General features: G+C 32.4%; 4 protein-coding genes across 19 annotated transcripts; 2 read left to right on the top strand and 2 right to left on the bottom strand.

Moving 5' to 3' along the window:
- Nucleotides 1–76,809: 76,809 nt before the first annotated feature.
- Nucleotides 76,810–81,231, bottom strand: LOC112292090 (uncharacterized). 4 transcript variants are annotated; one of them, XM_024540243.3, is made up of 6 exons: nt 79,355–81,231; nt 79,150–79,246; nt 78,354–78,671; nt 78,070–78,249; nt 77,680–77,827; nt 76,810–77,491 (listed from the first exon to the last, which is right to left on the bottom strand). In XM_024540243.3, exons 1-4 carry the CDS (start codon nt 79,581–79,583, stop codon nt 78,102–78,104), a joined length of 792 nt encoding a protein of 263 aa, XP_024396011.1. In that variant the 5' UTR covers nt 79,584–81,231; the 3' UTR covers nt 76,810–77,491; nt 77,680–77,827; nt 78,070–78,101. The 4 variants fall into 4 exon arrangements, with proteins under 4 accessions (XP_024396011.1, XP_024396009.1, XP_024396010.1 ...); XM_024540241.3 differs by having other exon boundaries at nt 78,342–78,671; nt 79,355–81,003; XM_024540242.3 differs by having other exon boundaries at nt 76,810–77,485; nt 78,342–78,671; nt 79,355–81,003.
- Nucleotides 77,235–78,043, bottom strand: LOC112292104 (uncharacterized). Its single transcript, XM_024540258.1, has 3 exons — nt 78,023–78,043; nt 77,680–77,827; nt 77,235–77,491 (listed from the first exon to the last, which is right to left on the bottom strand). Exons 1-3 carry the CDS (start codon nt 78,041–78,043, stop codon nt 77,235–77,237), a joined length of 426 nt encoding a protein of 141 aa, XP_024396026.1.
- An 11,883-nt stretch (nt 81,232–93,114) lies between the features above and the next one.
- Nucleotides 93,115–98,278, top strand: LOC112292628 (uncharacterized). Of its 4 annotated transcripts, none has more exons than XM_024541293.3 (4): nt 93,132–93,317; nt 93,495–94,789; nt 95,894–96,365; nt 96,506–97,684. In XM_024541293.3, exons 2-4 carry the CDS (start codon nt 94,298–94,300, stop codon nt 97,513–97,515), a joined length of 1,974 nt encoding a protein of 657 aa, XP_024397061.1. In that variant the 5' UTR covers nt 93,132–93,317; nt 93,495–94,297; the 3' UTR covers nt 97,516–97,684. The 4 variants fall into 4 exon arrangements, with proteins under 4 accessions (XP_024397060.1, XP_024397061.1, XP_024397062.1 ...); XM_024541294.3 differs by having other exon boundaries at nt 93,139–93,818; nt 94,128–94,789; XM_024541295.3 differs by adding an exon at nt 97,793–98,278 and having other exon boundaries at nt 93,171–94,789; nt 96,506–97,470.
- Nucleotides 98,279–109,988: 11,710 nt separating this feature from the next.
- On the top strand, nt 109,989–115,260 carry LOC112292064 (uncharacterized). Of its 10 annotated transcripts, none has more exons than XM_090256319.1 (8): nt 109,991–110,577; nt 110,915–111,021; nt 111,164–111,314; nt 111,486–111,544; nt 111,945–112,629; nt 113,290–113,698; nt 113,901–114,934; nt 115,049–115,260. In XM_090256319.1, the coding sequence occupies exons 5-7, from the start codon at nt 111,961–111,963 to the stop codon at nt 114,923–114,925; spliced, it is 2,103 nt and encodes a 700-aa protein (XP_090112445.1). In that variant the 5' UTR covers nt 109,991–110,577; nt 110,915–111,021; nt 111,164–111,314; nt 111,486–111,544; nt 111,945–111,960; the 3' UTR covers nt 114,926–114,934; nt 115,049–115,260. The 10 variants fall into 10 exon arrangements, with proteins under 10 accessions (XP_090112440.1, XP_090112445.1, XP_090112442.1 ...); XM_090256317.1 differs by having other exon boundaries at nt 109,993–110,577; nt 111,924–112,629; XM_090256316.1 differs by having other exon boundaries at nt 111,164–111,544.
- The last annotated feature ends 28,919 nt before the right edge of the window (nt 115,261–144,179 follow it).

The following is a 144,179-nucleotide window of genomic DNA, read 5'->3' as shown; positions in this document are numbered from 1 at the left end:
GACCCTTATTGTTAGGCAATGTTACCCACGAATCAGAACCTATAGAAGTGGTGTTTAAGGACCATAGTAGTCACGTTGTTTTTAATATTATTAGAACCCTATCAAGCCCTCTTATCCTTGGTCTTTCTTGGTTAGAAGATCATAATCCGTCCATTGATTGGAGGCTACGAAGGATAACATTTCCTGAAAAAAATAATAATAAACCTGTTGGTAGAACCTACATGAAGAAATCCATGTTTATTGGAGCGAGAGCGTTCCTAAGATCGTCCAAGGAAGGCGCACCATTTGTCATTTATGCAGCTCCAACTAGCGGCGAGAATATCTCAACATCGAATATACCAGAGCAATATAGGGATTTTGAAGACGTGTTTCAGAAGAAGAACGCCGATATACTGCCGGAACATCGACCATATGATTGCGCCATAGACTTAGAGGAAGGAGCGCAACCACCTTTTGGTCCAATATACAACCTATCGCGGATGGAGTTGGCAGAATTGCGGAAGTACATCAATGAGAATCTAGCCAAGAATTTTATTCGACATTCAAAGTCGCCAGCTGGAGCACCAATCCTATTCGTGAAGAAAAATGATGGCTCACTGCGGATGTGCGTGGACTACCGAGGACTCAACAAGGTGACCAAGAAAAATCGCTATCCCTTACCTTTGATCTCCAGCGTCTTAGATCAACTTGGACGTGCAAGGATTTTTACAAAGATTGATTTAAGAGGAGCCTACAACCTTGTGCGAATCAAAGAAGGAGATGAATGGAAGACAGCCTTTCGTACAAGGTATGGCCATTTTGAGTACAATGTCATGCCTTTTGGTCTTACCAATGCTCCAGCGGTCTTTCAACATATGATGAACGATATCTTTCGGGAGTACCTCGATGACTTTGTTGTCATCTATCTGGATGATATTTTGATATTTTCCAAGAATGAAGAAGAATATGAGAAGCACGTTTGTTTGGTTCTTGAAAAACTACGCGAACGAGGACTCTACGCCAAGTTGGAGAAGTGTCAATTTCACCAGAATGAGATGGAATTTTTGGGTTTCATTGCGACTACAGAGGGCTTGAAGATGGATCCAAAAAAGGTAGAAGCAATTATATCTTGGGAAGTTCTGAAGACGGTTAGAGATGTTCAGTGTTTTCTTGGATTTGCTAACTTCTATCGAATCTTCATCAAGAATTATTCTCAAGTTGCCGCACCACTCACGCATCTAACAAGCAAAGACAAGCTCGAATGGGGATCACAAGCAGCAAAAGCATTTCAAGATCTCAAGACGGCATTCACTACGGCTCCAATCTTGGTACACCCTGACTTTGCAAAGGCTTTCTATTTAGAGACCGATGCTTCAGATTTTGCTTTGGGAGCTGTGCTTTCATAGATGGGCATAGACAAGAAGCTTCACCCAGTTGCGTTCTATTCACGAAAGTTCTCTGCTGTTGAGATCAACTACGAGATCCACGACAAAGAGTTGCTTGCTATAGTGGATGCCTTCCAAGAGTGGCGTCACTTCCTCGAAGGAGCTGCACATCCAGTGACTGTTTATACGGACCACAAGAATTTGGAGTACTTCATGACAGTTCGAATTTTGAATCGTCGTCAAGCTCGATGGAATATGTCTCTATCACGATTTGACTTTATTATCACCTACCGCCCTGGAAAACAGCAAGGATTATCTGACGCATTATCGAGGAGATCGTATCTTGCGCCAAAGGCTGGAAAAGCAGCGTTTGATCAACAATGTACAACATTGTTGAAACCAGAAAAATTTAGGATTTTTGCTACTGTTGCAACTATCGATGACGGCTTCCTCAGCGAGGTACGTACTGCGACCATTGAGGATTCTATAGCTCTTGACATCAAACAACGTGTCGATAATGACAAGTTTAAGGTGGAGGGAGATCTTCTGTATTTTGAGGAGCGGTTGTATATCCCGAAAGGACCAACTCGACTCCGAGTACTTCAATCTCGCCACGACTTTCCAGCTGCGGGACATTTTGGATTCAACAAGACTTTGGAGCTCATTTCACGAGATTTTTGGTGGCCTCAAATGTGGAAGGATGTGAAGGAATTTGTCCTTTCTTGTGATGTTTGTTCAAGATCCAAGATCCCTCGACATCGTCCGTATGGACTTCTCCAGCCATTGCCTATTCCGCACCGACCATGGTCTTCAGTTTCTATGGACTTCATTACGGACCTACCGCCATCGAATTCATTTGACAGCATCTTTGTTGTGGTGGATCGATTTACAAAGATGGCGCATTTCGTGCCTTGCAAGAAAACATCGTCAAGTGAAGACACCGCAAGACTCTTTCTTGATAATATATATCGTTATCATGGCCTACCAGATGATATCGTGTCGGATGGAGGTACTCAGTTTGTATCCAAGTTTTAGAGGTCTCTCTTTGAGATATTGAAGGTGGATATTAAGCTCTCTTCGGCTTTTCATCCTCAAACTGACGGTCAAACGGAGCGGGTGAATCAAGTTTTGGAGCAATATTTACGATGCAGCATCAACTATCAACAAGATGATTGGACTACATATCTACCGCTTGCTGAGTTCGCATACAACAACACTCTTCATGCGTCAACTCAACAAACACCATTCTTCTCCAACTACGGATACCACCCCAAGCTCGATTTATTGAGTTCTTCAGCAAATAACAACCCAGCAGCTGAAGGATTTGTGAAGCAACTATCGGAGCTTCAAGCGACGTTGAAGCTTCAATTGCAATCTGCTCAAGAGAGTTACAAGGCATCTGCAGATAAATATCGAAATGAGGCGCCTACTTTTATAGTTGGAAGTAAAGTATGGCTTCTTCGACGGAATATCAAGACCAAGGGGCCATGTGACAAATTGGACTATCAGAGATTAGGGCCATTTTTTATCGGGAAGCAGATCAATCCGGTGGCATATCGTCTGGAGTTACCAGCTACTATGAAGGTACATCCAGTCTTTCATGTGTCTTTGTTGGAACCTTATCGAGAGTCAGTTTTTCATCAAAGAGTACAAAGTCCGCCACCAAGTATCGAAATTGAATACCATGAGGAATACGAGGTGGAAAAGGTACTAGATTCACGGCGTAATAGGAGAAAATTGGAGTATTTAGTGCATTGGAGTGGATACGACATCAATGAACGAACGTGGGAGCGTGCCAAAAATCTTGCCAATGCACCAAAAAAGGTACAAGAATTTCATCAACGATATCCTCATAAACCTAAGCCGATTCAACGATAGCTTCTTGCTGAAGCTTGCTCATCAAGTAACATAAAAAGGGAGGAGGGCACCTCCAAAACCCATAGTTCGATAGTGTAGAACTTTGTTAGCAACTATAGTTTGCTCTCATCATTTTAGCCTTTGGACATGGATAGTCAAGATACTACACTTGTTATGTCATCTCAAGCGACTAGCTCACGAAGACGACCGCGAGATGAAGAACCGCCTGCACCACGACGATGTCGGAGGATACCGAGCAACAGATCGCTAGTAATTGTATTTGAGGTCGAGCCTGCCTACGACGGTCAGCCAGAAGGTGTGTTTGGAGGACAGTTTCACAATGAAGACACAGAAGTCCACGCTTGGTCAAAGGTTGAAGGTGTTGGTCACTACCGTTGGCTTCCAGGGCCGATGTCATGGACATACATATAATTACCTATATGAATAGATAAAAGTATGTAAAAGTAGGTTAATTGTGTAATATCTTCTAGAGAAGCTTCTTAGAAGCTTCATAGACGCTGCTTTGACTTTATAGGAGTCTATAGTTGACTTTTAGGTTAGAAACTTGGTCAACAAGTTAGCCATGTGCCACGCATGTTGGAAGCTTAAAGAACAAGCTAACTACGTGGTCCATCCATAGAAAACTTGCCTTGCAAGCAAAGGCATGTGGCCTAGAAAGTCAACATATATTGGAGGTCTTATAGAACATCGCCACGTGGCTTCTAGTTAGATAGTATATATAGAGGCAAGAGTGAAGCCCTCTTCACTCTTGTCAACTCCTTTCTTGCTTCTAGTCTAGTTTCAAGGGTCTCTAGTTTTCTTGTATTTTAGCAATAGCCATTCCAGTTTCTTTCTTAATATACATATTCCTATTTTGTCCTATTTCTTTTTGAGAAAAGTCTCACTTACTCTTTAGCTTTCATCGAGTTCTTGTCCTTGACAGATTGACAAGAGTACACTTACAATATTAGAGCTTTGTCTTTTCTTGATTAAGAGTGGATTACCCCTTTTTCTTGATAAGACATAAGCGCATTAGAAGTTGCGGATTACCCTCTTTTAAACTGATATTGTTCTTAGTATTTTCTTTGTTATCAATTCCTCTCTTCTATTTGTTTTGAGCGTTATTAGGCATCTTCTCTTTTCTAAGTGCTACTATGGAAGAGCTTGTTGAAATGAAGAGTGCAATGGCACAGATGCAAGAACAATTGAGGGAGTTAATGCTTGCGATGCATCAACTCAATTTACCACCACAAGGAGCAACAAGAATGGTAGGAAGTGAAGATATAGAGATGATTGGGGCTGCTTCAACATCTGCACCAAACCATGTCCCTTCTCCCAGAATGGAACACCCTTCGAGTGTTAGAGAACCGAGAGTTGCCTTGCCCGAGAAGTTTGATGGTACCAGATCCAAGTTTCGAGGATTCATCAATCAGGTCCAACTAGTGATTGAACTTCAACTCCAGAGCTATCCAACTCCAGGGTCACAAGTAAGATTCATTGGTACACTTCTTTCAGGTTCAGCATTGTTATGGTTTTCATCTTTTCTTGAACGACGAGATCCAATATTGGATAATCTGGAGGCTTTTTTGGCGGAGTTTCGATCCATGTTTGGAGAACATGATGCAATTCGTGTTGCAACCACCAAGATCCGTATTTTGCGACAAGGCAATCGATCAGTAACATTATATGCTTCGCAATTTCGACAACTTGCAACTGATATCAAGTAGGATGATGCCGCACTTGTGAGTCAATTTCTCTACGGATTACAATATGAGGTAAAGAAATTGATGCTTAATTTACCTGATCCTCAAACATTGAGTCAAGCAATTGACTTTGCTGTGAAGTGCGACAATCGACTTTTTGAATTTCGATCCGAGAGTCGCACAAGTGGGCCTCAACGTTACTACAATTCAATGGCAACACCGACGTCTCCTCAACACATACCTTCAGAAGTAGAGGATATGCAAATTGATGCGGTACGTTTCAAACCTCTTACTGAGCAAGAAAAGTCTCGTCGTCGACAAGAAGGATTGTGCTTATATTGTGGAGAACCTAAGCACACTGCTCAACATTGTCCAAAGAAGCGACATAACTACAAAATGAGGAGTACGGCTGTCAAAGAAGACAGTATGTCGGAAAACGAGTACGTCTAGCTACAATAGGGACCGTGCGGCTGGAATCTTGTACAACTTCTAATAAAGGTCCTATCCTCTCCTCAGAACCATCTCCTTGTTTTATAATAGATGTGCGTTTAGGACCTAATAATTACAAAGCCTCTGCCTTGGTAGATTCAGGAGCCTCATCTTGTTTTTTAGATGAAGAATTTGCTAGATGTCATAGAATATCATTAATACAAAAAACTAAACCTGTACACGTAGAAGTCATAGATGGTCGTCCGTTGTCTTCTGGAGATGTAACTCACGAAACACTTCCTGTAGATGTAGTAATAAATGGTCATAGTAGTTGCGTAATTTTTAATATAATTAGATCTCCCTCTAATCCAGTAATTTTAGGCTTATCATGGTTAGAAAAGTATAATCCTCGAATAGATTGGATTTCTCGTAAACTTGATTTTCCTCAGAGCATTAGTAACAGTTCTATTAACCAAGTAAAAAACCATGAGTCTAGTATAGTAAAACTCGCACCTATAGGTGCAAAAGCATTTATACACGCAGCAAAAGAAGGATCAACTTTTGCTATTTATGCTGCACCTATTTCTGAAAGCGTAAAGACTTCAAGTGGCATTCCAAGTCAATATCAGGATTATCAAGATGTTTTTGAGAAAAAGAATGCAGATATTCTTCCTGAGCATCGTCCATACGATTGTTCAATCGATCTCAAGGAAGGAACTCAGCCACCATTTGGACCAATTTACAGTTTATCGCAAGATGAGTTGGCTGAACTCAAGACATATATTGACGAAAATTTAGCGAAGAATTTCATACGCCATTCAAAATCTCCAGCAGGAGCTCCAATTCTATTCGTAAAGAAAAAAGATGGATCTTTACGAATGTGTGTTGACTATCGAGGACTCAACAAGATCATAATCAAGAACAGGTATCCATTACTTTTGATACCAGGACTCCTTGACCAGTTAAATCAAGCTAAGATCTATACAAAAATAGATCTAAGAGGAGCATATAATCTAGTACGGATCAAAGAAGGAGATGAATGGAAGACTGCGTTTCGAACCAGGTACGGGCATTTTGAATATAATGTCATGCCTTTTGGACTCACGAATGCACCAGCTGCTTTTCAACATCTCATGAATGATGTATTTCGTGAATTCTTAGACAATTTTGTCGTCTTCTACCTAGACGATATCCTGATTTATTCTAAGAATGTTGAAGAACATGAAATATATGTTCGTCAAGTATTACAAAAACTCAGAGATGCAGGATTGTACGCCAAGATGGAAAAGTGTGTATTTCACACTACTCAAGTTGACTTTTTAGGATACATCATTTCAAATGATGGTCTTATGATGGATTCTAAGAAAGTCCAAACAATCATGGATTGGAAGATTCCAAAGACTGTAAGAGATGTCCAATGTTTCTTGGGATTTGCCAATTACTATCGGATCTTCATCAAAGACTTCTCACGAGTTGCAGCTCCACTTACACGCTTGACTAGTAAAGATAAATTCCAATGGAATCAAGAAGCGGAAGCAGCATTTGAAGCCTTGAAGACATCATTTGTCTCTGCACCAGTCTTATATCGTGTTGACTTTTCCAATGCATTTTTTATGGAAACAGACGCATCGGATTTTGCCTTGGGTGCAGTTTTATCACAAATGGGAACAGATGACAAACTTCATCCGATAGCTTTTCATTCAAGAAAATTCTCAGCAGCCGAGATCAATTATGAGATCCACGATAAAGAACTTCTTGCAATCGTGGATTCTTTTCAAGAATGGCGTCATTATCTAGAAGGTGCTTCTAGTCCAGTCATTGTGTATACAGATCACAAGAACCTCGAGTATTTCATGTCAACACGCGTGTTGAATCGTCGTCAAGCTCGTTGGAGTATGTCTTTGTCAAGATTCGACTTCATTATCACTTATCGACCAGGAAAACAACAAGGTTTGTCCGATGCCCTGTCTAGACGTTCTTATTTTGCACCAAAAGAAGGAGATGCAGCTTTTGAGCAACAAAGAACGGTCCTCTTGAAACCGGAGCAATTTCATCTCCGAGCAGTGAAATCAACATTGACTGTTGATTCAACTTTTCTCAAGCAAATCCAGTCCAGTATGTCCTCAGACCCTCTTGTTCATGATATCGAGAATAATTCTTCCAAGTCTCATGATTCTTCTAAGTTCGAGTTCAAGAATAATCTATTATATTTTGAAGGACGCCTATATGTTCCAGAAGGAAAAGCACGTTTGCGTGTTCTTCAAGCACGTCATGACTTTCCAGCAGCAGGACACTTTGGATATAATAAGACTTTGGAACTCATATCAAGAGATTTTTGGTGGCCACAAATGTGGAAGTCAGTCAAAGACTTTGTACAATCATGTGATATTTGTTCAAGATCAAAAATTCCTCGACATCGACCTTACGGACTTCTTCAGCCATTACCTATACCAGAACAACCATGGTCCTCTGTTTCTATGGATTTCATCACAGATCTTCCAAACTCAAGATCTTATGATTCTATATTTGTGATAGTAGATCGTTTCACCAAGATGGCACATTTTATGCCATGTACAAAATCTATCACAGGAGAAGAAACAGCTAAGCTTTTCATTGATAATATCTATCGCTATCATGGATTGCCTAAAGATATCATATCGGATAGGGGAACTCAATTTGTGTCGAGATTTTGGAGGACTCTTTTCAAGATTTTAAAAGTGGACATAAAGCTATCTTCAGCTTTCCATCCTCAAACTGATGGACAAATAGAGCGCGTAAACCAAGTCTTGGAACAGTATTTAAGGTGTACCATCAACTACCAACAAGATGATTGGACAAACCTTCTGCCATTGGCAGAGTTTGCTTATAATAATACGGTACATTCCTCCACGCAACAAACACCTTTCTTTGCCAATTATGGCTATCATCCACGACTTGATACTTTTGATTTTTCAAAAGTTGATAATCCTGCAGCAGAAGATATGGCAAATCGGTTGTCAGAGTTACATGCAATAATGAAGGCACAGTTGAAGAAAGCTCAAGAACGACAAAAGATAAATGCAGATGTATATCGTAAAGAGCAACCACAACTCAACGTGGGCGATAAGGTATGGCTACTTCGTCGCAATATCAAGACCACTCGACCTTGTGACAAATTGGACTATCGTAGGCTTGGCCCCTTTTCTGTTTCTGAACAGATCAACCCAGTTGCATATCGGTTACATCTACCGGAGTCAATGAAGATCCATCCTGTATTCCACGTGTCTCTTCTTGAACCATATAAGACAGTGGATATACAAGGAAGAAGACAAATGCCACCGCCTCCTATAGAAGTAGATAATAATGAAGAATTTGAGGTGGAAGAGATATTAGACTCAAGGCGGTGCCGAAATAAGCTGGAATATCTTGTTCATTGGTGCGGATATGATATTAGTGAGCGCACATGGGAGCCATCCAGGAATCTAGCAAATGCATCAGCTAAAGTCAAAGTTTTTCATCAACGACATCCATCAAAACCAAGATGAAAACCTCTCTTATAAAAGAGACAAGATTGAGGAAGTTATGAAGGCCTCAACAGTGATCAAATAACAGGGTGGTCTTCTCGCCCTGGAATGGGACACTATCGATGGCTAAGAGGACCCATCAACTATCTTCGAAGAGAACAAAGATCAGAGTATGTAGCAAATACAATACGCCGCATATTAGATTTTCTCAATATATAATCACCGCTCCTCGTGGAACTCGTCCCTAGAAGGGGGGGTAATGTCACGGACATACATATAATTACCTATATGAATAGATAAAAGTATGTAAAAGTAGGTTAATTGTGTAATATCTTCTAGAGAAGCTTTTTAGAAGCTTCATAGACGCTGCTTTGACTTTATAGGAGTCTATAGTTGACTTTTAGGTTAGAAACTTGGTCAACAAGTTAGCCATGTGCCACGCATGTTGGAAGCTTAAAGAACAAGCTAACTACGTGGTCCATCCATAGAAAACTTGCCTTGCAAGCAAAGGCATGTGGCCTAGAAAGTCAACATATATTGGAGGTCTTATAGAACATCGCCACGTGGCTTCTAGTTAGATAGTATATATAGAGGCAAGAGTGAAGCCCTCTTCACTCTTATCAACTCCTTTCTTGCTTCTAGTCTAGTTTCAAGGGTCTCTAGTTTTCTTGTATTTTGGCAATAGCCATTCCAGTTTCTTTCTTAATATACATATTCCTATTTTGTCCTATTTCTTTTTGAGAAAAGTCTCACTTACTCTTTAGCTTTCATCGAGTTCTTGTCCTTGACAGCCGATGAATCATTTGCCTCGCGAACAACAATTGGAATTCATAGCGGATGTGATGCGACAGATTTTCATTTTCTTGCGTTGGTATTGATTGATAACAACATTGCTTCTCGGAGACCTCGAAGTTAAAAGAGGAGGTGATGTCATGGACATACATTGGAAGATTCTTTGAATATTCTTCTAGAATATTCTCTAAAGATTCTCTAAAGATTCTCTAAAGATTCCTTTAGAAGGTTCTAGAAGATTCTTAGAATATTCCCTAAAGATTCTCTTAGAAGGTTCTAGAATATTCTTAGAAGGTTCTAGAATATTCTAATAGATTCTAGGAAGTTGCTCGAGAAGTTTCCTAATTAATAGAAGTTGTTGGAGAAGCGTCCTAGTTAGCGGAAGTAGCTCGAGAAGCTTCCTATTCAGTAGTATATATAGGAGTCGAGGCTGAAGGGTTCTTCAGTCTCGACAACACATCTCTTGGAGTTCTAGCTCACCTTTCTGGTGTTGTTCTTGTACTCATCTGTTTAATCTAGTTCTGCCACTTCTTCTTGAACTTCTTGTTAGATTTCAAATCTGTATTTTGTGTCCGTGACACTGGGCGTCTAGATGTGGAAGATAAAACAATGTTTTACAAGTATCCAAGTAGGAAAGTGGGTTTCAACCATGTAAATACAAACTATTTCGGATTTCCATGTAAAAGCTTAATCCCAATACAAAGTACTTAGAAACACTATTTTTAATAACTTCAAGATATTATAAGCACAAAATCTTTTGTTATTTTTTAATTTTATTTTTTATTTTATTTTATTTTATTTTATTTTATTTTTTATTTTTTATTTTTTATTTTAATTTATTTTAATTATTAATTTATATAGAAATTATAATTATTAATTTAATTATTTTATTTTTATATTATTAATTTAATTATTATTTAATTATTTAATTATTTAATTATTTAATTATTTTATTATTTTATTATTATTATTATTTTTATTTTTATTTTATTTATTTATTTTTAATCCTAATCCTAGACAGCGAGCTTCAGCAAGCTGTAATTCTCAATTTGACCATCCGATTGTTGTAAACTTCTACCACTAGTGTCTTTGCAAGCCTTCTAAATGCTCAAGAAGTTTTAATCCAATCTAACTTATAGATTGCAAGAAAATGCCATAAATCCACACTGATGTATCTTGGCCACCGCCTAGAAGTCTTCGACTTATCACGCCGAAAGTCACTTTTTTCCAGCTGGTAGATCTCTAGATATTACAGAAACCCTAAACAATCCCAATTTGCTAACTTTCGATACCTCTTTACACTAATGGTCGAATATCCTCTATTTGTTCTATTAGATTAATACAACTTTTTACATGTACTCGGCATACTCAACCCTTTAGACATCTCTAAATTTCAACCACAAAAGTTTCTCCAATTTCACAAAATAGTCAAGAGTATCAACCTTAATTTTATTGCAAAAAAAAACCCAAATCACCAATACAAACATTGACTTTCAACAACGATCGCAAAAGTCCTCCCAAATCCTACGAAATCCAATTCTACACCTTTTGAAGGAGCTTGAAGCTAGCTCTCTGACCCCAAAATCCTGATCTTCGAATGCCCACTTCCTTTTCCTCTCCTCTCCTTTAACTCCGTGAAGTTCCCTATTCTTCCGCCTTAGACTCCAAATTCGAATAGCAGACCCACCTCCATGGAATTCCCGCCTCTAAGAGGATCTTTCCACAGAAAGGACGTTTCTTCGAAACGGCTTAGAGAACAGAACAGCTTGAAATGGAACCGAAGCCTCCATATTTAGGACCTCATTAGGTTGCCCAATCGAGTGAGGTCTCATATTGGGTAAGAGGCCCATAACATGACCTAGATTGAATGTCCCCGTAATTAGATCAAATTGGCCCTTCACATCAGATTCACCCAAATATTGAATTGATCCTTTTCTCTTTTACCGACTCTTGGTAAGAACGGCTTGGATTTATTCCACCCAATTTATCAGAGAATCTTGAGAACCTAGATTCATCGCCTCAATTTTTCCCTGGCTTAATATCTGTTGATTTTGATTATTGAAATTGAACGGAGCATTACATTGCCAATAAGTATGCCTCAACTGCTTACTATTCCTACATACTGACACGTAATTATCACTAGCTCTCTGATTCAGACATTTATTAGCATAATGATCAATCTGTCTGCAACGGAAACAACGAAGTGGTCTTCTTGCACCTCCGTCAGGCATATTGGGTGTTTCCACCGATATATACTTACTAGGCTTGTTCCATGTAGGATTAGAAAATGATCCTGGTCGTCCCATTGGTATAGAGGGTACTTGGTTCGATGACGCCGGTGGAGCATATGTTGTTGTCACGTTCGGTGGTACAGCTTGCAATGGAGTGACATTAACTGGCCCTTGAATATTGGCTCTGGAATAAGCCACTGCTTCTAACATCCAAGATGACTAAATATTAATAAATCTTTTCCATTTATATTTTTACCATATAGTTGTATTGCAACACAACATCTATCCCCTTTAAACCTGTGCATCCTCTAGTATGCACCAAATAACTTAGTTGTTATTTGATTTATAATATGTTTTTCAAGTCTTTGTCCAAATCTTCTTCATCACTTTTGCTGTCAAAGTTAATTTCATCTTCCTATTGAGGAATATATATGTCTTCACCAAGGTCTTCTATATTTATTTATATGTATCTTTGTTTAAATATTTTTACTCGCTTCCCTACAATTGGTATTTTTAACCTTGTTCCATATAACTCCCGTAATGAATAAGTTGCATTATCATGAACAGTTGTTACCACATATAGTCCAAACCATTGCTTAGAAAAATTCCTTAAAGTACTATGTTGATTGTCCAAGCTACTATCATGGACCAAAACCCAATCACCTTCTTCAATTGCTTTAGGCCTCAATCGATGTTGCTTATCAAATCGTGCCTTGTTTTGTAACCTTGATCTTTTTACCTTTCTAATGCTATTTGCACATCTTCCAATCTTTGCTCTAATTGTTGAATTCTAATAGCTAGAAGTTCTTCTCTTGTCAATCCATCTTTCCATGGTAGCACACTCCAAGTAGGTACTTTTTCTTCAATTGGTATAATTGGTTTTTGACCTATCATAAGCTCAATAGGCATATATTCCATTACTGAGCTATGAGTTGTTCGATTAGTCGATAATGCAAATGACAAAAGTCGTGGCCATTCTCTAACCCTCTAATTACAAGTTTTAACTCATGCTTTCATAATCAGTGGGTGACTACGCTCACTTTTTACATTTCCTTCAGGATTATAAGTAATAGTCAGTGATAGTTTAATTCCACATCTTTTAAAGAATTCACGAGCTTCTTGTGCATTTAATTCTCCATGATCTGTAATGATTTTTCCTACATAGCCGTAGCAGCAAATAACATCTTTAAGCAAAAACCTACAAATTCTTTTCATAGATTTTAATCTCAATGCTCTTCCTTCTACTTGATTTGATAAATCTTCACGAGCTAAGACCAAATATTTCATTTGCCATAACCCGATTGGCATAATAACCAAATCAACAACCCATTTAAAATGAATAGCTAGAAGATATGTAGGATGAAGACCATCTCAATGTATATTAGAATACGTTTGACAAATTTCACATGACCCTACAAATAAGAGCACATCTTGATACATATTTGTCCACCAATATTGTTCCTTAAGCTTAGCAAAAGTAGCCCAAATTCCTCTATGTCCTGCCCATAAACTATCATGAAACCCTTTTAATAATTTTTTTTTCTCTTCTTTATTGCCTATCACTCTTTGTAGCATTCCAATTCCTTTCTTTGGTCTCTTCCATAAGAATCCTACTTGAAGCAAAAATCCATATGTCTTTTTTCTTATTTGTTTAAATTTTCCTATAGACCAATTTTCTTGCTTAGTCAAGGTATTCAAGTAATGACCAATATCCAATAATTCTCCTTCATAAAATTCTTCAAGAAATAACTTGTCTTCTTTGTTAAGATTTGATACTGAATAGAATTTTGATCCAACATCATCAATGTCTTCAATTATTTCGTCTTCTCTTTCATATCTTGCTTTAAATAGCATGTTTGCTACTAAATTGTCTTTTCCAGCAACATGTTTAAATTCTAAATTTAATGACTTAATATAAGCAATCCATCTTAACATTATAATATGCGGCGTTGAACAATTAGTAATCATTCCAAGCAATTGCAAGTAATCCATTTCAATTACCACTGCTGTACCAATCAAATAATCTCTTTCAGCTTTCATAGCTGAAACAACTCTCCAAAGTTCTCTTTTGACTTGCAAATATGCATGTTGATGAGTACTTAAAACTTTAGCTCCAAATCAAACTACAAATCTATTTCCACTTGAATCATCTTGAGCCACAGTACATCCAATAGCAATAAGACTACTATTTAGAGTAAGAATTACTTGTCTATTACAGTCATAATCAATTCTTCTTAAAATTGGAGGTGTCATTAATAACATCTTTAGTTTCTGCATTGCTTCAATATGCTTTCTTTTTCATTTAAATTGATAACCCTTAAGTAATAATTCATACAATAGATTCGCTACATGAGCATAATAAGGAATCCATATATGATAAAATACACAAGCTCTTAAAAACCTGCGTACTTTTGTTAAAGAGTCACATGAATCCTTCATCCTTCCAATTGCATAAACTTTGCTTATATCTTGCTTTCTCCCATAAAATCCACACAAATGTCCAATAATAAGAACTTCCTGCACTCTAAATGTAGATTTTTTTCCTGAAAGTGTAAGATGAACCTCTTCAAGTCGAGTTAAAAATCTTTTCACAATCTTGTATATGATTAACAACATATTTGCGACACCCCCTCTCATCTAAAGTTTCATCTTTTTCTCCTTCTTTACATCCTTTGATAGGAACATCATCTAAAAAAGGCATATTTTTTTCAAGAATGAAGTCTCTTAGTACCTTGTTCATCCCATTCATCATATGTGCAACTGAGTTAGTAGCACCTTGTGGGAGAGTACACATTTTAAGTAATCCAAGTGGTGTTTTCATCGTTATTAGATCTCTATCTCCATGCACAAGTTGAAATTGATCATAACTGTCACGGACACAAAATACAGACTTGAAATCTAACAAGAAGTTCAAGAAGAAGTGGCAGAACTAGATTAAACAGATGAGTACAAGAACAACACCAGAAAGGTGAGCTAGAACTCCAAGAGATGTGTTGTCGAGACTGAAGAACTCTTCAGCCTCGATCCCTATATATACTCCTACTTAGGAAGCTTCTCGAGCTATTTCTATTAACTAAGAAGCTTCTAGAAGGTTCCAAAGGCTTCCTTTCTAGAAGGTTCTAGAAACTTCTCGACCTACTTCTATTAACTAGGAAGCTTCTAGAAAGTTCCAGGGGCTTCTTTTCTAGAAACTTCTCTTCTATAAGGTTCCAGAGACTTCCTTTCTAGAAGCTTCTAGAAACTTCTCTCTAAAAGGTTCCAGAGGCTTCTCTTCTAGAAAGTTCTAAGGAATATGTCCCTAACATCATCCCCTCCTTTAGCTTCGAGGTCTCTGAGAAGCAATGTTGTTGATCAATTCCAATGCAAGAAAATGAAGATCTGTCGCATAACTTCTGCTATGAACTCCAACTATTATTCACGAGGCAAGTGGTTCATCGACCCTTGAAGCCAACGGTAGTGGCCCACGCCTTCGACTTCTGACCAAGCATGAACTTCCGTGTCTTCATTGTGAAATTGTCCTGCAAACACGCCTTCTGGCTGACCATCGTAAGCAGGCTCGATCTCAAATACAATCACCAGTGATCGGTTACTCGGTATCCTCCGTCGTCATCGTGGTACATGTAGTTCTTCATCTCGGGGTTGCCTTCATGAGCTACTCGGTTGCAATACTTTGACTGGCATAGTATCTATCTCTTGGCTATCCATATCAAAAGACCAAACTACGATCTATCTTGGAGAAAATAACTACATCAACTACGAATTTTGTTGGTGCTCTCCCCTTTTGTTATATTGTTGGGAGAACATGCTTCAGAAAGAAGCTATCGTCGAATTGATTTAGGTTTATCAGGATGTCGTTGATGAAACTCCTGTACCTTTTGTGGCGCATTCGCAAGATTTTCAGCTGGCTTCCACGTTCACTCATTAATGTCATAGCCGCACCAATGAACAAGATATTCTAACTTTTCCCACCTTCGCCGTGAATCCAATACCTTTTCAACCTCGTATTCTTCATGGTTCTCGATTTCAATACTAGGTGGCGGACATTGCACTCTTCCAGGAAAAGATGACTCTCGATAAGGTTCCAACAGAGAAACATGAAAGACTGGATGTACCTTCATAGAAAATGGTAACTCCAGCCGGTATGCCATTGGATTAATTTGCTTCTGGATGATAAATGGTCCCAATCTTCGATAGTCCAACTTATCACATGGTCGCTTGGTCTTGATATTTCATCGAAGAAGCCAGGCTTTATCTCTAACTTTGAAAGTAGGTGCTTGATTCCGAAATCTATCTGCAGACGTCTTATAGGATTCTTGAGCGGATTGTAATTGAAGCTTCAACATAGTTTGAAGCTCTGATAGTTGCTTCGCAAATCCTTCAGCTGCTGGATTGTTATTTGTTGATGGACTCAATAAATCAAGCTTCGGATGATACCCATAGTTGAAAAAGAATGGTGTTTGTTGAGTCGATGCATGGAAGGTGTTGTTATATGCAAACTCGGCTAGCGATAGATATGCAGTCCAATCGTCTTGTTGATAGTTGATGCTGCATCGTAAGTACTGCTCCAAGACTTGATTCACCCTTTCCGTTTGGCCATTAGTTTGAGGATGAAAAGTTGAAGAAAGCTTGATATCCACCTTCAATATTTCAAAGAGAGATCTCCAAAACTTTGACACGAACTGGGTACCTCAATCTGATATGATATCATCTGGTAGTCCATGATATCGATACACATTATTGAGAAAGAGTCTTGCTGTGACTTCACTAGACGATGTCTTCTTACAAGGAACAAAGTGTGCCATCTTCATAAGCCGATCTACCACGACAAAGATGCTGTCAAATGAGTTTGATGATGGCAAGTCCGTGATGAAGTCCATAGAAATTGAAGACCATGGTCGACGTGGAATTGGCAATGGCTGTAGAAGTCCATAAGGGCGATGCCGAGGATTCTTGGATCTTAAACAGATATCAAAGGAGAGGACAAAATCTTTCACATCCTTCCACATTTGGGGCCACCAAAAATCTCGGGAAATAAGCTCCAAGGTCTTGTTGAATCCAAAATGTCCCGCAGCTGGAAAATCATGGCGAGATTGAAGAACTCGGAGTCGTGCTGGTCCTTTTAAAATGTACAATCGTTCTTCAAAGTATAAAAGATCTCCTTCCACCTTGAACTTGTCGTCATTGGTACGTTACTTGATATCAATGGCTACTGAATCTTTAATGGTCATAGCACGTACCTGGTTTAGGAAGTCAGCATCAAATGATACAATAGTCGCACAAAGTTGAAATCTCTCTGGCTTCAATAACGTTGTACATTGTTGATCAAACGTTGCTTCTCCAGCCTTTGGTGCAAGATACGATCTCCTTGATAAAGCATCGGATAGTCCTTGCTGCTTTTTAGGTCGATAAGTGATAATAAAATTGAATCTAGATAGCAACATATTCCACCGAGCTTGACGCCGATTTAAAACTCGAGCCGACATGAAATACTCCAAATTCTTGTGATCCGTATATACGGTCACTGGATGTGCAGCTCTTTCAAGAAAGTGACGCCATTCTTCGAAAGAATCCACTATAGCAAGAAGTTTCTTATCGTGGATCTCATAATTGATTTCAGCAGCAGAGAACTTCCGAGAATAGAATGCAACTAGATGGAGCTTCTTGTCTTCACTCATTTGTGAAAGCACAGCTCTCAAAGCAAAATCTGAAGCATCAGTCTCTAAATAGAAGGCCTTTGTAAAGTCTGGATGTACCAAAATTGGAGCTATAGTAAATGTTGTCTTCAAGTCTTGAAATGCCTTCTCCGCCAAAGGTCCCCATTCCAACTTATCCTTGCATGTTAATCGAATGAGAGGAGCAGCAACTTGAGAATAATTCTTGATGAAGATCCGATAGAAGTTAGCAAAACCAAGAAAGCATTGTACGTCTCTAACCATCTTTGGAACCTCCCAAGACATGATTGCTTCTACTTTCTTGGGGTCCATCTTCAAACCTTCTATATTCGCAATGAATCCCAAAAACTCCATCTCCGTCTGGTGAAATAAACACTGTTCTAATTTGGCATATAGTTCTCGCTTGCGTAGTTTCTCTAAGACCAAACGAACATGCTTCTCATGCTCTTCCTCGTTTTTAGAGAATATTAGAATATCGTCTAAGTAGATGACAACAAAATCGTCGAGGTATTCTCGAAAGATGTCATTCATCATATGTTGAAAAACTGCTGGAGCATTAGTAAGACCAAAAGGCATGACATTATATTCAAAATGACCATACCTTGTACGGAATGCTGTCTTCCACTCATCTCCTTCCTTGATTCGTACGAGATTATAAGCTCCCCTTAGATCAATTTTTGTAAAGATCTTCGCACGTCCAAGTTGTTCTAAGAGACTAGAAATCAAGGGTAATGGGTAACGATTTTTCTTTGTTACCTTGTTGAGGCCTCGATAGTCCACACACATCCGTAGTGATCCATCTTTCTTCTTCACAAATAAGATGGATGCTCCAGTTGATGATTTTGAATGACGAATGAAGTTCTTGGCTAGATTCTCGTCGATGTACTTTCACAACTCTGCCAACTCTGTTTGCGATAGATTGTAGATTGGGCCAAAAGGTGGTTGTGCTCCTTCTTGCAAGTCTATGGCACAATCATATGGTCGATGTTCCGGTAGTATGTCGGCATTCTTCTTTTGAAACACGTCTTCAAAATCCTTATATTGCTCCGGTATACTTGCTGTTGAGATCTTCTCCTCGGTAGTTGGAGCCGCATAAATGACAAATGGAGTGCCTTCCTTAGATGATCTTATAAACGCTCTTGCTCCAATGAATAAGGATTTCTTTTTTCGAGGTTTTTTACTAGGTTTTTTCTTAGATGATTTTGTGGGAAAAGTCATCTTCCGCAACCTCCAATCTATCAATGGATTATGTTTTTCCAACCAAGAAAGACAAAGAATAATAGGATTTGATGGGATTCTAATAATATTAAAAATAATATGACTACTATGGTCTTTAAATGTTACTTCTATAGGTTTTGATTCATGGGTGATGCTACCAGACAATAAAGGTCGCCCATCTATGACCTCAATATGAACAGGTTTTGATTTTTGTACTAAAGGGATCTTATGACGCTTTACAAATTCTTCGTCTAAAAAACAAGCAGATGCTCCTGAGTCTAGTAGTACTAAGGTTCTCAGTTTTTGAGGGCCGATAAACAAAGGGATTGTAAAACAAAGTGCAGATTGGGCAGAAAGAAAGGAACCTGATTGTTGTTGGGATATTTCAATGTCCAGCCGCACGGTTCCTACTGTGGCTGGGCATCCTCGTTTTTCTGAACAAATACTCCCCTAGTCTTGATTATGCCTCGATTTTACTTTTTGGAGCAGTTTCCGACTTTGTGGCCTTCCCCACCGCAATACAAGCATAAATTTTCCTCCATACATCGCTTTTTTTCTTCTATAGTAAGAGATTTGATACGTACTGCATCAATTTGCATGTCTTCCACCTCTGAATGCGAATTCACACTGCTTGCCGACATAGTTGGAGCATGGCGAATTGTATGTTGTCTTGAGCGTTGGTCTTGGCGACGTTGGAATAGGCGATTATCGCACTTCACAGCTTGGCTAATGGCTTCATTGAGCGTTCGTGGATGAGGAAGAGTTAACAATAAATCCTTCACATCATCTCTTAAACCCCAATAGAATTGACTCATCAACGCTTCTTCATCCCAATTGATGTCGCATACTAATTACCTGAAATCCGAAGCATAGACTGATGTAGAACGCATCCCTTGTCGTAATGACCAGATCTCTGTTGTAGCCCATCGAATCTTATCGTGTTCACCAAATGCTTCCACAAATGCTTCCAAAAAGGTTTCGAAATTGTTTAATATGGATGATCGTTTTTCAAACAAAGGAGCAAACCATGATAGAGCTTGTCCCGTAAGTAAGGTTCCAACAAGCCCAACACGTGATTCCTCCGTTGGATATCGTTCGGGCTGTAAAACTATTATCAACCTAATTTGATTGACGAATCCTCGAAACTTAGAACGTGTTCCATCGAACTTATCTGGAAGGCTAACTCGAGGCTCCTTATGTTGTAGAACTAGTGGTTCTTGTCGAACCTGAGGTAAAGTTGTTTCTCCAAGTGTCAAAATTTGAGGCTGGTGTAGTTTAGATTGTGCTATCCCAGATACTCCATCATTATGAAGCCTTGCCACTACTCCTTCAATCTCTGTAGTTCTTTGTGATAACGTAGCGAGGGCATTTATAATAGCATCTAACTTAGACTCCGAACTTTCTGTAATACTAATGTCTTGACCTCTGGCCATTCTAAAAGAAGGACAAAAATGACCCTATAAGAGGCAATATTGGTTTATAGGAGGGTAATCCATAACCTATAAAATGCCTTAAGAATTTCAAGAAGAGGGGTAATCCACTCTATCCAAGAAGAATAAGACTCCAATATTGTAATAGAAGAAGTATCAATTCAGAGGAGGGTAATCCGCAACCTCTAAAAAATGCTAGTATACCTTCAAGTAGAGGGGTAATCCACACTCTATTAAGAAAAAACTAGCTCTGATATCTCAAGTTAGTGTAGTCTCGACAAACTATCACGGACACAAAATACAGACTTGAAATCTAACAAGAAGTTCAAGAAGAAGTGGCAGAACTAGATTAAACAGATGAGTACAAGAACAACACCAGAAAGGTGAGCTAGAACTCCAAGAGATGTGTTGTCGAGACTGAAGAACTCTTCAGCCTCGATCCCTATATATACTCCTACTTAGGAAGCTTCTCGAGCTACTTCTATTAACTAAGAAGCTTCTAGAAGGTTTCAGAGGCTTCCTTTCTAGAAGGTTTTAGAAACTTCTCGACCTACTTCTATTAACTAGGAAGCTTCTAGAAAGTTCCAGGGGCTTCTTTTCTACAAGCTTCTAGAAACTTCTCTTCTATAAGGTTCCAGAGACTTCCTTTCTAGAAGCTTCTAGAAACTTCTCTCTAAAAGGTTCCAGAGGCTTCTCTTCTAGAAAGTTCTAAGGAATATGTCCCTAACAATAACTCGAATATAAATCACTCATTGAATAAATTACCCTTTGTGCAAACGCTTCTATAAACTCGTTTACTAAAGATCCTATACTTGCATTTCTTATAGTTACTGCATTTATTGGCTGCATATCTTGATTAAAACGTAACGATCTATTTTTCTTAGGCACCGTAAATCAACGACTAGAATATAGAGCAAAAAAAGGCTCCAAAATTTTCATTCGCATCTTTTCTTTCAATAATTCCATGAATTTAGGTAAATATGCGATCGGCATGGAAATTGGCGTTAAGTTCTAAGGCACATGAAGTACTGTAAAGATAACCATAGGAGTAACAATATTAGGATCTACACATTCTATTTCACGAGACCCAAAGGCAAATGATTTACCTCATTTCGTTAACATTTTTTTTAAAATATTCAATTTTTGCTGGAAATAAAGAACCATTACATCCAATCTTCAATTCTTCAAAAGTCTCCTTTGTAAACTGATGTCCAATCTTCTTTGGATCTCTTAAACTCTCTTCTTTTGATGTTTCTTCTATTTGTTTCTTAGAATCTTTTGGTAAAGGTCTGGCAACAAGTTTTATCTTTTTATCTACTGTTTTATATTTTATCTCTATAATAACTTCTGGTGCTTGAAAAGATTCAAGTATAGAATAAACCTCCCTTGAATGAATTTCCATAATCTTATCATTATTCTCTAATCTAATAGATGCAATTAATTCTAAAGAATCATCCAATCCATGTTCTTTATAAATACCTAAAATCTTCTCATCATCTTCTGATGTCCCTAACTTGCATAATTCCCTTTCAATACTATATAATCTTTTTCTTTCTTTTCTTTTAAAATCATCAACTTTCTTATACATAATATTTATATTCTCAAAAATACCAATAAAACTCGCATCAAAGGCACCTTCATCGTACAAGAGTACTTCTTTTTTTGTACCTCCATAATCCTGCTTTATAGTGGTACTTTCTCAAAATCCTTAAATCTTTCAACAATCCTTGGCAATGGTTTTTTCCTCAATCTATCTCGATTTTGTTTATGATTAGGAGATACTGTCAAAAATTGTACAGCTTTCCTTCCATCTTCACTACGTACCCTTGCATAAACACAATCATCATTAAGTACTTTTGTTTCCATCTGTATTGTCATAATATAAGGTTGTCCTAAAATCAATGGATAAGACGTATCTTGAACAAAGAAATGTTGTTTTGTTGCAACATCTCCAATCCAAATTTTGACATCTGAACAAGCTCTATATAATTCACCTCGTATATTATTAGCTGCTCATATTATCCATCCATGTTCCATATCAATTGGCCATTTCCACTTCTTATAAAGATCGTTAGACATAAGATTTATTTCAGAACCATGGTCAACTAAAGCAACAATTGATACTTCTATATCTCCTACTTTCACCAATACTTCAATAGTTGCCCTTACCCAATGTTTTCGAGTATAATGACTTGAAGCTTCTATTTCCTTATCACTATAATCTTCAAAATGTACTCGTTGATTATGTCCATTTTTTTCATTTGTTGATTGCTTATAACTATTATCAACCTCTTTTTCATCTTTATATAATCTTGCATCAATAGCATGACTCATTCCAGCTTCGTCCATTAATTACCTCTTTTGCTTAATGCTGTCAATGATAACATCATGAAATTCCTTCTTTGTAATTCCTAAAATTTTTTTTAATGTGAATTCCACCTTAGCATTTAATATACGTTCTTCCAGCACCTCTTTTAAATTTGTTGCCGCTTTGATGTCAAAAAGTAGCTTATAAGCAATTGATTTATCCTTTTCGTTTGTTTCCTTTGTTTTTTCTTCCAATGATGCTAAAATATCCTTTATAGGCAATTCTTGTGAAGCTGCCTCACGAGCCTTGTCTCCTCGCATTTACCTCTTAGAAAAATTTCCTTCTCTTGTATCATCAAAATTTTTTCATCTCTTTTCTCCCATCAAAGCTTCATGTTGGTTCTTAGTAATATATGCATGAACTGAAAGAGACTCAACATGATCTTTCCAACCTGTTACACCTCGTATTGTAGCTGCAGTCCTCAATAATGCTTCTCGAGGCATTTTTCCTTTTTGCATCGTGGAAATGGCAGAAGCCCAAAATTCACTAGTTTCTATACTTCCACCAAAGTCATCATCTACTCTAGCATCATAACTTGCACTTTCTCATGTTGCTATTCCATGTTCTATTAAATAATCTTGAATCAATGCTCTCATATCTCCTTTCCCAAAATTGGTTTAAAGGAGATCCTCTGTATCCTTTAATGCTATGTTTCCATCTTTCCAGTAAATAACTCCTTGCTGCACCATATTATTAAATTCATTGCAATTCTTCTTAGTATGTGAAACGTCATCACACCAGATACATCTTTGCACATACCCTTGTTTTGAAACATTCTTCAAATTATTTGTAGAAGTATTTTCTTCAAGTCTTGCCAATTTGATTTGAAGATCTGGCATTCTACGTATAATTTCTTCAATCTCCATGTCTCCTTTCTTTGATAAAGATGTCGAAGGTTGAACAGTAGGCATTGTTGGTCATGTTGTATGTACTGGATTTTAAGGTGCTTGTACTGCTTTTGGAATATTACTCCTATCCTTTATCTTTTATCTTTTTGCAAGTAAATCCACTACATTTTCAACATTTTTCCACTTTTTTGTCAATCCTTCATCTTCTTCTTTGTCTTCAAGAAGTAACTCCAATTTCTCTTATAATTCTCTATTAGCAGCTTGAAGAAATAATTCAACCTTGTTCGGCTCTAATGTCAATTTTTCTACCTTCGATAATTGAGAATATTGCCTCTCAAATTCCCTTAGTAGCTTTGTTGCTTGTAAATTCTTATTAGGCTACTCAATCCATTCTAGAAATAATTTCTTAGTAACACGATCAATGTCCTCCAAGAAATATTCGTCTTTTAATACATGTGAAAAAATCTCCCATGAATTTCCATAATGCTCCATAATTGAGGTAATATATTCTCTTATCTCCGGTATCAAGGCTAGTCCAAATAATTCAACCATCTTCTTCTCAAAAACCCGATTTAATTCCATTTCCCAAATATGACAACTTAAATACTTTGAGATATCCCTTCCATCAAACTCGTCAATTTTATTGACTACTTCTTGTAAAGCTTTGATTGTTAAAGCTTCTTTGTGATCATTGCTTTGCTCTTGCTGTATAGATAATGATAAGGCTTGAAACATACCAGCAAAGAATGGATCCATGTACATACCTTGTTCTTTAGAAGAAGCTCTACTTGAAGCTCCTTCAAAATTTTTATTCTCATTCTCCATAAAATAAAAACAAAAATAAAAAAATCCCAATACCTCCCACTTCAAGCGTTTCACATCGGGTTCACTACTTATGTCGTATTACGTGCTATCTTGCTTGAGAATGCACCAGGCGTCTAACTATGGAAGATAAAATAATGTTTTGCAAGTATCCATGTAGGCTAGTGGATTTCAACCATCTAAATACAAACTATTTCGGATTTCCATATAAAAGCTTAATCCCAATACAAAGTACTTAGAAACACTATTTTTAATAACTTTAAGATATTATAAGCACAAAGTCTTTTGTTATTTTTTAATTTTATTTTTTATTTTATTTTATTTTATTTTTTTAATCCTAACCCTAGACAGTGAGCTTTGGCAAGCTGTAATTCTCAATCTGACTGTCCGATTGTTGTAAACTTCCACCACTAGTGTCTTTGCAAGTCTTTTAAATGCTCAAGAAGTTTTAATCCAATTTAACTTACAGATTGGAAGAAAATGCTGTAAATCTACACTGATGTATCTTGACTGCCGTCTAGAAGTCCTCGACTTACCATGCCAAAAGTCACCTTATTTCAGCCGATAGATCTTGAGATATTACAAAAATCCTAAACAATCCCAATCTGCTAACTTCTGATGCCTCTTTATACTAATGGTCAAATATCCTCTATCTATTCCATCAAATTAACACAAACTTTTGCATGCACTCGGCATACTCAACTCTCTAGACACCTCTAAATTTCAACTATAGAAGTTTCTCCAATTTCACAAAACAGTCAAGAGTACCAGTCTTAACTTTATTGCAAAGAAAAAATCCAAATCACCAATACAAACAATGACTTTCAACAACGATTGCAAAAGTCCTCCCAAACCCTATGAAATCCAATTCCACACCTTTCAAAGGAGCTTGAAGCTAGTTCTCCAACTCCAAAACCATGATCTCCAAATGCCAACTTCCTTTTCTTCTCTTCTCTTTTAACTCCATGCGGTCTCCTATTCTTCCGCCCTGGACTCCAAATTGGAACAGCAGATCCGCTTCTATGGAATTCCTGCCTCTAAAAGAATCTTTCCACAGAAAGGACGTTTCTCCGAAATGGCATAGAGAATGGAACAACTTGAAATGGAACCGAAGCTTCCATATTTGGGACCTCATTGGATTGCCCAACCGAGTCAGGTCTCATATTAGGTAAGAGGCCCATAACATGACCTAGATTGGATGTCCCTATAATTGGGTCAAATTGGTCCTTTACATTAGATTCACTTGAATATAGAATTGGTCCTTTCTTCTTTTGCCGACTCCTGATAAGAATGGCTCGGACTTATTCCACCCAATTTACTAGAGAATCTTGAGGACCTAAATTCATCCCCTCAATTTTTCCTTGGCTTTGGATCTGTTGATTTTGATTATTGAAATTGAACGGAGCATTACATTGCCAATAAGTATGCCTCAACTGCTTACTATTCCTACATACTGACACGTAATTATCACTAGCTCTCTGATTCAGACATTTATTAGCATAATGATCAATCTGTCTGCAACGGAAACAACGAAGTGGTCTTCTTGCACCTCCGTCAGGCATATTGGGTGTTTCCACCGATATATACTTACTAGGCTTGTTCCATGTAGGATTAGAAAATGATCTTGGTCGTCCCATTGGTATAGAGGGTACTTGGTTCGATGACGCCAGTGGAGCATATGTTGTTGTCACGTTCGGTGGTACAGCTTGCAATGGAGTGACATTAACTGGCCCTTGAATATTGGCTCTGGAATAAGCCACTGCTTCTAACATCCAAGATGACTAAATATTAATAAATCTTTTCCATTTATATTTTCACCATATAGTCGTGTTGGAATAAAACAATGTTGTCGGGTTGAGGTTTGGCTACTATATGAAAATAATGTAATTATGTACTTAATATATAATTTATTATGTAATATGGTGAGAGCCATGTTAGTAGATTTTAGTTGGTTGTAGAATATAATTTGATTATTACCTTGAAATGAGGTTGTTTAAAAAGATTACTGTAGAATTTTTATAACTTTAATTTCTTTTTGATTGTGGCTTTTAGGATTGGTTTTGGTTGATGGTAACTTCTAAATATTTAGCTTCACCTTTGTTAGACATTGGTGACCTTTGGAAACTTATTTTGATTCTTTTGTTTGGTGTTTAAATCATAAATTATGTAAATCTTATAAGAAAAAGGATTGAAGAAGGGTTTTGGTAGCAAAGGGAGTAATTAGGGCACCAATATAGATGAATGGAGATGGATGATGAAAATCTCCATTCTTATTGGTCAAAAATCATGACCAATGGACTTTGAGGAGGCTGCTTGAGGCCATATTAGGAATTAGGGTTAGTTTCTTGGGACGATTTGAGCTTTAAAGGCTAAGGTCAGCAAGTTTAGGTTTTTGGCTATGATTTTGATGCAAAACTTATATGATTTGGAGTTTATATGAAGGAGATATAGGTACTCAAAGTTAAGGTATTGATTTAAGAGCTACTGTCATTCTTTTTGGCATAACACATGCATACGGAATGCAATTGAGGATCGATGATTTTGATTGAAGAGAGCACTTTTGCAGCTATACTTTTCGTATATTGCTTGCTAGATTTCAAGTTAAAGTGAAGGAGTTATTGGATTTTTAAGTCAGCACATGCAATCTAAGGGTAGTAAGTGACCTGATTTACTAATGGTTTTGTCTTGAGCTATATCTTGAGCAATTTGATAAGATTTTGGCTTAAAATTTCAGAGAATGTGTATATTCATGTTATTAAACTTTATACATAAGTTTTATGATATTTGAGTATTGAATTCTTGAGATATTAAGAAAATAGTGCTTGGGTGCTTGTAAATTAGGGTTTAGAGTATCTGCTAGGATTTTTTAGATGCGAAAAGATCGGGATTGAATTTGCAATTGGTTTTTTTTGTGATAAAATTTAAAGGTGATTTCTAACTATCCTATAAATTTGAGACAAACTGAATGTCTATATCAAGAGTTAAGAATTTCTAAAGTTTGGGACAAGAAAATCCATCGCAGAAAAAATATGTTTTGAAGGGATTTTGGTATATTATGAGTTTAATGTAAAATCAAAGTAGTTTTGGAAGCTAAGACAAGATTTATATAAAGGTTTAAGCTAAACTCTCTAGAGCTAGATACCCAATGTATTTCTAGATAGCAAATCATGCCATACGACAGACCTAATGAACCTGACTTGAAAATTTCTGGAGTAGAGAGTTTTGAAGAAATATTTTTGGCTTTTTATTATGAAACGGGGGCAAGAAAGTGGTAGTAGGAATTGCACTCGAGAATCTTGATTGCAACTTGATCTTAGTATAATTCAAATATTTCAAGCATTTATAATTTTTATGCAACAACAACAAGTAGTGGAACTCATAGAAGCAATGGCTACTAAAGTCTTACAATCTATTGTCAATTTATTGGATCAATTTAATGGAAGAAATATTTCCAAGTATCTTAAGTATTATTCTTGAGAGAAGGAGCTCAATAAAGTACCAGAGAAAGTTATGATCATAACATTTGAGGTTGGAGTTGTACCAGAGCTTCATGAGTATATAAAGGGGATTATTAAATCTCATGGAGAAAAATGAGAGGATTTTATTCTTTTGCTAAAAGAAGAATATTCTTTAGAAGATGCAAAAAGAGTGAAAAGGAAATCATTTATGGAATAGGTCAATAAATCCAATAAGAGATTGGTTGCAACAAAGTCATTCCGAGAATTTGAAAGACAGTTTCTTCACTTGTCTCGAGCGGAAAAGCTTACACTTAAAAATGGTAAGGTGGAGTTATTTCTTCAATCAATTAGCAATGATTTACAAAGAGAGTTAAAATTACTATTGGAAGATAATACAGAGGACAATGGACTTACTACTGATTGAAAGAAAGTCTCTAAAGTTGTGGACATACTTGCTAAAAGACAGTACTAGAGGGATAAGGTGGTAGTAAGGCAAGAGACTAGACCTCCACCAACTACAATACCTCGTAGAAAACTGCCAGAACCTGCTATACCAAGAAGTATTATTCCAATTCTTATGTCTATAGTTGCACTACAGAAAGATGCGATTGATGAGTTGGTAAAAGGAATGAAAGACTTACAAATCAAACTGGCAAAGCTGGAGGAGAAAGAAGGATTACTTGAGAACAAATCTGTATCAAAGCCAAGATATATACAAAGATGTATTTGGTGCAATAGTATGGAGCATCCTCGAAGGGAGTGTAGAGATTTTGCTGATATTTTGCAATAAAGATTAATTTTATGGAAAGTTGGAAAAATTGCGTTGCGAGATACATGTGAGTTTCTCAAAACCAATTTTGGAAAATGAGAGATGAAGAAGATTTTAGAAGAGTATTTATCTCAACAGGCTATGGTATCAAGAGAGACTATTATTTATAGCATTGAGGTTGTAAGAAAAAAAGGGGATGTTTTTGACAAGCATATAAATATAGGAGATCTATAGAATCATGCTATTATCAACATAAATAAATAAAAAAAGACATAAATTACTTAATATAGCCATAATAATTAGAAATACCATAAGATGGGATGATCTTGTAGATACTATGTCTGTACATGCTTATTTGGCAAATGGAGGTAAAAAGGGGAAGAAATGAAATAGAAGAAAATTTTGAAGAGCCAACCAACAAGAAGAGGTCTCAAAGGCATGCAAAAACAACACAAAATAAAGAAATACCTATATTTTAGGCTAATAGACCATCCAGGACTGTGCCATCGACATCGCACTTTAGAAAAGCACCACCGCCAAAAGAAAAATAGGAAGAAAGTCTGAAAATTGATAAAGACAAAGGGAAGAGTAAGTATGTTATTTATAAGCTACAATCAGATATTGAGGCAGCCACAGATTTGAAAGGAGTGTTGGAAGAAAGAGTATTGAATGCCAAAATTGAATTTATTCTATGAGAAATTTTAGGCATTGCAAAGAGAGAGTTTCATGAAGTCATCATCGACACCATTAAGCATAAGAGCAGTTGAGAAGAGAATCTGGTATATTTGATGCTTTGAATACAATCTAGACTGAAGAAAAGGAAGATGAATTGGCAGAATGTTGTATCAATAAAAAGGGACAATTTGATTTGGATGAATACAAGGATGATGACAAGTGCTCTAGACACTTTATCAAGGGACATTGAGCAAGAGCCACCATAGAGACTTTAGTAAAAATAGAAGACTTGGTAGAACAAGTAATTGCTCTCATTGACAATGGAATTGAAATTAATATTATGTCAAAAAAAGTCTATAAACGTGGAAGGTGGCCCATTGATAGAGATATCCTCGTGAGAGATGTTTTCCAAACTTCAACAGCTCATATCTCATGATCGGACCGTCCAAACAACATTTAATTTTACTGGAAGTATTGATATACTTTCTAAAACTTCTACAAAAAAATTCAACCGCAAATTCATTACAGATCTTAAGATATCACCAAAATCCTAATAGTAGCTTTAAACCCTAGCTTACATACATCCATGTGCTAATTTCTTCATATCTCATCAAATAAGTATTCAAATACCATGAAACTTTGATTTATAGCTTTTTAACTTAATAACTCACAATTATGGAAATTTTGAGCCAAAAATTCGCCCAGGAACTCAAGATATGGCTCAAACCATTACTATCAACAAAATGACTCACTTACTGCCTTTGAATTACATGTGTTGTTTTCAAATGTCTATAACTCCTTCATTAAATTTAAAATTCATAAAACAGTATATGCAAAGTGTAGCCAAGAAAGTTTCCTCTCTAACTCCAGTTGCCGATCTTTCATTGCTCTCCGTATGCATATGTTATGCTTCAAAGAGTGACAATAGGTACACCCTAACTTTGAACTCCTATATCTCCTTCACAAAAACTCGAAATCATACAAATTCTTCACCAAAATTATACCCAAAATCCTGAAATTTCTGAATCTAGCCTCAAAAGCTCGAATGACTTCGAAAGAGAAACCCTAATTCTTAACAAGGCCTCGGGCAGCCTCCCTAAAGCCTATTGGGCATGGCTTTCGACCAATAGGATTGAAGTTTTCCATTCCTTGTCTTCATCCAACCATGCTTTACTTTCATCCCTCCTAATAAGCCTCCTATTAGTTAAGATTTTATTCTTTAGGTCCCAACCTTCTCTTAAGCTTTATACTAAATATCTAAATCCTATATAATATAAACACTATAATCAAAATAGATAAATCTCCAAATAAATTTCCTTACATCAATTCTCTTTAAATTTATTTACTAACCACTCTAATCTACATCAAGACTTATAAACATATTATATGTTTTCGTTAATTTTATATACTATAAGCAATTATAGTATAAGACCAGTCTTCTTTGAGTTTCAATATTTAGTAATTTGAAGTAATTTTTACTTGAACCTATTAGTAACTTCTTTCTAAACATGTTTATATCAATTAATTTTTTATTTACTTTGATTTGAGGAAATTATGCTCCTATAAAGCAAATAAAAGTTCTTTCTCTAAATGGCAGCATTAAGACTAAATCTTTTATTATCTTTCTATCATTTATCCTTCTTTTTCCACCACATCTTCTAACTAGGTTCTTCTATAATAACATCTTTGTTTTTTTTTTTTTTTGTTTTTTTTTTTCTTTTTACCATACAATTATATTATTATATGACAACAATCTAATATTGATGCCTTCACACTTGTATGAGTCTTCTTTGACATTGTCTTTCATCATTATGGATTACCTTGTGTTATCATTTCAAATTGAGACCTATTGTCAAAGTAGAGAGAATTTGCCTCAAAAAAATGTTGGGCTTTTAGTTGTGACTAATTGTTCAATCAAGCTTCAAAATAAGAGAAGCTTGAAGGTTAAAAAGTAAAATTTCTTTTTTGAACAATTACACCATCAAGAACACCCAAAATATGATAAAAACTTCTAAAACCTTGTAGATCCTTATGTCGAAATTTTTCCAAATTTCAACATCTCATAGCTCCTAATCCGACTGTCCAAACAAATTCGAATTTTACATGAAGTATTGATGTATTTTTATTAACTTCTATAATAAATTTCAAGTGCAAATTCATTGTGGAACTTGAAATATCTTGAAAATCCTAATAGTCACTTCAAATCCTTGTCTTTATACACCTGCATGCAATTTTCTTCATATGTCACAAAATATAAGCTTAAATGCCACAAATTTTATATATATAGCTTTTTAACACAACATTTTATATTTTCCAAAAATTTTAAGCCAAAAATTCGTCCAAAAACATAAGTTTTGGCTCCAACTATTACTATAAACAAAACCGCTTACTTACTACCTTTGATGTGGAAGCATTGTCTTCAACTCTCTATAATTCCTTCATATGAACTCCAAAAGTAAAAGTTCTTTTGTAAAAGATGTAGGCCTTGAAATTGCCGTTCTAGCCGCACCTTTTAATCTTCAAAAGTATCTTTGTTTTCTTCATCTTTATCTCTTTTTGCATCTTCTTTTTGGTCTAGATATAGTGTTTTAAAATTTGAAAGATTACTAGGAATAAGTCTGCCATCTCTTCTTTTAAATGCGTTAATCCACTTTCTAACTATAGGTATCTTCAACATTACACTATCCAATTCACAAAATATATATGTTTTATTGTATTGCATTGTTGTAACTATATATAACTCAAACTATCTTTAAGCAAATTTCTTCTATGTATTATATTAGTGGTCTAAAGTTCCATTAAAAACCTCTATTTATATATTTTTTTATATTATTTGAAACTTTCAATATCTATTTTTCGCTAATATCAATGGTTTCTTCTCATTTGTCAAAAAGTCTCATAGATATGATTTTTTTCTCAGAATCATGAACAATCAAAGCTAAAATCATAACTTCAAGCTCTCGAAGCTTCACCTTTGTCCAAAATAAATAATAATAATCCACCTTTTCTTCTTTACTACACTCAAAATTATACTTATTAGCATAAATAAGTACTTTTGTATCCTTGTGAACCATCTTTTTATTTGTTATTTTTCCAACTATGCATTCTTAAATTTGGATGGTCAAGGCTTCTTTTGTTAAGCCTTACATTCATCCATTTTTAAATTCATCTTGATTTTGGATACATGTTGTATCCATAATAATCCCTGTATTATTCATATTTATTCCAACAAATATTTGTAAAACCTCATTTTCCATTTTTTCGTTGAAAAATTCTTCTATTTTTTCAACTTCTTCTTCTTGAGCCTCAAAAGAGCCAATTTCTTGTTCTTTTTTGTAGCCATTATTAAACATAGGGTCACATTTAAGAGCAAATACTTAGTCAATCTCTTTTCCTTTATTCATAGTTACTCAAGTATCCAATGCTTCTACCATAATAGCTTCAGCTTTGGCTTTGCTAACATCATCATTCTCCTTCACTTTGTTTTTCTCCCACCATTCTTTTGGTATTAATACATCTCTAAGATGAGCAGAAAAAGGCATCTTCTCTAATTTTTGCCCTTCATAAGCTTCTTTGTTACTTAGAAGCCTCTTCTTGCTTCCAAGTTCAATAACATCTTCTTCATAAATAGCTATACCATTTTTTTCAACCATAGCATCATGCAAACCATCATGTTTATCTTCATGTAAAAATGCTTTAATGCTAATGACATCAATTGGATCATTCTATCTGATCATTTTCTTTATAGCTTCAACTTTCTTGATCATGGCTTCTGTAGTTAGGAGGAATTAGTCTTAACTGCTTTTTGCTCAAATGTAATAGAATAAGTTTCAACTTCCTTTCCTTGTATGGCATTATTCTTTGATTTTTGATCTTTTATTAATTTTTTCATGCCACCTTTCTCAAAATTAGGCTTTAAAGGTTCATCTGATCCTATGAGTCTTATCTTATCCTCCTTAAAATATACAATATCATCCTTGATTGCAGCCTTATAGTTGTCACACTCACCACACTTATGGTTTGGATTATCACACTATATACATCTCTCCACAAACTCTTTTGAACCTTCAACTACCTTTGATGAGCTTACCATTTAGGTTTTCTTCAACTCAATAATTTCCACCTTCAAATCCCATATGTTTTTAATTAATTCTTTAAGAGTATCATCCTTAACAGTCTTTATTTTCTTTTAAGGTGGCTCTAGATTTTGAGATGTAGGCATTGGCTCCAATCTTGATATTAAACCATGAATCTTAAACCTTTGCTATTTAGCCAAAAGCTCCATTGTGTCTTTTATTAGCTTCCAATTATTTATAAAACCACTCTCAGAAGTCTTGTCTGCTAAATGAAAGAGAAGCTTATCTTTCAAGTGTTCATCAGCTACTTACAAGAATAACCCAATTTTCTTTGTTTTCAATAGTTACTTCTTTTACCATGGCAATTGACCAATCTTAGTTTTAAATTTCCTGATTAATTTATTTGGAGCCAACTGATTCCTTGGCCTTTGCTCAATCCACTCCAAAAAAAATCACTTTGGTCATTCTTTTTGAATCTTCCTCAAAAAAAACATCTTTTAAGAGTTTTTCAAATTTCTTCCATGATATAGCCTCTATATGCAACTCTTGTACCTTCTCCCTAATTTTTGGTATCACTGCCAAATCAAAGGTAGTAATCATCTTCATTTTTGGAACTTGATGTACTTCCATTTTATATATATAAATCTTTAAGAACTTAGTGATATTCCTTCCATCAAACCTTCCAACTTTGTCCACTACTACTTATAAGGCCTTAGTAGTGCTCATTTCTTCTCCATGCATATGTTGCCTTTTTTCCATACATTGAGCAAATATCTTCAATAAATCATTGGCATCCACTCCTCTTAATAATCCAAACCTTGGATTTTGATCCCCTATTTCAACTTGTTGAAAAAATTAGTGCCTTAAGGCTCTCTAAGTAGAAGTACCAATATGTCGGGATAGAGAGAGTTTGCCTCAAGAAAGCACTTGACTCTTGGTTGCTACTAATTGCTCAATCAAGTCTTGAGATAAAAAAGACTAAGTTTATATATATATATAACACTTTTAGGAGCAATTACACTAAATAGATAAGTCTTAAGTTTCCAAAAACATCCAAAATATGATGAAAAAACTCTAAATCCTTATATATCCTTAGGGGTATTATTTCCAAACTTCAACAACTCATATCTTTCAATCAGACCATTCAAACATACTCAAAATTTACATCAAGTACAAATGTACTTCTAAAAAATACCATAATAACTTTCAACTATAAATTCATCACAAATCTTAAGATATCACCAAAATCCTAACAATAGCTTCAAACCTTAGTTGTTATATACTTGCATGCAATTTTCTTCATATCTCACAAACTAAGTATTTAAATGCCATAAAATTTAAATGTTTAACTTTTTAATACAATAATCTATCTTTTCCAAAAAATTTGAGTCAAAAAATTGACCAAAAATTTAAGATATGGCTCCAACCATTACTATGAACAAAATCACTTACTTACTGCCTTTGATTTGGATGTGCTTACTTCAACCTTCTATAACTTCTTCATCCAAATTCCAAATTTACCAAACAATATATAAAAAGTGTAGTCAAAGAAGTTTTTTCTTCAATCTTAATCTCTAATCCTTTGTTGCTCTCTATAAACGTATGTTATGTCCCAAAGAGTGACACTAGGTATGAAATTGATACCTTAACTTTAGCGCTAATAACTCCTTCATAAAGACTCCAAATGACAAAATTTATACTTAATCTATATCTAAAAACCTAAATATTTTGACTCTAGCCTCTAAAGTTTGAATGATTCCGAAAAAAAAAACCCTAATCCCTAATAAGACCTCGGACAACCTCTTTGAAGCCTATTGGGCATGGCCATCGATCAATAGGAATGAAGATTTCCATTCCTTGCCTTCATCCGACCATACCTTGCTTTCATCCCTCCCAATAAGACTCCTACTAGTTAAGATTTTGATCTTTAGGCTCTAATCTCAAGGCTTCATATTAAACATTTAGATCCTATAGTTTTTTTAAATGCTATAATAAAAATATATAAAATTCAAAATAAAGTTTCTAATATCATTTTTTTTTTAAATTAATCTATCAACCATTCTAACATACACTAAGATTTATGAACATATTATATATTCTAACTAAGTGTCAAGGACAAGAACTTGATGAAAAAGTAATTTAGATAAGTGAGCCTTCACTCAAAGAAAGGTAACAAAATATAAATAAATAAGTATATATATTGAAAGAAAAACTGGAATGGTTATTGCCAAAAGACAAGAAAACTAGAGACCCTTGAAACTAGATTGGAAGCAAGAAAGGAATTGACAAGAGTGAAGAAGCCTTCACTCTTGTCTCTATATATACTATCTAACTAGGGGCTATGTGGCGACGTTCTATAGGACCTCCAATATGTGTTGACTTTGTAGGATACATGCCTTGACTTACAAGGCAAGTTTTTCTACATGTGGACCACATAATTAGCTTGGTCTTCAAGCTAACAACATGTGTGGTACATGGCCAACTTGTTGACCACGTTTTTAATCCAAAAAGTCAATTGAAGACATCGATGAAGTCAAAACAGCGACTATGAAGCTTCTAGGAAGCTTTCATATCAAATACTATAGAATTAACTTACTTTTACCTACTTTTACTTACTTCTACCTATTTGTATATGTAATTATGAGTATGTCCGTGACATTACTCGTCCTTCTAGGGACGAGTTCCATGAGAAGTGGTCTTCATATGTTAAAGAAATCTATGATGCAATGAATTATATTCGCCACATACTGTGATCTTTGTTCTCTTCAAAGATGATTGATAGGGCCTCTCAACCATCGGTAGTGTCCCATACCAGAGCGAAAAGACTACCCAGTTATTTGAACATTATTGAGGCCTTCATAACTTCCTTCGAATAGAACATTTGAAACACCATCAGAAGTTGTTCCTACCACTAGTAAAATCACCAAACATCAAGAATCCCTTCTCAACTCGTGATACCAAATGCGTTGTATCTCTCCATCTAATCGAGGAAGAATATGTCATTCTTGAAGATCTTCATCTCGATTGTATCGTCTTGAAGGTTGTGACAATTGTAATGTCTCATCCGACAGGTCAACAAATGAAGGCTCTTGAGTCGGATCCGCTAGTTGTTGGTTCTCCATCTCCTAAGCATCACAACTACAAAAAAACTATAAACAAGGATTGAAAGTAGAATGTTATCTTGCCTAGATGTTATTTCTTTTATAAAGAAGGTTTTTATTTTGATTTTGATGGATGTCATCGATGAAAAATGTCCACCACCTTTGGTGCATTTATAAGATTCTTTACTGGCTCCCATGTACGTTCACTAATATCATATCCGCACCAATGGACAAGATATTCTAATTTATTTTAGAGTCGTCTTGAATCTAAGACTTCTTCTACTTCAAACTCTTCATTATTGTCCACTTCTATAGGAGGAGGTGGAGCTTGTTGTCTTCTTGATATGTCCATTGTCTTGTATGGTTCAAGAAGAGATACGTGGAATACTAGATGGATTTTCATTGATTCCGGTAGATATAAACGATATGCAACTGGATTGATTTGTACAGAAATAGAAAATGGTCCAAGCCTTCGATAGTCCAACTTGTTACAAAGATGAGTGGTCTTGATATTGCGATGAAGTAGCCAAATCTTATCACCCAAGTGGAACGGTAGTTGTTCCTTTCGATAGACATCTGCATTGACCTTTTGTTGTTCTTGAGCCTCTTTTAACTGCGCCTTCTTCGTTGCATGTAGCTCTCACAAATGAATCACCAAATCTTTCGTAGCAGGATTATCAACTTTTAAAAAGTCAAAAGTATGAAGTCATGGATGATAACCATAATTAGCAAAGAAAGGTGTTTGTTTTGTAGAAGAATGTACCGTATTATTATAAGCAAACTCTGCCAATGGCAAAAGAGTTGTCCAATCATCTTATTGGTAGTTGATGGTACATCTTAAATATTGCTCTAAATCTTAATTAACATGCTCAATTTGTCTATCAATTTGAGGATGGAATGCCAAAGATAGTTTTATATCCACTTTTAGAATCTTGAAAAGAGTCTATCAAAATCTTGATATAAATTGAGTTCCCCTATCCGATATAATATCCTTGGATAATCTTTGATAGCGATAGATATTGTCAAGAAAGAGCTTAGCTATTTCTTCACTTGTGATAGATTTTGTACATGGTAAAAAATGTGCCATCTTGATAAAACGATCTACTATCACGAATATAGAGTCATAAGAACCTGAGATTGGATGATCCATGATGAAGTCCATAGAAACAGAAGACCATGGTTGTTCTGGAATGGATAACGGCTGAAGAAGTCCAAAAGGTCGATGACAAGGAGTTTTTGATCTTGAGCAAACATTACATGATTGTACAAAACCTTTGACTGCCTTCTACATTTGACGCCACCAAAAATCCTTAGATATCAGCTCCAAAGTCTTATTGTATCCAAAATGTCCTACTGCTAGGAAGTTGTGACGAGCTTGAAGAATACGTAAACGTCCTTCTTCTTCTGGAACATATAGGCATCCTTCGAAATAGAGTAGGTTATTTTTGAACTTGAATTTAGACAGACAATGAGATTTAGAAGAATTATTCTTGATATCATGAACAAGAGGGTCTGAAGACATACTTAATTGGACTTACTTGAGAAAAGTTAAATCAACAATAAATATTGATTTTATTGCTCGAAGATGAAATTGCTCCGGCTTCAAGAGAACTGTTCTTTGTTGCTCAAAAGCTGCATCTTCTTCTTTGGGTATAAGATAAGAACGTCTAGATAAGGCATCAAACAAACCTTATTATTTTCCTGGCTGATAAGTGATGATGAACTCGAATCTTGATAAAGATATGCTCCAACGAGCTTGACGACGATTTAATATGCGTGTTGATATGAAATACTCAAGGTTCTTATGATCCGTATACACAGTGACTGGATTGGAAGCGCCTTCTAGATAATGATGCCATTCTTGAAAAGAATCCACGATTACAAGAAGTTCTTTGTCATAGATCTCATAATTGATTTCTGTTGCTGAGAACTTTCTTGAATGAAAGGCTACTCGATGAAGTTTGTCATTTGTTCCCATTTGTGGCAAAATTGTACCCAAAGCAAAGTCTGATGCATCTGTTTCCATAAAGAATGCTTTGGAAAAATCAACACGATACAAGATTGGTGCAGAAACAAACGTTGTCTTCAAAACTTCAAAAGCAACTTCTGCTTCTTGATTCCATTGGAATTTGTCTTTACAAGTCAAACATGTATGTGGAGCTACAACTCAAGAGAAGTCTTTGATGAAGATCCAATAAAAGTTGGTAAATTCCAAAAAATATTGGACATCTCTTACCATTTTTGGAATCTTCTAATCTATAATAGTTTGAACTTTCTTAGGATCCATCATAAGTCCATCATTTGAAATGATGTAATCTAAGAAATCAACTTGAGTAGTGTGGAATAGACACTTTTCTATCTTGGCATAGAGTCCTGCATCTCTTAATTTTTGTAACACATGATGAACATGAAATTCAGGTTCTTGTAGATTCTTAGAATAGATCAAAATGTCATATAGATAACAGACCACAAAATCGTCCAAAAACTCTCAAATAACATCATTCATTAGATGTTGAAAATCTGCTGGTACACTTATAAGTCCAAAAGGCATGATGTTGTATTCAAAATGTCCATACCTAGTTCGAAATATAATCTTCCATTCATCTCCTTTTTTCATGCGTACTAGATTGTATGCTCTCTAGAGATCTATTTTTGTATAGATCTTAGCTTGATTCAACTAATTTAGAAGTCCAGATATTAAAGGTAGTGGATACTTGTTCTTGATGGTAATCTTGTTGAATCCTTGATTATCAATACACATCCGCAGTGATCTATCTTTTTTCTTCAAAAATAGAATTGGAGCTCCTATTGGAGATTTAGAATGGCGTATGAAATTCTTGGCTAGATTTTCTTCAATATACTCCTTGAGTTCAGTCTACTCATTTTGTGATAAACTGTAGATTGGTCCGAATGGCGGTTGTGCTCCTTCTTGAAGGTCAATTGAGCAATCATGGAGACGATGTTCCGGAAGTGTATCCACATTCTTTTTTTCAAATACATCTTGAAATTCTTGATATTGGCTTGGAATGCCACTTGAAATCTTTCCACCAATAAAAACAGGTGTGGCATAAATAATATTTGGTGATTCTTTCATAGCAGCATGTAAAAAAGCTTTTGTATCTATAAACATGACTTTAATTGAACTAGACTTATGACTCTCTACTTGATTAATTACTCTGTTAGTTATACTTTTAGAGAAAGTAAGAGTTCAAGAAATCCGATCTATTTGAGGGTTGTATTTTTTTAACCACGATAAATCTAAAATGATTGGATTAGAGGGAGATCTAATGATATTAAATACTACAAAGCTATTATGATCATTGATTATTACTTCTATAGGAAGGGTTTCATGAGTAATATCTCTCAAAGACAATGGACGACCATCTATGACTTCTATATGAACAGGTTTAGTTTTTTTTACTAAAGATATGCTATATCTTTTAGTAAATTCTTCATCTAAGAAACATGCCGAGGCTCTTGAATCTAACAAGGCAGTGGCTTTGTAATGTTTAGGTCTTAAAATAACATTTAATGTAAAACAAGGAGAGGACTCTGAGGAGAGAATAGGACCTTTACTAGATATTGTACAAGGTTCCAGCCGCACAGTCCTTATTATAGCTAGACAAACTTGTTTTTGACATATTGTCTTCTTTCATAGCCATAATTCTTCATTTTGTAGTTGCGTCGCTTCTTTGGACAATGTTAAGCAGTGTGTTTTGGTTCTCCACAATATAAATATAATCCTTTTTGACAACGATGAGTCTTTTCTTGCTTAGTAAGAGGTTTGAAATGTACTGCATCAATTTGTATATCTTCTACTTTTAAATGTATGTGTTGAAGAGGTGTTGGTGTTGCCATTGAATTATACTAACATTAAGGTCCACTTATACGGTTCTCGAATTGAAATTCAAAAAGGTGATTGTCGCACTTCACAGCAAAGTCAATTGCTTGACTCAATGTTTGAGGATCACGTAAGTTGAACATTAATTTTTTTACTTCATATTGTAACCTGTAAAGAAATAGGCTAATAAATGCAGCATCATCCCACTTGATATCAATTGCAAGTTGTCAAAATTGTGAAGCATACAACATTACTAATCGATTGCCTTGTTATAAAATATGGATCTTATTAGTTGCAACACGAATTACATCATATTTTCCATACATGGATCGAAACTCCATCAAAAAAGCTTCTAGATTATCCAATATTGGATCTCATCATTCAAGAAAAGATGAAAACCACGATAGTGCTGACTTGAAAGAAGCATATCAATGAATCTAACTTGCGATCTTAGAATTGGATAGCTTTGGAGTTGAAGTTCAATCACAAATTGCACTTAATTGATAAATCCTCGAAACTTAGATCTGGTGCCATCAAACTTCTCGGGTAGAGTAATTCTTGGTTCTCTAACATCGGAAGGGCGTTCCACCATAGAAGAAAGGACATGATTTGGTACAGATGTTGAAGCAGCTCCAATCATTTCTATATCTTCACTTCTTGCCAATCTTGTTGCTCCTTGTGGTAGTAAATTGAGTTGATGCATTGCAAGCATTAACTCCCTCAATTACTCTTGCATTTGTGCCATTGCACTCTTCATTTCAACAAGTTTTGCCATGATAACACTTAGAAAAGAGAAGATGTCTAATATTGCTCAAGACAAATAGAAGAGTGGACTTGAGAACAAAAAAAATACTAAGGACAATATCAGTTTAGAAGAGGGTAATTCGTAACTTCTAATAAGCTTATATCTTATCAAAAAAAGGGGTAATCCACTCTTAATCAAGATTAGACAAAGCTCTTATATTACAGGTGTACTCTTGTCAATCTGTCAAGGGCAAGAACTCAATGAAAAAGCAATTCAAATAAGTGAGCCTTCACTCAAAGAAAAGTAACAAAATATAAATAAATAAGTATGTATATTGAAAGAAAAATTGGAATGGCTATTGCCAAAAGACAATTTTTTTTTTTTTTTTCAGAAGGAATTATATAATTCCAGAATGTAATAGAAAATAATTTAAATGTATGTATATATATATATATATATATATATATATATATATATATATATATATATATATATATAAAGTACTATAAGTAGAGTTATAGATGTATATTATCTTTAATATTTTTTTAAAGATGGATCCTAAAATAACACAAAATATGACAAATTTTATAATTTTTATAAATTAAAAATATATTTAATTTTTAATTTTTTAAAATCTAATTTATATATTTAAAGATGAAATTTTGTCTATATTAAAGACTTAGAAAGACCAATTAGAATAAAAAAAAAGATGCAAAAATAATAAATTAATATTTTAAATTTAATTTAACAAAAATTTCATTGTTTGGATAGTACTTATAGTTAAATTATGAAATATATTGATCCCAATAATATTCACTATTATAAATGAATATGTGTCTTAAACTCATTTTGAGCATATTAAAACATAATTTAATTCTTACTTATATTTAATTTTGTAAATTTTATTAAAAAATTATAAAACTTATCAAATATCATATTTAAACATTTATATTTTTCACCCAAAAAAATAATGCTATATGTAATTGAGAATAAAGTATCTTTTAAGTTAAAAAAAAAATATTCTATTAGTTATAAAGTAAATTTATATTATTAACTATTTATTTTCAATAAGATTTATTTAATTATATTTATAGGTTTTTTATAAGAAATGATTAAAGATTAAATTTTTAGTAGTTTAAATATATATTTTTATATCTTTTTAAATAATTCAATTTTTAAAGATGTCATATGTTTTAAGACATTAAATATGATATGACTTTATAAGAAAAAAAATATTTGGATTAAAAAATTGAGCTTATTTAAAAATATGTTTGATAGCTATAAATAAGAAAGATTATTAAAACATCTGTAAAACAAAAGTGATTTTTTCTTTTATAAAAAGATTCTTTATTATTGATTTCATAATTTTTTTATTCATATTCATTCTAAAATGAAAATAGTGATTTATTTCAAAATATTTTATGATAAATATAGAAAATTATAAATTTAATAATTTAATTATTTCAAAAATTAAATGATATTTTTAAATAATATATTTTATATCTTATATAATAATTATTTAAAATAAAAAATAAAGATATCATTATTTAATGTTATTTATTAATAATTTATATACATATATAGTGATTCAAAAAATTATTTCAATGTTGACATATTTTAAAAAGAATGTTCTATTATAAATGAATTGTATTGAATAATGATATGTATGTATTGATAAATGGTTTGTATAGCAAATAAAGTACTCCTTTACAACTACCAAATGAGTTCAAGTTGAAAAGAATCCATTTGGATTCTATCAATTACTCAACATTAAAACATTATATCATCAACAGATTTATTATGGCAAGATTATTACTAATCTAATGATATTATCAATGCTTACTAGCAGCTATAAAAGTACCATTCTTAATAACAATTCCAAACACGGACATATTCCAAGTTATTACATTTTAGGACCTTCTAGAATCTTCTATAAATTTCTAAAATCTTCTAAATATTTATAGAATCTTCTACAATCTTTAAAAAAGTTCCATAGGCTTTTAGAAGCTTCTTTAGACTTTAAAAAGCTTCTTTAGACATCTAAAAACTTTTATAAAAAATACCATAGACTTATGTAACCTTCATTACAGTATAAATAGGAGTCTTTAGAATTATTTTTGCTATCAATCTCATTCTTTGTCTTTAATCTTGATATATTTCTTTGTCAGATTTTTGTATTCTTGACAATTTCTTGAACAACTATGACACCCATTTTTTGCTCTTTCTTAGACAACATCACCTCTACTCTTCTTCATTTTCAAAAATCTTATGGCCAAATTATTTTTAAATGTGGCTATACTAAAGCTACTATCTCTAGACTATTATAAAAGATTATTTTTAATAGGAAGAATTTTAAATTAGGTAGACCAAAGAAGCTCACTTTAATAGATGAAAGAGTATTCATTTGCAAAATCAATAGTGGAAAGGCTGAAAATGCTATTGAAGTTTCTAAAAATCTTAAAAATATTATCAATAATCATGTATCAATCCAAACCATTCAAAATATTTTTAAGAAATGGAATATGAAAGTCGTAGTAAAGAAAAAAAAAGCCACTATTATCTACCCACAATCGGAAACAATATTTGGATTTTGCTTTGAAGTAAAAATATTGGATTATAGAGGATTGGAAGAAGGTTATTTGGTCAAATGAGACAAAAATCAATAGATTTGGATTAAAAGGGAGAAAGTGGGTATGAAAACAAAAAGATTAGTTCTTCCTTAGCAAAAAGATCAAAAAAATAGTTAAATGTGGAAATAGAAATATAATGGTATGGAGTTATATGAGATAGAATGAGATTGAGACGATGATAAAGGTTGGAGGAATGATAGATGCCAAGCAATTTATAGAAATCCTCGAAAAAAATCCGCTTCTTAGCATTGAAGAATTTGATATTTGTAAAAGAGAGGTGATTTTTCAACAAGATAACAACTCCAAGCATAACTTAAAACTAATATAGAAGTGGTTTGATCATCATGGAATTAAAGTAATGAATTAGTGTGCTTAGTCTTCTGATTTTACTTCCATCGGATATCTTTGGAAGTACCTCAAATACTAGCTCAATACTTGGAAGGTAAAATCAAAGGGAGTTTGGAAATTATGGAAAAGAATAGTTGTAGAATAGGAATAATATTGAAGTAGTTTTATACCAAAAGTTAATAGAAAGTATGCCTAAGAGGTTGGAAGCAATTATCAAGGCCAAAAGAGATCTTACAAAGTATTGATATGTAATTGAATACCACACTCTAAAAAATGTTTCAATACTATTCTAAATTAGATTGGTCAGAGCTCTAAAATTACCTCGGAGATTCTTTTCAACATGGGTTCATTTAATAGCTATAAAAGAATACTTTATTTGCTATACAAACCACGTGTCATTATTTACTACAATTCATCTGTAATATACTATTCTTTCCAAAATATGTCAACATTGAAATAATTTTTTGAGTCATTATATATATATATATATATATATATATATATATATATATATATAAATTAAAGATTTTAATTTGTATCAAAGTATTGATTTTTTTTTTAAATTATATAATAAAAAGGTGGTTTAAAAATAATTTATATTCTAAATTTAATAAAAAATAAAAAATTATTATAAAAATATTTTAAAGATGTTATATCTTATTATAGAGATAAGTAAAAAAATATTTTTATAACTATTATAGGTTTTTTTTAATATAATAATATAAATAAATTTATATAATAAATTTAATTTTTTGGAAAATATAGTTATTATTTATATACTTTTATTTTTTATTTTTTAATGAATAAATTATTTTTATAATAAAAAATAATATATAGATAATTAAATATTTGAATATAAATAAATATTAATTAATAAAAAATTTATAAAATAATAATTTCATAAAAAATTTATTATTATTTATTTAAAATTTAGTAAATATAATTATTCATTAATTTTAATTATCCATATCAATAAAAATATGTCAAAGATGTTGTTATGAACATCTAATAAGATTTTAGGAATATTCTTAAAATATTCTATTATATTCCAAAAGATTATGAAAGTTTTCTAAAAGATTCTAAAAGGTTCTTAAAATATTTCTATAGCTTCTAAAAAGTTCTAAGAAGATTAAAAAAGTTTTTTGGGAAGCTTCTTAGAATTGCTTTATTTTCAAGAAATATAAAAATCTCTTAAAAAACTTTTTAAAGTTGCTTAATCTTCAAATAATATGAAAACTTCTTGAGAAGCTTCCTCACACCTAGTAAATATTGGAATCAAGACTGAGGAAAACTTTAATTTGAACAATACATCTCTAAGAGCTCTAGTTCATCTCTTTTAGTATTGATCTTACATACATTTGATTTAATCAAGTTCTTATTAGTTTTTTTTTATTGAAGTTCTCTTGTTTAATTTCTTGTTTAATCTCATACATAGTATATCCATGACATTTTATCAAGACTGTCCCCTTATCAATACTAGAGCTTGATTTTTCTTGATAGAGAGTGAATCACTCATCTTCTTAAAGGCATCTAAGTATTTTAGAGGTTACAAAGTATCTTCTTGTAAATTGATATTGTTTTAAAAACTCCATTTTATTTTTTAAAATGATTCGAGGTGAAGATATTAATATGGTTGAATCTCTCAAATCTAAGTTAGATGTTATTATGAATACATAGAATATTTTAGCTTATAAAATTAAAAAAATTGAGAGATTTTTTATAAGATTTTATGATGAAGTAAGACTTGGAGCAGATCAACCTATGATGTAATTACTTTTTCAAGCTTCTACATCTAAGGAGGTGGTGGCAGCTATACTTCAATAAATATTTTTACCTATTTAACAATTTAAGGAACCTTGGATTAGTCTTCCAAAAAAGTTTGATGGTACATGCTTAAAGTTTTGAGGATTTATAAAATAAATTCAATTGATAACTTTTCTACAATCCCAGTGCTATACAATAAAAGAAACACGAGTTGTTTTAGTTGAAACCTTATTTACAAGACAAGCCTTATCTTTGTTTTCTCCTTTATTTGAAAAGAGATCTCTAAGCTTGAGCAACTTTAAATCTTTTTTAGAAGCATTTACAAAGGCATTTGGAAAATAGAACAAGATTTAAAGAATAAGAATAAAGATTTTTTTATTACGTCAAAGGTCAAGCTTTGCATCAATTTATGCATCTGATTTTAGACAATTAATTTGTAACATTAATTGAAATAAACAAGCTTTTATAAGCCAATTCTATTGAAAACTAAGGCATGATGTAAAAGACCTATTACTATCATGATCTAATCCTCAAACATTCAATAAAGATATTACCTAAACTATGAAGTGTGATAATCAATTATTTCAATCCCATCAAGATTAATGCTTGTGAACCTTGTCCAAGCAATACATTAAAAATTTGTACTCTATTGCTTCAACAAATATATTATTTCTACACTCCAAAGCTAAGGTTATGTAAATTGATATGGTATAATTCAAACTTCTTACAACAAAGGAGAAGAAACATTAATTTTAATAAGACCTATATTTATATTGTGGTGAAGGTCACAAAATTAGAAATTATTCAAAAAAACAACATACAACCAAGACTACAAGTACAATTGTTTAGAAAAATAAAGAATCCTAGCTACAATAGAGACCATATGATTGGACATTTTAATACCTCAAATTCATCAAAATTCTAATAATATTGAATGTTATTTTGCTATTATGGCCCTCACATGATATTTCTAGATTATATCTTTATTTCTTAGTCCATATGAATTTTAAATAAATTCTTTATTATATTAAGAAGCATTTGATTCCTTTTTAGAAGAGGAATTTTTCAAACTTCATAAAATTTCCATAATAAAGAAGTTGAACCTATATATATAGAAGCAATAGATGGTCAATCTTTATCTTTAGGTAATTTTATTCATTAGACCATATTACTAGAAATATCTTGTGAAGGCCATAGTAGCAAAATAACATTCAATATTATTAAAATTTTGTACAATCCTATTATTTTAGGACTTTTGTAATAAGAAAGATATAATCCATGTATAAATTAGAGGTTTCATAAGATTAAATTTCCTTTGGAATTTCTTTGGGCAAAACTTATTAAAAAATTATCAACAATAAAGCCTTAATTTCTTAGAATAAGATATCAAGGACATAAATTTCAAAGAATTAAAATATCAATACACTCTTGTCTCACTCAAAAAGACTAAAAAAATCACTGAAAGATGATATAGTATTAAACTAAAATGATTATTGCCAAAGACAAGAAGACTTAAAAGGTCTTAAGATAAGACTAAGGACTACAAAGGTATTGACACAAATGAAGAAGACTTCATTCTTACCTCCATATATATTCTTAATTAGGAGCTATGTAGTGATGTTTTATAGGACCTCCATGTTGACTTTACAAGATATAAATCTTAACTTGTAAGGCAAGTTTTTTATATATACCACATAATTAGCTTTTTTTGCAAGCCACTAACATGTGATTAATTTGTTGACTAAATTTTTAACCTACCAATCAATTATAAATACATATAAAGTCAAACTAGTATCTATGAAGCTTTTAGAAAGTATCTCTAGAAATTATTATGAAATAAATCTATTTTACCTATTTCTTCTTAATCATATAGATAAATATTAAAATAAATATATATGTCTATGATATTTTTCTCCCTTCTAGAGATGAATTCTACAACAAGTAGTCATCATATTTTGACAAAATCTGAGATGTGGCAAATTATGCTTGCTACATACTTTGATCTTGTTCTCTTTAAAGATGGTTGATAGGTTCTCTCAGCCATTGATAGTATTTCATATCAAAGCAAAAAGACTACTATATTATTTGATTAGTATTGAAGCTTTTATAACTTCTTCTAAATAAAATATTTGGAACATTATCAGAAGTTATTCCTACCTCAAATAAAATTATCAAACAGTAGGAGTTTCTTCTAAGATAATGATATCAAACATAGTGTATCTTACCATCTATTCAAAGAAAGATATGTTATTCTTGAAGATCTTCATATTAATTACATCAACTTAAAGGTTGTAACAATCATAATATCTTATTTGATAGATCAATAAGTAATAATTCTTGAGTTGAATTTGCTGGTTGTTGATTCTCCATCTTCTTAGCATCAAAAAATATATAAAATTTATAAATAAGAGTAGAATGTAGAATGCTATCTTCTTTAGATCTTATTTCTTTTATAATAAAGATTTATAATTTTTTATCTTGATTTTGATGGATGTCATCAATAAAAAGCCTCAATTTTCTTTATTACATTTATAAGATTCTTTATTGGTTCCTATGTGCATTCACTAATATTATATCTATGCCAATGAATAAGATATTTTAATCTATTTTAGTACCATTTTGATTCCAAGACTTCTTCTACTTTGAATTTTTTATTATTATCTACTTCTAAAGTAAGAAATGACATTTGTTTTCTTCCTCAGATATTCATACTCTTATATGGCTGAAGAAGAGGTACATAGAATATAAGATGGTTCTTTATAAGCTCTAGTAGATATTATCAATAAGAAACAAGATTGACTTATTCACTAATAGAAAAAGATCCAAGCCTATAATAGTTCAACTTATTATAAGGATGAGTAGTCTTAATATTGTAATAAAGTAGCCATATCTTGTCACCTATATTGTGGTTGTTCCTTGCAATAGGCATCTTCATTGATCTTTAATTGTTTTTGAGCTTCTTTTAATTTAACCTTTATTATTGCATATAACTTTGATAAATGATTTGCGAAATCTTCTACCAATGAATTATTAACATTTGAAAAGTCAAAAGTACCAAGTCATAGATAATAACTATAATTGGAAAAGAAATATATTTGTTAAGTAAAAGAATGTACCAAATTATTGTACACAAATTCTACCAATGATAAAAGAGTTGTCCAATCATCTTAATGATAATTGATGGTACACCTCAAATATTACTCCAAAATTTGATTCACCTATTCTATTTGTCCATCAGTTTGAAGATAAAAAATCAAAAAAAGCTTTATAATCACTTTTAAAATCTTAAAAAAGATTTTCTAAAAACTTGATATAAATTGAGTCTCCCTATCCAATGTAATATCCTTGGGCAATCTATAATAGCAATAGATGTTGTTAAGAAAAACCTTAGCCATTTTTTCATTTTTAATGGATTTTATATATAATATAAAATAATCCATCTTAATAAAATGATCTACTATCACGAATATAAAATCATACAAATCTGAAATTGAAAGATCTATGATAAAATCCATAGAAATGGAAGATCATGGTTATTCTAGAATAGGTAATGACTAAAGAAGTCTATAAGGTCAATGACGAGGAGTTTTGGATCTTGAAAAAATATCACATAATTGTACAAAGTCTATAAGATCAATGACAAGGAGTTTAGGATCTTGAAAAAATATCATATGATTGTACAAAGTCTTTGACTACCTTCTACATTTGACGCTATTAAAAATCTCTTTATATTAGCTTAAAAGTCTTGTTGTATTCAAAATGTCCAATTGTTAGAAAGTCATGACAATCTTAAAGAATACATAATCGTAATTTGCTTTTTGAAATATATAATCGTCCTTCAAAGTAAAATAGATTATTCTTGAACTCAAACTTAGAAGTATCATGAGACTTAGAAAAATTATTCTTAATATCATAAATAAGAGGGTGAGAAGACATACTTGATTGAATTTGATTCATAAAGATTGAATCAATAGCCAATGTTGATTTTATTGCTCAAAAATGAAAATGCTCCAACTTCAAGAAAATCATTCTTTATTGATCAAAAGTTGCATCTCCTTCTTTTGATGCAAGATAAAAACAGCTTGAATAGACATTTGATAAATCTTATTGATTTTTGAGTCTATATGTGATCTTAAAATCAAATCTTTATAAAGACATATTCCAATGGGTTTAGCAATGAGTCAAAATACATGTCGATATAAAGTGTTCAAGGTTCTTATGATCGACATACATAATAACTAGATTAAAAGTGCATTCTAGATAATGACGCCATTTTTAAAACGAATCCATAGTTGTAAGCAATTCTTTATTGTGGATCTTGTAGTTAATCTTAGTTGCTAAAAAATTTCTAAAATAAAAAGATATCAGATGGAATTTATCATTTATTTTTATTTATGATAAAATAATATCCATAGTAAAGTTTGATGCGTTTATTTTTATGAAGAATGCCTTAAAGAAATTAATGTGATATAAAATTAGTGTAAAAATAAATATTGTCTTCAAGGCTTCAAAAGATGTTTCAACTTCTTTGATCCATTCAAGTTTGTCTTTATATGTCAAACGTGTAAGAGGGTCCGCAATTTAAAAAAAAATATTGATAAAGATTTAATAATAATTGGAAAATTCTAAAAAATATTGCACATCTTTGGTTGTTTTTTAGAACTTCCAATCTAAGATAGTGTGGACTTTCTTAGGATTCATCATTAATTCTTTGTTGGAAGTAATATATCCTAAAAAATTAACTTGAGTAGTGTAAAATATATATTTTATTTTAATTTTTTTTATCTTTGCATATAATTCTATATTTCTTAATTTTTGTAATACAAAACAAAGATGAAATTCATATTTTTTTATATTTTTAGAATAAATTAGAATACTATCTAAATAAAAAATAATAAAATTATAAAGAAACTCACAAAAGACATCATTCATAAAATATTGAAAAGTAACTGGTGTATTTACGAGTCCAAAAGGCATGACATTATATTCGAAATATCCATGTTTAATTTGGAAAGTATTCTTCTATTCATCTCTTTTTTTAATGGAGACTAGATTGTATGCTTCTTGTAGATTTGTTTTTGTGTAGATCTTTGCTTGATTAAGTTGGTCAAAAAGTCCTGAAATTAAATGTAGGAGATATATATTTTTTATGGTAATCTTGTCAAGTCCCTGATAATCTATATACATCCATAGAGATCTATCTTTTTTTTTTTTTTTTTTTTTTACAAATAAGATATGAGCTCTTACTAGAGATTTTGAATGGCATATAAAGTTCTTAGTCAAATTTTTATTAATATATTATTTTGGTGCATCCAACTCATTTTGTGATAAGCCGTAGATTAGTCCAAATGGTAGTTGAACTACTTCTTACAGATCAATTATACAATCATAGGATTGATGTTTTAAAAAATATCTCTATTTTTCTTTTAAAAATTGTCCTAAAAATCTTAATACTAGTAAAGAATATTCACCATCAAAAATAGATGTGGCATATATAATAAAAGATGACTCTTTTTTTGCTTCATGGATGAAAGCTCTTACACTTATTAATAAGAGTTTGGATGTACTAGGCTTATTTATTTTTATTTCACTACTCAAAATAAGTATAGACCTTTTTTATGATGTCAATTTTTTTTTACTCACCAAGGAATTTAAAATATATCATATCAATTTGCATTCATTGTGGCCTTAATAAATAAGTTTCTAAAAACTTAAGAGCTGCTATCATTGTTTAGCTTGTTTTCCTCTAATCAAGTATTTATTCTTGATGCCTTTCAAATAATCAATTATCACATATAATGGCTTCAGCAATAAATTATTCTAAAGATTTTGCTTTTGATATTTTAAATAACAAATCTTTGATATTATCCTTTAATTTATATCAAAATTGATTAATAAGGACTTTGTCATTCCAATCTACATGACAAGTAAGATCTTGGAATTTAGCAACATATTTCATAGTTGACTATGATCTTTGTTGTAAAGATAAGAGCTTGGTCTCTACTATTTTCTTTTTTATTATTTTTGAATGTAGCTGTAAATACTTTTAATAATGAATTCATATCATGAAGAAGTTGTGAATCTTTTTTTATTAATTGTCTAAACCAAGAGAGAGCATTTTTAAAAAGAAATGCGCTTGTGAGTCCAACTTGAGTGAATCCATGAAGATATTAGAAGGCATACAAGCTTCGATAGAACTTGACTTGTTGTAGAAATCTTCAAAATTTTGATCTCATTGCATCAAACCTATTGGGCATACTAATCAACATCTCCATTGTACTTGTAGAAGCAAAATTTCTTAGATTTGGTTGTGAGATCAATATACTTGCTTCTTTCAACTACAGAACTTTTAACCGTAGATTCTAAACTTCTTCCATAAATATAAGATTAGTATTTTTGTGGTTGGCGCTAGTAATGGATAGAATTTCCATTCTAAATTTATTGACAAGTTTATGAAGATCTGCATTATTTGTAAATCTATTCTCACTTCTAATAAGTATAGCATCTATAATTTTTTCTTCTATTTCAAAAAACTTAATAAATCCACAAGTCAAATTAGAAGAAGATAATCTACAATCTCTAATATGCAATGAAAATTTCTACAAAGAGGAATAATCTACTTTTTTTAATAAAAAAATTAGTATTAGAAAATTAATCAATTTGTTTAAAGCTAGATAATACAACAATAAAAGTGAGATAATTCAATTATTTCTAAAATAAAAAAAAGAATAATAAGTTAGCACTCTTATCAAATTATCAAAGATATGAATTTTAAAGAAATAAAATATCAATATATTCTTATGTCACACAAAAAGACTAAAAAATCACTCAAAAATGATATAGTATTAAATTAGAATGGCTATTGTCTAAGATAAGAAGATTTAGAAAGTCTTGAAAGAAGACTAAGGACTAGAAAGGCGTTGAGAAAAGTGAAGATGGCTTTATTCTTACTTCCATATATACTCTTGATTACGAGCTATATGGAAATGCTCTATAGGACTTTAAACGTGTTAACTTTGTAAGATACATATCTTAACTTGTAAGATAAGTTTTTATATGTATGTCACTTAGTTAGCTTGTTCTGTAAGCTATCAATATGTGGTTAATTTGTTGACCAATTTTCTAATCTATCAATCTATTATAAACATATGTAAAGTCAAAGTAGTATCTATGAAGCTTTTAAGAAGATTCTCTAAAATATATAATGAAATAAATCTATTTTTATCTACTTCTTTTTAATCATATAGATTAACATTAGAAAGAATATGTATATTTGTGATACTCTTTCAAAGATTGTCTTTACATGTCAAATGTGTAAGTAGAGGTATAACTTGAAAAATGTTCTTTATAAAGATCCAATATTAATTTGCTAATTTCAAAAAATATTATATATTTCTAATTATTATTAGTATCTTTAAATCTATCATAGTTTGAATTTTCTTAGGATTCATCATAAGTTCATCTTTGAAATGATATATCCTAAAAAATTGAATTAAATAGTATCAAATATATAATTTATTATTTTAATATATAATTACATATTTCTTAGTTTTGATAATATACAATGAATATGAAGTTCATACTCTTTGTAATCTTAGAATAAAATAAAATTTTAATCAAATAATAAATGATAGAATTATATAAAAATTCTTGAAAAATATCATTTATTAGATGCTGAAAAATAGCTGATGCATTTGTAAGTCTTAAAAGTATGACATTATGTTCAAAATTATTATACTTAATTTGAAATGCAATCTTCTATTCATCTCCTTCTTTGATGTATATCAAGTTATATACTCCTTAAAGATCTATTTTGATATAGATCTTTATCTAATTCAATTGATTAAGAAGGTTGGATATAAAAAATAGAAAATATCTATTTTTGATGGTAATTTTATTGAGCCCTTGATAAACTATACACATACGTAGTAATTTATTTTTTTCTTTACAAAAAATATTAGAAATCTTATTAGAGATTTGAAATGAAATATAAAATTCTTGACTAGATTTTATTTAATATACTCTTTGAATTCAATCAATACATTTTATAATAAATTGTAGATTGGTCTAAATGGCAATTTAGCTCTCTCTTGAAGATTACTTAAACAGTTATAAGAATGATGTTTTAAAAGAGTATTGTGAGCTCTCAATTATACCTTAGAATATAAATTTTGTTATTTTCCTATTTTATGATAATTGGGCATGTTAGATTAGGATTTATATAAGTGGAATTTAGTTTTATAGAATTTTTAGGATTACAACCCTCAATAGTATAAATTATAGCCTAATTCCTTGAATTAAGTTATTTAGGACTAAAGTGATAAGTGTTAAAAAATTAGAATAGCAACATAGTTAATTTAATAATTTAGAGGTTGTTAGTCATTACCATGAGGATTGATTAAAAGCCTACAAGTGTACCTATAATCATTCACATGATTTAGGAGTTGGAATTATAATTCTCTAAAAGATTTAGGGAAGTTAGCAATGATAATTTTGAATTTTCTTCCAAATTTGACACATTCAAGTGGCATGGTGGTTCTTCTAATTAATAGGAGTCTTTTTAATGCAATGGTGGCACCGTAGTAGAGTGAAGAAAACAAGATCAGCACCCTCTCCTTCAAAATATAAGTGAAGCAATGAAATTCTCATTTTGAAGAATTTTACAAAAAATTGCCAAGATCCTTATAAGTAAAAACTTCCATGAAAATTATAATTGAGGATGGATTGAGGCATGTGAGTAGTCGATCTTAGCTTTAAAAAGTGTTTTGAACACAATGGTGAAGTTAGATTTATCAAAAAATGCTTTCATGACCACTTACAAGAGCCATCAGTCTTGGTAATGAGATTGGCTCTTAGATGAATGAAGACTGTAGATCTAGATTAGGGATCTTAAAAATCAAGGGTGGAGATGTAGCCACCCTTTTACAAGCCTCCACTAAATTTTTTAAGAGAGACTTGGTTTTCCAAGCCCTTTCTCTTTTTTCTTTCGGAGAAAGGGCGAAGCTATGCCAAAATTTGGCCAAAATCCTAATCTTAATTTTATTTAGATTTTAAATCTCATTTTGAACCTTTTTATTGTGTGTGTATGGATTTTGAATTATGAAGGATGGACATTAAGTTTTAAAATATGCTTAATTGAGGTAGATAGCTCCTCGACCTTCTAAATACCCCAAGGGTTTTAAGGGCCTCGGATTTTCCTCAATCAGTCACTAAATTCTTTTTTTTTCAATGTGAAATTACAAATAATTGTAACTTTTGTTGTTAGCTTTTTGACAAGATAAGACTCGCTTGATTTGGAATAAGAAAGTATTTTTGGTGAATTTTTGAGTTTGAAGGAGTCGACTGCCTTTGCAGGTTGAATCAATCGAGTTTGGAAAGGCATTTCTCAGTGCTTGATAATTGGCTTTATTTGAAATTTTGGGAATATCAAGCTTTATAAGTTAATCTTTGAAAAACACAAGTTTTGTTGGATTTGAAGACAATCTGAATTTTTAGTGAATTTCTAAGTGAAGAGGGTTGGTTGCCACGGCAGTTTGGATCACTCAACTTCAAAGGAAGAATTCTTACTATTGGATCATTAGATTGCAACGAAAATTGTTGGATCAGGAGCGTCTTTAAGTTATTCTTGCAACAAGTTAAGAATCATTTAAATCGAAGTTGATTACAAATTTTGGCGAGTTTTGGAGTAGAATTGGGTTGCTATCTTTAATCCTTGTGTGTTGTCAAGGTACCTTCGCTTTCACCTCTCTTACTTTATTTTTATTATCATCTTCTTAGTGACTTGTAATCTCCACACTTAATAAATTTTAAGTTTAACTTTTAATCTTTAGTATTCTCACTTTAACTTTTAATTTTAAGTTTTAATTTTAATTTTAAACTTAACTTTTAATTTTAACTCTTAAACTTAATTTTTAATTTTTAGTTTTTAACTTAATATTTAAATTTTTAATTTTTAACTTAATATTTAAATTTTAAATTTTTAATTTTTAACTTAATATTTAAATTTTAAATTTTAAATTAAATTTTTATATTTTAATTTTAACTTTAACTTTAATTTTAATTTTTTAACTTAATTTTTAACTTCACTTTTAGTTTAAATTTTAATTCAAATTTAAGTATTTATTCTTATAATCAATTAATAATAAAAAATTAGTTAATTATTTTTACTATATTTGCATAATAAATTTTATTTAACATTTAAATTCAATGTTAGTAATCATTTCTTGAAAGGCGTTAATTTGAATTGAACTACAAACATCCACATTTAAATTAACTCAAAAATTTCACAATTGGAAGTTCCTCCATTCCACCCCCTAAATATGTTCTGTGGCATCAATTTAATGAGTGGTGAATTTGGGGCTCACAAATATCTACATTTTTTTTAAAGACATCTTAATAATCTTTATATTGGCTTCGGATGCTACATCAAATTTTTCTACTATTAGAAATAAATATGGCATAAATAACACAAGGTGATTTTTTTTGTGGCATATAAGAATATTTTTGTACCTATAAATAAGGATTTGGTTGCACTAAAATTTTTATTTTATACTTAGTTGATAAAATTCTTAGTTTTATTTTAAAAAAAAAACCAAGACTACAAGAAATCTAATTCATTTGAGTCTTATATTTTTTTATCTACAATAAATCTAAAATAATTAGATTATAAAAAGATCTAATTATAATAAATATTATAAAATTTTATTATCATTAATTGCTACTTCTATAAGAAAAAATTTATAAATTATATATTTAAAAGAAAATAGATGGCCATCTTTAATTTCTACATATATGTATATATATAATTTTTTTATTAAAGGTATATTATGTCTTTTTATAAAAGTTTCATCTAATAAACAAATTGAGACTCTTAAATCTGACAAGTTAGAGACTTTATGATATTTAGGTCCTAAATTAACATCTATTACAAAATAAGGAGAGGATTTTTAGGAAAAAATAGGACCTTTATTAAGTATTGTATAAGGTTCTAACCATACAGTTTCTATTGTAGCTAGACAAACTCGCTTTCCTACATCTTATCTTTTTTGATAGCCATACACATCATTTTATGGTTGTATTTCTTCTTTGAACAATGTTAAGCAATGTACTTTGGTTCTCTACAATACAAGCACAATTCTTCTTAACAATAACAAATCTTTTTGTACTCAATGAGAGATTTGAAATATATTACATTAATTTATATATCTTCTACTTTAAAATATATGTATTGAAAAGATAATAGTATTGCAATTTAATTATAAAGATATTAAGGCTCACTTGTACAATTCTGAAATTAAAATTTAAAAATTCAACTATCACATTTGACAACAAAATTAATTGTTTGACTCAAAGTTTAAATATCAAGTAAGTTAAGCATCAATTTATTTACTTTATATTATAATACATAAAAAATTAGCTTATAAATATAGTATTATTTTACTTAATATTAATTATAACTTATTAAAATTATAAAGCATATAATGTTATAAATCAATTTTATTATTACAAAATATAAATCTTATTGATTATAATATAAATTATATCATATTTTCTATATATAGATCAAAATTTTACCAAATAAGCCTCTAAATTATCTAATATTGAGTCACATTGTTTAAAAAAAATAAAAACCATAATAATGGAGAATTTAAAAGTACTATTTTAATAAACCTAAGTTGTAATCTTAGAGTTGGATAGCTTTGGAATAGAAGTTCAATCACTGATTTTACTTGATTGATAAATCCTTAAAATTTTGATTTTATACCATAAAATTTCTTGAACAACTCTTACATATATATATGTTTATTCTAATAATTACTTAGATAATATAATTAAGTAGAAGTAGATAAAAGTAAATTAATTTGATAATATTTTATAGATAATATTTTTAGAAGCTTTATAAATATGATTTTATCTTTATATGTATCTATAGGTGATTAATAGGTTGAATACTTGGCCAATAAGTTAGCCACATGTCACATGTGTTAATAGCTTATAATACAAGCTAATCACGTGGCACACAAGTTTTTTTGAATATTTTGATGGATTCACACAAATAGGATTCACTTATCTTTGGAAGTGCTCTCTCCTAATTTATACCTTTGATGAAAAAAGTTTTACATCTCTTTTATGATTTGAATTCATTCTTAAAAGAGTTTATGGCTACTTTTAGAAAAAATAATCAAAAAAAGGTAGCAGATACTAAATTCATATCTTTATGACAAAGATCACATTTAACCACCATATTTGTTGTTGAATTCTAAAACCTTACTTGCAACATAAATTAGAATGATAAAGCCTTTATTAATCAATTTTAGTATGAATTCAAAGATAATATCAAAGATTTATTGTAGAAGATATTATGAGTAGATTCATTGAAGCAATTTATTGCTCAAGCCATTACATACAATAATTGACTTTTTAAAAGGTGCCAAAAAAAAAGATTTGGTTGGAGAGGTACAAATCAAGTTATGGCAAAATTTTCTAAATTCACAAAATTTTATTCATCAAAATCAAAACCTATGCAAATTATTACAATATATTTTAAACCTCTTATTGAGTAAGAAAATACTTGATACTATCAAGTAGGTTTATGCTTATATTATAGAGAATCTAAATATATTACTCAATAATGTCTAAAAAACAATAGAACTACAAAAAGATGAGTATGATTGCCAAAGAAGTCAATGTGTCAATTTTTTTTCAGTCACAATAGAAACCACATAGTTGGAATCTTGTGCCACATCTAGTAAAATTCATATTCTCTATTCAAATTCTTTATCCTTGATTTACAATAGAAATTTGTTTAGGACCAAAAAATAATAATGTCTTTTCTTTGTTAGATTTAGGAGCCTCAAATTATTTTTTAGACAAAGTTTTTGACAAAAAATAAGAAATATTCTTAGTCAAGAAAATTATATTAGTACATGCAAAAGTAATAGGTAGTCATTTGTTATCTTTAAAAGATATTATCTATGAAATTATGCTTTTAGATGTAATAATTAATGATCATTATAGCTTATTAATAATAAATGTGAATAAATCTCTTTCTAGGCCAATTATTTTAGAATTATTATAGATAGAGAAGTATAATCTTCAAATAGAGTAGATTTTTTGTAACTTCAATTTTTTTGTAGTTTATCCAAGAATTTATTAATGAAGTAAAAACTCATAAGTTTAATACAATCAAATCTTTATTAATAGATACAAGAGCTTTCATGCATGCTACAAAAGAATGATGAATTTTTATTATATATACTACTTCTATTTTTAATGATAGAAAGACTACAATTAGTATTCCAAATCCATTTCAAGATTATTAAGATATTTTTAAGAAGAATGCAGATATCCTTCTAGAGCATTATTCATATAATAATTCAATTAATCTACATAAAGGATCTCAATTGCTATTTGTACCAATCTATAGCTTATTGCAAAATAAATTGATTTCATTCAAGAAATATATTAATAAAAACTTGGCTAAGAATTTCATATGCTATTTATAATTTTTAATAAATAGTCTTATTTTATTTATAAAAAAAAAAACATTGCAAATATGTATAGACTATCAAAGGCTCAATAAGATTACTATCAAAAATAGATATCTTTTATCTTTGATTTCAAGACTTCTTGATCAAGTCAATCAAGCAAATATCTATACAAAAATAGACCTACAAAGAACATACAATCTAATATGTATTAAAAAAAGAAATAAATAGAAGACTACATTTCAAATCAAGTATGGATATTTTAAATGTAATGTCATGCCTTTTGAATTCACAAATATATTAGCTATTTATTAATATCTTATGAATTATTTTTTTTGAGAATTTTTTATTTAGATGGCATTTTAATTTAATCTAAGAACATAAAAGAACATGAACTTCATATTTGTTGTGCATTAAAAAAACTTACATATACATAACTATATGCCAAGATTGAAAAGTGTATATTTTACACTACTAAAGTTGATTTCTTGAAATATATCATTTTAAATGATGGCCTTATAATAGAACCTAAGAAGGTCCAAACTATCATTCATTAAAAGGTTTTAAAAATAATAAAAAATATTTAATGTTTTTTTGAATTTTTTAAATTAATATTGAATCTTCATTAAATTTTTTTTCAAGTTACAATTTTTTTTATATGTCTTATATGTAAAGACAAACTTTAATAGAATAAAAAAGCTAAAGCATCTTAATAAGCTTTAAAGACAAACTTTAATAGAATAAAAAAGCTAAAGCATCTTAATAAGCTTTAAAGACAGCTTTTATTTCTACAATAATCTTGTATTGTGTCAACTTCTTTAAGGCATTCTTTATAGAAATAATTATATCAATTTTTTTTAAAGTAATATTTTTAAAAATAGAAATATGTAAAAAATTCTATCTAATAGCTTTTTATTCCAAAAACATTTTAATAGTCAAAATCAACTATAAAATCCACAACAAAGAGCTTCTTGTAATTGTGGAATTATTTTAAGAATGACATTATTATCTAAAAAGTACTTCCAATCCAATTCAATCTATATATATATATATATATATATATGTATATATATATAGATGAAAAAAATATTGAGTATTTTATGTCAGTATATATTTTAAATAGTTGTCAAGTCCATTAGAACATGCTTTTATTACAATTTGATTTCAAAATTACTTATCAATCAAGAAAATAACAAGGTTTTCAAATGCCTTTTCTAAATATTCTTATCTTTTGTCAAAAGAAATAAACATAATTTTTGATCAATAAAAAATAATTTTCTTGATGTTATAGCATTTTAATCTTTGAGCAATGAAATCAACATTGATTATTGATTCAACCTTTCTCAAGCAAGTCCAATCAAGTATGTTCTCTGATTTTTTTATTCATGATATTAAAAATGATTCTTTTAAGTTTCATGATACTTCTAAGTTTGAGTTCAAGAATAATTTATTCTATTTTGAAGGATACTTATATATTTTAGTAGGAAAAATATAATTTCTTGTTCTTCAAGCTCATCAAGACTTTCTAAAAATAGGACATTTTGGATACAATAAGATCCTAGAATTAATATCTAAAGATTTTTTATGGCTTTAAATAAAAAAAAGAAATTAAAGACCTTATACTAGCATGTGATATTTTTTCAAGATAAAAATTCTTTGTGAATGAATTTAGAGAATTCTTTAGCCATTACCTATTTTAAAACCACTATGATATTTTATTTTTATGAATTTTATTATGCATTTTCAATCTTAGTTCTTATGATTTTATATTTATTATAATAGATTAACTCACCTAGATTGCTCATTTTGTACTATATATAAAATCTATCATATGTGAAGAAATACCTAAGCTATTTTTTAATAATATCTATTGCTATTATGGATTGCTTAATGATAATAAATTGAATAGGGGGATCCAATTTTTATCAAGATTCTAAAGAAGTCTTTTTAAGATTTTAGAGATAGTTATAAATTATCTTTGACTTTTCATCTTCAAATTAAGAAACAAATAAAGTGCATAAATTAAATTTTAGAGTACTATTTTAGGTTTACCATCAACTATCAATAAGATGATTAAATAACTTTTTTATTATTGGCAAAGTTTCCTTATAATAATACAAAACATTCTTTTATTCAACAAACAACTTTCTTTACTAATTATGATTTTCATCCGTAATTTGATGTTTTTGACTTTATAAAAGTTGATAATCCTACAACAAAAAATTGGAAAAATTATTTATTCGAGCTACCTAAAAAAGTAAAGGTACAACTAAAAGAAGCTTAAGAATGACAAAAGATTAATACATATGCTTATTGCAAAGAACAACCTCTATTTTATATTAGTAATAAAATATGATTATTTTGTTGTAATATCAAGACTATTTATCTTTATGACAAGTTGGATTATTATTGTATGAATCCTACTAATACATCTTAATCAATGGATTAGTTAAAAATATAATTTTAAGTCATTCAATTATACAAATATTAAGATTAGAGAGTTTTTTTGATTTTTTAATTATTTATTAGAATTTAGAAGTATTTGTAAGTTACAAAAGTCATATTAGAAGAAAATTCATAAAAAATAGACTCTCAGTAAGTCTTGGCGGCAACTCTCTTAATTAATTTACTTTAATATTTTTACTTATTGTTATATATAAAAGATTAGTTATTAAAACTAATATATTTATTAGCCTCTTATCTATATGTATTACTTATAAAAATCCTATCAATGATTAATTAGTAGTTAAAAAAAAGCATAAAAAGAACTTCATTTCTTTTTAATTAATTATATAGAAAATAAAAAATTTAGTAGATTTAAATTAATTTTATTACTATAAAAATCACTAAGATATAAAAATATAGCTTTAAATAGATATTAGCTTTATAAAAATATTATATAATTTTTTAGAATTTATTCAGAATTATTTTAGAATTATTTTAAAAAACTTTTTATAGAAGATTTCAAGATCTTAGTAAAATGGAGTTTTACTACTTGAGGAGCTATTATGAAGAAATAAAATAAGATTCAAAGGCCACACAAGGTTAATAGGCTAATTGGATATTTTTGAATACCATGGTGAAGTTAAAAATACAAAAATATTAGTTTTATTTGTAGAAAATAGGAGGACTAGTAGCTAGTTTAATCCTAATAGAAAAGGAGGTGCACAAGTTTCATATGGGTTGTAGCACCTTAAATATAGATAGGAAGATAAGGCTAAGGCCTTGTGGCCATCTTATAATTTGGATTGATGGATAAATATTACCCTCATATATAGGCTTAGACTATTTTTTATTTGTGAACAAATCAATTTAGTTTCTTATCAATTATATCTATTTAAGTCTATAAAGATCCATCATATATGTCATATGTGTCTTTTTGAGTCATATATGATAGTGAATATGTCAAAAAAAAGACAAATACTACTGCCTCTTATAGAAGTAGATAATAATTAAGAGCTTGAGATGGAAGAAGTCTTAGATTCAAAGCAACATCAATTTAAGTTAGAATATCTTATTTATTAGCAAAGATAAAAAATATTAATTAATATACATGAGAGCAAATAAAAAATCTTGTAAATATAATAAAGAAGGTCAAAACTTTTTATCAACAAATTCCATCAAAACAAAGACGAAGAGTCAAGCAAATCTTTGTAATAAAAAAATAATATGTTCAATAATAACTAAAGTCTATTTCCTATCCTTCATTGCGATATCTTTATATTAGTAGTGCTAACAAGATGGATAATTAATAACCATTAGATTTAATTCTAAAGCTATTACTTGTTGACTTATCAAATGATGTTGTATAGTAATATAATTATATAGTAAAAAATAAAAATATGGATGTTTTTATAGCAGAACTTAATCAAAAGATATAATTAAAAAATTTATATAAATGACAAAAGGATAGTTAAATATTTAGTCTTAATATTGCCTTTTAAAGAAAGAACTTCTATTTATTTTGTAGAGGCATAAATGAGCCAAATTAAAATAAATGAGATAAAAAATTAACATACACATATTATAGAGAGAATTAATAATAGATTAAAGCGAAATTTATATCATATTACCAAAAATTGATACCCATAGTGGATTGCTTGTCAACTTGGATCAAAATCAGATCTGAAGGCACAAAAATATGCACCTATAGCAATTGCAGGAATTTTTTGTAAATTGGAGAGTGACATTTGGAGGAAAATTTAAAGAAATATTTTTAAGTATTGGTTTTATTTGATTTGGATTAATATTGAGATTTTAAAGAACTTTCAAAGTTAATAATATACTTCGTAGATTCACATTTTGAGAAATAAAAATAGGTTTATAAATTTCAAGATTTTTATAAATTTTATAATATGATACAAATAAAACTTAGATAATATGATGTTGTGATTTTTGTAAATTCTTATGAAAAATTTAAAGTCAATTCAGTAGTTAAATTGAAGAATATGATGGTTTTTGTGGATTATGGTCTTAAATGATTGAGATTTAGGATTGGTGAAGGATTTTATAATTTGATAATATTTATTAGTTTGATTGAAGCAAAAATTGGTAAGAAAAATTTAGACTCAAATATCTACATATAATTCAAATTGTGGAGCTATTGAACAATTCAATAAGAAAAAATTTGTATTGAAAAATCAATGTTCAAATTGAAAAATGAAAGTGGCCAATAATTGAGAGGTTTTGGGAGCTTTATTTGCTATTGGTATGTGCAATCTTTTTCAATTTTTTTGTATTTTTTTCTTATTTAGTTGTTTGCAAGGTTTACAAATTTTGAATCAAAATAAATAAATCAATCATTGATTATTAAATTTATAATCTATTGTAGGATTATTAAGATTTATTTAAGATTTAGGAATTGATTAAGAATTGATTAGAATTAGTTTAGAATATAGGATTTGTTTAGGATTTAGAATTTGATTAGAGTTTAGAATTTAATTAGGATTTGATTAGAATTTAGAATTTATCTAAGATTTGATTAGGATTTAGGATTTTATTTAAATTTGATTAAAATTTATCTAATATTTGAATAGGATTTGATAAGGATTTATTTAAGGTTTGTTTAAGATTTGATCAAGATTTTATGAGGATTTATTAGAAATGGTTTAAGATTTAGGATTTTACTAGGATATCATTAAGATTTGAATGAATCTTAATGATATCCTAGTATTTGATTAAGATTCATCGAGACTAAGTATTTGATTAAGATTCATTGAGACTAAGTATTTGATTAAGATTTATTGAGATTTTAATAAAGATTTGATCTAGGATTTGATTAAGATTTATTAAAATTTTAATTAAGATTAAATTAAAATATAATTAAGATTTTTTTAAAAATTTTATTTTTAATATATTTTAAGAATTTTTTATTATTTATATATTTTTTATTTTTATTATTTATTTAAATATTTATTTTAATATTTTTAAAATATTTTTATGTTTTTTTTTTTAGATTAATTTCGGACTGCTTAGTGTTTCTTTTGTAACTTCTTTTAAATTTACTTTGGATTAATTAAAGTTTGATTAGGATTATTAAGGATTATTTATAATTTATTTGAGATTCTATTAACTTTGGTAGGATTTTTGTTGCATTTCTACTTCCATTCTATAGCTAGCTATTCAATGTAGAAATACACATAATATGACAATGAGACATTACAATTGTTACAACCTTCAAGACAACATAATAGAAACAAAGACATTTAAAAATAATTTGTTTTTTTTTTTAATAAATGGTGAGATACAATGCATTTGGTATTACGACTTTGGGAGATACTCCTCATGTATGGTGATTTTATTAGAGATAGAAATAATTCCTAATGATATTACAAATACATTGTTTGAAAGAAGTTACAAAGGCTTGGACAATGATTAAATATTAGGGTGGTCTTCTTTTTTTTGGAATGGAATATTATTGATAGATGAAAAAACCTATCAACTATCATCAAAGAAAATGAAGATTAGAATATATAGCAAATAAAAATTATTACATCTAAGACTTTATTAATATGTGATTATTGCTCTTTATTGAACTTTTCTCAAGAAAAGGGAGAGAAGAAGGGAAGATAATATCATGGACATGCATATCTATTTTAATAATTACTTAGATAATATGAGTATATAGAAATATATAAAAATAAATTAATATGACAATATCTTATAGAAAAGCTTTTTAGAAGCTACATAAACTCGGTTTTACCTTTATATATGTCTAAAAGTGATTGATAGGTTGAACTTTTAGTCAATAAATTAACTACATATTGTATGTATTGGTAGCTTGTGATGTAAGCTAACCATGTAGCATACATATAAAAAACTTGCCTTATAAGTTAAGACGTGTGGTGCATGTGTAGGAAACTTGGCTTATAAGTTACGACATGTGTCTTGTAAATTAGATATATGTTGGAGGTCATATAGAATATCACCACAAAATTCCTAAGTAGATAATATATGTAAAGGCCAAAGTGAAGCTTACTTCATTCTTGTCAATTCTTTTCTTGTATCTAATCTAATTTTAAGAGTTTCTTATGTTTCTTATCTTTTGGTAATAGCCATTTTAATTTCTTCTTGAATATGTATATTTTTTTATTTTTATTTTTTTATCTCTTTTTGATACATATCTCACTTATTTATATTTCTTCTTTAAATTTTTATTCTTAACAATGGCTTATTAGTAATGCCAAAGAACTATGTTTGTGAGTTCTATTTTTGATTTATTAATATTAATATTTATCAATATACAAATACAAGCATATAATTCAAAAAAACACCACATCATCCACATGGCTAATTTACATTAATAAGAACATGCTATGGACCAATTCTAAGTGCAACTACTATTGCACTTAAAGACAATACAATCTTTATCAAAGCTATATTGACAAATTGAAAAACCATAGGTATACTAAAATCAAATTCATAGATAAATATAGAATAGATAAAAGTTAGAATTTCTATTACTATATATAAAAAAATTAAAGATTCTTGAGTTAATACAAAATTATACAAAATATATTGATAAGAATGAAGAAGGCCTTATTCTTGCTTTATATATATTAGCTAACTAAGGAATCACATTACAATATCCTATAAGTTATTTGATACATGTTCAACTTGTAGGATATATGTCTAACTTATAAAGCAAGTTTCTTACATATGCGCTACATAGCCAACTTGTAAAATAAGTGATCAATATATATAACATGTAGTCAACTTATTGGTTAAGTTTTCAATCTATCAATTATCTATAATTACTTGTAAACTCAATTTTTTTGTCTACAATACTTCTAAGAAGTTTTTCCATAAGATATTATTAAATTTACTTACTTTTGCTTCTATCTAATTCTTCTTATCTTTCTAATTACTAATGCCAATATTGATGTTTACGCATTATCTCCTCTTTTAGGAATGAATTCTAAAATGAGCGGTAATTCCATGTTGAGGAAGTCCAAGATGAGACAAATTATATTAGCTACATGCTCTAATCTTTGTTCTTTTTGAAAGTAATTCATACTTTCAATAGTATCACCAAACATCAAAAGTCTATTTTAAGATTATGATATCAAATAAGTTATACATTACTATCTATTTAAAAAAATAACATATTATTTTTGAAGGTCTTCATATCTATTATAATGTCTTGAAGGCTATAGAAATCTAAATTCCTTATCAAGTAATTTGAAACAAAAAAATAGATTTTAAATTAAATTAATTAGTTTTTGATTCTCTATTATTTTTATGCCATAGATATACAAAAATGAAAAACAATGATAGAAGATAGAATGCAATATTTAGCAAACTTATTTTCCTTTATAACAAAGAATTGCTTGATTTTTTTTTTTTGATGGATGTTAATAATAAAAAATATTAGCCTTCTTTGTTGCATTTGTAAGATTCTTTGATAACTCTCATGTGCATTCACTAATATCATATCTATTGTCATATTGTGTATTGTCTTGTCTAAGAATATCTTAGGCAACTAGCTACAAAAGATCACTTATGTTTTAGAACAAAAAAAGAACTTCAAAATTCTAATAAAATCCTAAATAAACTTTTATTGAACCTTAATAATTCTTATCAAGTCTCAATAAACTTTTAAAGAAATTTTTAAAAAATTTATATAAAAATAGTCTTAAAGAAATTATAAAAAAATTATAAAAAATCATAAACATATATTTAAAAAAATTCTAATGATATTTTAAAGAAACCTAAAATAAATTCTAAAAACAAAAATTTCAAATAAATTATAAAGAAATCCTAAAGAATTTCTAAATAAATGTTTAAAATATCTTAATCTAATCCTAAAAAGATTCTAAAAACTTCTACTAAAATTATAGTTAAATCTCAATAATTCTTTTAAAATCCTAACTAAATCTTGAATAAATACTAACTAAACCCTATCTAATCCTAATAAAATCTTATAGCAATTTTAAAAAATCAATAGTTATTAACGAAATTATTGAATTTATTTCAACTTTTTATAGATTGCAATCTAGTAGTTAAGAACAAGCATAAGAAATTTGAGTAAAATCAAACTTATAAATTAAAAAAAAAGTTGATAATGTGCATAAATATTGACTATTTGTTTTTTTTTTCAACCTTGATATTAATCTAGTAGTGATTGTAACTCTATAGTACACCATTCATTTTTCTTTAAACTTTAAAAAAATGTTTCAAACTAAGTTTACGATCAGCTTAGTAAAATTTGTTTCAATCCAACTAAAAATTTGCATAAGAATAAAGGAACCTTTACTAATCCTTTAAATCCAAATTATAAAACTTTAATCCATCTAAATTTAAATTATCTTTAATCTAACCATTTGATTTATTAAAATTTTACAAAACACATTGATAATAAGCATATTCATAGTATCAAAAAGTCTTATCAATCTACTACAATGCTTACATAATCTTCAAATGTATAAATTAATTTTTAATTTTTAAATTCTAAATCACTTTAAATACCTCTTATTTTAAAAATTCTTCTACAATTCAAATTTAATTCAAATTATCGAAAATCAATATTAATACAAATCTTAGCACGTTTTCTTTCTAGATTTGATCTTTAATTGATAAAAAATCTTAGAATTGCCATAGATGTGTGGTTCTATTCATCAATTCCTGATTTTGATCTTGATTTATAACTGGTCCTTTTTGAATATCAATTTTTAGTATTTTAAGGTTTTTTTTTGCAAAAAATATTCTTAATTTTTTTTTTCTAATCTACTTTGTTTTATCTTATTTATGGCTCTATTAAATAAGTAATAGCCTTCTTATAAAAATACAAAATTGATACTAAATGTGCTTATTACCTTCCTATTCTTTATCTATGACTTTTAAAGTATAATTCATATTTTTATTTATTTTATATTTGTGTTACTATACAATACTACATCAACACATAAGATATTTCAACATATTTTGATGTTGCCTTGAATTTAAGACTTGATATTATGATAGAGTAAACCTATTTTATTACCAATAAAGAATTAAAGTTATTCCTAGCTATGGAAATTTTCCTTGATCTTTTGTTATTCTTGAGCTTTGCTTAATTTTTCCTTTAATATTGCATGTAGTTCTAATAAAAAAATTCTAAATCTTCCTTTCTATAATTATTAACTTTTAAAAAGTCAAAAAAAAAATTATAGATGATAACTATAATTAGCTTTAAAAATTAATTATTGAGTAGTAAAATATGCTATATTATTATAAATAAAGTCCTTTAATGGTAAAAAAATATCACAAATATATATTTTTTTATTTTAGTAATTATTTAAATAATAGAATAAATAGAAGTAAGTGAAAGTATATAATATAATATAATATCTTATGGAAAAGCTTCTTGAGATCTTTATAGATGCAAATTTGACTTTATACATATTTATAAGTAATTGGTAGGTTAAAAATTTGGCCAACAAATTAGCCATTTGCCATGTATGTTGGCCACTTGTGATACAAGTTGGCTATGTAGAATACATATAAGAAACTTGTCCTATAAACTAAACATATGTTAAAAAACTTATATAACATAGCCATATAGCTTCAACTTAGATTATATATATATCAATGAAAGAATAAGATATTCCTCACTGTTATCAATTTCTTTCTTATTTCTAGTTTAGTTTTAAAAGTCCCTAGTTCTTTTGATCTTTGGTAATAGTTATTATAGTTTCTTCTTATATATATATATATATATATATATATATATATATATATATTTCCATCTCTCTTTGATATACATTATTATTTTGAAGCAAAACTAATAGGTAAAAGAAAAAAGAAATACATTAAAAAAGATCGTATTTCAGAATATGATAATAAATTATTTTAAAAATATAAATAATAGTCAAAAGGTAAAAAAATTAATAAGTGTTAATTCTACCTTTTTTATAAAGTGGGCTTTTATTTACCTTATAGAACTATAGACAAGATAAAAGAAAATAGATTAATAAAATAAGTATCATAGATGTCTTAAGATTAAAGTATATTATAGCTTCTAGTAAAATTTATGAAGAAGATATAGATGTTAATATCCAAAGTAGATTAGTTATGAACTTAGATTAATATTAAATCTTAAGACATAAAATAGCTCACTTGTAGCAAATCCAAGATTCTATTGTTAATCTAAGAATAAAATAAATAAATAAATAAATAAAAATTAAAGATTTTGTTAAATATTAATTTTGAGTAATTTAAATTAATACTAAAATTTTAATAGATATTCAAAATAAAAAATATTATAAGTTCTTTGGAATAATTAAAAAAAATAAAAAAAAGAGAATACGTTCGAAAATTTTACAAGCATTCTAAAAAAATAACAAACAAAAATTTGTCAATTGATTCATCTACTTGTCTTAAATTTATCTTGTAAATTTTATATTAATGTACTGGTTAGATCAATGGTTATTGAAATCCAACTAGGTTAGGATTTTGGATTTTTAACTTTAAGGGTTATTAAAGATTTCTTTGATCTTAAATAATTTGTAATTTGAATTGAAGCAAATTTTTTTGAGAAGATTGTGAACTTAGTTTTCAAATATTTTTGCAATTTTGCATATAAGTGAAGGTTTAAATAAGAATTTATTTCTACTTGAAGATCAACATAAAGATTATAAAAAGAAGACAACTAATACTTGAACAATTAAAGATTTTTTTTTTGTAATTGATTTAAGATTTAACTATAATTATTCAGATTTAAGTAATTTTTTTTAAAAAAATGTATTTGTTTTAGATAATTTGATAATAATGTGTAAAAAGTTATAAGAAAGATTAATGATTTAATCGTCATTGAGATTTTAAGACTCTTTTAAGATTGATTAGAATTGGTTAGATTTTAATTAAGATTTATATATATATATATATATATATAAGATTTTTTTAAGATTTTTAAATATTTATTTAATATTTATTTAGAATTATTATATTTTCTTAAATATTTTATCAGTGTTTTATTAGAATTTAATTAGAATAATTTTAAAATTTATGTAGGAATGTTTTTGGATTTTTTTTATAATTTCTTTAGAAATTCATTTTTAAATTTTTTTAGGATTTTTTCATTATTTTTAAAGGTTTTTATAGTATTATTTTAATATTTTCTATGGTTTCTTTAAGGTTTTTTTAAAATACCTTTTTATGATTTATTTGAGAATTTTTAAAAAATTCTTTAGGATTTTATTAGTTTTTTTTTAATGTTCTTTATTATATCTTTGATGTTTATTTTTTTATGAATTATATAATAATTATTTTAGAATTTGATTAAGATTTAATTATAATTATTAAGATTTAAGTAAATTTTTTTTAGATTTTATTAAAAAAAATTAGGTTCTTTGTTTGTTGCAAAAAAATTTATCTTCTACAACTACATGTACAATGCATTTCTAAGTTATTTTTCAGTTAACCTGACAACACTTCACTTGTTTATGTACATTCTTTGAGTTCTTGTCCTTGAAAAATTGAAAAGAATAGGCTTATAATATTAAAGCTTTATCTTTTCTTAATTAAGAGTGGATTTGTTTTTTTCTTAATAAAATATAAGCACAATAGAATTTATAGATTATCCACATTAAATTGGAATTATTTTTTAGGATTTTTTTATTCTTAAATTATTTTTATTAATTATCTCAAGAAATATTAATTATCTTCTTCTCTATTATATTATCATAGCAAAGCTTATTAAAATAAAAAATCCAATAGCACAAATATAAGAAAAAATAAGAAAATTAATGCTTGTAATGCATTGATTCAATTCACCACTATTGGAAATAATAAGATTAGCTTGAAGTAAAGATACAAAGATGATTAGAGCTACTCCAACATCTATACTAAATCATATTATATCTTCTATGGTAGAACATTGTTCTAGTATTAGAGAACTAAAAGTTGCATTTTTAGAAAATTTTAATGGCATAAAGAAAATTTTAAGGATTCATCAATCACATAAAATTGATGATTGAATTTCAATTTCAAAATTATCTAAATCCAAGATCACAAATAATATTTTTTAAAACACTACTTTCATATTTTATTTTATCATAGTTTATATATTTTCTTAAATTATGTTATTTAATATTAAAAAATATGGAATATTTTTTGGTAGAGCTTTAATCTATGTATAAATATATGATATAATTTATGTAACAACTAACAAGATTTATATTTTACATTAAGATAATCATTCAATAAGATTATATGCTTTATAATTTTGAAAACTTATAATTGATATGAATTAGAATCATATTACATTTATTAACCAATTTTTCTATATATTACAATATCAAATAAAAAAATTAAAAGTAAAAGACATATAAATTAATGTGGTATATTTCAAATGTCTTATTAAATAAGAAAAGATTCAATATAGTCAAAAATAATTCTACTTACATTGTAGAGAATCTAAACACATATCACAAATATATATCTATTATAATTATTACCTAAATAATATGAATAAGTAGAAGTATGTAAAGATAGATTAATTTCATAAATCCTTCTAAAAAAACTTCTTAGAAGCTTTCTTAGACTTTGCTTTGACTTTACATATATTTGCAGTTGATTGGTACATTAGAAACTTGATCAACAAGCTAACCACATACCACATATGTTGGTAGCTTGCAAAACAAGCTAATTATGTAGTTTCCATATAAAAAGCTTGCCTTATAAGTCAAGATACATGTTATACAAAGTCAATACATTTTTAGAGGTCTTTTAGAACGTTGCCACATAGATCCTAGGTAGATAATATATATAGAGACAAGAGTGAAGCCTTCTTTACTCTTGTCAACTCTTTTCTTACTTCTAGTCTAGATTCAAGAGTCTCTAATTTCTTTGTCTTTTGGCAAAAGCCATTCTAGTTTCTTTTTAATATACATAATTTTTTATTTATATTTTGTCACTTTTCTTTTGACACAGATTTCATAAGCTTAAGCATCTTCTTTCAATTCATATTCTTGTTAGGGACCATATACAAGACAAGGATTCAAGACCAAGAAATGGAGTTAGCTCGACATTAGAACAATGACTAGATAGAAGGCAAGAAGGTCCTGATTAGACCACAAGAAGTGAGTTGTCAAGACTGAGGATCCCCTCAACCTTGACTCCTATATATATTAGGTCCTAGAAAGCTACTTAAAAAAATTTTGTGAGTCTTGGGAACAAAGCAAGCCTAAGATCTTTCTTTGGCAACTTCTTAAATCATCTAAAGCCTCCTAGAACCTTCTAAGATCTCCTATGATCTTCTAGAACTTTCTTAGAATCTATTGGAATCTTTTGGAATCTTCTTAGAGCTTATTGGAACCTTTTGGAACCTTTTAGGATCTACAAGAACCTTCTTAGATTCTTCTAGAACCTCCTAGAATCTTTTTGACTCTTCTTCAGTTGTATGTCTATGACAATTCTTGATAGATTAACAAGAGTGCACTTACAATATTAGAGCTTTATCTTGTCTTGATTAAGAGTGGATTATTTCTTTTTCTTAATAAGACATAAGTATATTAGAAGTTAAAAATTACCCTCTTTTAAATTAATATTATTCTTAGTATTCTCTTTATTCTCAAGTCTTCTCTTCTATTTGTCTTGAGCAATATTAGACATTTTTTTTTAGGTGTTATCACAACAAAGCTTCTTAAAATGAACAGTACAATAGCACAAATGCAAAAGCAATTGAGGGAGTTGATGCTTGCAATGCATCAACTTACTTTATTGTGACTAGAAGCAACAAAAATGGCAGGAAGTGAAGATATACATATGATTGAAGCCACTTCAACATCTTCACCAAATCACATTCCTTCTCTTATAGTAGAACATCCTTCCAATGTTAGAGAATCTAAAATTATCTTATCCAAGAAGTTTGATGGCACTAGATCTAAGTTTTGAGGATTTATCAATCAAGTAAAACTTGAAATTGAACTTCAACCTCAAAGCTATCCAATGCTGAGATCACAAATTAGATTCATTGATACACTTCTTTCAAATTTGGTATTATCATGGTTTTCATCTTTTTTTGAACAATGAGATCCAATATTAGATAATCTGGAGGCTTTTTTGGTGGAAAATCATGCAAGAAATCCTCCACATTATTACAATTCAATAACAATACCAACTACCTCTCAATCTAAATATTTGGAAATAGAAGACATGCAAATTGATGCGGTACATTTTAAACCTCTTACTGAATAAAAAAAAGACTTATCATCATTAAAAAGAATTATTTTTATATTCTAGAGAAGCTAAGCACATTGCTCAACATTGTCTAAAGAAACGATGCAACTACAAAATGAGGAGTACAACTGTCAAAGATGAGAAAATGTCAAAAAACAAATTTGTCTAGCTACAAGAAGGACCCTGCGGTTGAAATCTTATACAAATGAAGGTCCTATCTTCTCCTAAAAATCCTCTTGTTATTTTATAATAAATATACATTAAAGACCTAATAATCAAAAAGCTTGTACCTTAATAGATTCAAGAACCTCAGGTTATTTTTTTAGATGAAGAATTTTTAAAAGCAATAGAATATCTTTAGTATAAAAAACTAAATCCATACATGTAGAGGTCATAGATGACCATCTGTTATCTTTTGGAGATATTAATTATGAAACACTTCCTATAGATGTAATAATAAATGATTGTAATAATTGTGTAATTTTTAATATATTTAGATCTCCCTCTAATTTGATTATTTTAGGTTTATCATGACTAAAAAGGTATAATCTTTTCATAGATTAGATTTCTTATAAACTTAACTTTTCTAAAAGTATTATTAAGAATTTTATAGAAAGCCATGAGTCTAGTATAGCCAAATCCATACTTGTAGGCCCAAAAGCTTTCTTACATGCTACAAAAGAAGGATCATCTTTTGTTATTTATGCCACATATATTTTTAATGATAAAAAGACTTCAAGTGGCATCCCAAGTTAATATCAAGATTTTCAAGTTATTTTTTAGAAGAAGAATGTAGATATTCTTCTAAAACATCGTCTATATGATTAATCAATTGACCTTAAAGAAGGAAGTTAGCTACTATTTGGTCCAATCTATAGTTTATCACAAAATGAGTTGTCTGAACTTAAGAAGTACATTGATGAGAACTTGGCCAAGAATTTCACATGCCATTCGAAATCTCTTGCCAAAGCTCCTATCTTATTTGTGAAGAAAAAAGATAGATAACTACAAATATGCATATATTATTGATGACTCAATAAGATTATCATCAAAAATAGGTATCCTTTATCTTTGATATCTGAATTTTTTGATCAACTAAATCAAGCTAAGATCTATACAAAAATAGATCTACAAGGAGTATTCTACTTGGTCCGCATTAAAGAAAGAGATGAATAGAAGACTGTATTTTGAACAAGGTATGGACACTTTCAATATAATGTCATGCCTTTTGGACTTACAAATGCATCAACTGATTTCAATATCTTATGAATGATATTTTTTGTGAGTTTTTAGATGATTTTATTGTTTGTTACTTAGATGACATTATAATATATTCTAAAAACACAAAAGAGCATGAAGTTTATATTCATCATGTGTTATAAAAACTTAGAGATGTGGAATTATATGCTAAGTTGGAAAAGCATGTATTCCATATTATTTAAGTTGACTTCTTATGATATATCATTTCCAACAAAGGACTTATGATGGATCCAAAGAAGGTTCAAACTATTATAGATTAGAAGATTCTAAAAATAATAAGAGATATGCAATACTTTTTGGGCTTTGTCAATTACTATCAGATCTTCATCAAGAATTTATCTCAAATTGTAGCTCTTCTTACAAATCTTACATGTAAAGTCAAACTTGATTGGAGCAAAGAAGGCGAAGCATCTTTTAAAGCCTTGAAGTTGACATTTATTTCTGCACCAATCTTATATTGTGTCGGCTTTTTGAAGGCATTTTTTATGGAAATAAATGCATCAAATTTTGCTATATGTGTTGTTTTGTCACAAATAGGAAAAGATGACAAGCTCTACCCAGTAGCTTTTCATTTCAAGAAATTCTCAATATCTAAGATTAATTATGAAATCTACAACAAAGAACTTCTTGCAATTATGGATTCTTTTTAAGAATGGCATCAATATTTAGAAGGCACTTCTAATCCAATCATCATATGTACGGATTACAAGAGCCTTAAATATGTTATATTAACATGTGTTTTGAATCATTGCTAAGCTTATTAGACCATGTCTTTGTCAAGATTTGAGTTCAATATCGCTTATTAGCCAAGAAAACAATAAGATTTGTTTGATGCCCTTTCTAGATGTTCTTATTTTATATCAAAAGAAAAAGATGCAACTTTTGATCAACAAAGGATAATTTTTATTGAAGCTAGATCAATTTCATCTTTAAGCAATGAAATCAACATTGATTGTTGATTCAACTTTTCTTAAGCAAATTCAATCAAGTATGTCCTCTGATCCTCTTGTTCATGATGTTAAGAATACTTCTTTTAAGTCTTGTAATACTTCCAAGTTCAAGTTCAAAAACATTATTTTATTTTGAATGGTGCTCATATGTTCCCGAAAGAAAAGTATACTTATGTATTCTTCAAGCACATCATGACTTTCTAGCAGGATGCAATTTTGGATAAAACAAGACTTTGAAATTAATATCTAAAGATTTTTAGGAAGTATTTAAGAAGTCTTGAAGGGCCTCTATTGAAAAATTCATGGTAGGCAAGTCCAAAGCAGATTTCAATATTAAAGCACACAAGTAAAGTTTTTGATGTCTTAAGATGTGCATGCAAAGTGAACAAACTTTAGAACTTGAAATAGAATAAAATTGCTTAACCAACATGACAGCCATACTCAAATTAAAATGCTAACATCATGACATCTTGTTTATCCTATCTTATAACTAGCATCAAAACATCTTGTTTATCCTAACCTATGGCCAACATCAGGACATCTTGTTTATCCTATCTTATGGCCAACATCAAAACATCTTGCTTATCCTATCTTATGGCTTCAATAGAGATAAGAGAAACTAAGACAATACAAACCAAGAAATGCCACAATACTGTTTTTAAAAGTACTAATAATACAAATTCACAACCCTTATATCTTTAAACAAAATAATTATTTCCATCATGAGATTATAAGGAAAAAACTTGCCAAGAAATATTTTGCAGATGATTGCAACTCTATCAAAAAACCAGCCTCCAAAAAGAAGAGATCTAACATAAACAAGGATCAAAGAGGTGAGCAAATCTTAGAAAGTTCAGGATCAAAACAGCACATAATGGCATGAACGTGATGAACGTGAATATGCGCTAATTTGATCCTATTCACGTTCATCCTGATTAAGCCTCAAAATCTCCTACAAAATTAAAACCCAGTGTACAACTCCCTAGATTAATAGATTCTCCTTCATCTTGGGTAAAAATCTATATTCAGATACTCCTCTCATTCGGTCCATCACAATCTGTTTCATAAAAGGTGGTCTTGGTAAACACAACACCATTTGCCCTCAGCAAATAAATGGATTGGCATTCTGACAAGCAGTCAACGGTGAGTCTTCCAAATCACTGTTGCCCTTCATCATCGGAGTTGCTTGGATAGCAAATTACACTATACTAAACAAAGCTGCTTATGAGGATATATTACAATATCTGACTCTTTTCCCACCCCACTCCCATCATCTCTTCCAAGAGGCGCTCCAACTTCATGACCTCTGCCTTCTGCCACTTCCTATTGTTGCTGCACCAAGCAAAGCCAAAATCCACAAGGCGGACAGATGGTTCTGTACCCCGCACGACCATAATATTCCGTGCCTCGACATCCCCATGAAGCAGCCCGCACGCATGCACAGCGCCAAGCGCTTGAAGTGCCGCAGCAGCCACCTCCCTCGTCACTGTCCCTAAGAACCAAAATCCAATCATTAGAAGCAAATAAATGCCTACTCTACTTATTGATCGTAAGTGCCGGAGATACAGTTCCTTCGATTATCACGCTGTAGAAGCACCAAGATTAAGTTGCAAGCAGCCTTCGCGACCAGAAGAGGGAGACAACCACACTCCGCATTTGCTAATTCAAAAGGTTACTTACCAGGACCGAGTTGACTGTCATCGATCAACTCTGTTGCTACATGCACAATCTTGCCATTGGCTGTGGTTCTGTATCCTACTAATGGGGGCACGAAAACCCCCCAATGCTCCTGTAGCTTTAGATAGGCGCCCACGTCGTTCAGGAGAGCCTGCACAAGCACGGCCAGAAGTTGGTATGTACAGAACAAGATCACAAAGAAGTAAGGTGTCGCAAATTGCACATGCACTTCAACACAAACATAAACATGCTCCTCGTTGCATCTAACAAAGACTGCCTGCTACGGAAGCTATCGCTAACAGGACCACTCCAGCTCGGCCCCGGATTAGATCAAGTAATAGTCAACTTTTAGATGCGAATGCAACATTTCCACTTGACACAACTCCAACTCACCACCTCACGTTTCGACTTGCGGAGAGCAAGCTTCACTGCAACAAGGAATCATTCAAACGACCACCAACCACGCATCCACTCCATCCCTCACTAGAAATGGGACGGTCGTCTAAATGCAGGTCCGATGCAAGAATCTCCTGCAGTTGCTTCTGTCTGCTATTTGAGTTTGCCTCTTGAGTCCTGTACATACACTTGCCATCATTCCACCATTTGCTCTTTTCTACACATCCAGAAAACACGCCAATGCTTGGGTAGCTGGCTAGACAGGTTACCTCGGGGCAAACCTTTTGCAATCACCCATTTCGTTCTCACTTGGTTCGTAGGGTGTATCCTTATCATCATCATCATCTTTAGACCCACCACTGGGACTGGTATAAGGGGTAACGTCCCAACTCCAGGGACGCTCACCCTCCTCGGGTGGAACATCAAACTCACCACTGGCGTTGACAGAAGTACTGATCAAATAAGCGATTGCAGCAGGCAAATGCGGTTGCCGGTTCTTCCACTTAAAACCCACTGAGATGTAAAGGTAGTCGGAATGATCTCTTTTGAAGAGATACCAGTTTTGGATATCCGTGAGCACACCATATCTAACCTTAGCCCTGCAACTCAACAGGAAAAAATGTAGAATAAGGGCCACTTCACACTGTATTCATCAGCTTCTTATCTGAAGATCAGACCAACATAAGACACATCATTGCGAGCACCAAGTTTTGAAATTACTGAGCACTTAGGCCTCTTCAGAACCTCAGGAATATCTGCTTTCTTGGTATCTTGCAAGAAGTCCTCACAACTTCAATACTAGAAATCAGAAAATCCACCGGTTGCCCAGGGGGGGGGGGGGATAGGGTGGCTTTTGATCCCTAAACATACACCTTCAGATACGTGAAGATTAAGATACGGTACAAACAACAAAAAGATGCTCAGGCAAATCGAAGATTTGTTAAAAAGGCCTACCCTTTCACTAGAATACTATGGCAAAGGCAGTGGCAGATCTTGCAACGCTGAGCTCGAAGCTGATCTTGCCCCACCGAAAAAATCCCAAGGTAGTCAAGGGTTTAGGGTAGTAAAACAGCTTACAAAACCAAGTAATCATATCCCTGAAGAATGCAATTCAGGAGGCTCCTAGCTTGTCCTTTCGTGATGCCAACATTGCACCAGCAATTGGGGTCAATCCCTGAAGCAATGCAGCCTCCCATATCAGCAGGCATGACAACTGAACATTGTTGAAAAATCGTGAAGACGAGAATTAACAAAAATCTAATTACGTCAGGCCATATTGAACCTGTCTGGCAGGAGCATCTTGCCCAAAGTTTATGAATAAGCAAGGGGCATCCGAGACCTCCATTCTTGTCGTTAGATTTCACTAAGATATCCACACGAAGAGGTTTGGCATAATAGAACGTCTTTCGAACGTCTTTGTCCACAGACCTTGACTGGTCTGAATTCTTTGATTTTCTCTCCTCTGCTAGGAGATTTGGTGGCACTTCAAGTCTGATTTCCTGTCCGTACATTATCGATGAACCTGATTGCTTCTTACTCACAAAATCGCACGTGCTGGCCACGACAGAACCGGCGATGTCTGCCAAATTCTGCCATACTGTGGTGGCTGTAAGAGATTCCACTTTCTGAAATCTACGCTTCAAATTATCTGCCTTGTTAAGATAGCCTTCAATGTCTTTCTCCACGTCCCAATACTCCACTTTAACAGGCGTGTATCTACGCTCCTTTTACGTGGTGTTTGGTGTCTTGGAACAAGACCCTGAGTCCCACAACGGCAAGTCCTGACGTAGCCAATCATACTCTGTGCACTATCTGCACATGCAATCCTGTGAATTAAATGAAAATCCGAGGAAATACGAGGAAATACAATACTTGTAATGGTTGCTATTGTGGTAGTCAAGGAAGCATAAATTTGGTACACTGGCAAAACAGCAACCTTTCGTAACACATTATATACTATTTTTTCCATTGTTAGCTCATACACGCACCTTCACACACAACACCAAACCCAAAGGATCCTTCCCTAGAGACGGATCGCCTCTATCCTATCCACAACAAAGAATACACATAACCCAGACCACCTAGTTCGGCAACAGAGAACCGGCTACGGAACAATAGAGGTCCATGAAGTAAAGTATGCAATCCTATGCCAACCCTAATTCCTTAACCATGAATCCAGCAGTCCCCGAGAACATTAAAAGACAAAGATTAGGAGATGGCCGTCAATGACGAGTGATAGGAGTGCCCTCATCTTTGCAGGAGTTGCTCCCGGAGTAGCGCTTCTTTGCCCCGGAGTAGCGCTTCCTTGTTCCAGAGTCGCGTCTTGTCGTCCTGGAGTCGCTGTCTCTCCTTAAGGTGAGAGCATTTTTCGATCTGCTCTTCCAATCTATTGATCTGATAGTATTGGAAGAGCAGATCAATAGATTGGAAGAGAAGATAGAAAGATGCTCTTCCACTTCAGTATCTGCTCTTGTACTTCTGCTCTCCCAAATTTCCACTAGCGTCGCCCATTCTCCTCCACGACCCAATTCAATAGGCAACCAACGATCAGAGCTCGATCCGAGAAATACGACCCCCAAAATTCCCGGAATAATCCCTCCTAGCTACTCTCAGAACACGACTGTTCATCACCGTATCGGACCAGCTTCAAGTGACTTTGCACCGGCATCGATGGCAGTATCCATATCAACGTCCAGATTTTACACCTGCATCGATGTCCAGTATTTTACGTCCACCTGATGTAAACGTGACGAACCGAACCCTAACTCCAAATCACAACGACCATCCCTATTCCCCCTTGGAGTTAGAACCTCAGCAACTTCATAATAATCCAAGCTATCTTCAATCGGAACAAACGGTGGAGGAGTAATGGCTCGTTGACAATTTCATCAAATATATAATTCTAATTGCACTAAATCACCCAAAAATATATGGCTGAATTTTCTGAAACCTTATTTTATATTGAAGGTATGTTTTTTGAATTTTAACACCCTATATATCTTTCAATCTAACTATCCAAATAGACTTAAGAAGTACACTCATATTTTTCAAAACTACTCATATAATTTTCAACTATATAATTGTTATTGATCTTTAAATATTGTTCAAATCCTAGCAAATGCTTTTAACACCAATTTATTGATATCCTTGTACTAATTCCTCATATCTCAAAAATTCAACATTCAAATGGCACAACATTTTATTACATAGCCTCTTAACAACATATTTTACACTTTTAAAAAAATTGGGCCAAAAATTCTTCAAAATGCCAAGATATGGCTCAAACCAAACCCTTGATGAAATTCTTTCACTTACAAACATAGCCTTTTAAATTAGCTTTCTACCCCACTTTCCAATCTTTAAAAGCTTTCCTACAACTCCTCATATTCTTAAAAGAATGATAGTAGGTACAATTTCAACACAATTTCAAGACATTGTTGAATTATATAAAGTCTTGCTTGAAAATACACCAAGCACCTAATTGTAGAAGGTAAAAAAAGTTATTGCAACAACAAGGTCTTAATAAATCTAATAGAATCATAAATAAACTCCTATTAAACCTTAATAATGTTAATCAAGATTTAATCAAATCCAAAAGAAGTCTTAAAGAAACTATAAAAGAAACATAAAGAAATCATAAATTAATCTTAAAGAAATACATATAAAAAATATGTTGATAAGGTTCCTACTTTCATAGATATTCTAAAGAATATTTAATGCTTTTATTGATTCATTGCTTGCAATAATATGTGAAAAATTAGCATCATGAAGATTGATTACAATCAACTCAAAAGCCATCCTTTCACAAGATTTGTACTATTGCTTATTTTTCACATAAGCATTGTTGCTTGGAAGCTCTTCACTTTTATCTATAATGTTGCAATAGTCCAATGAATCCAACAAAAGTTCCATTTTTTTCTTCCAATATTAGAAGTTATTATCTCTAAACTTTTCAATCATTCTCAAGCCTTCATCTTTATCTTAAGGCATATCTAATGAAAAAATGTATAAAACAAAATCAAAAAAAGAAGTCATAGACCTCTCAAAATGAAGAAGAAGGTGTTCTCCTTTTAGAAATCCATAATACCTTCTTTATGAGTAAATTAGTGATTTCACTCTTAAATCACTCTCACTTCACTTATGACACTTCTTACAATTTTAAACTATAATATAAACCTCTTTTGTAAGCTTTGCCACTTTTCAATCATCTCTAATTTTACAAACCACCTCTACTTACTATAAGAGGTCTTTTAAGAGCTTTACCACATAAAAGCACAATGTTAGTATACTAATAATATAACTCAATAAAGAAACAAAATACTAGTATTCTATAATATCATTTTTAAGTGAAAATAAAATTCTAAGCCTATATATGCATTTAATAATAAGTAAGAGCAATAATACATCAATAATTAGATGCAAAAAAGTAGAATTAGGAAAATCAAACAATAACATCAATAATATCCATAAGATCTATTCATTATAATAAGAAAGACTTCAAAGAAAGTACTTTAAAATTGTATGATGTAATAAAGTCCATAGATGGTAGAAAGAGAAAAAAGACCATAGAAGAAGAACACAAATCATTCATGAACAATAGTACATGAAATTTGATTTGATTTCTATCAAATCAATCTTAAACTAGTTGTAAGTGGGTATTTAGAACCAAAAGAAATGCAATAGATAATGTTATGAGATATAAAGCTAGATTGGTAGCAAAAAGCTACTCATAAGTTGTTGGTATTAATTTCAATGAGACATTTGCTTCCATTGCCAAATTCACTACTATTAGAATCATTGTAGCAATTGAAGCAACAATAGACTTAGAAATACATCAAATAGATGTGAAAACGGCTTTTTTGAATGAAAATTTAAATATGACATCTACAAAGTTCGACCTCAATGATTTATTAAAGAAGGCAAACAATATCTTATTAGTAAATTAAAGAAATCTTTATATAGGCTTAATCAATCACCAAGAGTATGATAACAATGTATTGACACATTTTTAATCAATAAAGAATTTGAAAGAAATAAAGCTGATTATTCTATGTATGTGATGCAATCAAATGAGTTTGTATTGATTTTCATCTTCTGTATTGATGATTTGATCATCTTAACAAATATATTAAAAATGATAGATTTCTTGAAGGCAAAGTTAGAAAAAGAGTATGAGATGAGTGATTTGAAAGAGCTTTACTATTATTTAAAAGTAGAATTTGTAAGAAATTGTGCTAAGAAGACCATTACAATGAGCCAAAGCAAGTACATTGAAGAAGTATTGAAATGATTCAATATAGAGGAATGTAAGCCTATAGATACACCTTTGGACACCAATTTGAAGTTAATAAAGCTCACAAATGAGGGATTTATTGAAATTGAAGGTTAAATATAAGATGTTCTATATAATGCAACAATAAGCTCACTTATGTACATAATAGTTGGAACAAGGGTGGATTTGTACATACAATGAGTTTTATAAGTCAATACATATTAAAGGCTAGATCAATGCATTGGACAATCATTAAAAGAATCATGAGGTATTTAAAAGGTACTTCATACCTCAAATTATACCTTGGAGGTGATAATATTACTTTGAATGATTAGTTTTTAGAATTGCAAGAGTTATTTTGTAGTATTATAAGAGTTAACCAATAATTGCAAGATCCACAATGAAGAAAGAATACATGGCAACAAGCCATGATAGTATGAAAGCCATATGGCAAGAATGAGTTTTGAAAGATATTGAACTAATGCAATTTGAAATAATTCCAATGAAGTGTAACAATCAAAGATGTCTTTTGCAATAAATCAAGACATCATTTAAGGACCAAGCATACTGACATTCAACATTACTTTATAAAAAGAAAGATTGAAATGATAGTAATTGATATGAAGTATTATATAACAAAAAATATGCTTACTAATTTATTGACAAATGCATGAATAAAAGATAGACATTACATGTTGACAAAGGCATTAAGATTAAAAGTCTTTTATCAATAGTAAAGTAGGAGTATTAAAATAAGTAAGTAAGTAAGTAAGTAAGTAAATTTAAATAATATTATTTTATATGTGTTGATAATGGTCAAAGAGTCTTGGAATCAAAGGATCATAAAAGATCTTTTAAGATATTCTAAGATATGCTAAGATATGCTTAAATATGTTAGGATAAAAAGATCATAAAAGATGTATTAAAGGCATTTCTTTGTAATAGAAAAGATATCAAAAAATATACTTGATATATTTTTAGTTGGACGTAAAAATAATAAATTAGAAGTTGTCAATAAAGACAACAACCACTAGCTATAAGTAATGGATGTTGGAAGTCAGAGTCATCTTATTCCATATTCTTTTTAAATACAACCTTGTTGATGCTATATATTTAAGAAATCAAAGTTGTGTTTCTTCAATAGCAACTAGAATAGCAATGGATTTAATGATGTATCAAATAGATATAAAGATGGCTTTTTTGAATAGAGAGTTGGAAATATTAAAAGTAACAAATCAAAGAAAAAATAAAATAAATCTCATTAAATTAAATAAATCTCATTAAATAAAATATTATTTTAAATAAGTTACTAATTGTGAAAAGATTATTTTTATATGTATAAAAAGATCTACTTATGAATAAGATAAAAAGATAAGGAATAAAAAATAAGACCAAAGGCATATAGAATCTATTAAGCAATATCTAAATGAAAGATAAGAATATAAATTAAATACCATAGTATATCCTTGTCATAAGGGAGATGCTACAAGATCTAATAAATATAAAATATATAATAAGATAAATCCTAGTAATAAATAAGATGCCAACATATACACTTAATATATCTTTTTATAGATATAAAAGTTATAAGATAGAAATTGATAGTATGAGCAATAACTATCATCTTTAAGTAATGGATGTTAAAAATGAGAGTCATCTTACTTCACACTTTTCTTTGTATGAAATCTTATTGATCTTATATATTGAGACTTCTTATATTTTTTTAATAAAAAGAAAATATGTATATGGATAAATCTTAAGAATTTATTGATAAATAAAATCAACACTTTATTAATAAGCTAAAGTATTTTTTATATTAGCTTAAGCATTCACTAAAGGCATGGTAACAATGTATTGATACATTTTTTATGAATAAAGAATTTATAAAAATTGAGATTAATCCTTTTATATTTGTATAAAATTTAATGAATTCTTGTTGATTATTATTTTCTATGTTTATGATTTAATGATCTAATTTGATACTGATGAAGCTTATAAATGAGGAATTTCTTGAAATTAAAGATTAAATCCTAAGTGTTCCATATAAGACAAGAGTTGGCATATTTATATATGCAATGATTGGCACAAGGATGGATCCTATATATGTAATGAATATTATAAGTAAATATATGTCAAAAGATGGACCAATTCATAAGACAACCATCAAAAGAATCATGGGATACATAAAAGGCACCATAAACATAAAATTGTGTCTTAGAACTAATAACATTGTTTTGAATGGTTATTGTAATGGAAATTGGACTAAAGATGAAAATAATAGAAGTTCAATAATAATAATAATAATAATAATAATAGATTTCCTATTAAAATAAGAATAATATCATGGAATTGCAAGAAACAACTAAAAATTACAAGGTCTATAAAAGAGAAAGAGTCTATGCCAATAAACCATGGTGTAATGGATGTAATTTGGATTAGATAAGTTTTGGAAGAGATTGGACTTGTATAATTGGAAGCAAATCTCATAAAATATGAAAAATGATGATGTCTTCTTTATACAAAGAATTCAAAGCATTACTCAAAAAATAAAGATATTGACATTCAAAATCATTTTATAAGAAAAAAAGATTTGAAACAAGATTGGTCTATCTCAAAAGTCTAAGATCTTTCTAATTCATAGCAACGTAAAATTTCATTACAAAGTAAGAAAAAATAGACCAAAATAAAACTAAACAAAATTAATAGAATAGGATATAAAAAAAAAAATTGAGCAAACACAAATAGAATAGAACAAAATTGAATAAGAAGATGCAAAATCAAATTTTAGTAAGAAAAAAGGTCTAAAGCCATACTTGATCAAATATCCAAAAGGCCCTAGTCAGTCTTATTTATATTTTGTTCTACCACCTTGGACTTTCTAGAATGTTCTTAGATGATGGATCCCATGTAGATAACCACCTTAAACTCTTTTAAGAAGATTCAATCGTGGGCCTTATTTAAATAACCATCTTAAGTTCTTTCTAGAATGTTCTTTGGTGGATCCTACATAGTCCACCAACCTAGCCTCAATTCTAAAAACTTCCATAACTTTTCAAACATGGTTCCAACTATCTATTCCTATATGTCAACAATACAAATATCTTATCTATACCATGTTATAAGATTGAAAAGAAAGTTATTAACTTAAATTATTTTAGAATAGAAGATATACTTATTGATTTAATTACAAATGTATATAGATTGAAATCCTTTGATCAATAGCAAAGTAAGAGTGTTATTATCAAAGTAAAAATAAGATACTATGTAAAAGATATCATCTTAGAGAAATTATTAATGGTCAAAGGTTAGCAAAAGAGTAAAGATAAGTTACTAATGTGGCAACTAGAGTTTTAAATGGCAGTTAGGTTAAGAAGAATCTAGAATTTAGTTGAATAAAGTAAAGATGGATGAAGATAATTATAAATGAAGTTAAACTATAATAGATGTAAAATCCTCCTATAAATAAAGGATATTTGAAGTGAAAGATATTTCATTCTATACTTTTCTTGTGTGATATATTTTTAATTATTATATACTTGTATGTTACTTGTTGTATTTTTTCAATAGGATATGGACCAACATACACTTTGTTGTATTATTCAAATAAATTGATGTCATTTTTTAGTAGTTGTACTTGTGTAGAATATTTTTTATGGTATTTATTGATGTTAGGATTTTTAGATCTAAACTTGTGTTTTAGCATGAGAAAGTACTGATTTTCATCTTATAGATCTTTAATATTTCTTTGACGGTTCTTAATTCCTAAGATAGTGAGTTTCACACCTTAAAGAAAAGACCTTGATAGTGTCATTTTGTAGTATTAAAGTAATATCATTATAAGTTCCATAAAATCATCTTAATTAGTGGATTGGTTAAAAATATAGTTTTAAGTAATTTTATTATGTAAATATTAAGATTAAAGAGTCTTTTTTACTATTTAATTATTTTTTAGAATTTAGAAGTATTTATAAGTACAAAAGTCTTATTGAAAGAAAAGTCATAAAAATGGAGTCTTAGTAAATCTTAGAGGCAATTAGCTTAGTTAGTTTTATGTTTTTACTTATCATTAAGTATTTAAGATTAGTTATTGAAACCAATGTCTTCATTGGCCTCCTATCTATAATTGTTAATTATAAAAATCCTATCAATAATAAATTAATAGTTAGAAGAAGCATAAAGAGAATTTCATATCTTTTTAGTTATTTATATAAAAAATAGGATTTTTTAGTTGATATAAATCGATTTTATTATTAAAAAAATCACCAACTGTCAAAGTCAGGGATTGCATTTTTTTCTTTTCTTTCGAGATTTTCCAGTCATATTCATTATTGTAAAATTACGGGCTAAATAAGCAGAACCTGATTCCAACCAGATTATCTGGCTCAGCAAATCCATCTCACAGAAGATATGAAGTGATGGAAGCAATGGAGTGGGATTGAGAAAGTTCACAAAACAAGCTAGATGGACAAAAACAGTATACACTGAGCGTATATCCTGTGCAATACATCATTTAAAAAATTCCTAGTTGGCAATAGCAAAGCTCGGCTCTCATGAGCACTTAAATACAGCAAGGTTAAGCGTCTCTGGATTTGCTCAGCGTTTATATTCGACTTGCGCCAACTGGATTTCCCACGTTCGGAGTCCAGAAGGAGCCTCATTACATTCATTCAATCGAGAAAAGAGGTCAAGATTGTAGGCCTGAACCTCCTTAAGAAGCACAAAATCGAGGCTAGTACCATAAGAAGCCTAGAATTGCCATACCTGCCATGTTAACATTTTCCCGCAATCTTCTTCTAACAAAAACCTTCAACACCCGATGAAACTTAGCTACTCATGAACCATACTCGAGCAATCACTGTCGCCCAATTCCCGCTAAAACACCGAGAACGTCACATCCCAACAAAGATTCGAAAAAACGGGATCCCTTTCGAACCGGAATCTCATTCGGGATTTGGCGGGGCGGTGAACAGGATGAATATAACTCCTATAGATAACATTCATTTACGAAACGTCGTTGTATGGACTTGGTTGGTGGGGGGGGGGGGTTGGTGCGGAGTTCATGTGAGGAACAGTCAGCACACCAGGGCATCAAAGCTGACGTGGTCTCCGTCGACGCCACGGATACCCTGTATGAACCGGGTATCAACTTAACAAAAGGTCGACGTGCTTCAACAAGTCCACTCCAACAACCCCTTGTGATTTCCTACACTCTGGTCGTGACTTTCACTAATTAAGGTTTTTTTATGGTACAAGTTACTGTATGAACCACTTAAATCAGGGTCTCTTCCAAGGACATCATGTGATAATTGCAACATCTTGTCTTGTGATTTCATAATTAAATGACTTAAGATTTTGAGTTGACAAGATGAACCTTCAGTTTTAACTTTTACTGTTTCCATTTTTCTTTTTTTCTTTTTTTTCTTAAGAACAAAATCAAAATATCATTTATTGGAAGTGATTAATTTCAAAAATCAAAAGATGTGAACGATGTTATACGTTTTCACAATGTTATCTGTAATTGCTGAAAGTGGTTTCTATGATGTTGTTGATGATATGTAGAACTGCAAGTTTATAAAAACTTATATTTGCATTTCTTGTAAAAAGAAGGAGGCACCAATAGGATTAATAAGATTGTTCAATATTTTATAATAATTAATATTTTTTATATATCAAATTTAATATTTTTAACATATTAAAAAAATATATTAAAAAAGTAAATAGAGCTCAGCTTCAATAACAATAAATTTTACCATCATTAAAATTTCCAAAAAAATATCAATAATTTTATTTATTTATATTTATGGTTATTTTTTGTGAAAAACTACATGTGCATCTAATGCTTGAAGTAAGGTTTTACAGTGCTTAAGTTTTTTTAAAAAATACAATTTTTTCGAATTTTTGTTATGCTTGAATATAAAAATATATGAATTTGTACAATTATCGTGTATACATGACATTAAAAGTATCGTTTTCATAATTAATTTTATAAATTTAAGTAATTTTTAATTAATACGTTTAAATTTTCAAGTGAGAAAGATAGAACCAGACATATAAAATGTTGTTTTAACAAAGATATATTATATATAGTCAATAAATAGTGTAAGTTTTATGGTTTACTAATATTCAAATTTGAATAAGTTTTATGATTTACATCTTGGAAAAGGACCCTTCCTTAGAAACATATTAAAACGGAAAATAAATTAACATATTGTGTTGCTTTTATATTAATTTTTTTTTATATATCAAAATTTATTAACTCGGTGTTGTAAATTTTGGAAATTAAATTTGATAATGGTCTCTTTCTTTTTAGTTTTAATTTTAAAAATAAAAAAACATATATAATAATATAATTGTGATTACTTCAATATAATTTAATTGTAATTACTTTAATATGATGTAATTGCTTTGAAATATTTTTAGGACTTAATATAACAAAGTTCTACACTACTTAAATAAATAAAAATAAATAAAAGTAAGTAGAAGTAAATAAGATAAATATTGTCTTACTCAAGAAGCATTAAAAAAACATTCTTGATGCACACAAGTTCTAAAAATTGTTTTCGATTTTCCACTTGGCTAATTAAACTTGTTCTAAAAATTTCTTACCTTTAGAAAGTGAATATGGAAGGAACCTACAACTTATATACTTTACCCAAAAGTCTTGTGGTCTTTGAAAATCTTTTACTATATCTTTTTGTATGCTAATAGAAGAAGATGTAAGATTGAAGGCCATTTTTAGTCTTGTCAGCGTTAAACTTGTATTCCAATCTTAGTTCAAGACTTTTTAATGTCTTTATATAATGACAATAGTTATTCCATCTCATGTTTGTGTTTCTATTTTTCTTTCAATCTTTCTCTTACTAGTACAAAAATTTATTATCCTTATAAAAATATTTCTAGATCCATCTTCTTGATACATAATGCCATCTAATTAAATTCAATTTAAAACTGTCTTTCTTTTAAAAAAAACTATACATATAGTTATAATTATAATTATACAAATTGAATAAGTAAATCTTATACCACTTGATAATTATTACTAATATTAATTTGAAAGAATCTAAAAAAAAATCTAATTTACTTTATATATCAAGATTATAAATTAGAATAAAAACTATAAAACTTACAAATATAAGATATTTTAAATAATTAAAAATAATCTAATGTATAAATTTATATATATATATATATATATATATATATCCTTAAAATTTAAGAAAATAATTTAAAGATTTTTTAAAATGCAAGAGATAAAATAATAATTAAGATAACTTATTATGATTATGAGATAAATAATTTTTAAATTTCTTTGTAGAGAATTATATTACAAGTTATTTATGTGAAAGATATTATAAAAACTTTATCTATTGAAAAGATAAGTTGACTTATATTCTCAATGTAGTTTAAAACAACTATGATACAATGTTTTCTCATATTTTCTAAATATCCAATTATTTAATATTATAATATGTATTCTTGAGAATAATATATTTTTTCTTTTATTAAAATAAACATTCATACTTGAAAATAAAATGATTATTATTCATCAAATGTTTTTATGCATATAAAAAATATTATTCTGTCCTTATTACCAAAACAAATTAATTATATATTTTTTTAATTTCACTTTATTTTTTAATAAAAGATATTTTAAAAATAAATTTAAAATATTATTTATATATAGCAATTTAATTCCAATTTTTTTTTGTTATTACAAAACAAGATTAATTATGCCAAAAAAAAATTTTAATATGAAATTGTAATTTATATTTTTTTAGAATTATATAATAATAGTTTCAAATTAATATTTTATTTGTAGATAGTCTAGTTTAGCATCAAACATTTATTATCTTTAAACAACTATAATCTAATTGTACTTATGAAGGCCCTCAAATTAACCTTCATTTGAAATGCATTGGACTATGTTCTACATGTAACAATTTTACAGTTTTACATAAATAATAATATTTATTTTTTAAGAAATATTATTTATTTTTAATTTTTTAAAAATATTAATTCCAAATTAAAATTTAGATTTTTTTTGCCTTTATTTTATATTTTTATATTTACATTGTTTATTTTATATAAATCATAGGTTTTAAATTTAATTTTCTTTATATTAAACATATATTAGTATGCAAATACATAAATTCAAAGAAAAGAAAATAATCTGATAAATTTTTATATAATTTTTATTTAAATTCTATCATACTAGGTTGTAGTTTTTCTTAATCAAATGTTTTATTGTTAATTATTAGAGGCTTTATATATATGGTAAATAATTTTATTTTATTATTTATTATAATCAATAATGTTTATTTCTATTTTTTTTGTAATAAATTCTATTTTTTTCTTTTTCTAATTAATTTTTATAGGATTTTTTAATCTAACTATTTTAGACCATCTTTATTATTTTTATATTTAACAAATCAAGATATTATTCTTTAAATTAATAAAAATATTAATAAGAAATTTTTATTTAGTATCAAAGAGATTAAAATTAATTAAATACATAATACTTATTCTTAATTATTTATATCTATAATTAATTTTATTAAAATAAAATTTAAATACTTCTTAACATTTGAAAGTTTGTTGTTGCCTCAATACACACATTCAATACAGTTATATGTTATTTTTATTTTTATTAAAAAAATTTATTTTTTTTCATTTTTTTATGAAATGAATAAAACTAAATATATTATATTAATTAAAAAATTATATCATAGCTCTGTATTAGTGCTATTTTATTCTTTATAGACACCAATTACAACTTGGTTTAATTTTCGTGAATAAAAAAGTTTTTGTATAAATATTTTGAATTTATATGTATAGAAGTGGTTTAAGAGATCTAACTGTAGGGTATTCAATAGCCACAAACCATTTTAAAGAATTAAACTAGAAAATTTGGCACAATTCTAGTTGTAGTCCAAAGACAACTAAACACTAAAAGCAAAAATTCACTTTTAAATCAAAGCATTACTTATTACGAAAAAATACATTGACAACCAATATGAATAGTAAAAATATAAAACTTCAATTACACATAACTAAAAATATAAAACTTCAATTATACACACATTATACATAACTCCTCGGCTGCTTATTATCACTATTAACAACAACACTTATCTCAAAAGAAAAAAATTGTAAACACATAATTGACACTCTTCTTCAAGAACTCAGAGAGAAATGCATTACTTAATCAATCAATCAATGGTCCATACCATTCATGACCACAATTCAAAATCTGCAACAAAAGCCAAAAAAATTAAAAAAATCCAAACCCTAACACTATCAAAAGACAACTTTTAAACAGATATAATCCTCAAATTGTGTGTAACTAAATAGTTAGATGAACAACAAGGGCACAAGCACAACAATCATCACACATGAACCAAGAGTGTGTGTGCACTGCTCAAGAAAAGAGCCGCTTCTGGATGACCAATACATTATTACCCTTCTTTCTTCCTTCGCTCAGCTTTTTCTTTTTCCAGTCATATATATATATATATATATTATTGTTTTTCCTTCAGTGTGTGTTTCAGGCTGTGTGCAGAGAGAGAGAGAGAGGCTTCGACGTCAACTGCTACGATCGTGTAGTACCTGAGCCCTAGATTGTTAGCTACTGAGGGAGAATAACTGGTAATTAATGGCGACGGTCGGGCGATAGCTGGGCGGGGCGGGGCCCTCCTCCCTGTGTGGCCGCAGATTGCCTGCCTGGTCCTGGTCCTGGGCTTGGCTTGGGCATCGGCGATGGGCGTTGTCTGGGTTTGGATCTAGAAATTCACGGAGCGGGGCATGCAATCGGGATTGCATAGGATAGATGATGGCTCCTGGGGTCCCCCTATCATCATCATCAGCTTGTTGCCTGCCGTCTGCTTGGCTTTGCGTTGAGTCACTACTGCATCCCCTCATCGGGATATATGCCGATTTCTAGACCCTTTTGCCCTCAGTTCAGTGCAGGGTCCAGGTTCCCGTCTTCGCCCTTTTGGGGTTTCCGGTGCTTGGGCTGCTGCTGCGCTCGAGGCTTTCTGTCTGCAACACGTATCCGCTTGGTTGTGTGTAATAGTGCTATTACTACCGCTACAGAAGCTTTCTGGGAACATTCCAATTGAGGGTCTGATCATCTGATATTTCGATTGCGCAGGGTCTTCAAGTTTTGTTCCTGGAGTATTCTCTGTGGGCGGTTCTGGAACCCTACCTTGCCGGTTTAGAACTGTGTTGGTGTTTCGCAGGCTGGTACTGATGCCTTGGGCTCGGGTCGTCCATGATGAGGTGGCTCTGAGCTCTTGGTTCTCTGCTTCTGTAGCGCGGATTCTTCTTCGCTCTCGTCGTAGTATGAAGGAATTAGACCACAGTGACTCTACGTAGCGCTATTGCTTGCTTGTTTACTTGTGTCTCATCGCGTTTCGACTTACTGGATCTTAGCGCTTTTTGGTCCCGTTTGCATGATGCACAACGTGGTTGCAAGGTCAGACAGTGCTCTGACATAATATCCCAGTCACGTCTGAAGGCTATTTTGGTCCATTTTAGGTTTGCCTTCTTAATTCCTCAGATTATGTCTCTTGTTTCAATGAACTGAGAGTGATGATATATCTCGTAGTTGTCTTGCTCGATTCGAATGCTTGGATGAGCTGTACTAGGAAAATATGCAAACTTAGTGTGTTGCACCCCGGCCTGTATCCAGTGTTAGCAGCTTTTACCGCAACTATCCGTTCTTAGATTGTTTTCATGGGCCCCACCTATCGTATGGTAATAACGCAGCGACGCCATAACTCAGGAGGCCGGCGACATCACTGCATTGCACGTCCAATGCCACCGCCCCGCCTCATCACAGGCGTCATGCGTTCGAAGCTGCACCAATCTGCCTGGCCAGCTCCTCTGGTTGTCTCACTTCGCTCTGGAGCATAAGTGTCCGTTTTCCCAGTTGCTCCTTTGGATTGTTAAGGCATGAAGATCAGAAAGCAAGTTCAGAAGGCTGTGGAACCAGAATCAGCTGGAGGGCCTTCATCGCTAGAGACTTCGGAGGGAAACAAGTTTTCTCGGCATATTACTTTGGAGACTGAGAAAGGGGGTAGATTACTACTGGGGAAGTCTCTTTTCGGTGATTCTAGTCCGCCGAGGAAGCAGGCAGGCGCTCGGTCGACGTCAGCTTCGCAAGGGGGAGCACTGGATCATGTTCAATATCCTGTTAATAATTCGCTGAATCAGGCAGAAATGAGAGCGCAAGGTTCTTCCTTAGAACGTGATCAGACGCATGAGTCTTTGGAATATTCCAACTCGGAATCTTGGGAGGGCTGGACACTTGGGCAGGATCACTTGAATACTAGGAGGAAGTATGCACGGCGGAGTCTACGAAGTGCAGGTGCTGGCACATTGGTGTTGCGGGGTGAAAACGGTTACTGCAACGGGAATGCGGTTGTTGCCTCCCACGCTACAAAGGTACGGTTATGGTGATGAATTACTCCGTGAAATACATCATGATGACCTAATTTGTATTGGAACCAGCTGACGAAACCTCGTATGTCGGATTGGCAGTCCAGGCCACCGGTGGGTCTACACAAGTGGTAGCTTGTTGACTGTTGTATAAATGACCGCTCAATCCAGGCATGCTGGGCATGAATTCTGGGGTGCACAGTCCAAGTTTAGCAAATGTCAAGTTCTTCCCTCTTCTCATTTGGACTATGGACTTTTGCTTCTTCCTGAGTATCTTTCCCTTGGAGCTATTTCGGCACATTATCCTTAGCATTCGAGATTACATAATGGAAATGACAATGCAGCAACGTGCCAGTTTTTAGCCATGACCCTCTGGGTTCCACAGAGATCAGTAGAAGTTTACCCCTCCAGCATGGAACCTATGTATTGTAGATAGTCATAGCTATTGAGAGACTTTATCTAGTCTTATGGGAAGTTCATGACCTTTCGCAGATTTCCTCACTGTGTTCACGTATCTCTCACTATCTTCGCAATCGTAGAAACTTCCAAGTCAGATGCGATGCTGAGAGAACAAGAGTGAACTGAGTTCTATAATCTTGATGTGATTGTTTTCATTCCCGAAAACTCCCATATACATTAGAGGTGGGCAGCTAGCTCGAAAACACTGAAGTTACTAATCAGTATACATTTACAATTCCAACAAGTAGACCACAGGAGTTTTATTGTGGAAATAAGCAGCATGTGCTGTACTGATCAGGAAACGGTCTACGTTAAGAGGTTTTTGACGTTGCCATGGCAGTGTTAATACAATGCAGCATGTTTTGAACCTGTCACTCCGACAAATATTTACAATTTAGTAGTGAAATTCATAGTGCAGGTGGTAAATTTCCATGACTTTTGTAGCCTGGGAGCAGTCCATGAGGTTCAGTGATAACGCATCAAAAGATCATTCTGCAGTGGATTAGTGATTCTTTCATGAGGTCCTTCTCACGGTGTCGATTGTAGGTGCTGAGAGTTTCGGTTGGGCTGTGATGTGCCAGTCCAGCTATGATTCCTATGCAACCTTATTTCAGGAGTGGTTGGGAAATTTTAACTTGTGTATGCTCACAGATCACGCAGCGGAGATGCAACCTCAGCAGAGGTGAACATTCTTGTTCAAATGGGCAATGTGGCCATCCATCACAGGAACCTGAAGGGTCATTGCTACATTGTCTTTATTTGCAGCTCTTAGCTGCTGACAAGGAAGGTATGACTTTGAAGGAGATTTTTGCTAGCTTTGCGACACAAACACGATTCTCCAGCCTTGGGAGGAACTGGAGGGAGCATGTCAAGGAGCACCTTAAAAGTAATCCGTACTTTAGATCAGGAGCGAAGACTCGCTACATTCTCTGTGATCCGCCTCACCAAGCTCCAGAGACCTCGAAGGCTGGTGCTAATGATCACTCGGTGGACTTATTTGATCTCAATGAGGAACCTAAAGCTTCCAGCAAATTGGTTTCTGCAGATGCTAAGATCAATCAAGGCGACTGCGACACTGCGCTATCAAGTCTAGATCCCTCAGTTGTCAACATCGAGCGTGAAGGTGTACATCGCGATCACTAGTTTTATAATCGGACTTTTGTAAAAAGTCATTGCCGTAGAAGCCACATGCTCTTGCTGTTGTATTTGGGCATTGCTACCGAGATCACTCATTGTTTGTTGCTGTGCTTTTCTGGACAACAGGGGTACAGACCCGAAGAAAAGCTTACGAAAGGACGATTGAGGCGGTGCTAAATGAGTCAGTCGGGAAATTTCAGAAGACACAGAAAACTGATGAAATTGGTGAGAATCGAAGCTCAGACGAATTGTCAACTGCGTCGAGATCAGATTTCCACACGGGCACACCAATGGACACGGAGCCAGAATCTGCGTCCATCCGTGGGTTCAAGAAGAGAAAAATTCCAGTTCATGACGAAGGCCCCCAGCAAAGTAACGTCCGTTACATCACAGGAGCTGTTCCAGGGTCGTTGAAGGCGATGCAGGCTAGGATTGTAGCCGAGCAAGGCGTTCAGAATGGAGTCAGATGCTCAAGAAAGGATGGCAGCAACAGTCATTCTAAGTGGCAGTGTCCTATGATGGCCATGGAAGGTAAATCCTTGTGTAAGCACCACAATTTTTTGAGTGAGAGGAAGAAGGCCCGCTACAGAAAGGCGAAACGACATGCCGAAGGGAAACGACCCCTGCGGGACACCAAGTTGGAAAGAAATGCACGCAGGAGTTCTGTACTGAGCGAGTTGCAAGTTCTGAACATATCAGCAGGAAATTCCTTAAACAATGGAGAATGCGGTACCCAGATTGACGTCGTTTCCGCCCCAACTATTGTGAACAAGAGCAACATTAGTTCCACTGATCGGATTTTGAGAACTAGAAGTGATGCTCCCTCGAACGGATCTCTGGTAGAAAGCAACAACGCCCAGTCTACCGAGGATATATATTCTGACACCGAGGGAAGAAAGGCAGTATTTAAGTTCATTGCAGACACTAGTCGACAATCCCGAAGCACGCGCAAGCCCAGAATGTATCATGCTGCTAAGAAGACTGTGGAGAAGACTGCTGTGGTATCAGTTGCGCCGGGAAAGTCGGTGATGAAGCAGAGCGTGCCTTTAATACGCCCCCCCTCCATCCCTCCATTGCCCATGCTTTACGGGGTGAGAAGGAAATCCATGAAGAACAGGCCTCTAATAGCTTTGTAGCCATTTGTCTTTAGAACTTTCTAACATTTTTGCTTGTTGGATTGGGCTGTCCACTTTTGTATCTCAGTCTGCTATAACCGCTTTCAGCAGTCAGATTGTAGCCCTAGTGCTTTATTCGTGCAGTTTTCTCTCTATAATATACCAGGCAAAGGATCATCTATTTTTCTCATGGACTAGTTTCTATGTTTCTGAATGTGGCCGGCGCATCCGTTGATGTGATTTGTTATAGTGAACAGATTGACTTTTTTACATCTACTCTTGTATTTGTTGTGGTCAGTTTCCGTGGAATGAGTGAAATCGACTCAGAATATGAGACTACTCGACGGTTACGATGCACAACATCAGCGGCTCGTTATTCAATCGGCAATTAGTAACAGACAACACGTTGGAAAAATTGGAGCAGGGATGATACTGAATTTATCAAACTGGCATTTCTTACGAAGAGCTAGCTCAACGGGGTATTGTTTAGGAGTCTAGGGATTTGAAGCTACGGTTTTCATGGGTTTACGTTGTGGGGTCTACCGAAAATTGCTAGTCACTACGTACTTGATAGACATGGATGTTTCGAAGATCAGTTCACCGAAACAGTATTTAGTGGCGTAGAGTCAATTAAGTGACGCAAACCCCCTCAATGCACAACCTTCCAATGGCAGCTAGTCCTCAAACGTAATCGACTAAAGCAATTGTGACCTTCGTAGGGGGTTCGAATATGGATGATGGTATGGCTGCTTTTTTAAAAGAGGTGTCACTCTTGGTCTGTTCACGTGAAGCATCCAAATCTGCATGTGGCAACCATTCAACACTGTTGAACTAGCTTAAAAATTGTTAGCAGCAATAGAGTGCGGAACATTGTCAGTGAAGCTCTACTCTGAACTCCAAAGTTTTGATTGGTGACACTTCGGAGTGCACATTAGAGACGTCTTCAAACTCGAATTGATGTGCCGCAGTATCTCCGTGCAAGTACTCAAGATTTGTTGCAACATTGGCCCAAGAAATGTACCATCTACGGCAGTGTGATTGGATCGTAGGATGTTTCTGTATTTTGAAATGTCTCTTGCAGCTCTTACAACATCGTGAACACAATCTGGACATGATAACATTTGTAGAATTGTGAGGGTTCCAAACACTGTCACCCTGCATTGTTTAAGGTTCACTCTCTCGACAATCTCATGTCGGCCGGGAGATCTGGTGCAACGGACGATGAATGACCCATACACCGCGGAGGACTTATCCACTGGACCTCTCAGATTACCAACTATCGAGCAGATGTCAGAGCAATGGTTTGTTTATGGTGAGTATTCAACTGTTATCGACAAGGTGTAGTTTTTCATGAAATGGCTCCACGTCCTCGAACTGACTAGTACCCGTGATAGCACATAGCTCGGCCCTGTCAACTTGAAAACGAGGCTGGTTCGGCGTGAGGAAGCCTGACAAATCCTTTCAAACAGATCGAACTTTCCCTGACTGTTGAAAGTTAAAAATTGAAACTGAAAAAGAAAAAAAGAGCAAGAGCCAGCTGCTGCAAGACTCTAAAGGTGAAGGATGAAGGTGGGACTTGAAAGAGATGTCCGAAAGCTCACGATATGAGTACTAGAGGGCTCCAATTTCCTACTGTGGGCCGGTAGAGGCAGTTGGAGAATACTTTTATCTCGTGAGAGTCTCATCATTCGCTTGTGGTGGACAGGCACTACGCCATCAAGCTCTGCATGTGCCAGCGCCTACTGGATGATTTATAGACCAGGCAGCCACTTTTGTCACGATCAGCACGATAAAGCCCAACTCCTACCACAGTAGGTGTACTAAACCCTTGCGCGGCCCACTGAAAAAGAAGCCAGTATTGAAAACATCTTTCAAAGTACGGTCACGTACCATTTCTCGCACAAGTGGGTTTAAGATTGCTTGCGATGATTGATTATACCTTTCTGCTGGAAATAATCCATGATGAAAATACAAAACTCGACTGTATTTTCGTAAAAAAGAGTATAGGACCATTGAGCTCTTCCAGATTGCTCTTGGGAGTCTCAGCTGAGGAGTACCTATTTCGTGCCATCGAGTCCTCTTTAGGACAGGACATGGGTTGAATGGGAGCCAATCCATGTCCCTTGTCCAGCAACCGCTCAATTTGGACTACTTCTGCAGCTGAGGGCATGACAGATGCGTCATACGGCAAAATCATGCATCAAAACCGAAAACAAAGACCCACCACGCACCCTCTACAATCTCCACCTTCCGAAGAATGAAACGTCAAAGGCGATAATTACATATGACCCAGTAAAGCATGGGTCTGCTGCGCACAAGATACTACCGGTATCGATATCTTGCACGCTACGTAATTCAATGTACAGCACTTCTGGACCAGTATCGCTATCAAATCCCTACACAGCACCTAAATGTTGACAATTAGGGTTCTGTACGAACTGAAGAGGGTTTGCGTGACAGAATCCATTGCTTATGAGTTGACCGTACTTATTATTTCCATCTAACCCTTTTCTGGCCTAACTTCTTGCAGTCTAGAGCACAGAAGGACGAGGTGGTTCAGGAGATCAATCAGCCAACTGCTGTTGACAATTAGAGTACTGCATCAACAACGTAGCGTCCCTGTCGTTGAGGTTCCAGGTCTGATCCCCCAACTGCAGATGGCTGGACTCGAGCTGACCAGTTTCGGCACTCTTGGAAGCTACTCGACGCTCTCTATAGTTTCATGTTATACTCGAACAGCTGACTCTAACTTCACACCTGGGATCATCAACAACTCATGTCATGGTTTTAAACCGTGTACTAAATTTGAACACAGATTGACTAATGAATCCGGGTGTTGATATTTCCGACTAAGCAGATACAGATACAAAAGGCCCACGTTCGATCGGATTCTGATAACTCACTTGACAACGCATTACCCACGGCGATCACACAGTCATTATTTTCAGTCATGTTTCTCCTGCATCTTATTCACACAGGTTTTGACAAAAAAAAAAAAAAAAAAAAAAAAAAAAACAGAAGAAAAAAAAAAGAAAAAAATCACAATAGTTGAATGACCAGGAAGACGATCAATTACACCTGATTCTGACAAGAACATGCAGTGCACTACATCGGTTGGTGGAGGATCACGACAGGGATTACAAAGTTCAACCCAGTGATCAGTAAAAACATGCATTACCAATCGACACCCAACATGCATGAAAAGACCCAGAAAAATTCCGTGATAGGTAAGAGCACGAAATCGAAGCAGCACTAGCAGAAGGGCACGACACTCTACGTTCGTGCAGCGAGTTGAAGGTCTATAACCAAAACCCCTACACACTGGTAACAACCGCACCTACATGAAACGATATGGAGCAAAATACACTGAATCAGAAGATTACGCACTTAATCACCCTCTAAACCGTCAACTCTGCAACTCAATAAACCCCACCGCCCGCCGAGAAAGATCTTGTAACGAACCAAACTACTATGCACATGACAAATCCCATTATTCTAATAATACCCTAGATACACACAAGCACAGACAGTCCAGATCCGGGTCCTAACTTGCGATGATGTCCAGGGTGCTGATTCAGCAAAAAGCATATCGTAACCTGCCCTTACTCAGAGTGGAAACGGTGGCCAGATGTTCTGACCAGCCCATCGATGGATCCTGTGGGCACGCAGAAGAGGAGTAGGAGGAGGAGCAGGAAGAAGAATTGAGGGCATCACCATCATCCCCGTGGAATGAAGCGGTCGTGTTCAAAATCGGGGTGGGAGTCGGCCGAAAATCGCTTACTGTGCAAGGTGGTGGAGCCCGCTCCCAGCTGGTGCCATGCCGTTAGGATTTACAAATTTGGCTGATTCTCCTGCTCACCTTCCACGCATCTTCCTCTCGAGGTGGGGTTTGTCGTTTCCGCATGGACGGATGGATGGATCGACGTTTTGATTCTGGAGGATGATCACACGTGGACCGACGTTAATTTGATTACGCTTCATTTATTTTGGGTTCTTTGAATAAAGTGATGCACTTAATGATGTGTGTGAATTGTACTTACAGTCTTGGAGTTAAATCTACTGAGATTTCAGTGTTTTTAAAGAGATTGTATAAGAATTTGAATCATTCAAAAGTAAACACAAATATAAACAAATACACATATATGTGTATATACTAGCATTTGTGACAAATGTACAATACATAAGTTATGTATGCCTTATTTGAAAGAAAAAAAAAGAAATATTGTATGCTTTGGTAGCTCCTAGAAATTGACAACATTGCCTTCTAATTAATATATATATATACATACATACATACACACATACACACATATACATATATACATGCATATATATATATGTATGTACGGTTTGTTAGAATGTAATGTATGTATATATAAATATATTATAAAATTTATATAAAAATAAAGAGTACAAGTAGTACAAAAGACAATTTAACATAGTATATATTTAGTATATATATAATTAGGAATGTTGGTTATATAGATTCATTATAATGAAATGATAAAAGTAATTATAAAGCCAATGGAGAATTTAATCATTAAAATTAGAGAGGATACTTTAGAATGTTAGAGATATTAAAAATCCTTTAGTAAAATTATAATAATACATAAATTAGATGTATTGTTACTTTATTTTACAATAGATGTTAGATAGATAATATATATATGTATATATATATATATATATATATATATATATATATAGATTACATTAGATGCTAAATTTATAAATGCTAGTAAATAAATAAATATACAAATAAAAAATTCAATTAATATTTTTTAATAAATTATTCAATACATCACTACATTTTTTTATTGAATTTATAATTAAACTTAATTTCCTAGACAAATTCTAGTCAATACTAATTGAATCAAGTGGCAATATTTTGCCTCGCATTCACAAGTCTAAACCAAAACTCTAAAAGCTCAATAAGAACAAAAAAATGAAAGGAGGAGGAGATAAGAAATGAAAGAAAAGAGATAAATCTTTTTGCAATTGTTCAATAATGTCAACAAAGCAATAATAATTTTGATGGATTTGAAGAATCCATAAATCTTTTTAAATAACAACAATCCTTGTTGCTACAAAAGATCCATAATAAATTAATTTTTTTCTTTTCTTCTTCAACTAAGATAACAATCAAAAGCACAATGATAAATTTATTACAATAAAAAAACTTATGCTTTACAATTTTGTGTTTACACATTGGTGGTTTTTTTAACATGAAGTTGTGTATGAAGATGAAAACACATCTATAAAAAAATATATGATTTAAAAATTTTTATTAGTAAAAAGAAAAAAAAGTGAACTTTTAAACTCTAAAAAGTAAAACATTTAATTTTAATTATTAATATTTTTTAAATAATATAATTTAATGATATATTAAAAATATATAATTTTGAAGAATTAGTATTTTAATATATACACACACATACACACACACACACACACACACACACATATATATATATATATATATATATATATATATGTAATATGAAATTGATTTTATTGAAAACTTATTGTAAAGGCACAAAAATTAGTTATTTAAAAAAATATTTATATTCATTAAAAATAAATTTTATTTAGAAATAAGTAGTATCTATTTTTACCTAAAAATAAAATTTGATAAATGTAGAACATTAATTTTTTTAATATTGCAAACACAAATGTTACAAATGTTTTTATTTTAAGCTTATTTTCTATATTACAACTTGGTGGTGAAAAATCAATTATAAAGATTTATTTTTATTTATTCTTAAATTTAAAAGAAAGCATAGATCTTTTTAGATTAATATAGTAAAAAAATTCTTATATATTTATACACCAATTATATCAAAATTTTAAACTCAAAATTCATTTAAAATTTGTATGGCAAATAGTCATTTTTTATGAGAATTAAAAACATATAAGTATGAATAACTTGTTAAAAGAATAGAAATTAGTTTTAAAATGATTATATATCTATATATATATATATATATCTATATATATATATATATATATATATATATATATATGTGTGTGTGTGTGTGTGTGTGAAAATTTAATTTTTTGTGCTTAAATTTACAAAGGATTTGATAATGTTGTTTATCAAATTTTGGTAAAATTTTCAGAAGTATTTGTTAATGCATGTATATGGATGTTATATTTATCATAAAAATTTCTCAATAACAAATATAACTATTTAAGTAAGTAGAATTCATGCATTAAGTTTAGAACAACTAATATATTTATTTTATTTTCCTGATCTATTTTATAAGTAAATATTGCATCAGGAAATATAAACAGATTAAACTTACAGTTTTTAGCATTCTTGTTAATTAATTGTTCTTAAAATTGTAAAACTTTAATCAGATTTATAAAATAGACAATCTTTTATGTTTATTTCAACTTTTATACAATTTAAAAGAAAAGAACATTCTGGAAATTTTAAAAAATTTGTAGTTTGAGATAAGAAAACTAAAGAAATATGTGAAGTAGATCATAAATTGTGGTGACAATAAAAAGTTTTGTAGCATTAGCAATACTCTTTTTATATATGAGTTTTGGTTTATCAGAGACTTAGATTAAAAGACAATAAATTTAGTTTTTAGTTTTTAGTTTTTTTTAAAATTTAGGAGCAAAACTTTAAGATAATAGTATTTATAAAGGTGTTAAATTATAAATATATATATATACATATATATATATATATATATATATATATATATAAAGTTCAAAATAATTAGTTTCTTTTTAAAATTTTGATAAAAAACTAAGATTGTAATTAATGAATATATTTTTTAAAAAAACTATTGATTTATTTAAAACAAAATCCAATATAATATATATATATATATATATATTTTATATTTTATTTTATTTACTTAAGTATAAAATGAACACCTTTCAAATATTACCAAAACTCACATTAGAATAAAATCAATTATTACTATAAATTAAATTAAGAGAGAAAATAATCTTAATTAATCTATTTATTTTAAAAGAGACAAAAATTCTAATAATAAAACATGTACAATAATTAAATATGCAGACATTAAACGTATGATTTTAATTGAGATGAAAGTTAAACTTCATTTTTTTAAAGTATTATTTTATACTAAAACTGTCGTATAAAACTCCATGACTTTATCTTATCTATGTAATGGTTCAGTTGCCACTGAAAGTCTCAAAAGACAACTTTCATTTCCAACCAATCTTGTACAATCCTCTAGCCAGTGTTGAAATTGTTTTCGCCAGTGTTTTACAGAGAAAACCAAATTCAAAGACTCCATGATTATGTATCGGCATGTCGTATAGCAAAATAGTATCTAGTCACTGTGGGTCTGCACATGCAAGTGGAAACATGCTTAGAAAATATGCTAAGAAGGCGACATGGTTGTGTGCTGGTAGAAGTTTGTGTGGAAGTTTGAGGTGGTGAACTCGGAAGCTAAACCAAGAGAGATGCACAGACAGATTGCAATCCAAGTGCCTGATCTGGCAATTCTTGAGGGCTAAGAGCCTAAGTTTTAAATGTCTTGCAAAGCATAAAATTGCTATTGCAGTTGAACAACTGCCTCTGCAACAACAGAACCGCGTTGTCTGGTCTCTAGGTCATACACCAATCAGTCACTTGTCTTCCATATACTTCATGGGAACTTCACACAATTTGAAGCCACCAATCGAACATTGTGGAGGCAATGTGCAAAAGAATTTAATATGTCTGATTGAGGTTGGTGTTTGGAAATGAATTATAAGGAGCTCAACAGATTCAACTGCACCAAGTGATGTTCCTTGTCTGCAAGGCCTGGTACTCTCTCTCTCTCTCTCTCTCTCTCTCTTGCGTGAAGGAACCAAAGGAAGAGTGTAATAGCCCTTGTGCCACAATTCGAAACCCTCACAACTTGTGAGGGCGATCTGTGTGCTTTATTTGGCTGTCTGGAATGCCGAATAGCAGAGCATTCATGTGGGTGTGGGGCCTGCCAAGTCTAGGCGATGGAACATTTTCTTGCAAGTTTGATTGCGATTCTGTTTAACAATAGCTTTGGCAATGTTTATTGGAACAAGCTCGTATGCACAGACCAAATATATGTCTCAGATATGTAAGCTACAGTCTTTCTGGTGTTGCCCACAGCGAACCTATTTGAAGATGAGAAATGGACATTGCAGTAGAAATCACATCAGTTTGCACCCACTTGGAGGGAAATCAACCAGTCGAGACCATTGATCTTAAAAGTTCAAGACGCAGTTAAAACTTGCAGATCACCATGTCAACCTACGCACCAGCTGCAACCTTTCAATGCTAAAATTGTACACCTTCTAACTTCTGTGCTTCATACCTTTTGTGATATGACTGCAAGCTTGATTTCATCATCATAATACAAAGTATACATGTGTGTATATATAGAGAAAATTGTTAATGCTACATCCCCAATTGATATTACTACTTAAATTGACTAAAAAGTGCATTTTTACATTTAGGGTGTGTTTAGTAGTCCAATATCTAAACCCAATATTGATTCAAAAATAGAATAAAAACAATAATTTGTTTTTTGATGTTTTTTTTACAACCAAATATATAAAAAAAATCAAATAATTAATGAGGCAAATATTTAGTTTTTTTAGATGAGAGCTCACAACATGTTTTTTTATAATATATTCACTCTATTCCTTTCAACCACCACCTTGTCTTAAACCAAAGAAAAGAAAAAATGCACAAATGAAAGAGACACATTTTTAGCTAGTTGTCTATCAGGAGATTATGTGACATGTAGTGATATCAATTGAGAATATAGCATTAACAGTTCTCTCTATATGTATGTATATATATATATATATATATATGTTTTTTTTGCTTTGAGCATTTTCAACACTGATTATGGTTTCAAACTGTCGTATGTTATAATATGTGTTTTTTTCAGTATTTTGGAAGAGAGATTTTAGAGTTTTTATTCATCTATTAGCCATGCAAATATGCTTGTGATAGTACAAGAACTTTATTTAGTTATGCTATAGAGATTGAATTTAATAAGAATAATTGTCTTGATACAAATTCTATAAGCTTTGTTCATGAGAAAATAGCAAAGTATTTTTGCTTTATAACTATCATGCAGCATGTACTTCATTTATTCAAAAAATAGATTTTTCAAATTTTTTAATAGTCATAAAATTATCAAAATTTTAGTTTATAACTTTTTGTATGAAGATTCTATGCACATTGAATAGAAGAGATGATGCTAAGTTTTTTTTTGAATGTAACTTCCATTAAATAAATTGACAATAATACAATAATTGCAACTTATGCATATTAATATTGATGACTTTGGCTATAAGCTCACCTAAAGTTGCTACATACACATATACACCTCATATTGCTATATGTGCATCCAAAATACGTGGAGGCTTGTAATTGACTAGGTACTTTTATATAGATCTTGCTACTTGATACAACTATGGAGGAGTTAAGGAAAGTAGCAATCTCTCCTCTAGTGGTCTTATTGACTAGTTATTAGGCAAGCTCAAGGAACAACGCTTCTTGGGAGGGCTTTTAGGATAGCACCCTCAAAAATAAATTTGAAATCTACACCTTGTATTGGCAGTATTTTATGGAAGCAAAGATCTCTAGTTCATGGATAACTTTATTAAAAGAGAATTCTTGCTCCATATTTATTTCAATAATTTACAATATCATACTAATTTTCATGGCAGTTTCAATAAACAATTTTAAGCATACATCCTTAGCTATAAAAGATTGGCACTTGGACCTTCAATAAAGCCCAATCAACTAACAATGACTACAAATATTGCTTGTCGCAACCAAACCATGCAAAAAGGTCCTCAATTGCCAAATATCAATCATCTAAGTAATAACTTTGGAATCTATCAATTTTTGATTCATTGTTTGTTTGTAAATCTCTTTCTATCATTTTATTTGTTGCAATGAATATGGATAAGATGTTGTTCATCAATAGATGCAGAAGAGGCTATTTGTTATTGAACACATAATTTGACTTGAATCACAAGGAGGTTCTTACTCATCATCTATCATCTTGCAAGTGATGGTTGTTGCTCTTTTGGCATGTCTAAGATGAAGTTTGAGTACTTATATGGAGCAACACTCTGATAGAAAAGTCCACACTTTTTTAGTGTAGAAAACTTAGTCATGTTGAAAATTGTAAACATTAGATAGATTGTATCACTATTCAACATATACATGTATATTTGCAAGAGCTTATATATATATATATATATATATATATATATGTTTTGTGCTCCATGTTGATGTTGTTAATAATTTAGCAATTTAATAAGAAATCAATATAAATTTTTTAACCAATAAGTGGATTATACTACATTTGTAAACACATACAACTAGCAAAAGGTGTGGTGCAATGAAAATCAGCATAAAAACCACAAGTACAAGGTGTAGATTTTAAATTTACTTCCAAGGGCTTTGACCTAGAGACCTCCATAAGGAGTGTTGCCCCTTATATTGGCTTGTCGAATAGTCAACGAGACTACCAAAAGGGAAGTTTCCACCTTCCCCAAATCTCCCATAGTTGTATCAGGTGGTAGGATCCACATAAAAATATCTAACTAATTACAAATCTCTACATTTTTTTGGTGTGCATGTAATAATATGAGGTGTGTGTGTAGCAACTTAGGGTGTGCTTGTAGCTTGAATCAATAATGATTTATGCCATATTCAATTGTTTAATAAATTTGTAGAATTTAGAATTGCCATATGTATATAAATTCCAAAAAATAGTCTTTACAACTAAAATTTATTAAATAATTAATTAAAATTGTATAATCTTTTTCTACCACTATCATAAAAAAATATGAACAATGCAATAATAATTTAAGATAAATTAAATTTTATTGTATCCATTGTAGTACATTTGTTAAATGACACTATAAATGATTCAACTTCAATGTAAATTAAAATTTAAAATCCAAAAAGATTCATTTATTTTTTAAAATTTTTTAACATAAATAAATAAATAAATAATAATAAAAATATATATATATATATATATATATATATGTTTTACATTCAAGGTTATGATTATGTTATTTTAAATTGCAAACATAAGAAAAGAAAAATCCCATTGCTATTAAAAAATAATTTATTTTACTTTTACTCTCATATTTGTTCAAAGTTCCTTGACTTAGTTTGAAATCATCAAAAACAAACAAAAGCTAAAATAATCCATCTTAAGGACTAATGAGGTTTATTTGCATGTGAAGTATTAATTTTGTATTTGTAAGCATACTTATTTATCTAACTAGCTAGCATACAATTTAAAATTTTCTTTAATAAAATTTTATAAAAAGTATTATATTTTTTTTCTTTCAATAAAACATAATTCAATAATTATCACTTTCAGAAAATAATTATTTGAGATAACAATTACAAAAAACTAGTAGAGCAGACATGATTTTTTGACAACTAATTGTAAAGCTCTAATCAAGTAATAATCTTGAGTTCTTAAAAAGGAATTTTCTAAATGGGCTTCAAAAAATAAGTTTGTATAGTAGCTATAAATGGAGTTGCACTCTTTGAAGCTTTTTTAGTAGCTATAACGAAGGTTCGATCTCCGATCACTACACTTGTAGTCCACAGTAAAATTGACACCATCTCGTCCCCTCATCGACATTTGCAAGCACCGAGTCATGGATTTGTTTGCAAAAAGCTCCAGAAATCTAGTCTCGTGCAGAATCAAGCCGAGAAGACGATCAATTAAACAAGTAATTCTAAATCTTCATCTGTGTGATTCTTCGACAACTACCATCCACTGAACTGTTGAATCAAGAACTCTCTGTAAACAGACAACGCTGAGAATGGACTCATGGATCCATATGCTGCAAGCATAGCCGGAATTCGAATTAAACGAAGCATGATATGTGGTATTTTGTTTTAGCTGGATCCTGCAGCCGTCGGTGTGGACCACCGCCGATGATACAGGCCACTGTCTGGGTTGTGATGTTGCGCAGGAGCCACATGCAACAATGTTATAGTGGTCGAGATGCGTTGGAATGGGATTCAGCTCAGATTGCGGTGTTGGCCCATTTCACGGAGCTATTACTGAGCTCATTGAGTTGGGGTGGATTCGGCGATTCTTGCTTTGTTTTGCAGTAATGATCCTGCGAGGTTAATTGCAGACGTAGGTGTGTCAGAACGAGGCACCATGAGTGGAGATAGAAAAATCAATGCCCCGTCGTACACATGTGTCTACTTCTGCGGAATGGCAGGAAAGCTAAAAGGCGCTGTGCTAAGCAGTTGCAGTCGAGGCCAGACGAATGATTTCTCTCTGCCGACATGACACTGAGACGATTCGTTTTGTGCAAGTCAGTGAAAGTCACTTTATATGATCCAAATTACTGGGAATTTCAGCTAGTCTTCGAGGTGAAGCAAATCTTACCCTTTCCATACGCTCTCTGCGACATATCCGGAATTTTTTTTTTGATCGATTGCGGGAGCCATCCTTGCGAAGCAAAGCTTTCGGAGCACTGAGAGGGCACTCTAAAAGTCCAAACACTCCTCGCACGAATGTCGCATTCAGTAACGTCTGCAACGCCAAATGCCTTGAGAAGGAATTGGTTGGGGATGGAATCTCTGCGTTACGTCAATTCTGACGGTGATCAATCGTCAGTTGAACCTGGCTGCCGCCAACTTGCGGGACAGCACGGCAGCCTGAAACAGAACGAATGTTAAGCAGAAACGCGTATGGTCCATCCTCAAATGCTTTGGGGCTTTACTCTTGATAGCGTAACCATCAGTTTTTCTGGAATCTTCTTTATCAGATTGTCTTCTTGTGTGGCAAGCACATAAACTTAGATTGAATAACGTTCAAAAGCATCACTGAGTCACACATCCGAAATAATTTCCCTGGAATCACCCCTTCAGAACTGTCACAGCGGATCGGGGAATGGCCCATGATTTGCGTCACCTGAGCGATTACTTTTGTGTCCGACTTGCAGCGGCACGGCTCAGATAACGGGGCAAACCCTGAGAAAGTGCATGTATTTTGTTGGTCGAGGAATGCTCAGAGAGATGCGGAGAGTGAAGGGAGGGCGTGGCCATCGCTGATTAAGGTTCGTTCGCCTGGCGCCCATGCAGTCACCGCAATGCCATCCATCCCATGAATGTAGGTTGAGGGAGCCAAGAATCTTGAGTGTGACTTGCTATTGGGTTGCATCCAAATGCATCTGCAATGACTGCAGTGATGATGCCCTTATTTGCGTTGCATAATGTGATAATTGAACTCGGCAACATCAATGTATTATCGATGGTTGCACTCCATCTTGAGGTTGGGAGAGGCTCAGAGACTTCAATATTACCTTATCCTTGTTGCGAGGCTGTTTAAAACAGGATCACATTCCTCGTCTGACGTGAAACCCTTGTGGGACTAAATTTGGGCCTTCTTTGCAGTTGTCTGTCTGTTGGTCGTCTACCTCGCTCCCGACGACGCTTTCCAGGTTCATTGGGTTAGCCGCAAGTGGCGCCAAGATCTGTTCTGTGCGAGATTGAAGGCTAGGGTGTGTAAGGGGAGACCATTTGTGAGGGGTTGATTTGCGCCTCCGACGTTGCGAATCTTTATAATTTGCTCGCTTTTCGTTTGTGGCCTCCCCTTTCCTTCGTCCATGCCTTTGCCGCTAAGTTAACCTCTTTGTCGCTCAGGTTCTGCTGCACACCCGTACGTTGGCCACTGTAGGCAGGTCAAGCACATGCAAGGAGGTGTACCACATTGCGCAGCTGATAATCTTGTGTGCGACGAAGCTCGGGTGTGAGTCTGCCAGATACCCTGTGTGGTGAGGAGGATCCGGCATTGGTACCTCCGCTATCACAGTTGATAAACCCTCAATCATGTTCTTGGTGCTTCATAATTTTGCAATTTTTTTTCCGGTCTTGAACCATCCTTAAGTCAAGCATGAGGAAGGTTCACAGCGCTATCTGCCTAGTTGCATTCGTGACTTGCAACAATTTCTGCCCCTAATCACAGGTCGATGGTGTTCTTTCTCCGTCTCGAGCGAAGTTATCACGTGACCGCCCAAGAAATAGGTAAGACATTATGAGTGCTTGTGAAGTCATAGCAAAGTTTGGTTCAGATTCTTTCACAGCCACTCGGGCTTGTCTCGCGCATCATCCTCAGATTCTAAACCCGTTCCTGAGATTATCAGACCTTGAGATGCGGAAAGATTCAGATGATCTAATCGAAAAGTTATAAATTCAAGGGTCGAGTCTCAAGCTGTACTCGTGTGTGTCGTGACGATAGTGATATCCTCCTGACGTGCATTCTTGGGGCTATAAGACTGTGTAGCGCGCAATGTGTAGATATTGTACACGTTCTGATTCACAGCGACTATGATCTTGCTGTGGAAAAACCGCTATATTTAGGGTATTGTTGAACTTCTTATTTGACTTGTTGCATGAGCACTAGAGGGTTTTCGAATTTCTCTAGGGAGCATTCGAAGAAAATGAGGATCAGAAAGCTATCTCGGCAGTTACCTGCATGTCGAGATTCTTTTCTACCATGCGTTTTTCAAGACGGAGGCTGCAACAAGCGTGTAGATTTGGAGGTGCGTAATGGGGGAACATCTTTCTCGGAGATAGCCGGAGTGATGGACTTCAGAGAACAATTAGTCGTGAGCGCTATGGCACCGCGAATCATCGACCACGCCATATCTGACCTTGATGCGATTGATATATCAAGGATGTCAGAGGTGATGCAATCTGGCCAGTTGCAGCAACGGCATGTCCAGGATATTCCTGAGTGGGTACCATGGACCAAAGTGCAGGACCAGTACAAGTGCAAGCTGCCAGGAAGAAGACAGAGTGACACATTGATTTGCAGATCTGAACGCCTCAACTTTGTAGAAAAGGCACAGGAGGCCTTGGTACATGGCCTATCTTCAAGTCCATCCATGGACAGAGAGTTTACGAATGTCGATCAGATGCACCAGTGTGACCGAGCATTGTATTCAGGAAGCTACATGCAAGATGATGAAGAAGAAGAAGATGACGATGGTAATCCCTCAAGACATTATGTGCGAAGGAATGGCATTCGAGACGGGAGAGATGGCGTAACTCCAATTCAATCTGAGGAAAATACCCCAGGTGAAGACAAAATTGCTGCAATTCCCAAGGTGAATCTGCCATGACAAACAATGCTTTCGAGTACGATGACCTGATGTAGTTGGTCGGGGTTCCCCTCATTAGAGTAGTCTATTTTCAGACGGTCTTTTCTTGTCCTAAATGTACTTGGACGAGAATGTTGATTAAATCATGCTTTTGTTTACTATGACAAGTAAATGTGCCTTGGATCAAGAGACCTTCCTTGTTTCTTGGATTTTCGCTTCTCATGGCAAATTCCTGACAGAGCCAACGGAACTGATGGATGTAGTTTGAGAAACCCTAATATTCTGAATTTGTAACTTATGCCAGAGAATTCTTATAGTTTTCTACTCTATGACTTCTTGAAGGCCAGTTGCGGTCACGATCCTGTGAATCCTGACCTAGCTTCAGAACTAACACATGAAATGATTGCATATTTGATCTGTTGAATTTCTGATTAGGAAGATGCAGAATAGCTTGTCTTTTAAGTGAAATCAGGATGAAGGCTTTTGTGCTTACATGACTAAAAGACATAGTTAAAGATCAACGGCCGTTCCTGCTAGCACTGATGCCCACATAGATGCGTCGTCACTCCGTTTTAGTCAGGAAGTTTGTGGGTAAATCTCTAAGAAAATGTCTTACTTCCTAATAAGACATTCAACTGATGTGACGATTCATATGTTCACATGCAGATAGATCTGTGTGTTAATGATCAGTTACTCAACTCACAGAAGAAGACCAACTTTCGTTCTCCAGAAATAGCTCGAAACGCAAACTTACCAAGATCAGCCATACCCTGCATTAGCAATGAAGACGGCGATCATCCGTCAATGGAACCAGAAGGATCATTGCTGCACTCACTCTACTTGCAGCTGCTGGCAGCTGGCCGGGAGGGCATGTCATTGCGGGGTCTATTTTCCAGTTTTGCAACTCAGACATCGTTGCCCAGGTTAGCGCACAATTGGAGGGAGCAAGTGAAAGCTCACTTGAAAAATGGTCCTTATTTTGAAGAAGTGAAGGGACGATATCTCCTGTGCGAATTTCTTGTTCAACCGTCTTCAAAGAGATCATCCAAGAGAAAGCAGTTCTGTGAAAGCCCTGGTGCGAAACATGTTTGTATTTTTCCCCTTATTCATCATATGTAGAGGGTCCCTGCGAGTATTGTTGCTCATAGTAAGAAACGTAATACTCATGCAAAACAACAATGATTGATACTTTTTAGATCGTTGGTGAGTGCCCTCCAAATTTGTCCACGAAGGGATGCACATGTTGTCGAATTCTGTCAACGTGCGGGTTTGTGCAGGTGTACAGACTCGGAGGAAAGCATTCCAGAAGACATTTGAGACGAATCTTTGTGAGTCTGCAACAGACTTTCAAAAACAGCAACATGAGGACAGTGGTGGACTTGTTGCTCCGAGCCCATCTATGCCGACAGAATCCACCGAATCAGATCTGGACAGGGCAGGGCCAACACATGCCAAATCCAAATCTGTGCCAAATCGATCTTTCAAGAGCAGGAAGTCCAGGACAGGGGATGAAGACTTGCAAATTCAACGGAACATCCGATTTAGGGGCGCTATCCCAGGCTCTCTGAAGGCCATGCAAGCCAGAATCATAGCAGAAACTGGAGTACAAGATGGTATTAGGTGTGCCAGGAAGGATGGGAGCAATGACTCCTCGAAATGGCAGTGCCCCATGATGGCCATGGAGGGTCACACGCTTTGTGAACACCACAGCTTTTTAAATGAAAGGAAGAGAGCTCGATGTGCTAAAGCCAGAAAACATCATGGTGACAGCTTTACAGGGAAATCACGGAAAAGTCGAAAAACAAAGCCGGCGGCCTCAGAAGCACCAAGAAAGGATTACACAATGCATGATGTGCACAGTCCTTCGACTCCCGAACCAGAACTTTCCAAAAGTGATGACGATGACCTTGCAGGGCTTGATGAGGTTGCCAGCCAGGCTTTATTAACCATGAAGAGGGACATTCTTGCTGTTGATATTTTGACCCAGGAGAAGTTAGCATGCACGCCAAACCCCAACTCTACAGGGACAGAGGTGGGCAAAGCAAGGTTAGTCAATGACGAACCCAACCGAGCTTCTAGTAAGCTGAACGTGGGACAATTCTTCGCAAGATCACCGACAGGACGGTTCATAGCAGCCAAGAAGACGGCAGTAAAAATTCCTGCTCACTCTGTTGAGACTGAGACATCACTTGAGAAATCGAACTCACCCTCAATACGCCCCCCTGCCATTCCACCTTTACCTGCATTCTATGGAGCGAGAAGGAAGACCGTGAAGAACAGGTCACTGTTGTCTATCAACTGATCAATCAAGGTGAGAGGCCCTCTCAAAAGTTTGTTCTTAGAAACACACATTCCAATTCTCAAAGTTAGCAGAATTTTTTCACTGGATCTCTTTTGATGCTTGGGCGTTTGTTGCTGATTCCAGAGTTAAAATCTGTGCGCAAGGCATTCAGTAATCCTGACTGATAAGGCAATTTGCACTGCCCATTTATAGTTCTCTCTGAGATGGACTGCTTTTACGGTTTTTCTACAACGATTTTGCAGATTCCTAGTGTGGAGATGGCTTTCACTACCTTGACTTTGGATGTAAGTTTGTAAGCATGAAATGAATTTTAGAACATGTGGCTTCCTTTCTTATTCCCTTCAAAACTGTCACTCTTGATTTTCTGTGGAAGCTTTCTCTAACATATTCCTGTAGTTGAAGCTCCTACTTTTTTTTTTTGTTTTTTTTTGTTTTTTTTTTTTGTATTGATTTCAAGATTTGCACTTGTTGGTACCACACAAGTGTGAATTTATCTATGCGTTTATTACTTAACAAGCACCAGATAATAGCTATTGAACTTTTAAAATGCAGATATGTAAAGTCTTGCTCTCATCCTCTATGCAAGACTTATTGTGGTTTTTTGGATGATTTTATTTTTCGTATGCAACAATGCTTTTTGGATTATGTAGGTAGAAGATTCTAAAGTTGAAATAACTCGACATTATTGTAATATAAAAATCATGTTACCCTTTAAGTCTTATTGTTTTTATTAAAATATAGTTTCAAGTTAAGCTATGAATATATTCCAAAACCTTTGTAAATTAGACTTGATAAACGTTTTTAAAATAATTTCTATAACAAAACCTAAATTAACTTTTTGTAAATCCCATAAATGTTCCATATGGTATAAATTCTCTACTAAATTAAATCTTACTAGATAAAAACCAGAAACTGAATTATTTATCATATACATATAAGATTTTTTTTTTTTTTTTTTTTTTTTTTAATCAGTATTGTTTTTGGTAATAATTATTTTTTAAATATAAAAATAAATTTTAGCCCAACATTATTTCAAAATAAATTCAATGCTTAATTAAAATATTTAAAGAGTTTTTTTTGTGTGCATGTTTAAAATGTCATTATCTTTTATTAATTTTATCTTTAACTTTTTATGTGAACTCACTTATTAAAAGGACTTACATTAATTTATTTATTTTACTACGTGACTATTTGTCTCAATAGTTTTCAGATGAGTGCAATAAAATCTTAAAGACAAGAAGAGATAAAAAGAAAAAAAAGACAAAATGAGACAAAAAAGTAAAAAGTAAAAATATCTAATATGTTTTTAGAGTACCGTAATTTTTATCATGTCGTTTTTGAAAATTAAGATAGAAGTGTAAGATTTGTGAAATATTAGGTCTAATATTCAGACTTAATATATAATGACTTTTAAGCTCAAAAAATAAATGAATTCATTTAGAAGTCTTTTAGCTTTCAAGTAGTATTAAATTTTACTAATGAAGAAATATCCTTCTTAATTATAATACTCTCCAAAATGTTCATAAAATTGGCAAAAAATATCATGAATTTATTATAGATGATAAATGGTCAAATAATGATACTATTAAATATTATTTTTTTTATATATATAACTAAGCTTATATAAGTTTGTATATTTGTTAAATAAATAGTAGTAGATGTATACAAAAAAAAAAAAATAGAAATAAATTAGGTTGATAATATTTATAAAAAAAAATATTGTCAAAAATCTTAAGATGCAAGATAGATATACTAGTAGTTTATATTTAATATATGATTATAATAATTTTTAAAAATAATTTAAATTTAAAAATATTTTATAACTTATACAATTTTTTGAGAAGCTTTTTGAACCTTATAAAGCTTTAAATGGCCTTTGTAATAGCTAATTATGTTGAAATTTGAAAGAATCAATTTGAAATTGCTTCTTTCAAAAGATAGAAACTTCTTAATAGAGAAAGAAGATATTGATCAAAAGATGTTTGCATTGATAGCTAAGATTATATTAAAAGTTGTTAGGTATCAAGGATAAGAACTTGATGAAAGTAAATAAACAAGTGAGACTCTCTCAAAGAAATATAACAAAATAGAAATAGATAAGTATGTATATCAAAAAAGAAACTAGAATGGCTATTGCCAAAAGGTAAGGAAACTAGAGACTCTTGAAATTAGACTAGAAGCAAGAAAGGAGTTGATAAGAGTGAAGAAGGCTTCATTCTTGCCTCTATATATACTATATACCTAGGATCTATGTGGCGATGTTCCATAGGACCTCTAAAAACATGTTGACTTTGCATGACACGTATCTTAACTTGCAAGGCAAGTTTTCTATATGGATGCCACATAATTAGCTTGTTCGACAAGCTATCAATACATATGGCATGTAGTTTTTTATATGGAAATCACATAATTAGCTTGTTTTACAAGCTATTAATACATGTGGCACATGATTAATTTGTTGACCAAGTTTCTAACCTACCAATCAATTATAAACACATGTAAAGTCAAAACAATGTCTAAAAAGCTTTTAGAAAGCTTGTTTGGAAGGTATTATAAAATTAATCTATTTTTACCTACTTCTATCTATTCATATTATCTAAGTAATAATTACAATAGCTATATATATATATATATATATATATATATGTGACATTATTTCTCCCTTTTAGGAATGAATTCCTATCACGGACATACATATTTATCTTGATAATTATCTAAATAATTAAAATAGGTAGAAGTAAGTCAAAGTAGATAAATATGATAATAGCTTGTAGAAAGCTTCTTAGAAGCTTCATAGATGCTGCTTTGCCTTTATACATGTCTATAAGTGATTGGTAGGTTGAAAACTTGGCCAACAAGGAGGCCACATGTCGACATGTTGACTACTTGTAGTACAAGTTGGACATATGGTGTACACCTAAGAAACTTGCTTTGCAAATTAGACATATGTCCTACAATTTGGACGCGTATTAGAGGTCTTATAGCATGTTGCTACATATTTCTTAGTTAAGTAGTATATATAGAAACAAGAGTGAGGCCTTCTTCTCTGTTGTCAACTCCTTTCTTATTTTTAGTCTAGTTTCAAGAGTCTTATGTTTTATAGTCTTTGGCAATAGCTATTCCGATTCTTCCTTGAATATACATACTTTCTTCTATTTAGTCACTTTCTTTTTGATATAGATTCCATAAGTTTATGTCCTTGACAAATTAACAAGAATATACATATAATATCAGAGCTTTGTCCTTTCTTGAGTAAGAGTGGATTACCTCTTTTTCTTGATAAGACATAAGCATATTAGAAGTTATGGATTATCTTCTTCTAAATTGATATTATTTCTAGATTTATTTTTTTATTTTTTTATTTATTTTTGATTCTTCAGTATTGTATTTTGTGAAAATAGATACTTTTTATTTTTTTTATTTTTTATTGTACTAGCATGGTAGAGCTTACTAAAATGAAGAGTGCAATGGCTCAAATGCAAGAAAAAATGAGAGAGTTAATGCTTGCAATGCATCAATTCAGTCTACCACCACAAGGAGCAACAAGATTATCAAGCAATGAAGATATAGAAATGATTGGAGTTGCTTCAACATCTATACCAAGCCATACTACTGCTCTTACAATAAAATATCGTTCAAGTTTCAAGGAACCAAAAATTGGATTGCCTAAAAAGTTTGATGGCATAAGATCTAAGTTTTGAGGATTCATCAATCAAGTACAACTGGTGATTGAACTACAATCTCAAAGTTATCCAATTCAAAGATCATAAGTCAAGTTTATTGGAATACTACTTTCAAGTTCTGCTTTATCATGGTTTTCATCATTTCTTGAATGATATGATCTAATATTGGATAATTTGGAAGCATTCTTAGCAAAGTTTTGATGTATGTGTAGAGAACATGATACAATCCATGTTGTAACCAATAAGATTTGTATCTTGCGACAAGGCAATAGATTAGCGATATTATACACTTTATAATTTTGATAATTAGTGACAGATATTAAGTGGGATAATGTAGCACTCATCATCCAATTTCTCTATAGATTAAAATATGAAGTAAAGAAATTGATGTTCAATTTATCTAACCCTTAGACATTGAGTCAAGCAATTGACTTTGCTGTGAAATATGACAATTAGCTATTTGAATTCTGATTTGAAAATCACACAAGGGAACCTCAACATTATTACAATTCAATGACAACACCAAGGACTCCTCAATCTAAACATTTGGAAGTAGAAGACATGCAAATTGATGCAATATGATTTAAACCTCTTATCAAACAAGAAAAGACTCGTTATCATCAAGAAGGACTATATTTATATTATGGAGAAACTAAGATCACTGCTCAATATTGTCCAAAGAAATGATGCAACTAAAAAATAAGAAGTACTGCTGTCAAAGATGAAAACATGTCAGAAAATGAATTTGTCCAACTATAATAGGGACCGTGCAGCTGGAATCTTGTACAATTCCTAATGAAGGTCCTATTCTCTCCTCAAAAATCTCTCCTTGTTTTATAATAGATGTGCATTTAGGATCTAATAATCACAAAGCCTTTGCTTTAATAGTTTCAAGAGCCTCAACTTGTTTTTAAGATGAAGAATTTATTAAAAATCATAATATATAGTTAATACAAAAAACTAAATCTGTACATGTAGAAGTCATAGATGGTCATCTGTTGTCGTGTTGTAACACGACTATATGGTGAAAATATAAATGAAAAAGATTTTATTAATATTTAGTTATCTTGGTTGATAAGAGCTCAAGACAATTTAAGAAGGCTTTATAAAAGCTTTTAGAGTATTTTCTTGTCTTAATAGCTAGTAGATAAAAGCTTGTCATTAAATTTTCTTTCTAGATTGTAGAAACTATTTTACCACTTTAGAAAGGCCATAAATTAGTAAAAATAAGGTAGATGAAGTAAAAAAAAATGATATGGTAGATAATAAGGTGAATTTGAGGATAGGAAAGTGCTGAAAAACCTCTAGGATAAGTAGGATTGATATTCGGGAGATGACTGTTTGTGGGTCGGGGTCGAAACCAGACCTCTAGCCATTAAAATGGCCGCTTAGGGCAAAATGGGGGGGGCATTTGGAGATCGGGATTTGGAATCAAAGAGCTAGCTTCAAGCTCTTTCAAAAAGTGTAAGATTTAGTTTCATAGGGTTTGGGAGGACTTTGCAATCGTTGTTCAAAGTCAGTGTTTGTATTGGTGATTTGGATTTATTGCAATAAAGTTAGGGCTAGTACTCTTGACTGTTTTGTAAAATTGGAAAAACATCTGCAATTGAAATTTTAGAGGTGTCTAGATGGTTGAGTATGCCAAGTGCATGCAAAAATTTGTATTAATCTAATGGTAAAAATAGAGGATATTTGATCATTAGTATAAAGAGGTATCAGAAGTTGGCAGATTGGGGTTGTTTAGTGTTTCTACAATATCTAGAGATCTACCAGCTAGAATAAGGTGAATTTTAGCGTGGTAAGTTGAAGACTTAAAGGCTGAGCTGCACACAAAGTTTGAATGAGAATTAATAGTTGGAGAAGGAGAAATTGCAATTCAATGTTCGTCATCAACTTTCTAAGCAGTGGTCAAGGGACATCAGTGTAGATTTATGGTGTTTTCTTGCAATTTGTAAGTTAGATTGGTTTGAAACTTCTTGAGCATTTAGAAAACTTGCAAAGACACTAGCAGTAGAATTTTTACAACAATCGGACGGTCAGATTGAGACTTACAGCTTGCTGAAGCTCGTTGTCTAAGATTAGGGTTTAAAAATTAAAAAACTAAAAATTAAAAATTAAAAAAAAAGAAAATAATACAAATAAAAAAATAAAATAAAACTAAAAAATAACAAAAAAATTGGTGCTTATAATATCTTGAAGTTATTAAAAAGAGTATTTCTAAGCACTTTATATTGGGATTAAGCTTTTATATTGAAATCCGAAATAGTTTGTATTTAGATGGTTGAAATCCACTAAACTACTTGGATACTTGCAAAACATTGTTTTATCTTCCACAGCTAGATACCCGATATGTTCTCAAGTAAGATAGCACGTAATACGATACCGTTATCTTTTAGAGATATTACTTATGAAAAACTTCCTATTGATGTAGTAATAAATGGTCATAATAGTTGCGTAATTTTTAATATACTTAGATCTCTTTCTAATCCAGTCATTTTAGGTTTATTGTGGCTAAAAAAATATAATCTTGTAATAGATTGGATTTTTTATAAACTTGACTTTTCTTCAAATATCATTAAGAGTTTTTCTAATCCAGTAGAAAGCCATGAGTCTAATGTAGCCAAATCTGTACTTGTAGGTGCAAAAACTTCTTTGCATGCTGCAAAAAAATGATTATCTTTTGTTATTTATGCCACACCTATTTTAAATGATAGAAAGATTTCAAGTAAAATTCCAAGTCAATATCAAGATTTTGAAGATGTTTTTGAATAAAATAATGCAAATATTCTCCCAGAGCATTGTCTATATGATTACTCAATCGATCTTAAAGAAAGAACTCAGCCACCATTTGGTCCAATCTATAGTTTATCACAAAATGAGTTGGCTAAACTTAAGAAGTACATTGATGAGAACTTGGCCAAGAATCTCATACGCCATTCAAAATCTCTTATAAAAACTCCTATTTTATTTGTGAAGAAAAAAGATGGATCATTGCAAATGTGTGTGGATTGTCGAGGACTCAACAAGATTATCATTAAGAATAGATATCCTTTGCCTTTGACATCTAGACTTCTTTATCAATTAAATCAAGCTAAGATCTATACAAAAATAGATCTACAAAGAGCATATAATTTGGTCTGCATTAAAGAAGGAGATGAATAGAAGACTGTATTTTGAACAAGGTATGGATACTTTGAATATAATGTCATGCCTTTTGGATTCACAAATGCATCAGCTGCTTTTCAACATCTTATGAATGATGTTTTTTGTGAGTTTTTAGATGATTTTTTTGTCTGTTACTTAGATGACATTTTAATCTATTCTAAGAATGCAAAAAAGTATGAAATTCATGTTTGTCGTGTGTTACAAAAACTTAGAGATGCGGGATTGTATGCCAAGATGAAAAAGTGTATATTCTATACTACTCAAGTTGACTTTTTAGGATACATCATTTCAAACAATAGTCTAATGATGGATCCTAAAAAAGTTCATATAATTATGGACTGAAAGATTCCAAAAACAATAAGAGATATATAATGCTTTTTGTAATTTGCCAATTACTATCGGATCTTTATCAAGAACTTTTTTCAAGTTGCAGTATCACTTACACACCTAACTTATAAAAATAAGCTCGAGTCGAATAAAGAAGTAGTTGTTTATTGATTACACCTACTGGAGTCTATGAAAATCCATCATGTGTTCTATGTATCTTTACTTGAGCCATATAAGACAATGGATATACAAGGAAAGAGACAAATGCCACCACCTCCTATAGAAGTGAACAATAATGAAGAATTTGAGGTAGAAGAAATCTTAGATTCAAGATGATATCAAAATAGGTTAGAATATCTAGTATATTGGTGTGGATATGAAATTAATGAATGTACATAGGAACCATCCAAGAATCTAGCAAATGCATCAGCCAAAGTTAAAGCGTTTTATCAACAACATCTATCAAAATCAAGATAAAGAGTCAAGAAATTCTTTGCTATAAAGCAAAGCAAGCCTAATGGAGATTTCATTCTATCTTGTATCCTTGTTTCTTTGGATTTTTTAGTGCTTAGGAGATGGAGAATCAACAACTAGCAGATTTAACTCAAGAGCTATCATTTGCAGAGTTATTAGACGAGACATTGCGACTATCATAACCTTCAAGACAGCAAAATCGAGATGAAGATCCTCAAGATTGACATGTTATTCCTTGAATAGATGGCGAGATATAATGCGTTTGGTACCACGACTTTGGAAATGACTCCCAGTGTTTAATCATACTTTTAGAGGTAGGAACCACTTCTGATGGTATTACTAATTTTTTGTTTGAAGGAAGTTATGAAGGCCTCAATAATAATCAAATATCAAGGTGGTCTTCTTGTCCTGGTATGAGACATTATTGATGATTGAAGGGACCTATCAACTCCCTTTGAAGGGAACAAAGATCAAAGTACATGGCAAATACAATTTGATACATCTTAGACTTCATCAATATGTTATCACCGCTCTTTGTGGAACTCGTCCCTAAAAGGAGGGATAATGTCATAGACATATATGTTTACCTTGTTAATTATTTAGATAATAAGAATAAGTAGAAGTAAGTCAAAGTAAATAAATATGATAATATCTTGTAGAAAGCTTCCTAGAAGCTTCATAGACGTTGCTTTGCCTTTATATATGTCTATAGGTGATTGGTAGATTAAAAACTTGGCCAACAAAAAGGCCACATGTCGACATGTTGACCACTTATAATACAAGTTGGATATATGGCATACATGTAGAAAATTTGCCTTGCAAATTAGACATGTGTCTTACAAGTTAGACGCATATTAGAGGTCTTACAACATGTTGCCATGTATTTCTTAGTTAAGTAGTATATATAAAGGCAAGAGTGAGGCGTTCCTCATTCTTATTAATTCTTTTCTTGCTTTTAGTCTAGTTTCAAGAATCTTATGTTTTGTAATCTTTAGTAATAGCCATTACAATTCTTCTTTGAATATACATACTTTCTTCTATTTAGTTACTTTCTTTTTGATGCAAATTCTATAAGTTTATGCATCTTCTTCTAGTTTGTGTCCTTGACATTTATGCTGCAGTTGATTCTAATGGTGGAAAGACTTCAAGTGGCATTCTAAGTCAATATCAAGTTTTTTAAGATGTATTTGAAAAAAAAGAATATAGATACTTTACCAAAATATTGTCTCTATAACCTTTAAGAAAGAATTCAATTGCCATTTGGACCAATGTACAATCAAAAACTTTATTTGCCATTCCAAATCTTCAATAGGAGCTCTTATTTTATTTGTGAAAAAAAATAATGGATCATTACAAATGTGTGTCAATTATCAAGGATTCAATAAAATCACCATAAAAAAAAATATGAATTTCATGTTTGTCATGTGTTACAAAAACTAAGAGATTTAGGACTCAATGCTAAGATAAAAAAATACATATTCTATACTACTTAGATCAAATTTTTAATATACATCATTTCAAATGATAGACTTATGATAGATCTTAAGAAATTTCAAACTATTATAGATTAGAAGATTCCAAAAATGGTAAAAGATGTCTTCTATTTTTTTAGATTTATCAACTATTACTAGATCTTCATGAAGAATTTTTTTTAAGTTGTAGATCTACTTACATGTTTGATTTGTAAAGATAAACTTCAATGGAATCAATAATTAGAAATAGCATTTGAAGCTTTAAAAATAATCTTTATTTTTGTACCAATCTTGTATTGCGTCATCTTTTTTGAGCCATTTTTTATAGAAACAAATACATCAAAATTTACTTTAGATGCTGTATTATTACAAATAGGAATAGATGATAACCTTCATCTAATAGCTTTTTATTCAAAAAACTTTTAAATAGCAAAGATCAACTACAAGATTCATAATAAAGAACTTCTTGCAATTGTAGATTCATTTCAAGAATGGCACCATTATTTAGAAGGCACTTCTAATCTAGTATCTATTTATATCAATTAAAAGAAACTTGAATATTTTATATTAGTACATGTTTTGAATCGTCGCCAAGTCCGTTAGAATATATCTTTGTCAAAATTTGATTTTGAGATCACTTATTGATCCAAAAAATAACAAGGTTGGTCAAAAATCCTTTTTAAATGTTCTTATCTTATACCAAAAGAAGGAGATGCATCTTTTGTTCAATAAAAAATTATTCTCTTGAAGCTAGAATATTTTCATATTTGAGCAATAAAATCAACATTAACTATTGATTCAACCCTTATCAAATAAATTCAATCAAGTATGTCTTTTGATCCTCTTATTTATGATATCAAGAACCCTTCTTCTAAGTCTCATGATGCTTCCAACTTCAAGTTCAAAAACAACCTACTTTCTTTTGAAGGGTGCCTATATATTCTAGAAGGAAAAGCATGTTTACATGTTCTTCAAGCATGTCATAACTTTCCAGTAGTGTTGTATTTTAAATACTTATAGTATGTAAAAATTAATTAAAATATATTATATGTTAATAAATCTAGATGTGTATTAGAGTAGTTAGTGGATTAAATTAAAAGGAGTTGATATAAGATTTTTTTTTTTTTTTTTTTTTTTTTTTTTTTTTTTTTTTTTTGCTTCTTTTTATTTTGGCATTAAAAAAAATATATGACTTAAATGTTTAGTATGAAGCCTTAGGAGAAGATAGAAGCCTAAGGATGAAAACCTAAATTGGTAGGAGGCTAATTGAGAGAGACAAAAGCAAGGCATGGTCGGGCCTTAACAAGGGTTTTGACAACTTTTATAGAAAGCATTTGGAAATTAAAAGCCAAAGTTATAAATTTTAGGATTTGAACTATAATTTTTGTAAAATAATTAGAAGATTTAGAATTAGTGTGAAGAAGATACAACCATTTGAATTTAAGGTATTAATTTAAGACATACTATAACTCTTTTGAGGATATGAGGAATTGTATAGTAGCTTTTGAAGATCAAAAGATGCAGCTACAAGAGCAATTTTAAGACTACATCTTTTAAGAAAGAATTATTGCTTTTGGAGTTCATATGAAGGAATTATAGGGAGTTGAAGGTGGTACTTCCAAATCAAAGGTAGTAAGTAAGTGGTTTTATTTGTAGTAATGGTTGGAACCATAACTTGAGTTTTTGGACAAAGTTTTGGCTCAAATATTTTACAGAATGTAATATTTTGTATTAAGAAGCTATATATGAAAATTTCGTGGCTTTTTATCTTATATTTTGTGAGATCTGAAGAAAATTTCATGTAGGTATATAAAAATAAGGGATTAAAGTTACTGTTAGGATTTTGAAGATATCTCAAGATTTGCAATAAATTTGTAGTTGAAATTTGTCAAAGAAGTTAATAAGAATGCATCAGTACCTCATGCAAAATTTGAGTTTTTTTGGACAGTCGAATTAGGAGATATAAAGCAATGAAGTTTGGAAAAAATTTCACATAAGGATATACAAGGTTTTAGAGGATTTTATCATATTTTGGATGTTGTTGGTTATTTGAGGCTTATGTATTTGGTGTAATTTCTCAAAAAAAGAAAATTTATATATAAATTTAGGATTTTTTTTATTTTGAGATTTGATTGAATAATTAGTGATAGCAGAAAGCCTAACATTTTCTTGAGGCAAATTCTCTCTATTTCGACAGTGATCAGATATTTTGGATACAATAAGAGTTTAGAACTTATATTTAGAGATTTTTGGTGGCTACAAATGTAGAAGGTAGTAAAAGACTTTGTCTAATCATGTGACATTTGTTCAAAATCAAAAACTCCTTGTAATTGACTCTATGGACTTGTCTAACCATTATCCATTCTAAAACAACCATGGTCTTTTATTTCTATGGATTTTATCATGGATCTTTCAATCTCAGGTTTTTATGATTCTATATTCATGATAGTAGACCATTTCACTAAGATGGCATATTTTAAATCATGTACAAAAGCTATCACATGTGAAGAAAAAGCCAAGCTTTTCTTTGATAATATCTATTGCTATCATGGATTACCTAAGGATATTAAATTAAATAGAAGAACTCAATTTGTATCAAGATTTTGAAGAACGCTATTGTAATAAGTAAAGTCTTGCTTGAGAATGTTCCGAGCACCTGATTGTAGAAAATAGAATCAATATTGTAACAACAAAATTCTAATTCTAATAGAACACTAACTAAACTCAAATTAGACCATAACAATGCTAAACAAGCTTTAATCAGTTTTAAAGAAACCTCAAAGGAATTATAAAGAAACAATAAGAAATCTTAAAGAAATATTTGAATGATCACAAATACATTTCAAATACATCTTAATTCAATCTTAATTTAATCCTAATTAAAAGCCTATCGGACTTCATTCAAACTTTAGGCCAAAAACTAACTAAATTTTAATTAATTCCTAAATAAATCCTAATCAAATCCTAATCAAATTTTAAATCCTAAATTAAACCCTAAAAAAATCCTAATCCTAAATCAAATCCTAACCAAATTCTAAATCCTAAATCAAACCTTAATCAAATCCTAATCCTAAACAAAACCTAAATTTTAAACCAAATCCTAATCAAATCCTAACCAAATCTTAAATCCTAAACTAAATCCTAACCAAATCTTACATCCTAAATAAAACCCTAATAAAATCCTAAATCCTAAATCAAATCCTAAATTCTAAATCAAATCCTAATTTTAAATAAAATCTTAATTAAATTCTAAATTCTAAATAAAATCCTAATGAAATCCTAATCCTAAATCAAATCCTAATCAAATCTTGTTTCTAATGAAATCCTAAATCTTAAATCAAATCCTAACCAAATCCTAATCAAACCTTAAAATCTAAACCAAATCCTAACCAAATCCCAAATCCTAAACCAAATCCTAAACCCTAAATCAAATCCTAATTAAATCCTAGTAATTCCTACAATAGATTTAAAACTCAATAACTAATAAATGAACCATTGATCTTAACTCAAATTTTCACACTTCTTAACAATTAAGTTGACAATAATTACAAAAAATTTAAATAGGATCGGAATTACCAAATAGACAATAACCTCAAAAACATGCTCAAGTATTGGCCGACCTCCTTCTTTGACCTTGATGTCAATCTCTCAGAGCCAATATCTCTCTTTTTCACCATTCGATTGATTTTAAAATTCTCATATATATAGAAAAACAAGTCAACTATCTTTACCTACAAATTTTACTCCAATCCAACTAGTAGATTGTAAGAAATCTTTAAAATCCTCACTAAACCTAAATTTCTACTTTTTGAGACCTTAACCTACTTAAACCTCAATAATTCTTAGTTTAAATATTAGATCAAGGTAAAATTCACAACACATATTAAATACAACTATGACCATTAAGCCACAAGATTTTATTTGTAGATCTATTACAAAACTCTCAAAATCATCCAAATCGTCAATCCTATTTTATTTCAAAAAAATCCAAGTCATCCAAAACAAACTTGACTTTGTAAAGCCCTTATATAGTCATTACATATCCAAATCACATAAAACTAATGCTTATAAAATTCCTATCAAGTCTACTATCAAATCATATTATTCGATCTACAAAAGAACCTCCAAGTTGTCGTGAGTAATCAGTTTTGTGTTTCAGGGTCTGGTTTCAATTTAGGTTGATAATTGGCCCTCTTTGGGTATCAAATTTTGTCTTTTTAAATTAATTTTTGTTAAAATCAACTTCTAATTTATTTCTATAAATGCTCATATTCTTTATTTTCCTAATCTACTTTATTTTACCTTATTTATGGTCCAATAAAGTAAGTAGAAGTCACTTTTTAAAAAAGATAATATTACTTCAAAAAGTTTTATTACCTTCTTATCTTTTATCTATATTTTTTTACTTTATACTTTAACTTGGCTCTTCTATAATAAGATCTATATTATCTTCTTTCACCATATAATCATGTTATAACATAATAATACTTTTTAAAATTCTAAAAGTGAATATAAAACTATCTTTGGCTTTTCATCCTCAAATTGATGGACAAAAAGAGCATATAAATCAAGTTTTGGAGTAGTATTTGAGATGTACCATCAACTACCAATAAGATGATTGGACAATTCTTGAAATATGATCAGACTATCTCAAAAAATCCAAGATCTTTCTATTCTACAGCAACATAAAATCTCATCACAAAATATGATAAAACAAATAAGAATAGAATTAAATAGAGCTACACAGAATAGGACATGAAAGACAAACTAAGTAGATGAAAATAAAATAGAACAAATTTGAACAAAAAGTTACAAAACCAAACTTTATTAAGAAAAAGAGTCTGAAGCCATACCTAACCACATGCCTCAAAAGGCCTTGGCTAGTCTTATTTATATCTTATCCTACTATCCTAGACTTTCTAGAATATTCTTAGATCATAGGCCCTATCTAGATAACTACCTTAAATTCCTTTTCTAGAAGGTTTTATGGAAGGTTTCACATAGATAATTGCCCCAAGTCTTTTCTAGAAGATTCCATGGTATGTCCCACCTAAATAACCACCCTAAACTCTTCTAAAATGTTCCATGGTGGATCCTACATTGTCGTGTTGAGATTCGGCTACGATGTGAAAATAATATGATCATGTATTTAATATACAATTTATTTAACAACATGGTGAGAGCCATGTTATTCGATTTTAATTAGTTGTAGAATGTGGTTAAATTATTACTTTAAAAAGAGGTGTTAGGGACATAGTCCTTAGAATCTTCTAGAGACAAGTTTCTAGAACCTTTTAGAGACAAGCTTCTAGAACCTTCTAGAAGCAAGTCTCTGGAACCTTCTAGAAGCTTCTTAGTTGGTAGAAGATGTTAGGGACATAGTCCTTAGAACCTTCTAGAGGTAAGTTTCTAGAACCTTCTAGAAGCAAGTCTCTAGAACCTTCTAGAAGCTTCCTATTTGGTAGAAGTTGCTTGAGAAGCTTCCTAAATAGGAGTATATATTGGAATCGAGGCTGAAGAATTCTTTTGTCTCGACAACACATCTCTTGGAGCTCTAGCTCACATCTCTGGTGTTGTTCTTGTATTCATCTGATTAATCTAGTTCTTGCCAGTTCTTCTTGAACTTCTTGATAGAGATCAAGTCTATATTCTGTGTCCGTGATAATTTGTTGAGACTTCACTCACCTCAGATATCAGAGCTAGTTTCTTCTTTCTTAGAGTGTGGATTACCCCTCTGCTTAGAAGTGTACTAGCACTTTAGAGGTTGCAGATTACCCTCCTCTAAACTGATGCTTCTTTTGTTACAATATTGGAGTCTTATTCTTCTTGGAGAGAGTGGATTACCCCTTTTCTTGAAGCTCTTAAGGTATTTTAGAGGTTGCGGAGTAGCCTCATCTAAACCAATATTGTCTTCTTGTAGAGTTATTTCTGTCCTTCTCCTAGAATGGTCGGGGGCCAAGACATTAGTATGACGGAAAGTTCAGAGTCCAAGTTAGATGCTATCATAAATGCCCTCGCTACGTTATCGCAAAGAACTACATAGATTAAAGGAGTCGTGGCAAGGCTTCATAATGATGGCGCATCTGGGATGGCACAATCTAGGTTGCACTAGCCTCAAACTTCTACACTTGGAGAAGCAACTTTACCTCAGGTTCGATAAGCACTGCTGGTTCTACAACATAAAGAACCCCGAGTTAGCCTTCTGGACAAGTTCAATGGTACACGTTCCAAGTTTCGAGGATTCGTCAACCAAATCAGGTTAATAACAGTGTTACAGCCCGAATGCTATCCAACGGAGGAGTCACGTGTTGGGCTTGTTGGAACCTTACTTACAGGACAAGCTCTATTATGGTTTGCTTCTTTGTTTGAAAAACGATCGTCCATACTAAATAACTTTGAAACCTTTTTGGAGGCATTTGCTGAAGCATTTGGTGAACACGACAAGGTTCGATGGGCTACAACAAAGATCCGGTCACTACGATAAGGGGTGCGTTCTACATCAGTCTATGCATCAGACTTCAGGCAATTAGCATGCGATATCAATTGGGACGAAGAAGCGTTGATGAGTCAATTCTATTGGGGTTTAAGGGACGATGTGAAGGATTTGCTGTTAACTCTTCCTGATCTACAAACGCTCAACAAAGCTATTAGCCAAGCTGTGAAGTACGATAACCGCCTATTCCAACGTCACCAAGACCAACGTTCAAGACAACATACGATTCGCCACACCCCAACTATATCGACAAGCAGCGTGAATTCACATTCAGAGGTAGAAGACATGCAAATTGATGCGATACGTGTCAAATGTCTTACTCTAGAAGAAAAAAAGCGGCGTATGGAGGAAGGTCTATGCTTGTATTGCGGTGAAGAAGGCCACAAAGTTGGAAACTGCCCCAAGAAGCAAAATCGATGTATTATCAAGACTAGGGGTGCATTTATTCAGGAAAACGAGGATGCCCAGCCATAATAGGAACCGTGCGGCTGGACAGTGAAATATCGCAACAACAATCAGGTTCCTTTCTTTCCGCTCAACTTACCCTTTGTTTTACAATCCCTTTGCTTATTGGCCCTCAGAAACTGAGAACCTTAGTATTATTAGATTCAGGAGCATCTGCTTGTTTCTTAGACGAAGAATTTGTAAAGCATCATAAGATCCTTTTAGTACAAAAATCCTAACTTCTTCACGTTGAGGTCATAGTTGGACGACCTTTATTGTCTGGTAGTGTCACCCATGAATCAGAACCTATAGAAGAGACGTTTAAGGACCATAGTAGTCATATTATTTTCAATATTATTAGAATCCCATCAAATCCTGTTATTCTTGATCTTTCGTGATTGGAAAAGCATAACCCATCCATAGATTGGAAGTTGCGGAAGTGTCACGGCCATAATCATGTAAGCTAATAATTACATATAGAAATAGGTAGAAGTAAGTAAAAATAGATAAAAGTAAGTTAATTCTATAATATTTAATATAGAAGCTTCTTAGAAACTTCCTAGACGCTGCTTTGACTTCATAGGTGTCTTTAATTGACTTTTTGGATTAGAAACGTGGTCAACAAGTTGGCCATGTGCCACACATATTGTTAGCTTGAAGATCAAGCTAACTATGTGGCCCACACGTAGAAAAACTTGCCTTGTAAGTCAAGGCATGTGTCCTACAAAGTCAACACATATTGGAGGTCCTATATAACGTCGCCACGTAGCCCCTAGTTAGATAGTATATATAGAGACAAGAATGAAGGCTTCTTCATTCTTGTCAACTCCTTTCTTGCTTCTAGTCCAGGTTCAAGAGTCTTTAGTTTCTTGTCTTGTGGCAATAGCCATTCCAGTTTCCTTTTAATATACCTACTTGTTTATATTTTGACTTATTATATCGAGATAGCCTTTTTGTGTATATTTTCCCTCATCGAGTCTTTGTCCTTGACAGATTGACAAGAGTACACTTACAATATCAGAGCTTTGTTTTTCTTGAGTGAGAGTGGATTACTCCTTTCTCTTGACAAGACATAAGCGTATTAGAAGTTTGCGGATTACCCACTTCTAAACTGATATTGTTCTTAGTATCTTCTTTGTTATCAAGTCTTTCTTTTCTTTTGTCTTGAGCAGTATCAAACAAATTTTTCTTAGTGTCATTATGGCAGAGCTTGTTGAAATGAAGAGTGCAATGGCATAAATGCAAGAGCAAATGAGGGAGTTAATGCTTGCGATGCATCAACTCAATTCACCAATACATGAAAGAACAAGAATAGCAGAAAGTGGGGATATAGAGGTGATCGGAGCTGCTTCAACATCTACAACAAATCACGTTCCTTTTCTAATTGTACAACACCCTGTAAGCACTAGAGAACCAAGAATTACCTTACCCGAGAAATTTGATGGTACGAGATCTAAGTTTCGAGGGTTCATCAATCAAGTACAATTGGCAATTGAACTTCAACCGCAAAGCTATCCAACTCCAAGATCACAAGTCAGGTTTATTGGCACTCTACTTTTTGGTTCTGCATTATCATGGTTTTCGTCTTTTCTTGAACAACAAAATCCAATATTGGACAATTTGGAAGCTTTTTTGGTGGAGTTTCGATCTATGTATGGTGAACACGATGTAACTCGTGTTGCAACAAATAAGATCCGAATTCTGCGACAAGAAAATCGCTCAGTAACAGTATATGCTTCACAATTTTGACAACTTGCAATTGACATCAAGTGGGATGATGCTGCACTCATTAGTCAATTTCTTTATGGATTGCAATACGAAGTAAAGAAATTGATGCTCAACTTACCTGATCCTCAAACTTTGAGTCAAGCAATCGATTTTGTCGTAAAATGTGATAATCGACTTTTCAAATTTCGATCTGAGAATCATTCACGAGAACCTCAACATTATTACTCAATGGCAACATCAACATCTTTGCCAAACGTACATTCGGAAGTAGAAGACATGCAAATTGACGCGGTACGTTTTAAACCCCTAACTGAGCAAGAAAAGATTCGTCGTCGTCAAGAAGGATTATGTTTATATTACGGAGAACCTAAGCATACTGCTCAACATTGTCCAAAGAAACGACGCAACTATAAAATGAGGGGTACGACGGTCAAAGAAGATAACATGTCGAAAAATGGATTCGTCCAACTACAATAGGGACCGTTGTCGTATTATGTGCTTTCCTGCTCGAGAACGCGCCGGACGTCTGGCTATAGAAGGTAGTATGGAGATTCACCGATAGTCAAGCAGTCTATCAGTTTTTGACTGCTGGAATATAAACGACTGCAACAATGTACCGTAAATCTATACGGATGCTCTTCGACTCCTTGTCGAAGTCCTTTTTTTTGCCCCAGCCGATAGGTCTCTAGACGTTACAGAGAACCCCGAACAACCCAAACTGTTAATCTTCAATACCCTTTTGTACTTATGATCTTGTATCCACTGACTGTCTTGTTAGATTAACCCAATAAATTTCATTCACTCCGCATACTCAATCCTATAGACACCCCTTTAATCCTTCAATCACAGACGTAACTCGATTTTACAAAACAGTCAAGAGTATTCAAACCCACTTCATTTAAAAATCCCGATTCACCATTACAACACTGACTTCAGCAGCGATTGCCTCAGTCTTTCCAAAACTCTACGAAGAAGAAAAATCCAAATTCTATGTCTTTCCTTCTCCCACCCGAAGCATGAAGCTGCTCTCTCTAATTCCCTTGATCTTCAAAAACCTCCAATGAAAACTCGAACTGGTAACCTTGCAGAAGCTTGAAAACTAGCTCCCCCCCGATTCCCCGAAAAAAAAACCTCCCTCCCTAAAACTATATTCTCCCCTAACCTTATCCTCTGAATTTCTTCAATCTTCCATCTTAGATCCGGAATTGGCTCCCATCGTCAGAGCTTAGATCCGAAATTGGCTCACATCATCAAGGCCTTCTCCTCCGTTTTTACCTTTAAGAGATCCATTTACCGTAAACAACGTTCCCTGAAACGGCACAGAGAACAGGACAACCTGAAACAGAATCGAACCCCGTAATCGGGACCACATTGAGTTGCCCGACCAATTCAGGTCCTATATTGGGAAATATGCCCGTAGTAACCTGGATGTTCGCGTAATTGGGTCAAATTGATCTTCGCGTGAGACTGGCTGAGGCCCGTAGTAAGACTTGGATTTTTTCGTAACTAGACTGCATAGGGTTGCCCCACCAATACAGGTCTCATATTGGATAAGAGGACCCGGATTGGATTCTCGAAATTGGATCCAATTAGCTCTTCAAACCCGTCGTGTGAATTGGTCCTTCTCATCCTGCTAACTCTCGTTATTAGAATCGAACGGAGCATTTCAGTATGCCCCGGCTGACTGTAACGGGGTGACTGAACCTGACCACTCAGTATTTACGCTGGAGTTGGTTGATGCTCCCAATATTCGAGGTAACTGAATATTAATAAAATTCCCCTTTCTTTTTATTTTCACTGTATACTCGTGTTACAACACGACATCCACCCCCTCTGAACTTGTGCATCCTCCGGTATGCACCAATTTATCTAATTGCGGTTTGATTCAGAATATATCCCCTACGTCTTTGTCCAGTTCGTCTTCGTCACCTATATTATCCAAATCACTTTCATCTTCTTGCTGCGAAATCTCTATACCTTCATTAAGGTCTTCCATATTCATCTCTGCGTGTCTTCATTTAAATATTTTTACTCGCTTCCCTGTACTTGGTATTTTCAATTTTGTACCATCTAACTCCCGTAATGAGTAAGTCGCATTATCATGAACAGTTGTTACAACATATGGTCCAAACCAACGTTTTGAAAATTTCCGCAAAGTACTATGTTGATTATCCAGACTATTATCATAAACAAGTACCCAGTCACCTTCTTCGATTGCTTTTGGTCTCAATCGATGTTGCTTATCGAATCGCGCCTTGTTTTGTAACCTTGCTCTTTTTAACCTTTCCAATGCTATCTGGACATCTTCCGTTCTTTGCTCCAATTGTCGAATCCTAATAGCCAGAAGTTCTTCTCTTGTCAATCCATCTTCCCATGGTAGCATATTCCAAGTAAGTACCTTTTCTTCAATCGGCATAATTGATTTTTGACCTATCATAAGTTCTACTAGCATATATTCTGTCACCGAACTATGTGTTGTTCGATCAGTCCATAATGCAAATGACAAAAGCCGTGGCCACTCTTTAACTTTTCCATTACAAGCTTTAACCAATGCTTTCACAATCGGCGGGTGACCGCGTTCGCTTTTCGCATTCCCTTCCGGATTATAAGCAGTAGTCAGTGATAGTTTAACTCCACATTTTTCAAAGAACTTATGAGCTTCTTGTGCATTTAATTCTCCACGATCTGCAGTGATTTTTCCTACACACCTGTAACGACAAATGACATCTTCAAGCAAAAACCTACAAATCCCCTCTGTAGATTTTGTCCTCAATGCTCTTCCTTCTACTTGATTTGATAAATCTTCACGAGCTAAAACCAAATATCTCATCTGCCATAACCCAACCGGCATAATAACCAAATCAACAACCCATTTAAAATGAATAGCCAGAGGATACGTAAGATGAAGACCATCTCGATGTCGGATATTAGAATACGATTGACAGATTTCACATGACTCTACAAATGAGAGCACATCTCGATACATATTTTTCCACCAATATCGTTCCTTGAGTTTAGCAAAAGTAGCCCAGATTCCTCTATGCCCTGCCCATAAACTATCATGAAACTCCTTTAATAATTTTAGTTTTTCTTCCCTTTTGCCTATCACTCGTTGTGGCATCCCAATTCCTTTCTTCGGTCTCTTCCATAAGAATCCATCTCGAAGTAAAAATCCATATGCTTTTTTTTCTTATTTGTTTGAATTTTTTTGTAGACCAATTCCCTTGCTTAGACAAGGTATTCAAATAATGACCAATATCCAATAATTCTCCTTCATAAGATTCTTCAAGAAATAGCTTGTCTTCTCTGTTGAGATTTGATATTGAATAGAATTTCAATCCGACATCATCAATGTCTTCAACCATTTCGTCCTCCCTCTCGTATCTTGCTCGAGATAGCATGTCTGCTACTAAATTGTCTTTTCCAGTGATATGCTTAAATTCTGGATTTAGTGACTTAATATAAGCAATCCATCTCAACATTGCAATATCTGGCGTTGAACAGTTAATAATCATTCCAAGCAATGGCAAGCAATCTGTTTCAATTACTACTACTGCCCCAATCAAATAGTCCTTTTCAGCTTTCATAGCCGAAACGACTCCCCAAAGTTCTCTTTTGACTTGCGAATATGCACGCTGACGAATACTTAAAACTTTAGCCCCAAATCGAACTGCAAATCTACTCCCATTCGAATCATCTTGACCCACAGCCCATCCAACGGCAATTGGACTAGCGTCTATAGTAAGAATCACTTGTCTATTGCACTTATAATCAACCTTCTTCAATATTGGAGGTGACATCAATAATTTCTTCAATCTTTGCATTGCCTGAATATGCCTTTCTTTCCATTCAAATCGGTAACCCTTGCGTAACAGTTCATATAATGGATCCGCTATGTGAGCAAAATGAGGGATCCAGATTCAATAAAATACACATGCACCCAAAAACCTGCGAACCTCTGTTAAAGAACCACAATCCTCTTTCATCCTTCCAATTGCATCAACTTTAGTCGGATCTGGTTTTCTTCCGTAAGATCTGCATAAATGTCCAACAATTACAACCTCTCGCACTCCAAATACGGACTTCATACCCGATAATGTAAGATGAACTTCTCCAAGCCGAGTTAAAATCTTTTCACAATCTTGTATATGATCAACAACATATCTGCGACATCCCCTCGTATCTAAAGTTTCATCCTTGTCTCTTTCTCTGCACCCTTTTATAGGAACATCATCCAGAAAAGGCATAGTCTTTTCCGGAATAAAATCTCTCAATACCTTATTCATCCCATTCATCATATGCACAACTGAGTTGGTCGCGCCTTGAGGAAGAGTGCACATTCTAACCAATCCAAGCGGTGTCCTCATCGTTGTCATATCTCTACTTCCTTCGGCAAGTTGAAATTGATCATAACCTGAATACAAATCACCCATTGAATAGATCGCCCTTCCAGCAAACGCCTCAGCAAATTCATCCACAATAGGTCCAATTCCTGCATTCTTGATAGTTACAGCATTCACCGGCTGCATATCTTGAATAAACCGTAGTGACCCATTCTTCTTAGGTACCGTAAACCATCGACTAGAATACGGCGCAAATGAAGGTTCTAATATTTTCATCTTTATCTTTTCTTTCAATAGTTCCACCAATTTAGGTAAATGTGCCCTCGGTACTGGAATCGGTCTTAGATTCCAAGGTACATGCGGTACAGTGAAGATAACCATAGGTGTTATAATATTTGGATCCACACACCCAATTTCATGAGATTCGAAGGCAAACGATCTACCTTGTTTAGCCAACATCTTTTTGAAGCAAGTAATTTCCTCCGGCAATAAAGAACCATCAGAACCAATCTTCAATTCTTCAAAAGTCTCTTCAGTAAACTGATGTCCAATACTCATTGGATCTCTTAAACTTGCTTCTTTTGATGCTTCTCCCATTTGTTCTTTAGAATCCTCTGGTAATGGTCCGGCAACAGGCTTTACCTTCTTATCTGCCGTTTTATATCTCGTCTCTACTGTGACTTCTGGTGCTTGAAAAGATTCAAGCATGGTATAAACCTCTCTCGAATGAATCTCAACAATCTTATCATTATCCCCTAACCCAATAGATGTAATCAATTCCAATGAATCTTCTAGTCCATTTTCTTCATAAACACCCAAAATCCTCTCATCATCTTGCAATGTACCTATCTTGCGTAACTGTCCTTCAATATCATATAATCTTTTTCTTTCTTTTCTTTTAAAATCATCAACTTTCTTATACATAATATTTCCATTCTCCAATATACCAATAAAACTCGCATCAAAGGTACCTTCATCTCGAGAGAGTACCTCCTCTTTTGTACCTCCATAATCTCGCTTTACAGTGGTACCTCCCCAAAATCCTTAAATCCTTCAACAATCTTTGGCAATGGTTTCTCCCTCAACCTATCTCGATTCCGTTCATGGTTAGGAGGTACTGTTAGAAATTGTACAGCTTTCCTCCCATCTTCGCTCCGTACCCTTGCATAAGCAGAACCATCGTCAAGTACCTTTGTTTCCATCCGTGTTGCCGTGATATAAGGTTGTCCTAAAATCAACGGATAAGACGTTGTCGTATTGTGAGACGAGTATACAGTGAAAATAAAAAGAAAGGGGAATTTTATTAATATTCAGTTACCTCGAATATTGGGAACATCGACCAACTCCAGTACAAATACTGAGTGGTCAGGTTCAGTGACTCCGTTACAGTCAGCCGGGGCATACTGAAATGCCCCATTCGATTCCAATAACGGGAGTCAGCAGGAAGAGAAGGACCAATTCACACGACGGGTTCGAGGAGCCAATTGGATCCAATTTTGATAATCCAATCCGGGTCCTCTTACCCAATATGAGACCTGTATTGGTGGGGCAACCCAATGCAGTCTAGTTACGGGAAATCCAGGTCTTACTACGGGTCTTAGCCAATCTGACGCGAGGACCAATTTGACCCAATTACGGGAACATCCAGGTTACTACGGGCATCTTTACCAATATAGGACCTGAATTGGTCGGGGGACTCAATGTGGTTCCGATTACGGGGTTCGATTCTGTTTCAGGCTGTCCTGTTCTCTGTGCCGTTTCAGGGAACGTTGTTTACGATAAATGGATCTCTTAAAGGTAAAAACGGAGGAGAAAGCTTGGCGGCGAGAGCCAATTTCGAATCCAAGTTGAGGTGAGAGCCAATTTCGGATCCAAGCTTGAGGTGGGAGCCAATTCCGGATCTAAGACGGAAGATTGAAGAAATTCAGAGGATAAGGTTAGGTGGGATATAGTTTTGGGTGTGGGTTTTTTTTTTGAAGGGAAATCGGGGGGGGAAGGATTTTTTCAAGCTTCTGCAAGGTTACCAGTTCCGTTTTTTTTATTGGAGTTTTTTGAAGATCAAGGGAATTAGAGAGAGGAGCTTCATGCTTTGGGTCGGGGAAGGAAAGACATAGAATTTGGATTTTTCTTCTTCGTAGAGTTTTGGGGAAGACTGAGACAATCGCTGCTGAAGTCAGTGTTGTAATGGTGAATCGGGATTTTTAAATGAAGTGGGTTTGAATACTCTTGACTGTTTTGTGAAATCGAGTTACGTCTGTGATTGAAGGATTAAAAGGGTGTCTATAGGATTGAATATGCGGAGTGAATGAAATTTATTGGGTTAATCTAACAAGACAGTCAGTGGATACAAGATCGTAAGTACAAAGCAGTATTGAAGGTTAACAGTTTGGGTTGTACGGGGTTCTCTGTAACGTCTAGAGACCTACCGGCTGGGGCAAAAAAAGGACTTCGACAAGCAGTCGAAGAGCACCCGTATAGATTTACGGTGTATTCTTGCAGTCGTTTATATTCCAGCAGTAAAAATTGATAGACTGCTTGACTATCGGCGGATCTCCATACTACCTTCTACAGCCAGACGCCCGGCGCGTTCTCGAGCAGGAAAGCACGTAATACGACATAAGTGGTGAACTCGACGTAAAAGCTTGAGGTAGAAGGTATTGGATTTTGGTTGATTTTATCTTTATTTTTATGGAAAACGAAAATAAAAATTTTGAAGGATTTTTGGGAGAAGTTTCTGGTGGGGAGTCTTCTAAAGGACAAGGTATGCACATGGATCCGTCTATTGCTAGTTTGTTTCAAGCCTTCTCATTGTTAATGCAGCAACAGTAAAGCAATGATCGAAAAGAAGCTCTGGCAACCAAAGCATTGCAAGCAGTGGTCAATAAAATTGATCAATTTGATGGGAGGAATATTTCAAGGTATTTAAGATGTTATGTTCGTGAAATGGAATTAAATCGAATTTCTGAGAAGAAAATGGTTGCACTATTTGGACTTGCCACGATACCGGAGATAAGGGACCACATTACATCGATTACGGATCGTTGTGGGAATTCATGGGAGGATTTTTCACATGCATTGAAAGACAAATATTTCTTGAAAGATGCTGATCGCGTTACTAAGAAGCTGTTTCTGGGATGGATTGAACGGCCCAATAAGAATTTGCAAGCAACAAAGCTACTAAGGGAATTTGAGAGGCAGTACTCTTAATTATCGAAGGTAGAAAAATTGACATTGGAGCCGAACAAAGTTGATCTATTTCTTCAAGCTGCTGATGGAAAATTGCAAGAGAAATTAGAACCCCTTCTTGAAGACAAAGAAGAAGATGAAGGATTGACAATGAAGTGGAAGAACGTTGAAGATGCGGTGGGGTTGCTTACAAAAAAAGAAAGGAGGAAGGATAGGAGTAATATTCCGAAAACAGTACAAGCACCCAAAGCTCCAGTACGTACAACACCACCGACAATGCCTACAGTTCAACCTTCGACATCCTTGTCAAAGAAAGCAGATATGGGTATGGAAGAAATTATACGAGGAATGCGAGATCTTCAAATCAAATTGGCAAGACTTGAAGAGAATACTTCTATAAACAATTCGAAGAATGTTTCAAAACAAGGATATGTACAAAGATGCATTTGGTGTGATGATGCTTCACTTACTAGAAAAGATTGCAATGAATTTAATAATATGATACGGCAAGGAATTATTTGCTAGAAAGATGGGAAGATAGTATTGAAAGATAGGGAGGATCTTCTTCAAACCAATTTTGGCAAGGGAGGAATGAGAGCATTGGTTCAAGATTACTTAAAAGAACATGAAACAGTAGTACGAGAAAGTGCAAGTTATGGTGCTTGAGTAGATGATGAAATTGGTGGAAGTACGGAAACTAGTGAGTTTTGGGCTTCTGCCGTTTCTACAATGCAAGAAGGGAAATTACCTCAAGAAGGGTTATTGAGAACTGCAGCTACAATACGAGGAAGAACAGGTTGGGAGGATCCTGTTGAGTCTCTTTCAGTTCATGCATATATTGCTAAGAACCAACATGAAGCTTTGATGGAAGAAAAAAGACGAGGAAATTTTGATGATACTAGAGAAGGAAATTCTTTTAAGAGGCAAACTCGAGGAGACAAGGCTCGGGAGGCAGCTTCACAAGAATTGCCTGTAAAGGATACCTCAGCATCATTGGGAGAAAAAACAACGGAGACAAAAGATAAGGGCAAATCAATTGCTTATAAGCTACTTTCTGACATTGAAGCGGCAACAAATTTGAAAGGGATGTTGGAAGAACGTATATTAAATGCTAAGGTGGAATTCACATTGAAAGAAGTCTCGGGAATTGCAAAGAAGGAGTTTCATGATGTTATCATTGACAGCATTAAGCGAAAGAGGCAATTAATGAGCGAAACTGGAATGAGTCATGCTCTTGATGCAAGAATATGTAGAGATGAAGAAGAGGTTGATATTGATTACAAGCAACCAACAAATGAAAAGAATGGGTATAATCAGCGAGTACGTTTCGAAGATTCTAGTGACAAGGAAATGGAAACTTTGAGCCATTATACTCGAAAGCATTGGGCAAGGGCAACTACTGAGGTATTGGTGAAGGTAGGAGATATAGAAGAACCAATAGTTGCTTTGGTGGACCATGGTTCTGAAATAAATCTCATGTCTAAAGATCTTTATAAGAAGCAAAAATGGCCAATTGATATGGAACATGGATGGGCAATACGAGCAGCTAATAACACACGAGGCAAATTATATGGAGCTTGTCCAGATGTCAAAATTCGGATTGGGGATGTTGCGACGGAGCAACATTTCTTCATTCAAGATACAACGTTGTCGTATTACGTGCTTTCCTGCTCGAGAACGCGCTGGGCGTCTGGCTATAGAAGGTAGTATGGAGATCCGCCGATAGTCAAGCAGTCTATCAGTTTTTACTGTTGGAATATAAACGACTGCAAGAATACACCGTAAATCTATACGGGTGCTCTTCGACTGCTTGTCAAAGTCCTTTTTTTGCCCCAGCCGGTAGGTCTCTAGACGTTACAGAGAACCCCGTACAACCCAAACTGTTAACCTTCAATACTGCTTTGTACTTACGATCTTGTATCCACTGACTGTCTTGTTAGATTAACCCAATAAATTTCATTCACTCCGCATACTCAATCCTATAGACACCCTTTTTATCCTTCAATCACAGACGTAACTCGATTTCACAAAACAGTCAAGAGTATTCAAACCCACTTCATTTAAAAATCCCGATTCACTATTACAACACTGACTTCAGCAGCGATTGCCTCAGTCTTCCCAAAACTCTACGAAGAAGAAAAATCCAAATTCAATGTCTTTCCTTCTCCGACCCGAAGCATGAAGCTCCTCTCTCTAATTCCCTTGATCTTCAAAAACCTCCAATGAAAATCCGAACTGGTAACCTTGCAGAAGCTTGAAAACTAGCTCCCCCCGGATTCCCCAAAAAAAAAACCTCCCTCCTTAAAACTATATTCTCCCCTAACCTTATCCTCTGAATTTCTTCAATCTTCCATCTTAGATCCGGAATTGGCTCCCGCCGTCAGAGCTTAGATCCGAAATTGGCTCACATCATCAAGGCTTTCTCCTCCATTTTTACCTTTAAGAGATCCATTTACCGTAAACAACGTTCCCTGAAACGGCACAGAGAACAGGACAACCTGAAATAGAATCGAACCTCGTAATCGGGACCACATTGAGTCGGCCGACTAATTCAGGTCCTATATTAGGAAAGATGCCCGTAGTAACCTGGATGCTCACGTAATTGGGTCACATTGGTCTTCGCGTGAGACTGGCTGAGGCCCGTAGTAAGACCTGGATTTTTTCGTAACTAGACTGCATTGGGTTGCCCCACCAATACAGGTCTCATATTGAATAAGAGGATCCGGATTGGATTCTCGAAATTGGATCCAATTGGCTCTTCAAACCCGTCGTGTGAATTGGTCCTTCTCATCCTGCTAACTCCCGTTATTAGAATCGAACGGAGAATTTCAGTATGCCCCGGCTGACTGTAACGGGGTGACTAAACCTGACCACTCAGTATTTACGCTGGAGTTGGTTGATGCTCCCAATATTCGAGGTAACAAAATATTAATAAAATTCCCCTTTCTTTTCATTTTCACTATATACTCGTGTTACAACACGACACCGTGTAGTTGGAACCTTGTACAATTCCTAATGAAGGTCCTATCTTCTCCTCAGAACCCTCTCCTTGTTTTATAATTGACTTATATTTAGGACCTAAGAATTACAAAGCCTCTGCTTTATTAGATTCGGGAGCCTCAGCATGTTTTTTAGATGAACAATTTGTTAAAAGTCGTAAAATACCCTTTGTACAGAAACCTAAACCAGTACATGTAGAAGTCATAGATGGTCGTCCCTTGTCTTTTGGAGATGTCACTCATGAAACTCATCCTATAAAAGTAACAATAGACGGTCATGATAGCTACATAGCTTTTAACATAATTAAATCCCCGTCCAATCCAGTTATTTTAGGTTTATCCTGGCTAGAAAAATATAACCCTCGAATAGATTGGAATTCGCATAAACTTGACTTTTTCCAAAGTGTTATTAATAGTTCTACTAACCAAGTAAAAAATTATAAGTCTAGTATAGTAAAACCTGTACTGATAGGTGCAAAAGCATTTATACACGCAGCAAAAGAAGGATCAACTTTTGCTATTTATGCTGCACCTATTTTTGAAAACGTAAAGACTTCAATTGGCATTCCAAGTCAATATCAGGAGTATCAAGATGTTTTTGAGAAAAAGAATGTAGATATTCTTCCTGAGCATCGCCCATATGATTGTTCAATCAACCTCAAGGAAGGAACTCAGCCACCATTTGGACCAATTTACAGTTTATCGCAAGATGAGATGGCTGAACTCAAGACATATATTGACGAGAATTTAGCGAAGAATTTCATACGCCATTCAAAATCTCCAGCAGGAGCTCCAATTCTATTCGTAAAGAAAAAAGATGGATCTTTACGAATGTGTGTTGATTATCGAGGACTCAACAAGATCACAATCAAGAACAGATATCCATTACCTTTGATATCAGGACTCCTTGACCAGTTGAATCAAGCTAAGATCTATACAA

The sequence above is a fragment of the Physcomitrium patens genome, chromosome 15 (genome assembly GCF_059467195.1).
Source record: "Physcomitrium patens ecotype Gransden chromosome 15, ASM5946719v1, whole genome shotgun sequence".
NCBI classification, from domain to species: domain Eukaryota; kingdom Viridiplantae; phylum Streptophyta; class Bryopsida; order Funariales; family Funariaceae; genus Physcomitrium; species Physcomitrium patens.
This window is presented reverse-complemented; position numbering and strand designations above follow the sequence as displayed.

Bases quoted from the DNA above. Each gene is read 5' to 3' on its own strand.
- LOC112292628 (XM_024541292.3), top strand. From the start codon at position 94,298: ATGAAGATCAGAAAGCAAGTTCAGAAGGCTGTGGAACCAGAATCAGCT. The intron at 94,790-95,893 runs GTACGGTTATGG...GTATGCTCACAG, and splicing joins TTGCCTCCCACGCTACAAAG to ATCACGCAGCGGAGATGCAA. The intron at 96,366-96,505 runs GTGTACATCGCG...TCTGGACAACAG, and splicing joins TGTCAACATCGAGCGTGAAG to GGGTACAGACCCGAAGAAAA.
- LOC112292090 (XM_024540241.3), bottom strand. From the start codon at position 79,583: ATGTACGGACAGGAAATCAGACTTGAAGTGCCACCAAATCTCCTAGCA. The intron at 79,247-79,354 runs GTTCAATATGGC...GCATTGCTTCAG, and splicing joins AAGATGCTCCTGCCAGACAG to GGATTGACCCCAATTGCTGG. The intron at 78,672-79,149 runs GTAAGCTGTTTT...GTTGAGTTGCAG, and splicing joins GGATATGATTACTTGGTTTT to GGCTAAGGTTAGATATGGTG.
- LOC112292064 (XM_090256314.1), top strand. From the start codon at position 111,913: ATGAGCACTAGAGGGTTTTCGAATTTCTCTAGGGAGCATTCGAAGAAA. The intron at 112,630-113,289 runs GTGAATCTGCCA...GTTCACATGCAG, and splicing joins AAATTGCTGCAATTCCCAAG to ATAGATCTGTGTGTTAATGA. The intron at 113,699-113,900 runs GTGCGAAACATG...GGGTTTGTGCAG, and splicing joins GCAGTTCTGTGAAAGCCCTG to GTGTACAGACTCGGAGGAAA.
- LOC112292104 (XM_024540258.1), bottom strand. From the start codon at position 78,043: ATGTTGCATTCGCATCTAAAA. The intron at 77,828-78,022 runs GTTGACTATTAC...GTGCTTGTGCAG, and splicing joins TGTTGCATTCGCATCTAAAA to GCTCTCCTGAACGACGTGGG. The intron at 77,492-77,679 runs GTAAGTAACCTT...TTTGGTTCTTAG, and splicing joins TGACAGTCAACTCGGTCCTG to GGACAGTGACGAGGGAGGTG.